A 121,896-nucleotide genomic window follows, 5' to 3' on the forward strand; every position below is an offset into this window, starting at 1 on the left:
CGCCGTGTCCGAAAATGCCCGATCTATCAAAATATAATAACGATTTTTCACTGTGTTTAACCTCGTAATGGAAAATAGTGCCCAAACTCTGGCACTTTTTTGCCATTTTGAAAAATATAAAAAATTCAATTAAAAGGGATCAAAAGGTCGCACAGTCCTAAAAATAGAAGCATTGAAATCGTCAGTGAAAGTCGCAAATAAATGCCACCACACACAGCTCCGTATACCGAAGAACGAAAAAATGAAGAATTTTTTTTGTACAGGAGGTTTTAATTTTTGTACATTGTATGAAAACATTATAAAACCTATACAAATTTGTTATCTCAATGATCGTACTGACCCAATAAATGAAGTACACCTATCATTTGGGGCGCACAGTGGAAGCTGTAAAATCCAAGCCAACAAGAAATGGCGCAAATGCGTTTTTTCATCATTTTCACTGCATTCAGAATTTTTTTCATTTTAACGTGTCTCTCTTTTTGTCATTTAAACCCTGATACATTGAAGTTCATAGATCTGTAATCTTCGGCGTTTTACTAACATCTAGTGGTCAGACTGAGTATTTCTCTTGTTCCTTTTGCTGCACATCCTTTTGTTTCTTGTTGTCATTTTATATATTTTTTAATTACCTTCAATAAATTACATAGTTTTTTTTTTTACATTGAGTGGATTTTCAGTTTCTTTTGGGGAGGTTTATCTCTCTTATGGTTTATGAAGTACTGGATATGTGTAGTGATTGAAGAGCTGCTACCAAATTGACTGACGAACAAAAAAAAAAAAAGTTGCGAGTGTCAGAAAAAAAAGATAAATTATGGCGTTAAAATATAGTAAACACTTCTGCCAAAAACTGGCGCAAAGTCAATAATAATGACCCTAATGAGTGTTATCCCTGGATCTCTCCGGTATTCTCTCTATAGACCACTATACAGGGATCAGAAACACAGGGAATCCAACACACAGCAGGACAACGCACCTTTACTAGGTACCACATTGCTAGTTGGACCTGTGTTGGTATTCCCAGCTGTGTATTTAAAGGGAACCTGTCATCAGAAATTATCCTAATAAACCACTAGCAGTAAGTTGTCAAGCACTTGAACTACCTAGTTCTAGTTGTTGTTTCTTTCATGGTCTGGTGCGGTGGCATCATCTAGAAAATCAACTTTGAAGTGAGATGTAAATTTGTTTTATGAAGTCAAGGAGGCGGAGATTATAACACTGAAGTCAAGCTTTCCATGCCTTAGAACACCCCATTTATTGTTATTAATGAATCATGCGTCCAACGACATTATTAAGCAGATCTCCTGAATTCGAGAGTATGATGTCTAGGAGGCGGTGAGAGCTTGACTTCAATGTTAAACTCTTCGCCTTCCTGACTTTATACATCTGACATCTTACTTCTAAGTTGATTTTCTGGATGATGCCACCAAGCTGGGCCATTAAAGAAATGTGAACTAGTAACTGTTCAACTGTTCAACCCACAGCTCCGTGCACTGAAGTATGAAAAAGTTATTAGTGCCAAAAGATGGCAAAATGAAGAATTTTTTTTTTGTACAGAAGGTTTTAATTTTTTTAAATGTATAAAAACAATATAAATCCTGTACAAATTTGATATCCCCCTGATTGTACCAAACCATAGAACAAAATAAACATGTGATTTGAGGCGCTAAGTGAAAACTGTAAAATCCAAGCCCACAAGAAAACGGCGCAAATGCGTTTTTTTTTTCATCATTTTCATTGCATTCTGAATTTTATTCCTGCTTCCCAGTACACAGCATGGAATAATAAATACCATCCCTATAAAGTGAAATTTGTTATGCTGAAAACAAGCCCAAACAGAGCTCTGTACATGGAAAAATAAAAAAAGTTACAGATTTTTGAAGGTGGGGAGTGAAAAATGAAAATGCAAAAACGAAAAAGGGCCACGTCCCTAAGGGGCTAAGCAGGACTTCCAGCTGAATGCAAATTATGCATTAGTGGCAAAACACCCAGCTTTCCCACATCCATCTAAAATCATTTCATACCCCAAATCTGCTTTAGTGGCAGCTACGCTACCACAGAGGATATAGATGAAATTAGTCTTGTCACTGACCCTGTGTAAGGACTTACTCCAGTGTTTCAGAAGTGTAATTATTTCCGAGTTCCAATTCTCCCTTACTAAAGAAGCCTCCTCTACCTACCAACCTTCCCCTATCTCAAGTAGAATCCATTACCTAGCTCTGTCTTTCTTGTAATGGCACCAGAAAATGTAGCAGAGTCACATTTCCTGCCTGACCAATCAGAGCCATACTTGGGGCTAAACAATTGCTGATTGGCTAAACAGGCCATTTTAGGTAGAGACCTGAAAATGGCAGTTTGGGTTCATTCCTCATTACCTCTGTTCATAAAGAACGCCGTACCATGACATCATTGTTTTTTGGTAGGTTTCCTTTAAATAGATAACACGCACAAGCAGGAACTCGGGCGCACAAGCTTAGTGAATCACGCCGGACTTCATCTTCGTCGGACCATCCGAATCGGGGATAGCGACAAGACCAGGTAAGTAAATTTGCCCCATTGGTGTGTTGTGCGGCGAGGATTCGGGTCTGCCGCGATTCACTATGGTCGTGCGTCCAATTTCCTGCATGTGTTGCTTCCGCGCTGAGATCCGCCAGAGTTCACCATCTTCTTCCTGGTGCATGTGAGTGCTTGATCTTGCGACACAATTTTGTTTTTAAATTCCGCAGTTTGTCCGAATCCATCGGGTTGCCAGACGGCACGCCCCCCGGTTTCTGTTGCATGCTAGCCAAAAAATTCATGTTTTATCATGCCCTAGGGGGTCTGAAAAATAGTAAAAAATAAAAATAGCAAAAAAATTATATATATAAAAAAAATTAAAATGCAAATCATCCCCTTTTCCCTAGAAGTTATATAAATATAAACAGTAAAAATCATAAACACATTAGGTATCGCCGTGTCTGAAAATGCCCGATCTATCAAAATATAATAATGATTTTTCACAGTGTTTAACCCCGTAACGGAAAATAGTGCCCAAACTCACAAATGGTACTTTTTTGCCATTTTGAAAAATATAAAAAAATTCAATAAAAAGGGATCAAAAGGTCGCACAGTCCTAAAAATAGAAGCATTGAAAACGTCATCAAAAGCCGCAAAAAAATGCCACCACCCACAGCTCCATACACCGAAGTATAACGAATAAATTCATTAGCACCAGAAAACGAAAAAATGAAGAATTTTTTTTGTACAGGTTTTAATTTTTGTACCTGTATGAAAACATTATAAAACCTATAAAAATTTGTTATCTCCATGATCATACTGACCCAATAAATGAAGTACAGGAAGTCCCCGGGTTACGTACAAGATAGGGTCCGAAGGTTTGTTCTTAAGTTGAATTTGTATGCAAGTCGAAACTGTATACTTTATCATTGTAGATCCAGACAATTTTTTTTTTTTTTGCCCTAGTGACAATTGGAGTTTCAACATTTTTTTGCTGTAATGGGACCAAGGATTATCAATAAACCTTCATTACAGACTCTTTTAAGCTAATTATTGCAGTCTGGGGCTATAGTAAAGCATCCAGAGAGCTTTACCAGAGTTCACAGGGGGCAGAGGGGTCGGTCTGTAACAGTGAGTCGTCTGTAAGTCGGGTGTCCTTAAGTAGGGGAACGCCTGTACACCTATCATTTGGGGTGCACAGTGGAAGCTGTAAAATCCAAGCCAACAAGAAATGGCGCGAATGCGTTTTTTCATCATTTTCACTGCAATCAGAATTTTTTTCACGCTTTCCACTACATGTCAGGGAATATTACATACCATTGCTATGAAGTGCAATTTGTTTCGCCGGAAAAAAGCCCTCACACAGCTCTTTACATGGAAAAATTTAAAAGTTATAGATTTTTAAAGGTGGGGGGTGAAGAATAAAGACGCAAAAACAAAAAAGGGCCTGGTCCTTAAGGGGGTTAAAGATCTTTGTTTGCATATCTACTATACACGCCTCCAGAGGAGACCTACACGAAATGTGCTGAACCGGGAAGTTTTCAGTGACCCCTGAGTGAGCGCAGGATGTCTCCCTATATCTTACAGACTCATGTGTATAATGTATAGTTGGCCCCGTTCTCTCTATTTACATTTTAACGTATCCCACTTTTTGCCATTTAAACCCTGATACATTGAAGTTCTTAGATCTTCTGCGTTTTACTAACATCTAGTGGTCAGACTGAGTATTTCTCTTGTTCCTTTTGCTGCACATCCTTTCATTTTTTGTTGTCATTTTGTTATGTGTTTTTTAATTACCTTTAATTAATTACAGTGTTTTTTTTACATTGAGTGGATTTTCAGTTTTTTTTGGGGGAGGTTCATGAAGTACTGGATATGTGTAGTGATTGAAGAGCTGCTCCCAAATTGACTGACGAAAAAAAAAAAAGTTGCGAGTGTCAGAAAAGAAGATAAATTATGCCGTTAAAATCTAGTAAACATTAGGCAGCAAATAAAAAAAAAACACTTCTGCCAAAAACTGACGCAAAGTCAATAATAATGACCCTAATGAGTGTTATCCCTGGATCTCTCCGGTATTCTCGCTATAGACCACTATACAGGGAGCAGAAACACAGGGAATCCAACACACAGCAGGACAACGCACCTTTCCTAGGTATCACATTGCTAGTTGGATCTGTGTTTGTATTCCCAGCTGTGTATTTAAAGGGAACCTGTCATCAGAAATTATCCTAATAAACCACTAGCAGTATGTTGTCAAGCACCTGAGCAGCTTCTAATTGTTGTTTCTTTCATGGTCTGGTGTGGTGGCATTATCTAGAAAATCAACTTTGAAGTGAGATGTAAATTTGTTTTATGAAGTCAAGGAGGCGGAGAGTGTAACACTGAAGTCAAGCTTTCCCTGCCTTAGAATGCCCTATTTATTGTTATTTATTAATCATGCGTCCAACAACATTATTAAGCAGATCTCCTGAGGTCGGGAGCATAATGTCTGGGAGGCGGTATTTAGACGCTGGGAGAGCTTGACTTCAATGTTAAACTCTCCGCCTTCCTGACGTTATACATCTGACTTCAAAGTTGATTTTCTGGATGATGCCACCAACCTGGGCCATTAAAGAAAGGTGAACTGGTTACTGTTCAACTGCTTGACAACATACTGGTAGTGGTTTATTAGGCCAATTTCTGATGACAGGTTCCCTTTTATTGCCCATATATTAAGTCCTACAGAACAGAGAAATTAAAACAAAAGTATTGTTCTCTGTATTATTGTTTGCCAGATGGAGCCCTGTCACATAAGTATTTTTATTACATGTATGATGTGATCAATAGGCTCTTGCTGCTTGATGTATCTTGAGAGGACCTGCACAGTGAGGCTCATTTACTTACTCAGTCAAGTCGCGATCCCGCGGCGCGTTGTCTGACGAGGATTCGGGTCTGCAGGGATTCACTAAGGTTGTGCGCCCGATGTCCACCAGGTGTCGCTGCTGCACCAAGGTCCATCGGAGTTCATCTGCTTCTTCCTGGTGAGTGCTTGATCTTGCAACACAATTTGTTTTTTAAATTCTGCGGTTTTTACGAATCCACCGGGTTGTCCGATGGCCACATCCCCCCAATTTTGCGTGATAACCGACACCAATGCGCCAAAATCCGACCGCGTACGCCAAGATACCGGGGCAATTCGGCGCAAATCGAAAATCATCGGGAAACCAGACGAAAGTGTGCAATTCAGTCCCTTAGTAAATGAGCCCCAGTATGTTCAGGTCCTACCAGGCGTATAAATAAGCGCAGTCGGCTTTCCACGTATGAAAAGTGTCCTGTCATAGACGCCCCAATAAATAAGTCCCATTGTATGCAATGGGTTTTGTCAGACATACCTTTTTTTTTAATACACACACTTGAAAAATGCCCGATCCACTATTGGGACGCACCAAAAAACACATTGCACTCTGGGATAGAGTAAATGCAAATGTAATGTGCTTTTCTCTGATCCATTGCCATAGAAAAGATAAAGGCTAAGACTAGGGCGAGCATCACCTGAAACGCATCACCTGTATGTATCCTCTAATGGGCACAATGTTTTAATGGATTTACAATAAAGATGCATAGTTTTTACCAAGAGCACTGGAAAAAAAGGTATTGCGCTGGGATTGTGTGGCATGCGATCGATTTCTGTCGCAGCTGCTCTGGCTTCCAGGTGACACAACTTAGGGGGCGTGCTTTCGGGCGATCCGACTGATTCGGACTGAGCGAGGGATTTAACCCCTTAACGCTCTGCGCCGTAGCGCCAGAGGTACAGGGAATGTATGAAGAAGGCTCACAGGCTGAGTCCTCTACATACAAGGGTGGGGGTTGTTGCATATTGCAGCAAACCCCCACCGCTAATAACCGTGGTTGGTGCTTGCACCGATCGCGGCTATTAACCCTTCCGCTGCCGCCGGCAAAGTCGCCGGCGGCATTTAAAATATGGCGGCGCGTGGGCCGTCGCTGCCCCAAACGTCATCCTGGGGGGGGGGGGGGCGGCGGCTATCGGTTGCCACGACAGCCTTGGGTCTTCGTTTGACCTGAGGCTGAATGGTTTCTGCAGATTCGTTACAGTGAGCCAGTGGCTCATTGCAACGAATAACATGCAAAAATGCCATATACTGCGATACAGTTGTATTGCAGTATATGATAGGAACGATCTGACCATCTAGGGTTAATGTACCCTAGAGGGTCTAAAAAATTGTGAAAAAAAAGTTTAATAAAATAAAAAAAATTTGTCGCGTCCCAAAATGCCCAATCTATCAAAATATAAAAACGGTTACGGCCGGCGATGACCTCTGAGATGGGAAATGGCGCCCAAATGCCCAAATGTCACATAAAAAATGGATTAAAAGTGATCAAAATGTCGCACAGTCCTCAAAATGGTAGCAATGAAAACGTTGGCTCATTACATTTTCCCCAGTTAAATATCTGTCCCAGCAACGCAAATCCTGAAAACGTCTGAAATGCCCCAGTGTGTCTGCATAGACAGCAATTTTGCACTGAGCAGTCTAGGGAGAGATAGGAGATAAAACAGAAATAACACTGAGTAAAATTGTAAAGTAAAGGGATAAAAATGATCGTTATTGTGTAAACATCACTAGGTGATTGAGATTTGAGAATTTTCTTTTGTGGGAAACCCCCTTTAAGTGCTTATCCTCTTAGCAGGAGTTCTCCTAAAAGTGTAGCATACCCCATGATATCCACATGGTCTGCGTTATGAGGTATGTATCAGTACATATGACCCATGTATACAGTGTTAGGCTATGTTCACACAAACGTATGGAGGATGTATATACAGCCGACATATATACGGCTGATATACGTCCCCCATACATTGCAACGGGAGTAGTATGGTGCAACACACATGCAGAAGCGTACCGCTATGTACCCCGTAGAAAGATAGGACATGTCCTATCTTTCTCTGTAATATGGCGCCGTGTGCCATATATTCCTATGGAGAGGGGCAGGGGTGAGCGGCGCTCTCCCCCTCCTCCTCTTCCCCAGCACTGCCATGTGCCCGCCGTGCTACAGTATGGTGGGCAACGGCAGTGTGAATGTAGCCTAAGGTATTGTCCATGGAGAGAAGTGGGATAGGGACACCCAATAATTATAATTTAATGAGATACATTTTACTTAAAAGCATACTGGGGCTAATTCACTAAGGCTCCGTCGCACGCATTTTTGTCGGGTTTCCCGACGATTTCCGCTCTGCGCCGAATTGCCCCGGGATTTTGGCGCATCGGCTTGCACATTACAGAAATCGGGGGTGTGTGGCCATCAGACAACCTGACGGATTCGGACACACTGCGGAATTTAAAAAAGGATTTGTGTCGCAAGATCAGGCACTCACATGCACCGGGAAGAAACAGGTGAACCCCGGCAGACCTCGGGGGAGAAGCGACGGTTGCAGGAACTTGGGTGCACAACCTTAGTAAATTGCGGCAGCTCCAAATCCTCGTTGGACAACGTACCGCGGGATCGCGACAGGACCGGGTAAGTAACTGAGCCCCACTGTGTCTTTAATATGATTTTGAATTTAACATATATTTTGGGTCACAGACCTTTAATCTACTAACCAAGGAGTTTAGTTTGGCATCTCAATCCGGGAAAAAACACAGACAGCAACATCCATTGGGGGTCATTTACTAAGGGCCCGATTCGCAATTTTCCCGACGTGTTACCCGAAAATATTTCCGATTTGCGACGATTTTCCCTGAATTGCCCCGGGATATTGGCGCACGTGTTCGTATTTTGGTGCATTGGTGCCGGCATGCACGCGACGGAAATCGTGGGCGTGGCCGAACGAAAACCCGATGGATTCGGAAAAACCGCCACATTAAAAAAAAAAATGTGTTGCGAAAATTGCACTTACCTTCACTCAGCCCGGCTCGGTGTATTCCAGTGCGTTCCGATGATGCTCTTCAGCGCAGCAGCGCCACCTGGTGGACGTCAGAGGAACTACCTTAATAAATCCGACCGGACCCGAATCCACCGCAGAGAACGCGCCGCTGGATCGCGAATGGGCCGGTAAGTAAATCTGCCCCACTGTGTCAACAAATAGGGAATAGTGACCGAATGTTTCCAATGATATGTTTAACCTATCGAACATCATCCTGGAGAGTAAACTAACATAAACTTTTCAGGGAGATCAGGATAATGTAAAAGAGATTAGTTCTCTACATACTTTTGTCAAGATGATGTACATGTATGTTATACGTCTTCTCTGATTAGAATATAAGATAATCACCTGATCAATATATAATGCTTTGTTCCCAGACTAACACCGAGTCTGTCTTCATTGTATCAAGCATCAGTAATTATTTTAACTCCTTAAGGACGTTGCCTTTTTTCATTCATTTTTTGCTCCCCACTTTCAAAAATCGGAAACTCCACAGAGTTGGACAGGTGCTTATTTCTGCTTACAAAAATAAGAGTTATCAGAGATGTCTGCAATTAAGCTGTATTTATAATCCTTGTTCTAACGAGAATCCAACATTTTTAAGATCTAATAGTCACAGAGACCAAAAAAAAATTGGTCTGGAGTTACAATTGTAAAATATACAGTTCCAACTTACATACAAATTCAACTTAAGAACAAACCTACAGAACCTCTCTTGTACATACCGTATATACTCGTGTATAAGCCGAGATTTTCAGCACAAAAAATGTGCTGAAAACCCTCACCTCGGCTTATACACGAGTCAACTAAAAAAAAAAAAAAACTGAGTCAAAAAAAATAATAATAATACTCACCCTCCGGTGTCCGGATCCTCAGCGGCAGCTCCCGATTCTCGGCAGCGGCTCCGCTCCTCTCTTCTTTCTTCACTGGCGGCTCCCAGTCTCTTTGCTTACTTCGCTAGCCGGCAGTCGCGTCCCTGCGATCTGCCGACGGGCGCACACTAAGATGCGGCACTGTCGCCGCTGATGACGTCATCGGCGGCGACACTGCCGCATCATAGTGTGCGCCCGTAAGCAAAGAGACCGGGAGCCGCCAGTGAAGAAAGAAGAGAGGAGCTGCCACCGAGGTTCGGAAGCCGCCGCCAGGACCGGGAGCTTCCGCCGAGGACCGGGAGCCGTGCCGAGCATCAAAGGTGAGTATCGTCGGAGGGTGAGTATTAAGTTTGTTTTTTTTTATTCACTTGGCATACTGGAGGCAGGCTGTATACTACTATTGGGGCAGGCTGTATACTACTATTGGGGCAGGCTGTATACTACTATTGGGGCAGGCTGTATACTACTATTGGGGCAGGCTGTATACTACTATTGGGGCAGGCTGTATACTACTATAGGGGCAGGCTGTATACTACTATTGGGGCAGGCTGTATACTACTTGGGGGCAGGCAGGCTTTATACTACTTGGGGGCAGGCAGGCTGTATACTACTTGGGGGCAGGCAGGCTGTATACTACTTGGGGGCAGGCAGGCTGTATACTACTTGGGGGCAGGCAGGCTGTATACTACTTGGGGGCAGGCAGGCTGTATACTACTTGGGGGCAGGCTGGCTGTATACTACTTGGGGGCAGGCTGGCTGTATACTACAGGGGGCAGGCTGGCTGTATACTACAGGGGGCAGGCTGGCTGTACACTACACCCTCGGCTTATACTCGAGTCAATAGGTTTTTCCGGTTTTTGATGGTAAAATTAGGGGTCTCAGCTTATACTCGGGTCGGCTTATACTCGAGTATATACGGTAATGCGAGGACTGACTGTATTTCCTTTCGACTTATTTTTACATTTTTTGGACATTTGGGCGCTATGATCCATGATGGGGTTCAATGCCAGGAATAATCATTACTATATTTTGATAGATCGGACATTTTGGAACACAGATACCTCACATGTTTATGATTTAACTTGTTTATTTATTTTTATATTAGTTCTAGGGAAGGGGTGTGAAATTTTAGGGTTTTTTTCAATTTTTTTGCTATCTTTTAGACCATTTTTTAGAATGCCTAAGGTAACAATAGGTAATCTGATTAATCCTACCATATACTACCATACCATACCACATCAACTATTGCAAATATATAGTTATAAATATACCAACACGACACTCAAGTCATGGCAACAGATAGCCATTCCCCAATGGCATCATAAGGAATGATGATCAAAACAAGGATCTTTTGAATGCCGCCAGCAAACAAAGGGTTAACACCCCCAATTGGTGCAACCGTTGATCGCTGGTGTTACAAAAATTACACTTTAACAAGGAATTAAATGATGACAAGCTCAGCAAATTTACCCAATTTCTCCATAGTGTACTGATACCCCATATGTGGTGCCACATTGCCTTCTTCTCCCTGCTCCGCACTCTACATTCAGTGGCGCACCTGGAGGATTCCTGTACTGGGAGGAGATCCGGGAGCACAGAAACAAATCCCGCAGTCGGTGATCATGATTCCCACACAAAGTCGGGGCAGTGAGGAGGGCACCAGCATCCGGTCAGCGAGGACATTAGGATGCAGCTGCAGTCATTGGGTCCCCCCACACTCCCACAGCCCCCACACCAAAGACCACCGCAAGGAGGCAGCATGAGCCAAGCAGCGTGTACCAGCAGTGTGAACCCTCCATGTTTTCTCTGAGTCATTTTGTCTTGGCAAGTGGGAGAAACAGATCCCTGCCAGACAAGAGCGCCAGTCACAGTAGCTACGAGCTCCAAAATGTAGGTGAACCAATGGAAGGGTAGCCACCAGGTATAACCTCGGTTGGGTGCAATAATGTATGGCTTTGGTGGCTGCTGGTATCAGGCTGCTAATGGCGCCTCTAGAGCTGCATGTAGTACTCACCCAAATCACAACAGAAATAATTACCCCTATCACTCTACCCAGTAGCAGGTAACCGGCAAAATCTATGTAATCCATGTCTATTTGTTGATTGTCTGTTCACCACATGTTTGATAAAGTAGTGTACTATCTGTAAATCATCATTTAACTGTTAGTCTATCAAATGTATGAAAATTTACTTAGGCACTATGGACAAAAGAATCACCAGTGAGCAGTGATAAAAGGTACTAGGAGCTGCTTACTAAGGTAAGCAGCTCCTAGTGCTACAGCAGATGTAACAGCGTTACACTGCTAGCATTACCAAAAACCTCCGATAACACTAGCAGACACTGCCGGGATGTACAATGGAAACATCAGACTGCACTGTAAGCGGTCAAATGTATTCCTGAGGGGGAAGTCCGGGGAAGAGGCATCACCTTGGACCACCCCCTCATGAATACATTCAACACTCCATAGGCCAGCAGTGAATGCCGAGCTTCAGGCAGTCACCACCCCTTATCCCCCCCCCCCCCCTCATGAATACAGCGCGGTCCAGCGTTCCTATTGTAGAGCATGGCGGTGTCTGTTAGCTTTATCGGAGTGTTCCGATAAAGGTAGCAGTGTAACACTGCTACATCTGTTGTAGTACTAGCTAGCTTTAGTAAGCAGCTCCTAGTGCCTTTTAATGGGTGACAGGTCCTCTTTAAGAAAGTGAAAGGAATATCCTTAGCATATACGGCTATAAGATCCTTGGATCAGGTATTGTAGGGAGAAATGTTGCCTTCTGCTCCTAAGTTGACACCCAAATTAGCTTTGTTGGGAATAGGGCTAGTGAATGTACCTCCCAATGAGAGGACAGTTACATTTCATTTTACTACTACTAATAACAGCATCTCTTTGGAAAACTTGTCAAATTCCTTCTTTTCCGGAACTGTCTAGAATTTCTAAATAACATATGTATCAAAGAGAGAGTGATGGTGTTCAATAATGGCCTCTATAAGAAGTTTTATTATACCTTGGATGGAAACGGTTTATATCAAAGCCTCTGCTCGTAGTGAAATCGAAACATGGAACACTGGAACACGAGGCCTCACAGCTGAGTACTTGATGCCTTAGTTATCGAGTACATGGACATGTAACTTGGCCGTCGTTATAGTTTAAGTTTCAGTTACGTTATAATGTTATCTGAGTGGTATAGTGATATGTTGCTAGTTTTGCGACATTACACTTCTATATATGGAAAATTATGATCCCAGGACATGTATATACATTAAATTATAAAGTTGTATTATTGTGTGCCCTGACAAGGTTTGTTAAAATAAAAGAAATTTTACTAAACACCCAATAGGACATAAATAAACTAACAGCTAAAATAAAGTCAACAATGTGAGAATTGAAAACTATTCTCCAGACGCTCATTTACTCCATTAGGAATTAACTTTTGTAACTTTTAGAACATTCAGGACCTTGGGAGAGCTTGTCTTGATCAACACCGAGCTTGTAATTACAAATGGAGGTTAGTCAAGCATGACCAATCAACCTGATCTGGATCACTCAAACACAGCAGCTGGGGGATGGTGCAGCAATAGATTAAGCTGCCTGGCAGGAAGAACAGTGATTGCATCATCCTTTCCTGCAAAGAAAAACTCACCAGCTAGGAGAAGCACTGAACCAGCCATAGAAGTGACAGAGCTTCATTATCATAATGTTATTTCTGTTTTATCAGTAACACCACTCAGCTCAGGGATTAACCAAGATATGATCCTGCATCAGTGTAGCTACGAAGAATGCAAATAAGTTTTCCAAGGTGTTAAATAAGGAGAACACCTACTGTCTGACATCAGTGTAGCTACAGCATTCTCAAGGTATGTTTGCTTCATAATGCATCACATCAAATGGTAGGTTCCCTTTAAAGGGGTTTTCCCATTTCAACAAATTAATGTTATTGTTTGTATTATAAAATGTTATACAACTTTCCAATAGACTTTCTGTATCAATTTCTCACGGTTTATTAGATCCCTGCTTGTTGCTATTCTATAGAAAGCTTCTATGTTTACTTCCAGTGGATAGAAATCTGACCATGGTCACACAGGTGCACAGCTCGTTATATCATAGAGAGTAATCAGAGTTATGTGACATAACGAGCCGTGCACCTGTGTGACCATGGTCAGATTTCTGTCCGCTGGCAGTAAATATAGAAGCTTTCTATAGCAGAACAGCAAGCAGAGATCTAGAAAACCGTGAGGAATTGATACAGAAAGTATATTGGAAAATTGTATAACTTTTTATAATACAAACATTATTAAATGGGAATAACCCTTTAAGACGCTTGAATCTACAGTATGTGAAGTTATCAACATGTGACCCTCCAAGGTTTTCTCACACTCCTACAAGTCACTTTATTCTCAGAACATAAAAAGCGCAAAAGCTTCTTCCGGAGTGTAAAATTGCAGCACCATTTTTTTTCAGATACTGATAAGAAATGTAACTGACAAAGCCCCGGAATTACTGATCAGCTACTCTCCTAGCTAGCCCTCATTCCTAATGAAATAGTAGTACTATCTGGGGAAATTCGTCACTAAAACTAAAAGGGAACACACATTTCTTAACAATTCATTCATATCCCACAGGAAATTAACTTGCTAAATTATAAACAGGGCCAGCGCCAGCACTGGACATACCTCGGCAAGTGCTGGGGCCCAGAGCTGCTGGGGGCCCACATAAGGCTGTACATAAGGAATCCGAGGGGTGAGGGAGGCTTTAAGTAAAATAACCATCAGGGGGCTGTTTGGGATGATAAACTAGGGAATATTTTAGGGAACAGGAGACTTTTTAATGCCGCCACGTGAGTTCACTGCGAAGGGGCCGACTGAGGCTCTGTCGCCCAGGGGTCTACTGAAACCTGGAGCCGACCTTGATTATAAATAAATATTAAAAAAAAACATTTAGATGATCAGGACTAACTCCTCTTAAAAATGTCATAAAGGCTGGCAGAGCTGTAATGACCTTGTCTTGTCTTTTTTGGGATCAAGTTGCCCTATATAATGTGCCACAACACTAGAATAATTGTTCACTATGAATTATGCTGGTACTTTATTACTTGGAAGAGTCTCCTTGAATGCCCGGAGATGTTTACATATAGATTCTGGGCCAATACCAACAGAACCCTCTGAAAGGATTCTGGCTGCAGAGTTGTGAGCTAGTTATACCCCCACAGGGCTTCTCTGCTGGAGCTACAATTCACAGCTAACTTGCAGAGTTGATTTCCTTAGTTTAACGAGGATAGCCTTCACTTCATAATTATCATGGACACTCATGACCCTGAAAACAGTTTATTAGTTGTCCCTTCTTGTATCACTTCTTCAGGGGCGGACTGGGGAATAAAGTGGGCCTTGAAAATTTTTTAAGTAGTCCTATATTTTAGGCGGGCCAGCCCAGATGGGCGTGGTTAACACAGGTGGATGGGGTCAATAAGTCATTGGTGGAAGATTAGCAATATTCTTATAAACTATGCAGTGCCAAACCACTCCCCCGCACACTAATATTTTTAATATAATTTTAATATAATATAAACTGTGTGGTGTGGTGCAGTGCCCATCTACTCCCCCCCCATATACTTAGTTTCAGTGCAGTGACCATCTGTCCCCCCTCCAATATACTTATAATCTGTGCAGTGCCCATCCACCCCAATATACTCATAATCTGTGCTGTGCTGTGCCCAGCCATCCCAATCCCCCCCACACAATATACTTACTGGCACTGGCACAAGCTCCCATTCTGCTTCTTCAGGCTATTTCATATGAGGAGGAAGCTCTTGGCCCGCAGCACAGCACAGGTAGGATGATGTCTGTGAGTGCCAGCGTGGAACTGCTTCACGCTCCACACTCCGCTGAGCAGCCTGTACTATGATGTCAAGTGTTCCCTTGTCGGCCCGGCACGGCAATTAGGCGCATCGTAGCACCAGTGCTGCGCTGCTGCTACTGCCTCACCTGTCAGACAGCCCCACCGGCCTCAGACCGGCCCCGGACCTTTCAGCTCACCCGGAACGGCCCGGTGGGATGAATAGCCAGTTTGCCCCTGCACTTGGTAGATTCTAATCACTGTCTACCAGAAATAACCTACAAGATCATTCACTATAAGCTATTACTTGTCAGCCTTGTACCTGCATTTATCATGCCTTGTGTTCCAGTTTTCTGATGTACAAGATAGTAGAAATTCATAAATCCCTTTCACCCCCACAATGTCCTCAAACCAACCGGGTGTAACAGCCATTGCATGCAGGAAGCCGGAACGTGGACACAGGGCCAGACCCCACACTGACATAATCCAGATAGAAGATTCTGCACCAGATGTACTAAATGGTCAGAACTTCTTGATCAAAGTTTATGGACCCAACGCTGAAATCTGTGACAAGGCTCCCAACCATCCAATAATATATATATCGCTCGTCTCTTCTTCTCACGTGCAGGGACTATAAGGACGTACTAGACCCCCAGGGATAAGGTTCTGCAACAAACTCCTCACCACTATCTGATTCTATTTTCTGTATGAATATTCTGTATGAAGTAAGAAACAGACTATTCAGATTCTTTCTAAACAAATGTTTCATTCAGACTCTGAATGTACCTGTTGTTCAATTGTGTAACTGAGCGGCTCCACCCAGGAAATTTCCAAAATTCAATTAAAATGTCTCTAATTGGTCCCTGGTCTGGAGACCTGAGAGCAAGTAACAAGCAGTCACTCTCCAGAGGAAGACGCCCGGACAGGTATCTGTCTCCATTATTTCCTTCTATAATTCCAGCTACATCTCTCATATCTCACACTTTATTTTGTATTTTTAGATAAGATTTTACAGATTTGGCAGTAGATGTCTCCAATCACAGCCCTGATCTTATCTTCAGGTATTAGTATTGTGTTATTCATTCATATGATAAATATTTAATTTAAAAATATTATTATGATGAATATTGTTCTACTTTTAATTATAATTTTTATTATTTTTATCCTTAAATTGTTTTGCAACCTTATTTAAAATTATTTAACTTAAAGCAGTAGATTAACCCATGATGTACTTTGCATTTTATCTTAGGTATTATCTTTGCCTCTTGTGTTCCAAAACCAGGTTTGAGTGAGTAAAGTTAAAAAACACTTTTCTTTTATTATGTTCATCATATTTATATGTAATGAGTTTGTCAAGAATTTTTATCAATTGTACTGACATTGATTTAGTACTGAAGACCTCAACATGAGTTTGGATTTTGCCTCCACATTACATATTACGTATATCCTCGAGTATAAGCTGAGATCCTTAATTTTAACACAAAAAAATGGAAAAACATTTTGGGGCTCATTTACTAATGGCTCCGCAGCCGCACTTTCGTCGGGTGTTTCGAATTTTTCCGTTTTGAGCCAAATTCCTGCACCGGGAAGAAGCAGGTGAACTCCGGCGGACCTCGGTACAGCAGCAAGGATATCGGGCACATGACCTTACTGAATCACGGCAGAACCCGGATCCTCGTCGGAGAGCGCGCTGTGGCATCGTGACAGGACCGGGTAAGTAAATGAGCCCCATTGAATCGAGTATAAGCCAAGGGCAGGAAATGCATTGGTCAAAGCCTCTCCAGTATAAAGCCTGCCAGCCTCTGTAGTATATAACCAGCCAGCAGGGGTGTAGCAATGGAAGAGAAGGGCCCGGACCATGGCAGTCATCTCTGCCTAGCTTGCGGCAGTATATCGCTACAGGGAGTATCCTGGTGGGTAGAGCGGTTGGGGGTGCGGCAAACACAGTGAGTGGGTTGGGTGGTTGGGTTTTGCAGGCCGGAGATCACGGTGGGTGGGACTGGGGCCTTCAGAAAAATTAAAAATCCATGTACTCAACTTTCCGACGCTCCCCCGAAGCTCTGCTGATGTAGTAAGTCCGGCAGGCAGTGACGGCTCCATTCGTGTAGGCAGGCACACAAACTATGATGTTGGCAAGCAGCTAACGGCACAGTTTCTGAGCCGCCAGAACAGACAAAGCTTTCACTGCCGGCCGACTCACTGCATCAAGTAGCGGAGCTGCGGAAGAGCGTCGGAAAGGTGAGTTCATTGTTTATTATTTTAATATGCTAGGCAGGGGCTGGCTGTATACCAGGGGGGCAGGCTGGCTAGCTGTATACTAGGGGAGAAGGCTGGCTGTATACTGGGGAGGCAGGCTGGCTGTATTCTTGGGGGGCAGGCTGGCTGGCTGCATAATCAGGGAGACAGGCTTGCTGGCTGTATACTGGGGGGAGGCAGGCTGGCTGTATTCTGGGGGGCAGGCTCTCTGGCTGTATACTCAGGGGGGGGGCATGTTGGCTGGCGGTATACTCGGGAGGGCAGGTTTGCTGGCTGCATACTGGAGGGGTAGGTTGGCTGTATACTGAGGGGCTGGCTATATACTGGGGGACTGGTTATGTACATGAAGAATGACTAGCTATATACAGTGGGGGGCTGGCTGTATATTGGAGGGACTGGCTGGTTATTTACAGGGGGCTGGCAGGCTATATACTGAGGAGGTGCTTGCTGGCTATATACTGGGGGAACTAGCTTTATATATAAAGGGGGGACTGGCTGCCTATATACTGGCGGGTCAGGCTGGCTATATACTGGGGAGGGGCATGCTATATACTGGGGGGGTTACTGGCTATATACAGGAGGGCTGGCTGTATGTTGGCGGGATTAGCTAGCAATATATGGGGGGCTGGCTGTATAATGGGTGGACAACTTGGCTGTTTACAGAGGGGGCTGGCTGTATACTGGGCTGGAAATATACTGAGGGATGCCTGGCTATATAGAGGGGGGCTGGCTGTATACGTGGGAGAGGCTGTCTGGCTATATACAGTGGGTGCTTGCTGGCTATATACAGGGGGGTCTGGCTATATACTAAGGGGGTTTTATATGGAAAAGTAGTTATATTCCCGTACCCGGGCAGCATTATAGTACTTATTTTCTTGTATGTAGGGGGCAGTATAAAAGTATTAAAGTGCACTGGGGCCCACTGGGATTTTGTTAAGCCACTGCCTGGCAGTATATAACCTGCCAGCTCCCTGTAGTATATAGCCTGCCAGCCTCCTGTAGTATAAAGCCTGCCAGCCCTTGTACTATCAAGTCTGCCAGCGCCCTATAGTATATAGCCTGCCAGCCCCCTGTAGAATATAGACTGTCAGCCCCTGTTAAATATATATATCCTGCCAGCCCCCTGTAGTATATCGCCTGACAGCTCTTGAAGTATATAGCCTGCCAGCCACTGTAGTATATAGCCTGCCATCCCCCTGTAGTAAATAGCCTGCCAGCCCTCTGTAGTATAAAGCCTGCCAACCCATTCTAGTATAAAGTCTACCCGCCCGCTGTAGTATATAGCCTGACAGCCTCCTGTAGTAAATATCCAATCAGCCTCCTGTAGTATATAACCTGCCAGCCCCCTGTAGTATACAGCCTACCAGCCCCATTTAGTATACATCAAGCCAGCTCATGTAGTATACAGCCTGCCAGCCCCTGTAATATATAGCTTACCAGCCCCATGTAGTATATATCCTGCCAGCCCCCTTTAGTGCATAACCTGCCAACCCCTATAGTATATAGCCTGCTGGCCCCCTGTAGTATATAGCCTGCCACCCCCTGTAGTATATAGCCTGCCAGCCCCCTGTAGTATATAGCCTGCCAGACCCCTGTAGTATATAGCCAGCCAGCCCCTGTAGTATATAGCCAGCCTGACTCCTGTAGTATATAACCTGCCAGCCCCCCGCAGTATACAGCCTACCTGCTCTCTGTAGTATCAAACAAGCCAGCCCCTGTAGTATCGAGCCTGTCAGCCCCCTGTAGTATATAGTTTACCAGCCCCCAGTAGTATATAGCCTGCCAGCTCCATATAGTATATAGCCTAACAGCCCCTGTAGTATATAACCTGCCAGACCCCTGTAGTCTATAGCCAGCCAGCCCAAATAGTATATAGCCTGCATGCCACAATAGTAAATAGCCTGCCAGCCCCCTGTAATATATAGCCTGCCAGCCCCTGTAGTATATAGCCTACCAGCACCCTTTAGTACATAGCCTGCCAACCCCTGTAGTATACTGCCTGCCAGTCCCTGTTCTATATAGCCTGCCAACCCCTTTAGTATATAGCCTGCCAACCCCTGTAGTATATAGCCTGCCAGACCCTGTAGTATATACCAAGCCAACTCCCTGTAAAATATAGCCTGCCAACCCCTGTAGTATATAGCCTGCCAGCCCCTGTAGTCTATAGACTGCCAGCCCCTGTAGTATATAGACTGCCATCCCCCTAGTATATAGCCAGCCCCCTGTAGTATGTAGCCTGCCAGCCCCTGTAGTATATAGCTAGCCCCACGTAGTATATAGTCTGCCATCCCCCTGTAGTATACAGCCTACAGCCCCGAACCCCCAATATAATGCCTGTAGGAAGAAATCAAACAGTGTACTTACCTTCTGACGCCCCCCTGGCAGGTCCTCTTCTATACAGCGATGCTCCGGCATCGGCTCTGTGTCCCTGTGCAGTCCGTTTCAAACTTCATGAAGTCAGCCGCTCACTGACATCATAGTATGTGCCAATGCTGGAGCACAAAGTAGAATGTCAGGGAGCGTCTGACATCATGATCCCTACCACTACACCCAAATCCCACAATGTTCCTATCTTCCCTTATGGCAACCGCCAGTGGTTCCAGGAACAGATCAAATAACTTGGGTGACAGAGGACATCCTTGTCTAGTACCCTCTCTAATTTTATTACCTTGGACCAAAACCCATTGACATCTACCCTCGCCGTCAGTTCCGTATACAGTAGTTGTACCCAGGAGAGAAAATCCCGACCAATTCCGAGCCTAGTCACTGCCCACAGAAAAGAACACTCCGCCCTGTCAAAGGCCTTCGAAGCGTTCAAAATTCCATATCAGCCCATTTTCTCCTGACTTTATCCACTGTCTCTTTACTTAGATGTGTTTCTATCAAACAAACTATAGCAGGTAAATACGATTGTAAAATATCGATAACCATTCGTCTTTTAACTCTATCCCCCATGCCCATAATATTCCACGTAAGTATTGAGGTCATATCCTAACCAAAAGGGAAAGAGAAAAAAAAAACCCTCATCCCCATCTCTGGCCGCCACCCCTCTCCCCCAATAATGTACCTGGAGTTGCCCTGGTACTCCTGCCTAGGGTAATCTCTATCCGACTTCAGCCCTTATCAACTTATTCATAGACCTTTTGATTCCAGCCATCTCATGCCTGCTTCGGTACTATCAAAAAACTTGTTTTTCTCCTCTTAAATAACTCTTAATCTTGCCAGGAACATAAGGGAATACGTAATCCCCGCATGTGCTAATCTTTTATTTAGTTCTCAAAAGCTCCGTCTTTTTATCATTGTTTGCTTTGAATAATCTGGATATGCTGATACCCTGTGCCCATCAATGGAGGACTCCTTTTTACGGAGAGCTCCGATGATAGTGTGCCTATCTCTGGATGATAATATTTTACAAATGATTGTGCGTGGATAGTCGCTGGCACACAGTGGGCACGTTCAACACAGAAAATAGATGATAGACAATGTATGCCCACCGTGTCCTGTAGCCATTTTTGCAGGAATTGTATGGAATCTTTCCCTTCTACCCCTTCTGGAAAGCCTATAAATCGAATATTTGATCTCTTGGATTGATCTTCCATTTCTGTGACCCTCTCCAGGAGCATCTTATTTTCATTTTTTATTTGTTCAATCAGCTTCCTATTACGGTATTTTCTACAGCCTTGTCCAATTTATCCACTTTACCCTCATGTTTTCCGGTTTTTTTTCTCTTATTTTGTTTAGGTCATCCCTAAAACATTGTTTCTTGTTTCTCCCATTTGTACCGAGAAGTTTTCAATAGCTGGGTTAATCTTATTCACTGCCTGTAATATTTCTTCCCAGATTGGAGGGTTCCCTGAAGAAGGGCCTGTTACCCCTCATCCCCCTCTGTATCTATAGTGGTAGACCTAGACCTCTGGAGTCTTTCTCTTTACCCGTTTTTTATGTTTTACCAGAGGTAGTTTTTAAAATTTTATTATTTCCCTTGAGGAAGTGGTCCCCATGGACTTTCTAGAGGAACCCTTTGCATTTTTATTTAAGCGACAGTCTACCTGGACCAAAGCAGGACACCGGTTAGCTTTCACTTATACCCTGCTCCTACTTATGTTAACTATCTAACCACAAATTGTCCTCCAAAACCCGTTATACTAATGACCACCAGACCGCAGCCTCTGTAGCCCGGTTTGTGTTTGGGAATAAATGAACATACAATACTAGTAGCACTATGGTCATTAGACACGTCCCAGAATACTAATTCCACACAACAGAAATAACGTTAACCATATCTTATCGTCACCACCACCCCCCGGCCAGTCGCTGTGTGATACTTCAATTCACTGTGTGTCGCAAGTGGATACAGAAATACTGGTTTTAGCAGCAGAGTCAATAATTTGGTATCCAAGAACAAAAAGAGGTTGTTTTTGTTAGTATAATCATCTGTCTATAAGGTTAATGGCAGCAGTAGACTTTTCAATAAGACAGACAATAGTTTGACATCCGAGAGCCAGAAAGGAAGATGTTAGTATATGGTAAAGCAATCGCCCGTCTCAGCTTTTAGCCTATACAGTTGTTAACCACGATGATAATTTTAACAGCACAGTCGGTGGCTTGACCCCCAAAAGCAGAGAAAGATGATGCTTGTCGACTAGAGATGAGCGAGCACTAAAATGCTCGGGTACTCGTTATTCGAGACGAACTTTTCCCGATGCTCGAGTGCTCGTTTCGAGTAACGAGCCCCATTGAAGTCAATGGGAGACTCGAGCATTTTTCAAGGGGACCAAGGCTCTGCACAGGGAAGCTTGGCCAAACACCTGGGAACCTCAGAAAAGGATGGAAACACCACGGAAATGGACAGGAAACAGCAGGGGCAGCATGCATGGATGCCTCTGAGGCTGCTTAAATGCACCATTATGCCAAAATTATGGGCAACAGCATGGCCATGACAGAGTGACAGAATGAAGCTAGATAGCATCTAAAACATCCAATAATTGACCCTGACACTATAGGGGACGGCATGCAGAGTCAGCGGCAGCAGCGGAAGGCTAGAGAGTGGCATGGCGACATACCCTAAATGGACTCAGGCTTCAAACCAATGGGTAGCAGAGAGGAACCAAAGGAGGTGAGCAAGAAGCGCTCAAATAATATCGGTACATGATAAAAGTTTGCCAGTATATTTTGTGGATTACACAGCAGGGTGGCGACAAAGTTAACATGGAAGCCATGAAAACAACCCAAAATTCTGCCTGACACAGCACGTTTGATAAGGCGGGCATGTATGGAGGCAGTGAACTAGTAGTAGATTAAAGGTGCTGCAGTTAAAACTATGTTAGTTGGTTCTTGGCATGGAGCTGCCGCTCCGCTGCCAGGCGAGCTTTCGCCAATCCAAGCCCCTGTCTCTAGGCTACTCCCCAAACAGCACTTCTAAGAACCTTTTGTATAAGATCAAGTGTAGTAGCGTTCTTATAAGTTTGGGATATGGCGGGTGAGGGGAATGTAAACAGATGCGCAAGAAGCGCTGAAATAATATCCGTAAATGGTAAAAGTTTGCCAGTATATTTTGTGGATTACACAGCAGGGTGGCGACAAAGTTAACAAGTTTGTTGTGGAAGCCATGAAAACAACCCAAAATTCTGCCTGACACAGCACGTTTGATAAGGCGGGCATGTATGGAGGCAGTGAACTAGTAGTAGATTAAAGGTGCTGCAGTTAAAACTATGTTAGTTGGTTCTTGGCATGGAGCTGCCGCTCCGCTGCCAGGCGAGCTTTCGCCATTCCAAGCCCCTGTCTCTAGGCTACTCCCCAAACAGCACTTCTAAGAACCTTTTGTATAAGATCAAGTGTAGTAGCGTTCTTATAAGTTTGGGATATGGTGGGTGAGGGGAATGTAAACAGATGCGCAAGAAGCGCTGAAATAATATCCGTAAATGGTAAAAGTTTGCCAGTGTATTTTGTGGATAACACAGCAGGGTGGCGACAAAGTTAACAACTTCGATGTGGAATCCATGAAAACAACCCAAATTTCGGCCTGACAAACCTCGTTTGATAAAGGGACGATGTATGGAGGCAGCTTTATGGACGACTTTTGGAGGTAGCAATGGAGACAACGTGTGGAGGCTGCTATGGAGACAATTCAATTTGGATAGTGCCTGTATGTGGCAGTCCAAAAAATTTTTCAAACCAGAGGAGCAGGTAGGTGGCCCTCCAGAAAAATGGAATAGATTGAGTGCCTGTATGTGGCAGTCCAAAAAAGTTTTTAAACCAGAGGAGCAGGTAGGTGGCCCTCCAGAAAAATGGAATAGATTGAGTGCCTGTATGTGGCAGTCCAAAAAATTTTTCAAACCAGAGGAGCAGGTAGGTGGCCCTCCAGAAAAATGGAATAGATTGAGTGCCTGTATGTGGCAGTCCAAAAAAGTTTTTAAACCAGAGGAGCAGGTAGGTGGCCCTCCAGAAAAATTGAATAGATTGAGTGCCTGTATGTGGCAGTCCAAAAAATTTTTCAAACCAGAGGAGCAGGTAGGTGGAGCTCCAGAAAAATTGAATAGATTGAGTGCCTGTATGTGGCACTCCCAAAAATTGTTTAAAACAGAGGACCGGGTCGGTGGCCCTCCAGAAAAATTAAATGCATAAAGTACTATAGGTAGAGCCAGTGGGCCCTGTCAAAAAATAGCCAGTTTCCTCTGCTTTACTGTACAAAGAGCAGGAGAAGGAGGAAAATGAGGAGGAGGAGGAGGAGGAGTGGATAAATTATTCAGGTTGAGCTTCCTTCACCTGCTGGAGATTGGAAATTAGGAGAAATCCATGCTTTATTCATCTTGATAAGCGTCAGCCTGTCAGCGCTGTCAGTCGACAGGCGTGTACGCTTATCGGTGATGATGCCACCAGCTGCACTGAAAACCCGCTCGGACAAGACGCTAGCGGCAGGGCAGGCAAGAACCTCCAAGGCGTACAGCGCCAGTTCGTGCCACATGTCCAGCTTTGAAACCCAGTAGTTGTAGGGAGCTGTGTGATCATTTAGGACGATGGTATGGTCAGCTACGTACTCCCTCACCATCTTTCTGTAAAGATCAGCCCTACTCTGCCGAGACTGGGGACAGGTGACAGTGTCTTGCTGGGGTGACATAAAACTGGCAAAGGCCTTGTAAAGCGTACCCTTGCCAGTGCCTGACAAGCTGCCTGCTCGCCTACTCTCCCTCGCTACTTGTCCCGCAGAACTACGCACTCTGCCGCTAGCGCTGTCAGAAGGGAAATACTGTTTCAGCTTGTGCACCAGGGCCTGCTGGTATTCATGCATTCTCACACTCCTTTCCTCTCCAGGGATGAGAGTGGAAAGATTTTGCTTGTACCGTGGGTCCAGGAGAGTGAACACCCAGTAATCGGTGCTGGAATAAATTCTTTGAACGCGAGGGTCACGGGATAGGCAGCCTAGCATGAAATCTGCCATATGCGCCAGAGTACCAACGCGTAAGAATTCGCTCCCCTCACTGGCCTGACTGTCCATTTCCTCCTCCTCCAACTCCTCCAATTCCTCTTCTTCTGCCCATACACGCTCAACAGTGAAGGACTCAACAATGGTCCCCTCTTGTGTCTCGCCAACATTCTCCTCCTCTTCCTCCTCATCCTCCTCCACCTCCACCTCCTCCGATATGCGCTGAGAAACAGACCTAAGGGTGCTTTGGCTATCAACAAGGGAATCTTCTTCCCCCGTCTCTTGTGAGGAGCGCAAAGCTTCCGACTTCATGCCGACCAGAGAGTTTTTCAACAGGCCAAGCAGCGGGATGGTGAGGCTGATGATGGCGGCATCGCCACTGACCATCTGTGTTGACTCCTCAAAGTTACTCAGCACCTGACAGATATCAGACATCCACGTCCACTCCTCATTGTAGACTTGAGGAAGCTGACTGACCTGACTACCAGTTCTGGTGGAAGTTGACATCTGGCAGTCTACAATCGCTCGGCGCTGCTGGTAAACTCTGGATAACATGGTCAGTGTTGAATTCCACCTCGTGGGCACGTCGCACAACAGTCGGTGAGCGGGCAGTTGGAGGCGGCGCTGCGCTGCCCTGAGAGTGGCAGCATCTGTGCTGGACTTCCTGAAATGCGCACGGATGCGGCGCACCTTCGTGAGCAAATCAGACAGATTGGGGTATGTCTTGAGGAAACGCTGAACTATCAGATTTAACACATGGGCCAGGCATGGCACATGTGTCAGTCTGCCGAGTTGCAGAGCCGCCACCAGGTTACGGCCGTTGTCACACACAACCATGCCTGGCTTCAGGTTCAGCGGTGCCAGCCACAGATCAGTCTGCGCCGTGATGCCCTGTAATAGTTCTTGGGCGGTGTGCCTTTTATCGCCTAGGCTCAGCAGTTTGAGCACCGCCTGCTGTCGCTTAGCGACGGCACTGCTGCTGTGCCTAGAGCTACCGACTGATGGCGCCATGCCCACGGATGGTCGTTCGGAGGAGGAGGTGGAGGAGGGGTGGGAGGAGGAGGAGGCATAGTAGGCCTGAAACACCTGGACCGAGGTAGGCCCCGCAATCCTCGGCGTCGGCAGTATATGACCAGCCGCAGGGTCAGACTCGGTCCCAGCCTCCACCAAGTTAACCCAATGTGCCGTCAGCGATATATAGTGGCCCTGCCCGGCAGCACTCGTCCACGTGTCCGTGGTCAGGTGGACCTTGTCAGAAACGGCGTTGGTCAGGGCACGGATTATGTTGTCTGACACGTGCTGGTGCAGGGCTGGGACGGCACATCGGGAAAAGTAGTGGCGGCTGGGGACCGAATACCGAGGGGCGGCCGCCGCCATGAGGCTGCGAAAGGCCTCGGTCTCTACTAGCCTATAGGGCAGCATCTCCAGGCTTAGCAATCTGGAGATGTGCACATTAAGGGCTTGGGCGTGTGGGTGGGTTGCACTATATTTGCGTTTCCGCTCCAGCGTCTGGGGTATGGAGAGCTGAACGCTGGTGGATGCTGTGGAGGATCGTGGAGGCGATGATGGGGTTTTTGTGGCAGGGTCCTGGGCAGGGACACAGGGGAAGGAGCAGTGGTGTGCACGGCCGGAGGTGAACGCGCTTGTTGCCACTGAGTGGGGTGTTTAGCATTCATATGCCTGCGCATACTGGTGGTAGTTAAGCTAGTAGTGGTGGAACCCCTGCTGATCCTGGTTTGGCAAATGTGGCACACCACAGTCCGTCGGTCATCCGGTGTTTCCTTAAAGAACCTCCAGACTTCTGAAAATCTAGCCCTCGCCACGGGAGCTTCACTAGTTGACACATTTGGCGCTGATGCACCAGCTCTGGCCCTGCCTCTCCGTCTAGCCCCACCACTGCCTCTTCCAACCTGTTCTTGTCGAGGACTCTCCTCCGTCTCAGAAGCACTGTGTTCACCCGGCCTCTCAACCCAGCTTGGGTCTGTCACCTCATCATCCTCCGATCCCTCAGTCTGCTCCCCCCTCGGACTTCCTGCCCTGACAACAACTTCCCCACTGTCTGACAACCGTGTCTCCTCATCGTCGGACACCTCTTTACACACTTCTTCCAGTACGTCAACAAGGTCATCATCACCCACAGACTGCGACTGGTGGAAAACCTGGGCATCGGAAAATTGCTCATCAGCAACCGGACAAGTGGTTTGTGACTGTGGGAATGGTCCAGAAAACAGTTCCTCAGAGTATGCCGGTTCAAATGGCAAATTTTGCTGGGAGGGGGCAGACTGGGGGGGAGGAGGCTGAGGTGCAGGAGCTGGAGGAGTGCCGATTTCGGTGACATGGGTGGACTGCGTGGAAGACTGACTGGTGGACAAATTGCTCGAAGCATTGTCGGCAATCCACGACATCACCTGTTCGCACTGTTCTGGCCTCAACAGTGCTCTACCACGAGTCCCAGTAACTTCAGACATGAACCTAGGGAGTGTAGCTCTGCGGCGTTCCCCTGCTCCCTCATAAGCAGGTGGTGTCTCACCCCGCCCAGGACCACGGCCTCTGACCCCTGCAGTAGTTGGACGCCCACGTCCCCGCCCTCGTCCTCTACCCCTAGCCCTCGGGTTAAACATTTTGAAAATGAGAGTTATAACTTGAATTTTTTTTTTAACTTTTTTTGTTTTTTTTTGTTTTTTTTTGTGTTTTTTAGTTTTTAAAACCAAACGATGCTATCCTATTGCTATGGCTATTTTATAGCCAAGTATGAAAGCACACTGCTATGCCAGATGAGATGACGCTGAGTTATGAAAAAAATAAACGTAAAATAAAAAAGGAAATGGCAGACTGTGCCTAATTGAAATACAACCCCGGGCCCTAATAAATTTTCCCACTTCGGTCTTTGCGATGGATATGTGCGTCACTAAGCGCAAAACACAGTGGTCGCAAGTCTGACTCCAAATTGCTCCCAATTTGATAGTAGATGCACTGCAACAACTACAGCCACCAGCAGATCAACCAGAAATCAAATATATATAACGCTACTGTAGGCGTAATTAAGCCGTTTGTATTCTCCTATGGCTATTTTCTAGCCAAGTATTACAGCACACTACTATGCCAGATGAGATGATGCTGAGTTATGAAAAAAATAAACGTAAAATAAAAAAGGAAATGGCAGACTGTGCCTAATTGAAATACAACCCCGGGCCCTAATAAATTTTCCCACTTCGGTCTTTGCGATGGATATGTGCGTCACTAAAACACAGTGGTCGCAAGTCTGACTCCAAATTGCTCACAATTTACTAGTAGATGCACTGCAACAACTACAGCCACCAGCAGATCAACCAGAAATCAAATATATATAACGCTACTGTAGGCGTAATTAAGCCGTTTGTATTCTCCTATGGCTATTTTCTAGCCAACTATTACAGCACACTACTATGCCAGATGAGATGACGCTGAGTTATTAAAACAATAAACGTAAAATAAAAAGAAACTGGCAGACTGTGCCTAATTCTACTCAAACCCCTAATAAATTTTCCCACTTTGGTGTTTGAGGTGGATATGTGTGTCACTAAGAGCTAAACACAACGGTAGCAAGTCCCCCTGCTAATTCCTCACAATATGGTACTAGCTGCAAATAAAAAAAAAAAAAAAATTATAACGTTATTGTAGCCCTAAGAAGGGCTGTTGGGTTCTTTTAGAATCACTCCTGCCTAACAGTAAGCTAATAGAACACCCTAACGCTTTCCCTGACCAGCAGCAGCTCTCTCCCTAGCGGCATCCAGACAGAGAATGATCCGAGCAGCGCGGGCAGCGGCTAGTCTATCCCAGGGTCACCTGATCTGGCCAGCCAACCACTGCTATCTACGTGTAAGGGTACCACGTCATGCTGGGTGGAGTGCAGAGTCTCCTGGCTTGTGATTGGCTCTGTTTCTGGCCGCCAAAAAGCAAAACGGCGGGAGCTGCCATTTTCTCGAGCGGGCGAAATACTCGTCCGAGCAACGAGCAGTTACGAGTACACTAATGCTCGATCGAGCATCAAGCTCGGACGAGTATGTTCGCTCATCTCTATTGTCGACCTTTACCCTATGATCTTAATAGCAGCAATGATGGTTTTAGCAGCACAGTCAATGGTTAAACATCCAGTAACCAGGAAAGGTATTACTTATTAGTATAATCATCTGCATCGGCATTAGGCCCTTGGAATTAACAGCAGCAATACTGGTTTTCGCAGCACAAGTTTCAGATGCAAGACGCCAATGATATTTTTAGCAGCACAGTCGATGGTTAGACATCCAACAACCAGGCAAGATATTACTTGTTAGTAGGGTCATCAGCCTCGGCATTTAACCCATGAAGCTGTTAGCAGCAATGATGGTTTTAGCAGCACAAACAATAGCATAACCGTCAGTAGCCGGGTAAGAGAGTACTTATTGGCGTAGTCATCCGTCTCAGTTTATGGCCTATAGTGTTATTAGCGGCAATAATACGTTAAACAGTCCCGACAATGGTTAGACATCCAGCAACCAAGAAAAATATTGCTCGTTAGTATAGTCATCCGCCTTGGCAGTTATCCTGTAATATTATTAACAGCTATAATAGTTACACCATAACCTTTCAGGACCTATTGATATAGGCTCCAATCCTGATGTGTAACCAGAAATATTATACATAGTAATGCTACTTTTGACAGGCCACCAGTATAACTCATTCAGCTTAAAATAAACTCTTCTCTACACCGCAATTTAAATAGTGGCAGCTAGGAACGTCTCACCCGGGAGATTGACTTCAGGCTTGCAATCCGCATCTCACACGTTCCTCCAAAAACATAGGGTCCTGCTCCATATACATTGCCCCGCGCCGCGTTTACAATGCTCTAGCCGACTGTGGGATCCTTGTGATCCTGGTGTGCCTCACTGCCGCGTCCTCTGTCCGGCCCGGCACTCAACAATCGGTGCCCCTGCCGCTATGCCTTTGGCCTTCCCGCTATGACTCCTACCGGCTGGGTTACAACAAGAGAGCCTCGAAGGAGGAGTAGCCTGAGATGGGGCGTGTTACGTCATGCCTCACAAGATTCTTTAATTCTATTAAATAAAGTATTGTTTTATATCACAATTCAAGAATTTATTATACAATAATCAGTCGAGTTCTTCATTTTCTCTCTATAGGAAGATGCGTTGCAGTGGCTAAAGGACCATGTTGTGAAAACTGCTTAAATTACTGTCCTTTAAAGGATAAGCTTTGTAGGTCCGATTGTGTTGCTTTTTGTCGATGTAAATCTAAAGGATTAGAACTTGGTTCTTTGAACCATTGCCTTCGAGGAAAATAAGGGCCAAAATGGTAAGAAAGAAAGAGATTTACATGTAAACTGTACAAACATTGTAACTGGGTTCTGCCTCAAGTTGATAAAGATGCAATTAATTCATCTCCTTCTCTTTCTGATATTTTTGTTAATATTGTTGTCAATCTTTTTTTTTCATGTTTATTTTTATTGTTACATTGAATTGTGTCATTGGCTGATCATAAATTATCATAGGCTACGGCTGTACGTAGCTGGTGCTGAAAAATGCGGGTACCGGCCCCGATCCGTTAGGTGGCAGAGGACCTGGGGGTACGATAACATGCTGACACACTTAGTGCCCTACATATTGTGCACTATGATACCTGTCCTACATGCTGTGCACTATGATACCTGTCCTACATGCTGTGCACTATGATACCTGTCCTACATGCTGTGCACTATGATACCTGTCCTACATGCTGTGCACTATGATACCTGTGCTACATGCTGTGCACTATGATACCTGTACTACATGCTGTGCACTATGATACCTGTCCTACATGCAGTGCACTATGATACCTGTCCTACATGCTGTGCACTATGATACCTGTCCTACATGCTGTGCACTATGATACCTGTCCTACATGCAGTGCACTATGATACCTGTCCTACATGCTGTGCACTATGATACCTGTCCTACATGCTGTGCACTATGATACCTGTCCTACATGCAGTGCACTATGATACCTGTCCTACATGCTGTGCACTATGATACCTGTCCTACATACTGTGCACTATGATATCTGTCCTACATGCTGTGCACTATGATACCTGTCCTACATGCTGTGCACTATGATACCTGTCCTACATGCTGTGCACTATGATACCTGTCCTACATGCTGTGCACTATGATACCTGTCCTACATGCTGTGCACTATGATACCTGTCCTACATGCTGTGCACTATGATACCTGTCCTACATGCTGTGCACTATGATACCTGTCCTACATATTGTGCACTATGATACCTGTCCTACATGCTGTGCACTATGATACCTGTCCTACATGCTGTGCACTATGATACCTGTCCTACATATTGTGCACTATGATACCTGTCCTACATGCTGTGCACTATGAAACCTGTCCTACATGCTGTGCACTATGATACCTGTCCTATATGCTGTGCACTATGATACCTGTCCTACATGCTGTGCACTATGATACCTGTCCTACATGCTGTGCACTATGATACCTGTCCTACATGCTGTGCACTATGATACCTGTCCTACATGCTGTGCACTATGATACCTGTCCTACATGCTGTGCACTATGATACCTGTCCTACATGCTGTGCACTATGATACCTGTCCTACATGCTGTACACTATGATACCTGTCCTACATGCTGTGCACTATGATACTTGTCCTACATGCTGTGCACTATGATACCTCTCCTACATGCTGTGCACTATGATACCTGTCCTACATGCTGTGCACTATGATACCTGTCCTACATGCTGTGCACTATGTACCTGACCTACATGCTGTGCACTATGATATCTGTCCTACATGCAGTGCACTATGATACCTGTCCTACATGCTGTGCACTATGATACCTGTCCTACATGCTGCGCAATATGATATCTGTCCTACATGCTGCGCACTATGATACCTGTCCTACATATTGTGCACTATGATACCTGTCCTACATGCTGTGCACTATGATAACTGTCCTACATGCTGTGCACTATGATACCTGTCCTACATGCTGTGCACTATGATACCTGTCCTACATGCTGTGCACTATGATACCTGTCCTACATATTGTGCACTATGATACCTGTCCTACATGCTGTGCACTATGATACCTGTCCTACATGCTGTGCACTATGATACCTGTCCTACATGCTGTGCACTATGATACCTGTCCTACATGCTGTGCACTATGATACATGTCCTACATATTGTGCACTATGATACCTGTCCTACATGCTGTGCACTATGATACCTGTCCTACATGCTGTGCACTATGATACCTCTCCTACATGCTGTGCACTATGATACCTGTCCTACATGCTGTGCACTATGATACCTGTCCTACATGCTGTGCACTATGTACCTGACCTACATGCTGTGCACTATGATATCTGTCCTACATGCAGTGCACTATGATACCTGTCCTACATGCTGTGCACTATGATACCTGTCCTACATGCTGCGCAATATGATATCTGTCCTACATGCTGCGCACTATGATACCTGTCCTACATATTGTGCACTATGATACCTGTCCTACATGCTGTGCACTATGATAACTGTCCTACATGCTGTGCACTATGATACCTGTCCTACATGCTGTGCACTATGATACCTGTCCTACATGCTGTGCACTATGATACCTGTCCTACATATTGTGCACTATGATACCTGTCCTACATGCTGTGCACTATGATACCTGTCCTACATGCTGTGCACTATGATACCTGTCCTACATGCTGTGCACTATGATACCTGTCCTACATGCTGTGCACTATGATACATGTCCTACATATTGTGCACTATGATACCTGTCCTACATGCTGTGCACTATGATACCTGTCCTACATGCTGTGCACTATGATACCTGTCCTACATGCTGTGCACTATGATACCTGTCCTCCATGCTGTGCACTATGATATCTGTCCTACATGCTGTGCACTATGATACCTGTCCTACATGCTGTGCGCTATGATACCTGCCCTACATGCTGTGCACTATGATTCCTGTCCTACATGCTGTGCACTATGATACCTGTCCTACATGCTGCGCACTATGATACCTGTCCTACATATTGTGCACTATGATACCTGTCCTACATGCTGTGCACTATGATAACTGTCCTACATGCTGTGCACTGTGATAACTGTCCTACATGCTGTGCACTATGATAACTGTCCTACATGCTGTGTACTATGATACCTGTCCTACATGCTGTGCACTATGATACCTGTCCTACATGCTGTGCACTATGATAACTGTCCTACATGCTGTGTACTATGATACCTGTCCTACATGCTGTGCACTATGATACCTGTCCTACATGCTGTGCACTATGATTCCTGTCCTACATGCTGTGCACTATGATACCTGTCCTACATGCTGCGCACTATGATACCTGTCCTACATATTGTGCACTATGATACCTGTCCTACATGCTGCGCACTATGATACCTGTCCTACATATTGTGCACTATGATACCTGTCCTACATGCTGTGCACTATGATAACTGTCCTACATGCTGTGCACTATGATAACTGTCCTACATGCTGTGCACTATGATAACTGTCCTACATGCTGTGTACTATGATACCTGTCCTACATGCTGTGCACTATGATACCTGTCCTACATGCTGTGCACTATGATAACTGTCCTACATGCTGTGTACTATGATACCTGTCCTACATGCTGTGCACTATGATACCTGTCCTACATGCTGTGCACTATGATTCCTGTCCTACATGCTGTGCACTATGATACCTGTCCTACATGCTGCGCACTATGATACCTGTCCTACATATTGTGCACTATGATACCTGTCCTACATGCTGTGCACTATGATAACTGTCCTACATGCTGTGCACTATGATAACTGTCCTACATGCTGTGCACTATGATACCTGTCCTACATGCTGTGCACTATGATACCTGTCCTACATATTGTGCACTATGATACCTGTCCTACATGCTGTGCACTATGATACCTGTCCTACATGCTGTGCACTATGATACCTGTCCTACATGCTGTGCACTATGATACATGTCCTATATGCTGTGCACTATGATATCTGTCCTACATGCTGTGTACTATGATACCTGTCCTACATGCTGTGCACTATGATACCTGTCCTACATGCTGCGCAATATGATATCTGTCCTACATGCTGCGCACTATGATACCTGTCCTACATGCTGTGCACTATGATACCTGTCCTACATGCTGTGCACTATGATATCTGTCCTACATGCTGCGCAATATGATATCTGTCCTACATGCTGTGCACTATGATACCTGTCCTACATGCTGTGCACTATGATACCTGTCCTACATGCTGTGTACTATGATACTGTCCTACATGCTGTGCACTATGATACCTGTCCTACATGCTGTGCACTATGATACCTGTCCTACATGCTGTGCACTATGATACCTGTCCTACATGCTGTGCACTATGATACCCAGGCCCGTTTCTACTCCAAGTGTTCCTCATAGAAACACTCATGGCTGGGAGAAGAGGAGCCAGAAGTTGGGGCAGTGTGCTGACTACCTAAATAGTGGTACTGAGAAGAGGGGCTTTAGTGTGGCCACTGCCTATAGACTGGAAGGCGTCTTCAGTGTGCTGGTTACCTAAATACTGGGTGAGGTGGAGGTTGCAATGTGCTGGCTGTCTATATAATGAGAGAAAGAGGGCCTTATTATGCTTGCTACCTATATTTTCAGGTGTGGGGGGCTTCAGTTTTTAAGCTATATATATACTTGGTGGGGCTTTGGGGCAGAAGTATTCTGGCTCCCTTTATAATGGTGGTAGTGATAGGGGGCTTCAGTGTGCTGGCTACCTTAATACTGGCTGGGGAGAAGGGGTTGCAGTATTTTGGATCCTCTTCATCTTCACTTCTCCTGCTCTACAATAAAGTCCCATGGTGGTTACCTGTAGGGCAATACTTGAGAGCTAAGAGCATTTCTGAACATTTAGCTTTCCAACCGAAAAGTCATTTACTTGATGCTTTCGAGCAAGAGAATACCCTAAAAAAAATTATATAAGGGCATACTTTACAGCCAGGGGATCGGAGAGGCGATGCCTGATCCAGAATAAGACACAGACAGACACCATCAGATGCATAGGCACATTCGATGCATACTCAACATCTTTAAGATCTTTAAGGTATTTTGGCCAATCCTGATGGTGGACTTGGACCTATGTGAAAGATTGAACAGTAAGGGTTATTTCCAATACCTACCTGTATCTATATGTGGCTGCTGCATGCCCTTAACTGCATCTTTCAGTATTGCTGGGTTTCTAAGATACTTATGGCTAGTTTTGTATCCCTTAACTGCATATTCCACCATCGGTAGCTGTCTCTGACACTAAGTCTGGGCGCATGCGCAGTATTGCGACTAGGATTTTGTATCCCTTAACCACATATTCCACCATTGGCGGCTGCCTCTGACACTAAGACCAGGCGCATGCCCAACATTGTGGATAGGATTTCGGATCCCTTAACCCCATATTCCACCATTGGCGGCTGCCTCTGACACTAAGACCAGGCGCATGCCCAACATTGTGGATAGGATTTCGGATCCCTTAACCCCATATTCCACCATTGGCGGCTGTCTCTGACACTAACTCTGGGGACATATGCAGCATTGTGGTTAAGATTTTGGATCCCTTAACCACATATTCCACCATTGGCGACTGTCTCTGACACTAAGTCCGGGCGCATGTGCAGCATTGTGAATAGGATTTCGGATCCCTTTACCGCATATTCCACAATTTGCGGCTGTCTCTGACACTAATTTCGGGCGCATGCGCAGTATTGTGGTTAGGATTTTGGATCCCTTAACTGCATATTTCACCATTGGCAGCTGTTTCTGACACTAACTCCGGGCACATGCATAGTATTGTGGCTAGGATTTTGTATCCCTCAACCATGTATTCCACTATTGGCGGCTGTCTCTGACACTAAAACCGGGTGCATGCGCAGCATTGTGGCTAGGATTTTGTATCCCTTAACCACATATTCCACCATTGGCGGCTGTCTCTGACAATAATCCTGGGCGCATGCGCAGCATTGTGGCTAGGGTTTTGTATCCCATAACTGCATATTCCACCATTGGCGGCTGTTTCTGACACCAAGTCCGGGTGCATGCGCAGCATTGCGGCTAGGATTTTGTATCCCTTAACCGCATATGAATGTAGCCTAAGTATGCATTTATCCACCCCCAATACAACAGCATCGTATTTACTTATATGATGCAAGTGAGGATTTCCTCCCCTACTTGATTGACATATAATCTGTATAGCCAGAGGGCGAACAATCATTGATTGGCCAAACATAGTCACGCTGCCAGCAGTATAGCCCCTTCTCCTGATGAAGCCGGATAGTCCGGTGAAACACGGTGTGGGGGGGGGGGGCTGAATATGTGTTTTGTATTTAGTTAGCAGATAGAACAGTTGTTGATCGGGTAGGTAGCTACATACGGAGGTGTTACAGTGATTATAATGTCATGCCCGCAAGCCAGTAGCATGCGTTTTGGAGTCAATATGGCTCCTCTAGTGACACAAGGATTTCCAGGAAACATCTTTTATGATGATGATCTAACAGTATCCACGCCTTGCACTGAATCGGCAAGTGGCGTTTAACTCCCGGGACAAGCAGTGCTCTGGTGCCACCTACTGACATTACATTTAAATGACCAGAAATAAATAACTGAGAACCTGCCATTCAATAAGCTATAAACAGCTACTATTACCACCATACTAGTGGATACATGTGACTGCACACTATTCTGGCGCTCCCTGGACAAATTTGTGAAAATTTTGAAAGCCAATATAGCCAAATTAGTCCACTACATACGGTGTAATTGTCCATCTTTGATGCCAATATCAACTATACAAATATTATGGTCACCTGATCCTTAGTGTAACATCACGTGAATCACCTTCTTACCTTATACTTTAACTCATTGGGGCAAATTTACTTATCTGGTCCTGATTCGGACGGTCCGACGAGGATTCATGAAGATAGTGCACCCGAGTTCCTGCATCCGTTGCTTCCCCCGCCGAGGTCCGCCAGAGTTCACCTTCTTCTTCCTGGTGCTTGTAAGTGCGTATCTTGCGACACAATTCTAAATGTTAAATCTTGCACGTTGTCTGCATCTGTCGGGTTGTCCGACGGCCATGCCCCCCGATTTGTGTCGCGTGCAAGCCGGCGCCGATGTGCCAAAATGCAAACCCAATGAAAATGCGCTCCGCGGACCTTTAGTAAATGAGCCCCATTGTCTCAAATTTATTTTCCAGTACACATAGTACGGATGTTGATGTGGTTGTGTTATTGGAGCTCCATACCATCTATGCTACAGGCAGTCCCCGGGTTACATACAGGATGGGTTCCAAAGATTTGTTCTTAAGTTGAATTTGTAAGTAAGTCGGAACCGTTTACTTTATAATTGTATCACCAGACAAATTTTTTTTGGTCTCTGTGACAATTGGATTCTCATTAGAACCAGGATTAACAATAAAATTTAATTACAGACACTTCTGATAACTGTTACAGCTGATCATTGTAGCCTAGGGCTAAAGGCCAGAGGTCGCGTGTTCTTAAGTAGGGGACCGCCTGCATATATATGAGTAACATTTAGCTACCTACCTGGTGCCTGACTCATTCTGTGTGTTTAAAGAACATATCCCCCTGTTATAAGCACAAATTGTGCGCTCCTTTTCCCATTTGATGAAAGTTAAGGTTTAATCAGGCTCAGTTATGGACAATTTTATGCTGTCATAGTTTTGGTAATATAATTATATAACCTGCTGAGCATTCGATTCTTCTGTTATGATCAAATTACCCCTGTAGTTACACCCGTGTACTGAACCCAATTCCCATCACTGGGTCAGTACTGTGCAGCTCAGGATCCAGTGCAGAAATGTTATCACTTCTCTGAGATGTAGATGTGGAAGAGCCGGACTGTAGTTACTCATCTCCTGTCTATGGATTTCCAGCTGTGACATAACTACAACTCCCAGCATCCTCTGAGCAGTGCATTCTGGGGGCTGCTATGTTACCGCTTAGAGTGACAGGTTGGATGATGAGACGTCTGGTTCCCCCTCACATTGTGCAGTATAATCCCCCTCTGATTGTTAGGAATATTGGGACATAAATATTTGTAGTATAAGAGCCTAAACGTTACATTACAGATAGAGATGAGCGAGCACTAAAATGCTCGGGTGCTCGTTATTCGAGACAAACTTTTCCTGATGCTCGAGTGCTCGTCTCGAATAACGAGCCCCATTGAAGTCAATGGGAGACCCGAGCATTTTTCAAAGGGACCATGGTTCGGGAATAAAATGTGTTAATTAACTGAAAAAGAATGTCTTCTGATAAGTTAGCAGATGTATGCAAACATCTGCAATCTATTCTTCACTGTTCTGCACGTATATATTATCTCCCGACAAGTTAGCAGATGTGAAGAACAGTGACGAATAGAATAAAAACAGTGAACACAGGATCATTTAAGTGAAAAACGCAGTGAAGAATAGATTACAGATGTTCTGCACATCTGCTTACTTGTCGGGGTGATACGCTGTCCCGGGATCCGCTCCTCTTCTTCCACTGAAGTCTCCCCCGTGCTGCCCGATGTCTGTGTCCCCCATGCTGGCAAATGTCTGTGTCCCCCATGCTGGCAAATGTCTGTTTCCCCCGTGCTGCCCGATGTCTGTGTCCCCCGTGCTGCCCGATGTCTGTGTCCCCCGTGCTGCCCGATGTCTGTGTCCCCCGTGCTGCCCGATGTCTGTGTCCCCCGGGCTGCTGCCCGATGTCTGTGTCCCCCGTGCTGCCCGATGTCTGTGTCCCCCGGGCTGCTGCCCGATGTCTATGTCCCCCGGGCTGCTGCCCGATGTCTGTGTCCCCCGGGCTGCTGCCCGATGTCTGTGTCCCCCGGGCTGCTGCCCGATGTCTGTGTCCCCCGGGCTGCTGCCCGATGTCTGTGTCCCCCGGGCTGCTGCCCGATGTCTGTGTCCCCCGGGCTGCTGCCCGATGTCTGTGTCCCCCGGGCTGCTGCCCGATGTCTGTGTCCCCCGGGCTGCTGCCCGATGTCTGTGTCCCCCGGGGTGCTGCCCGATGTCTGTGTCCCCCGTGGTGCTGCCCGATGTCTGTGTCCCCCGTGGTGCTGCCCGATGTCTGTGTCCCCCGTGGTGCTGCCCGATGTCTGTGTCCCCCGTGGTGCTGCCCGATGTCTGTCTCCCTGCTGCTTGATGTCTCCCTGCTGCTTGATGTCTCCCTGATGCTTGATGTCTCCCTGCTGCCGTTCCGCGCGTATCTCCCGACAGGTAAGCAGATGTGCCGAACATCTGTAATCTATTCTTCACTGTGTTCTTCACTGTGTTTTTCACTTAAATGATCCTGTGGTCACTGTGTTCACTATTTTTATTCTATTCCTCACTGTTCTTCACTGTGTTTTTTTAATTAAATGCTCGATCTCGAGCAGGGGAAATACTCGTCCGAGCAACGAGCCGTTTCGAGTACCTTAATACTCGAACGAGCATCAAGCTCGGACGAGTATACTCGCTCATCTCTAATTACAGATCATTTCTCTTTACAGATGAGATCGATGTCCGATAATGAGAAATCATAAGAAGGAAGAAAGAAACTTCTAATCATCAGAAGATAAAATCCTGGGATCTGAGAGATGATTATTCTCAGTCCTGTGTATAAAATATAATAAATCAGATGTTTTCATTAGTTTATTGAGCTTATAATTTTGGAGATTTGGAACCTGGAAGGTGTAAAGTTTAAGCTAGACCTGTCAACTAGATAGAACTAAAATAGTTACCTGCCTAAACATTTACTCCTCCACCAAAGGTTTTATAATTTTTATTTAGAAGGGTATTATTTTTCTTACCACCACTTTCAATATATATATATATATGTCACTTAGAGGCGTAGTCAGTTTTGTTGCCAGTTTTTTTTTGCCATTATTGTCTTTGTGTGGAGTTATATAGTGTGCATATATATAATATGCACACAAGTACAGGTGGTCCCCTACTTAAGAACACCTGACTTACAGACGACCCCTAGTTACAAACAGATCTGGATATTGGTAACTTACTGTACTTTAACCTTAGGCTACAATGATCAACTATAACAGTTACCACAGGTGTCTCCAATTAAGATTTATTGTTAATCCTGGTTCTGATGACAATCCAAATTCAATTGTCACAGAGACCAAAAACATTTTGTCTGGGATTACAATTATAAAATATACAGTTCCAAATTACATACAAATTTAACTTAAGAACAAACCCACAGAACCTATGCGGTACGTAACCTGGGGACTGCCTGTAAGTATATATTAGTAAGTACAACCCCTAGATATTTTAAAACTGAACTGAAACTGTAAACAGCTCGTATAATGGTATAAATTTGATTCCCTCAAATATAACTCCACACAACAACAAAAATGTAAAAAAAAACTGGCGACAAAAGTGACTACACCCCTAAATGATAATGGCTAAATTGTAATCAATCAGCAATTTCCCCTTCCTGGTGTCACGTGACCCTTTAATGTTAATGTTTAATGGTCTGGTATGAATGGGAATCAGATGTATTACATTTAATCGTAGGAATAACAACATGTACTGTGACATACCGAAAAAAATGATCCCCCTTACTCAGAAACTGGACTACAGGACATTATCCAGGGGTGCAAACGCCCTGAAGCAGTGTGATGATCTCGCCTCAGGCAGAAGATTATGGACTCCTGAGGGGGGGCGGCAGATCGCCGGTAACATGGACTTGCTAAACACTGCCAATACTACTAGAAAATCAATTACATTGGTATCTATAAGACACGGATGTATTGGATGGACAGAGCGGTCAGGCACTTATCCGTCTGCACTGCACCTGCCTGTGTGACTACTGAGAAGACTTTATATACAATCTGCAGGTCTGGGGGGCCTATATATACTTTCTGTGGGGTCCTGCTTATTTATACTATCTATGGGTGGTACTGGCTATATATACTTAAGGAGGGGACACTGCCTGGTTATACTCTCTATGGAGGTCTTGTGAGGGATTCTTGCCTGTATATAGTCTGTACTGAGGGGTTATGTCTGTAAATACTATCTCTGGGGGGACTGTCTTTATATACTCTCTATATATTAAATAGAGAGGTCTGTTATATATATGATGCATATACTTTAATTTGGGAGATTACATTAAAGATGTTTAATGTGTGTTGTCAGTTGTGTTTTAGTGTGTTAGCCAGGTGACATTACACTGACTGTTTTTTTTAGGTGCACAGTGTGGGGAATTTGCTGCACAGAGCTGAAGACATCTGGTGAAATCAGCAGTGATTAGTCACAGCAGAGAGAAATCGTAATGAAGTCCTCTTCCTGATGGAGTAGATTGTATTAGTCGTTCCTCTTTTCCCTCCACTTCCGTTGGGGGGATACCATTGGTTTCGGTACTAGATGTCACTAATGTCTTTGTAACTGACTCCTAGTGTGTGCAACAGCATCAGCCTATCAATGTAGTATCAGTCAAAGGGTGTCTTCATAGTTTCATAGTTTCATAGTTTCTACGGTTGAAAAAAGACACTTGTCCATCAAGTTCAACCAAGGAAGGGAAGGGATTGGATGAGGAAGGGATTTAGGGGAAACAATTCTATATAACATAACCATCAATGTTATTTAGGTGTAAAAAGGCATCTAGACCCTTCTTGAAGCTCTCTGCTGTCCCTGCTGTGACCAGCGCCTGAGCTCGGCTATTCCACAGATTGACCGTTCTCATAGTAAAAAAGCCCTGTCGCCTCCGGTGATTAAACCTTGATTTCTCCAAACGGAGACAGTGCCCCCTCGTCTTTTGATTTGATCTAATCTGAAACAACTTCCCACCATATTTTTTGTATGGACCATTCATATATTTAAATAAATTAATCATGTCCCCTCGTAGTCGTCTCTTTTCCAGACTAAATAAATCTAGTTGTTTTAATCTTTCCTCATAACTGAGACCCTCCATACCCCTTATCATTTTTGTGGCTCTACGTTGAACCCTCTCCAGCTCCAGGGCATCCTTTTTATGGACCGGTGCCCAGAACTGGACAGCATATTCCAGGTGTGGCCGAACCAGTGCCTTGTATAGTGGTAATATTACATCCCTATCACGAGAGTCCATACCACTTTTGATACATGACAAGATCCTACTAGCTTTAGAGGCAGCTGATTGACATTGCATGCTGTTATTCAATTTATGATCTACTAGTACCCCCAGGTCCTTCTCAACAAGGGACTCTCCCAGATTTACTCCCCCAAGGACATATTTTGCCTTTGGATTATTGGCCCCCAGGTGCATAACCTTACATTTATCCACATTAAACCTCATTTGCCAAGTGGATGACCAAACATTCAGTTTGTCCAAGTCACCCTGCAGCCTATGAACATCCTCCATAGACTGTATTACACTACACAGTTTGGTGTCATCTGCAAAAATAGACACAGTGCTATTAATTCCTACCTCTATATCATTAATAAATATATTAAATAGTAGTGGGCCAAGCACAGAACCCTGTAGTTTCGTGGTCCTGTGAGGGGAAATTCTCAATTGTTAGTGATGTTTTCCCACTCTTTCTGATCAAATTGTAGATGCTGGTTATAGATTTACCTGCAATTTTGTTGAACAGAACATACCGGGGGGATCAGGGATCGGATGAGGGGGGACGGGCATCATTTAAATTTTCGCCTCAGAAAGTAAAAAGGACAGAATCGGCATTGGCATTATCTAACATGAAAATAGCCCCAAATGCACCTGCTAAAGAAACTGAAGGTAAATGTGCTGTCATTGTCTCCAGACTTGAGTCCTATTGAGGATCATCTTCATCACAAGGTCTCTATCGGTCCATCAGCTCCATTATGTTATCACGGAGGAGTGGAAGGGTAGCCCAGTGGCTGTAGCCTGTGAACCTCTAAGTATCTTTGGTTCTATAGCACCTAAAAAGTGAGTCATGGAGAAGAGGGGGGCTGGTAGCCGTCATGAGGAAGTCACTTGACCTGAGTTATTTGTCAAATTGCTGATAACCAAATGTGCGTAGAGTTGGGTCTACCCATGGTGGATATTGTGTGATCATTATTAATAATACTGGGAGGGGGGAAGTAAGCAAAGGGGTGACAAAGGATAGGTAGGCCTGACTCGAAGCGACAAGGAAAAGGCAGTATTTCAGTTCAGCAGGGCACAGGAAGGTAGGTACCCACATCCCAGGCAGTGGGTGTGTGATAGGATACTAACAGTCGGCTACTAGTTAATGCCTGTTCGAGATAACAAGTTGTGGATCCAAAAGCTCCTGTATTCTTGACCTGAATGAAGATTCAATGTAGTCCATCCGCAGCAAGTAGTTTTAGAAAGACCCCTTTTTTCTTCGCAAGGGAGTGTCTGTGCCCAACCAGGTTTGCAATATGATTTTGTGGGAGGCCACTGATATACAGAAAATCACTCACTTATGCATTCGGTGGATCACAGGGGTGGTCTCCACCAAAATAGAGCCCAACAAGCTTCATTACTTTAATGATACTGTCACGGGTGCTCCCGCGACCCATCTCCCTGTTCCCGGGCGCACCTGTGCTCCTCCCCGCAGCCTTTAGTGAATTTAAAGGGCCAGCGCGCCATTAATTGGTGCTGTCCATTTTCAGGAAATGACGTAAGCCTGCCTCTCTCTACACTCCCTGCCGGATCTTTGTGCCTCACAGCCTTAGAGAAAGCGCTATTGCGATTTTCCTGCGTTCCAGTGTCTCCTGCGTTCCAGTGTCTCCTGCGTTCCTGAGTCCCTCCATGTTCCTGTGTTACCAGACCTCCTTCGTGTTCACGTGTACCAGTGTTCCTCCTTGCTGCTGTCCTGTGTGCTGTGTTCCCGTACCCATCTGCTTGGACCTCCTGTTGCTGACCCCGGATTGGACTCTGACTTTGCATCTCTGCCGTCTGCCCAGACCCTGTGCTTGGACCTGACCACGAGATTGTCTGCCATTCCTGTACCTTAACCTTGGCCGCCACTGCAGACAAGTCACGGCCGTGGAACGACCTGGTGGTACCACGCCGCAGCTTGTCTAACCCGCTTTGCGGCGGGCTCTGGTGAAAACCGGGTACCACTTAGACTCCGGTCCCAGGTAGTGGCTTGTGCCATCGTCTGCAGTGGTCCAGAGGATACACACCTGCAAGCCTGACAGATACAAGTCATGTCCCGGAAGAAGCCGATACTAAAGACAACTCCCTGGGTCGGGCAGGAATACTAAACGTGTCACTGTTTGATAATATGGAAAGGATGTTTTTATCTTGTAAGTTGAACAAATAAAACATATGATTATTATGAAATAGAAATGTGCTGTGTGCTCAATGTTTCCGAGATAACCTGGTGAAGGTGGAACTTTACAGGGAAGAGCTGTAAGAAGCCAAGGAATCTTTATCTCTATATTAATCCTTATATTCTCTGAGAAGGAAAGCCGCTGCCCTGGTTGGAGATCCAATTCCTTGAGAAAACATCTATATCTCTGGTTTGCAGCCTTGGATCTATACTGATTGACTTACAGACATGGACATAGAGGGACTAGTTTGTAATCCCAGTACTACCCAGAGTAATATTGCTCTTTAAATATTCAACCTTTTATACAAGTTCATTAGTTTTATGTGTATTTTGCAAGTACAAACACAGAGAAAGTATTTTTGTTCAACAGCTATTTAATCCTTTAGGTACATAGTTACATAGTCAGTAGGGTTGAAAAAGACAAAAAGTGACTACGCCCCTAAGTGACAATGGCTAAATTGTAACCAATCAGCCATTTTCCCTTCCTAGTGTCACATGACCCATTGATGTTACAAGGTCTCTGGTGAATGGGAAGCAGGTGTATTAAATTTCATGCACTGTGACATACCCATGAAAAGCATGATCCCCCTTACTCAGAAACTGGGCAGGAGGGCATTATCCAGGGCCGCATCTGCCATGAAACAGGGTGATGATCCCGCCTCAGGCAGAAGATTGTGGACCCCTGAGGGGGGCGGCAGATCACAGATCGTATGGACTTGCCAAACACTGGCATGTCTATATTACCAGAAAATCATTTACATCAGTGTCTATAAGACACCAATGTATGTGACAGGCAGAGTGGTGCAGCACCTGTCTGCTGTACTGCTCTGCATGATAACACAGGTTGGGGTGACGTCATCACGTGTATCAGTCTGTGTCACTACAGAGAAGAAACACTTATGTATACACTATATCAGGGACCTGCCTATGAGGGTCCTGGTTTTATATTATATGGGGGGGGGGGTCCTGCCTGTATATCCTAACTATCGGGGTCATGCCTGTATATACTATGTAGGGGGTCTTGCCTATATATACACTATCCATGGGGGTCCTGGCTGTAAATACTATGAAGGGGATGTTGCCTGTATATTCCACCTGGGGGGTCCTGCCTTCTATTGGGGATTCCTGGCTGTATATGATATGGGGGGTCCTGCCTGTGTATACTATCTATGTGGGGTCCATGCTATATATATACTTAAGAGGGGCCACTGCCTGTTTATACTCTCTATTGGGTGGTCGTGTGGGGGTCCTGCCTGTACATACTCTGTATTGGGTAGCTCCAATCTGTATGTACTATCTATAGGGGTCTGTCTGTATATACTGTCTATAATTTACTTAGAGGGGTGTGTTATATGTAATAAATTGTGGGTGATGTACATATTTCTATTTATTTGGGGGACTATATAAATTTGTGTTGTCATGTGTGTTTTTAGGGGTTTAAATTATTTAGACGCACTGTTATCAAGATGGCATTACAGTTTAAATGACTAGTATTTTTAGGTGCACAGTGTGGGGGATTTGCTGCACAGAGCTGAAGACATCTGCTGGGAAATTCAGCAGTGATAAGTAACAGCAGGGAGAAATTGTAATAAAGTCCTCTTCATGATGGCAAAGACCATATTTCAGATAAGCTGGGAACAGGATGGGGGTACCTACATCCCTGGGCATGTGATGGGATACTAAAAGTGGGTTACTTTTAGTAGAAGGGGAGTAAATACCATTCAATCGTTTCACTGGATGGTATTTACTTCCCCCTTGTCAGTAGGCTCACTGAACCAGAAGAAGCGCAGTGCGTTGTTCACTGGTGTCTGGCATAATTATGCTCCCTGTAAGGCTTGAATAAACAGATATTCACAGTTTGTGGTAAGTGCCCAAGTTTTTCTTTTTCTACTAAAAAAATTTGCATACATGAAATCCTTGTCTTGTTTGCGCCACCGTTTGACTGTGTTAATCGTTTCCTCGGACTTGTGGTGCTCCAGAAGTAAAAGTCTGTTTTCCCTCTTCAGCGATGGCAGTGCCAGTGTGATATTTTTTTGTTTTGATAGAAGAGAATCTGATTGGGGGTTGTCGGAAGGTGAGTACACTTTTTGGTTTTTTTTTCACCAGAGGTCACAGGGGGCAGAGGGGACCATCTGTAACTAGGGGTCATCTGTAAGATATGATTATTATGCAGTCGAAATGTGCTGTCCTCTCAATGTTTCTAATAGACACAACCTGTTGATGGTGAAACATTTCAGGAAAGATATTTCAGAACAGGATAAGCCATGGAATCTGTATGATGGTTTATAAAATCTGAGGAGGAAGGAATAATGAGGCTCATTTGCTAAGGGTCCTGAGGCCGCGATTCTGTGAGGTTTTCCCGAATATTTCCGATTTGCGCAGTTTTGCCCCAAATGGCCCCAGGTGTTGGTGCACGCGACCGGATTGTGACGCATCGGCGCCTGTTTGTATGCAACAGAAATCGGGGGGCGTGGCCGTCGGACAACCCGACGGATTTGGACAAACCACGGAATTTGAAAAAAGAATTGTGTCGCAAGATTAGCACTCACATGCACTGGTAAGAAGCATGTGTACTCCGGCGGACCTCGGTGCGGAAGGAGTACCCCTGGATATCGGGGGCACGACCTTACTGAATCCCGGCAGATCCGAATCCACGTCGGACAACGCGCCGCGGGATCGCGACTGGACCAGGTAAGTAAATGTGCCCCATTGTGTTTTAAACATTCAACCTTATATACAGGTTCATTACTTTTCTGTTTATTTTGCAAGTACAACAAACACAAAGAAAGTAATTTCATTCTGTGGCAGTTTCATTCTTTGTTTACATAGTTACATGGTTAGTACGTAAAAAAAAAGCCATCAAGTTCAACCGAGGAAGAAAAAACAAAGGAGGATGTAAGGGAACACAATTCTGTATTAACATCACCATTAATGTTATTTTGCTGTAAAACGGTATCCAGAACCTTCTTTAAGCTTTCTGCTGTTCCTACTGTGACCAGCACCTGAGGCAGGCTATTCCACAGATTCACATTTGTTCTGTAAAGACGCCTTGTCACCTCTGGTAATTAAAACTTGTTTTCTCCAGATGCAGACAGTGCCCTCTTCTCTTTTGATTTGATTTAATCATTGTTTCTATCCTATTCAGCCATCTATGGATTTATCTTTCAATCCTAAACTGCAGCACAGCATATGGGACAGATTTAAAACTTGAAGAGGCATAGAGCACATTGGGGGTCATTTACTAAGGGCCCGATTCGCGTTTTCCCGGCGTGTTACCCGAATATTTCCGATTTGCGCCGATTTCCCCTGAATTGCCCCGGGATTTTGGCGCACGCGATCGGATTGTGCCATTTCCTACTGCAAACATAAGGTGAATGGGGGAGAATAGGAGTGGAGGTGCACTGCTACTACATCAGTTAGGGCTCCTGGCAGCACATGATTAAGTGCTGGAAGCAGCCATTAAAAATAATTCCTTTATTTATATAGCACACATATAATCCGCAGAGCTTGCCAGATTAGTCCCTGTCCCCAATGGGGCTCACAATCTAATCAACCTATCAGTATTTTTTGGAGTGTGAGATGAAAGCGGAGGAAACCCACAAAAACACACAGAGAACATTCAAACTTTGCAGAAATTGACCTGGACCATGAACCCAGGACCACATCGCTGCAACGCTGTACTGCTAACCACTGAGCCACCGTGCTGCCCATGAGGAAATGAGCTGATCAGAGCTGTGTAGGGAGAGAGGAGGTATGTCTCACATGTTCAATATATTCAGCGCAGTGCGGATGGGATGTGCCAGCAGCTTTCTGAGGGATCACTGAGAGAGGCCGATAGCAGGGGGAAGTCTGCTAAATAGAAGAGAAAGGAGCAAGATTTGGGTTTCTAATCCAATTGTAGAATGGCTTTAAATTACAAGTCTTTCAACAGGTGGGGGTTGTAGAAAAAACAGCAATTCTGTAATTGATTTTTGCCTTTTATTGGGTGTTCACTGTATAAGAAACAGGCCATATTTATTTTACAGGTCATTACTTTTACAGTGATATCAAATTACTACATTTTTCCTTACATTTTACTAATTTTGCAATAAAAGCTAATGTAGTGAAAAAATAATAATCACTTTTTATATTACCATGTTTCAAGTGGCATAACTCTTTTCATTTTTGGTCTTTAGAGATGGTTGAGAGTTTTGTGGGACATTTTGTACTTTACAACAGTACCATTTCGGGGTAGATATGTTTTTTTTAATCATTTTTTAATTGCATTTTTTGGGGGGATTAATTAATTAAAAATAAAAGTTTTACGCTGTTCATTGTTCACTGTTCTTTATATATGAGTTTCAGTTTTTATGTTATATGGATATTTTATATGTAATGAGGCTTTGGGGAATTTTTATTTAATGATTTATTTTTCATTTAAAAACACACCAAAACTGGAGTATGAGTGTGTGCTCTATTGCCAACACATAACATTATATACAAACTACTTTGGGGAGGGGAACTTCACAGTTAGTAAGGAGTAAAGACATACCGTATATACTCGTGTATAAGCCAAGTTTTTCAGCACAAAAAATGTGTTGAAAAACCTCACCTCGGCTTATACACAAGTCAATTAAAAAAAAAAAAATTAATACTCACCCTCCGGCGGCTCCCGATCCCGAAGTTCAGCACATTAAATAAATAAACATAGTTCTCACCTTCCGGCAATACTCACCCCCGATCCTCGGCGCCGGCTTCCGATCCTCGGCGGTGGCACTCTATCCCTGGCGGCGGCTGTCTTCTTTCTTCTTTTGCCGGCGGAGTTGCGTCCATGCGATCTCCCCGCCGGCGCTCACTATGATGGCTGTATACATGAGGGGGCAGGCTGGCTGTATACATGAGGGGCAGGCTGGCTGTATACATGAGGGGCAGGCTGGCTGTATACATAAGGGGCAGGCTGGCTGTATACATTAGAGGGGCAGGCTGGTTGTATACATTAGGGGGGCAGGCTGGCTTCATACATTAGGGGGCAGGCTGTATACCACTTGGGGCTGGCTGTATACTACATTCTCAGCTTATACTCAAGTCAATAGGTTGTCCCAGTTTTTGGTGGTAAAATTAGGGGTCTCGGCTTATACTCGGTCGGCTTATACTCGAGTATATACGGTAGATGATTGGTTGTCTAATTATAATCAACAAGGAGGCACCGTCCTAGTTCCAGCATTTAGCAAGCGTGCAAAATAAAAACATTTTTATTAATCATATAGTAATACTTCACACTAAAATAAAATCAACAATGACAGAATTAAAAAATATTCTCCAGACTCTCATTTAATCTATTAGGAACTAACATTTGCAACTTGTAGATCCAGGACATTTTGCACATTTCAAGAAGCTTGAACCTATGTGGAGTTATTTTTTTAGTGACATGTGACCCTCTTGAGTCTCCTCAGACTCCTACAAGTGACTTGACACGGCACTGGGGAGTCCTGGTCGCCGTTTTCTTCTTCTACTGTAACCAGATCCAGACGTTGTACCTAAAGAAACACTCTGACACCGCCTTTTTGGAATAATCTGGCCACAGCAGCCAATTTTATTATAACATATACATACAATATATAAGCCTCTAACCCAACCCTGCTAATTTAAGGGCGGGTGGGCGGGACTCCTTTGCCTGATAAACCTAAAATGGCTGATCCCCTCACTACTCCTATCAAATTTAATACCTCCCCCTAACTACTCCCGCCACTAATTACCCCTCCCCCTAACAACGGCTTCCTCCCCCTGGACCGCTTCATGCCGGCCTCCCCGAACGCTGTGGGTACGTCCTCTTCTTTCTTCAGAGCTTGCACTTACCTTCACTAGGAATAGGCCGGTGTACTTGAGTGCGTTCCGATGCTCTTCAGCACAGCAGCGCCACCTGGTGGACGTCGGAGGAACTACCTTAGTGAATCCCGGCCGGACCCGAATCCACCGCAGAGAACGCGCCGCTGGATCGCGAACGGACCGGGTAAGTAAATCTGCCCCATAATCTTCTTCAGTGGTGCAAAATTGATCAATTATTCTCCTATAGTAAGCCCTTATTCCTAGTTAAACAGTAGTGAACTAACCATTATAAGTGATGGATTTCTTGGTGTATATCATGCTGCTCACTCTCTACACAGTGTAATATAGGACACTGCCCCGGCCATCACATAATCAAAACCTGAACCATTTCACCTGGTCTGGAAGCTGCTTATAGAAATGCGATCCCAGAACTATCAGAACTACAGCGGTCACAATCCCATAAAATGTTGGCCACACAGTGTAAACAGGGTTGGACTGGCCCACGGTGGGCCGGTGAATCCCCTGGTGGGCCCGGACGGCAGCCGACACAGTGGGGCACATTTACTTACCCAGTCCTGTTGCGATCCCACGGTGCGTTGTCCGACGAGGATTCGGGTCCAGTGCGATTCACTTTGGTCGTGCGTCCAATTTCCTGCAGGTATCGCTTCTGCGCCAAGGTCCGCCGGAGTTCACCTTCTTCTTCCTGGTGTCCTTGATCTTGCGACACATTCCACGGTTTTTCCGAATCCGTCAGGTTGTCCGATGGCCACCCCCCCCTAATTTCTGTTGCGTGCATGTCGGCGCCGATGCGCCACAATCCGATCACGTGCGCCAAAAACCCAGGGCAATTTGGTGCAAAATGGCACAAAATGGAAATATTCGGGAAAACCCGACGGAATTGCCGTCCATGGACCCTTAGTAAATGTGCCCCAGTGAGTGCCACGCTGCATGCTTTCTGGCGCACGCTGCACTCGGATCCTAGATGTGCGGCTCTGCAGTGACGTCAAAGTGCGGCCGCGCAACTCTCCCAGTGGCACCTGGTGCTTTCTTTTTTTTTTGCTGTTAGCAAAACAGAGGGGGGGGGGGGGCCTTAATAAAATATGGAAGGGGGGGAGGCCTTAATTAATATGAAAGGGAGGGGGGGCCTTAATAAAAAATGGAGGGGAGGGGGGCCTTAATAAAAAATGGAGGGGAGTGGGGGAGGCCTTGATAAATATGGAGAAGGGAAGGGAGAAAGAGCTTAGTCTATCCCTCACCCCACTGTCCCGCTAGTGCTTACAAATTCCCTCATCCCAGAATATTTCTATGTAGTAGTAGATGCATAGCTCCCAACCGTCCCGATTTTGACGGGTCTTTCCCGTTTTTCGTACCTCTGCCCCGCGTCACGGGCAGCTATGATATTGTCACGGATTCTCCCCCCAGGTCCCGCTGTGTCCCGGCGCTGTGTCCCCATAGTAAATACTTTGAAAGCCTGAACTCACAGTACAGAATGGCTTCTACAGACATCGGGAGGGAATCCTTTTCAGAGAAGTGTCGGGCTTAGCGGAGAGAGCAGAGACCACGTCATCAGCTTCAGATCAGCATCTGTCCATATATGGTCACTGCATCTCCTAGGGTTCCCCAGAGCAGACATCGGGCAGGGAATCCTTTTCAGAGAAGTGTCGGGCTTAGCGGAGAGAGCAGGGACCACGTCATCAGGTCAGATCAGCATCTGTCCATATATGGTCTCCAGGGATTCCCCAGACACAAGCTCTTTATATAATTAAATTAAATAAAGTTTTGGCCAGGCTGAGATTCGAACCTGGGACCTTGCGCACCATAGACAGGTGCATAACTAACTGAGCTATAAGACCAGTGATACAGAGCTGAGGATTTCTGGTAACTAAGACATGTTATCTGCCATTTACATTGTGATACAGACTAATGCACTATATAGATATATAGAGAGGGATCTTCTCACAGATTATTATTGTAATTATTCAGACTATTATTATTATTATTATTATTATTATTATAAATTTTATTATTTTTATTATTATGGAGATGATTATTAATAATGGTAAAAATAATAATAATCATCTCAATGATAATAATAATAATAATAATAATAGTCGCAATAATTACAATAATCTGAGAAGATCCCTCCCTATATACCAAGGCAGTAATTCTGTGTCACAATGTAACATTTGTCATAGTTCTTAGTTACCAAAATTCTTCACCTTTTTAATCACTGAGGTTATAGCTCAATGGGTTGAGGCACTGTGTTATTATTGTACATGGACACTGCAGGTTCTGGGTTCAAATCCCAATGAGGATATTTTTTTTTTTTTTTTTTATTGAGATGATTTTTATTATTTTAATATGGCTAAAATTTGGGGCGTGGCCAGGGAGTGATTGGGGGTGTCCTTTTCACAAATGCTGGGAGGTATGGTAGATGGCCCCACAAAATCAACTTCACTGGTGGGCCCCAGGCACCCCAGTCTAACCCTGACTGTAAATGATGTCATAATGTCATATAAGCGCCTACATATAAATATGTATATATATATATATATATATATATATATATATATATATATATATATATATACATACATATACATACATATATATACATACTGTATACTGTGAACCCTCTTGAATCAAATCCAAACAAGATAGTGAACATATATTTTTCAATATCCTTCAGCAATGATCACGACTTAACTCTACTTAAAAATACCATGAAGGCTGGCAGTGCTCTGGTGCCATTGTCTGCTTTGTCTTTTATGGGATCATGTTGACCTATATAATGTGCCCTGACACTGGAATAATTGTTCACTTTGTATTATTCAAATGACTTTGCTGATACTCATTCACTTGGATGACTGTCTATAAATATTACGTGTGGATACTGGGTCAATATTGTCAGAACCCTCTGGCTGCTGAAAAGTGAGCTTGTTAACTCCACAGTGAGCTTGTTAGCTTCTCTAATGGTGTTACAATTGACAGCTACCTTGCAGAGTTGATTCCATTAGCTTAGCTGAGCTGGTGGTTTGAAGGTGTGGGTTGAGTGATGTGAGACAGGAATCCGGTAATGCTTAACATATTGGGGCAGATTTACTTACCCGGTCCATTCGCGATCCAGCGGCGGGTTCTCCAACGCTGATTTGTGTGTTCCAGTGATTCACTAAGGTAGTGCGCCCGATGTCCACCAGGTGTCGCTGCTGCGCTGAAGTCCGCCGAGGTCCACCAGAGTTCACCAAGCTAGGCTGGGTGCAGGTAAGTGCGTGTGAAGCGAAACATTTTTTTTAAAAATAAGTCGATTTTTCCACCACGCCCCCGATTTACGTTGCGTGCATGTCGGCGCCTATACACTACAATCAATCGCGTGTGCCAAAAACTTGGGGCAATTCAGGGAAAAACGGTAATATTCGGGAAACACGTCGGAAAAACGTGATTCGAGCCCTAAGTAAATGACCCCCATTAAGTCCTCAGTTCACTCAGTGCTGGTTATACTTTCTATACTTTCTATACTTGTATTACTGCTTGTCTGTTTGTGTATTGCTGACCTGAACCCTGTACCTGATCCAGGATCCAGAACCTTGACTCCCAACCAGATCTGGAACCCCTTAGTTGTACCAATGGTAAATAGACTCTATTGGTCAAAGGATAGAGGAAGCGCTAGTTTAGCTGCCTTGCTTTATTCTTATTTGTGGATTAGACACTATTGCCAAGTTATTGATTCTGAAACATGTCCAAATAGGATGATCCTGTGTTGGGCTCCTACAATTCACTGTTATGTTAGAAGATGGATTAGTTTAATCCTTAACAAGGGGACCTCAGCCCTCCTGAGATTATGTGCACAGGATTTATAGGATTCTATCTTTTGTATCTCTCTCATGGCATATAACATATAAAGAGGATAGCCTTCACTTCATGATTATCATGGACCCTCATGATCCTGATACCAGTTTATTAGTTTTCCTATATTATATCAATTGGTAGATTCTAACCACTGTCTATCGGAAACCACATACAACATCTGTCACTCCAGTCGTCTTCTAGATCTTCTGCTCATATACACAATGTGACCCAAAGTTAATCAGATCCTAATTCTTGCCCATTAACTCTTGTCAGCCTTATACATACATTTATCATGCCTTGTATGCCAGTTTTCACAATTTCGGATTCACAAATCACTCTTACCAACACAATGGGGGTCATTTACTAAGGGCAAGAATCACGTTTTTCTGGCGGGTTACCCGAATTTCTCCATTTTGTGCTGATTTTGCCCTGAATTGCCCTAGGTTTTTGGCGCACGCGATCAGATTGTGGTGCATCGGCACCTGCGTGCACGTGACGGAAATCGGGGGCGTGGCCTTCGGAAAACCTGTCGGATTCGTAGAAACCACCGCGTTTGAAAAAACCTGCACCCGACCTGGCTTGGTGAACTTCAGTGCACTCCGACAGAATTCAGCACACCAGCGACACCTCGTGGACAATGGGGGAACTACCTTAGTGAATCACCGGAAGACCCGATTCCTCCACTGAGAATGCACCGCTGGATCGCGAATGGACCAGGTAAGTAAATCTGCCCCAATTTCCTTACACCACCCGGATGTGACAGCCATTGCATGCAGGAAGCCGGAACGTGGACACAGGGCCAGACCCCACACTGGACATAATCCAGGTAGAAGATTCTGCACCAGATGTACTTAGTGGCGAGAACTTCTTGTTATATCTGGCGTGTTGTGCACCAGTGTGGGCGCCCATTCTTGATAAATCCTCTCTTTCTATCTCTATTCTCCATAATAAAGGCCTTTATTAAAAATGATCAAAGTTTGTGGTCACAATTTTAAAATCTGTGCCAAGGCTCCCAACCATCCAACATCATATATATCACTGGTCTCCTATTATCAGTAGCAGGGACGGTATAATCTGTGGACATCAATAATCCCGAGATTCGATTCTGCCACAAACTCCTCATCATTGCCTGATTCCATTTTGCACATGAATTTTCTGTCTCAAGTAAGAAACAGAACAAACAGGTTCTTTATAAGCAAATATTTAACCCAGACACTCTGTTGTTTCAAAACTAATTAAAATGTCTCTGATTGGTCCCTGGTCTGGAGACCTGAGGTATAAAGTCTGCAGCTACAAGCATCTGATGCTCCTGAGGAAGACGCCCGGACAGGTATCCGTCTCCATTACCTTATATACTCGAGTATAAGCCTAGTTTTTCTGCACAAAAAATGTGCTGAAAAACCCAAACTCGGCTTATACTCGAGTCAAAAAAATAAATATATCTAAACTCACCTTTCCGGCGACCCCTGTATATCTTCTGTGTGATCTGTCTGGCAGCAGGCTATATACACTGGGGCAGGGTCTGGCAGGCTATATACACTGGGGCAGGGTCTGGCAGGCTATATACACAGGGGCAGGGGCTGGCAGGCTATATACACTGGGGCAGGGGCTGGCTGGCTATATATTGGGGAGGCTGTGACCAATGCATTTCCCACCCTCGGCTTATACTCAAGTCAATAGGTTTTCCCAGTATTTTGTGGTAAAATTAGGGGCCTCGGCTTATACTTGGGTCGGCTTATACTCGAGTATATACGGTATTTCCTTCTATAATTCCAGGTACATCTCTCATATCTCACACTTTATTTTGTATTTTTAGATAAGATTTTACAGATTCGGCAGCGATGTCTCCAATCACAGCCCTGATCTTATTCTCAGGTATTAGTATTGTGAAATGAAAATAGTTAACGAAAAATAATAATTTCTATGAATATTGTTCAGCTTTGAACTATTATTATCATTGCTATGATTCTATTTATTATTATGAATTGTTATTTATTAATTTAATTATTTTTTTTATGTATCGTTATTCTTCATAATTTATTATTGATGAGTTTTATTATAATTGATAAATAATAATAAAAACGACAACAATAATAATGATAATAATAATAAAATTAAAATAATGTTATTATTATTTATTTTCTTTATTATTTTTTATAATAATTATTATAATATATAATAATTATTATAATATATAAAATATAATAATTATTATAATATATAATATTATTAATATAATATAATATTATTAATATAATATACACAAAAAAAATAGTTTTTGTGCACATTTTTGGAACTTAAATGACAACATTAGATTAACCCATAATGTCTTTTTCATTTACCTTAGCTATTATGTTCGCCTCTTGTGTTCCTACACCAAAATTGAGTGAGTAATTTAAAAAAAAAAACACTTTTCTTTTATTATCTTCAACTAATTTATCTGTAAGGAGTTTGTCAAGAATTTTTATATCACTTGTACCGGCACTGATTTAGTATTGATGACCTTTTATATGAGTGTAGATTCTGCCTCCATGTTACATATTATATTCTGATTTGTAACGCAATGAAGCTGAAATAGGGAAGTCTGAGATTCTATAATTCTATTAAAGAAAGATTTGATTTATAATTCGAGAATTTCTTTTGCAATACTCAGTCGTCTTCTTAATTTTTCTCTCTATAGGAAATATTTGCTACTTAGTGGCTAGAAAAAAATGTTGTGACGCCTGTTTTAATTACTGTCATGTTATAAAACATGAGAGATTTTGCGGCTCCGATTGTGTTGCTTATTGTGAATGTAAACGTAGAGGATTACAATTTGGTTCTGGCAATGCATGCCTCCTGGGAAAATAATGTCCAAAAGGGTAAGAAAAACAGATCTACATGTCAGCTTATTTAATCTACTCCCTCCGTTTGCTATTTTTATTTACATTATTTCCAATTTTTTTTTCTTTTAATTTTCTTGTGATATACTATAAGATAATTTACTAAGATATCATTCAGAGAATTTTGCCTTGATGTCCTTCAATAATTCTCCTACATGCTCTATGTGCTGTGCGCTATGATACCTGTCCTACATGCTGTGCACTATGATACCTGTCCTACATGTTGTACACTATGATACCTGTCCTCCATGCTGTGCACTATGATACCTGTCCTACATGTTGTACACTATGATATCTGTCCTACATGCCGTGCACTATGATACCTGTCCTACATGCTGTGCACTATGATACCTGTCCTACATGCTGTGCACTATGATACCTGTCCTACATGCTGTGCGCTATGATACCTGTCCTACATGCTGTGCGCTATGATACCTGTCCTACATGCTGTGTGCTATGATACCTGTCCTACATGCTGTGCGCTATGATACCTGTCCTACATGCTGTGCGCTATGATACCTGTCCTACATGCTGTGCACTATGATATCTGTCCTACATGCCGTGCACTATGATACCTGTCCTACATGCTGTGCACTATAATACCTGCCCTACATGCTGTACACTATGATATCTGTCCTACATGCTGTGCACTATGATATCTGTCCTACATGCTGTGCACTATGATATCTGTCCTACATGCTGTGCACTATGATACCTGTCCTACATGCTGTGCACTATAATACCTGCCCTACATGCTGTGCACTATGATACCTGTCCTACATGCTGTGCACTATGATATCTGTCCTACATGCTGTGCACTATGATATCTGTCCTACATGCTGTGCACTATGATATCTGTCCTACATGCCGTGCACTATGATACCTGTCCTACATGCTGTGCACTATGATACCTGCCCTACATGCTGTGCACTATGATACCTGTCCTACATGCCGTGCACTATGATACCTGTCCTACATGCTGTGCACTATGATACCTGTCCTACATGCTGTGCACTATGATACCTGTCCTACATGCCGTGCACTATGATACCTGTCCTACATGCCGTGCACTATGATACCTGTCCTACATGCTGTACACTATGATACCTGTCCTACATGCTGTGCACTATGATACCTGTCCTCCATGCTGTGCACTATGATACCTGTCCTACATGCTGTGCACTATGATATCTGTCCTACATGCTGTGCACTATGATACCTGTCCTACATGCTGTGCACTATGATACCTGTCCTACATGCTGTGCACTATGATACCTGTCCTACATGCTGTGCACTATGATACCTGTCCTCCATGCTGTGCACTATGATACCTGTCCTACATGCTGTGCACTATGATATCTGTCCTACATGCTGTGCACTATGATACCTGTCCTACATGCTGTGCACTATGATACCTGTCCTACATGCTGTGCACTATGATACCTGTCCTACATGCTGTGCACTATGATACCTGTCCTACGTGCTGTGCACTATGATACCTGTCCTACGTGCTGTGCACTATGATACCTGTCCTACGTGCTGTGCACTATGATACCTGTCCTACGTGCTGTGCACTATGATACCTGTCCTACGTGCTGTGCACTATGATACCTGTCCTACATGCTGTGCACTATGATACCTGTCCTACATGCTGTGCACTATGATACCTGTCCTACGTGCTGTGCACTATGATACCTGTCCTACATGCTGTGCACTATGATACCTGTCCTACATGCTGTGCACTATGATACCTGTCCTACGTGCTGTGCACTATGATACCTGTCCTACATGCTGTGCACTATGATACTTGTCCTACATGCTGTGCACTATGATACTTGTACTACATGCTGTGCACTATGATATCTGTCCTACATGCTGGGCACTATGATACCTGTCCTACATGCTGTGCACTATGATACCTGTCCTACATGCTGTGCACTATGATACCTGTCCTACGTGCTGTGCATTATGATACCTGTCCTACGTGCTGTGCACATTACACCATTTGGTGCCAGTTGTGATTTTTTATTTTTAAAAAGCCTTTGCAGCAGTTTTCTGATTGACTTTGCACTGAAAAAAAATGTGCAAACTGCTTTTACATGTATTGAAGAATTGTCAGCGACACATTTCTATCACGTCTTAACTTTACTCGATGCAACACAAAATTCTGCACATAAAGGGGCATCCGGTGCGCCTTTACCATGGAGCGTGCATCACAATACTGCCAGACACCATATGATAAATGAGTTGCAAACTTTTCCATTCTGCACCGCAAAGATTAACCCCTTAGTGACCACCCATACGGGTTTCTCCGTCAGTCAAATCTAAGATCTGCACATGCCCCCCGTGCAGGGAGGATCAGTGCCCCCGGCTGTCATAAGACCCTGCTCTAACAGTCCGGATCAGAACTGTAAATCCGTTCAACCTCACGGTCAATGTTGTGGCCGCGGGATTTGTGTACCTGCAGAGGGGCTCCCTCTCCTCCCGGCACCCCGCCATGTGCCATCTTCTTAGCCGTTGGGGAGACCAGGGAGGGGTGACTGGAACGACGCTATCGTTCAGGAAAGGTGTCCACACTTCATAAGTATTGGTTTAAATGTTGCTTTATTGTTGACGCGTTTTGGAGACCCACAGTTTCCTTCTTCAGACTAAGTCTACATCTCTCAGCAAAACTTGCTGCACGCATTGATCTGAAGAAGGAGACGGTGCGTCTCCGAAATACGTCATTAATAAAGCAAGTACTAACCACCGAGTGCAGTCTACATACGATATCCGACTGTTGGGCAGCTCCTCCTGGATATATAATGAAAGGCTTAAAACAAACCTTTTATAAGGTAACCCCCCCCCCCCCCCGCCAATTAGTAAAAACTAGTGACCACATGATCACTAGTTCATATACTAGTAATGTGAAAATAAGAAAAGTTTAAAAAAAAAACACAAAAAATATATAAAAATAAAATTCATAAAAATGTTCCAAAAGCCCCTAACACATATAAAACAATGAATAATGGAGAAAAATAAAACACAACATGTTAGGTATCACCGCATCCCAAAATGTCCAATCTATAAAGATATAAAAACGGTTATTCCTGGTGGTGACCCCGTAAAGGGAAAATTCGCTCAAATGTCAGAATCGCCACTTTTTTGCCGTTTTGCAACACATAAAAAACATAATAAAAGGTGATTTAAAGGTCGCAGAGTCTCCAAAATCGTAGCAATGAAAACGTTAGCGCCTCCCGGGAAAAAAATGGCCAATTCCATGCTCCTAAGTATGACAAAGTTATCCGAGTCAGAATATGGTAAAGGTAATCATTTTTTGGGAGTACATACGTTTTTAATTTTTGGTAAAATCTATTAACACCTAAGTTTATAAAACCTATATACATTTGTTATCCCTGTGATTGTACCGAACCAAAGAATATATTAGAGATGCCATTTGGAATATACAGTGAAAGACTTAAAATCAGAGCGCAAATGAAAATGGCGCAAATGTGATTTCTTGTCAACTTTACCGCATTTTGAATTGAATTTCCATTTCCCAGTACAAGGAATGGAACATAAAATACCGCCACGAGGAAGTAGAATTTGTTACGCAGAAAACAAGCCCTCATAGAGCCCTGTATACAGAAAAATAAAAAAGTTATAGATTTTTTTAAAGTATGGAACGATAAACAGGGCTTGGAAAATGGCAAGGGGTTAAATTGCCCCCAATACCACATGATAAAAAAAAGTTTACAAGTTCTCTGGGATAAGGGTTTGTGCTTCCTGAGGCCACGTTCACACCTGGCATTTTGGTTACATTTGGAAACGCAATCCAAAGGCTGCATTCGTGATCACATATTTTGGAAACATTTTGTTTCCAACACGTTAACTAAATGCAAACACGTCACCTGAAAACTATCCTGCCCTACAAAAGCTCAATGGCTCCTTCCCTTCCGTGCTCCGCGATGTGCCCTGACAGCGGGTTACATGCACATATGGGGAGTCGCCATGTGCCCTGACAGCACGTTACATCCACATATGGGGCGTCCGCCATGTGCCCTGATAGCCGGTTACATCCACATATGGGGCGTCCGCCATGTGCCCTGATAGCCGGTTACATCCACATATGGGGCGTCCGCCATGTGCCCTGACAGCGGGTTACATGCACATATGGGGAGTCGCCATGTGCCCTGACAGCACGTTACATCCACATATGGGGCGTCCGCCATGTGCCCTGACATCGGGTTACATCCACATATGGGGCGTCCGCCATGTGCCGTGACAGCGGGTTACATCCACATATGGGGCGTCCGCCATGTGCCCTGACTGCCGGTTACATCCACATATGGGGCGTCCGCCATGTGCCCTGACAGCGGGTTACATCCACATATGGGGCGTCCGCCATGTGCCATGACTACCGGTTACATCCACATATGGGGGGGTCCTCTTGCTAGGAAAAACTGCACAATATATTCCTAGATGCATTTTCTACTTTTACAGCTCTCTTACAGCTTAGAGTGACAGGTTGGATGATGAGACGTCTGGTTCCCCCTCACATTGTGCAGTATAAATTCCCCCTCTGATTGTTAGGAATATTGGGACATAAATATTTGTAGTATAAGAGCCTAAACGTTACATTACAGATCATTTCTGGTGATATTTTTGCCTTTCTCTTTACAGATGAGATCGATGTCCGATAATGAGAAATCATAAGAAGGAAGAAAGAAACTTCTAATCATCAGAAGATAAAATCCTGGGATGTGGAATAAATATAATAAAATCAGATGATTATCTAGATAACAACAAACATATGTTTTATGTATCATCTTTTGATTTAGTTTATCATTTCGGAGATTTGGTACTTGGTAGGCGTAAGGTGTTAGCTATACTCAGTACAATCCAAAAGTGTGGACACACCTTCTCATTCAAAAAGTTTTCAGTATTTTCATGACTATAAAAATTTTAGTTTCACACTGAAAGCATCAAAACTATGAAGTAACACATGTGGAATTATATACTCAACAAAAAATATAAACAACTGAAGGTCTTATATTTTAGGTCTTTTTGCTGTGATTACTGCTTTGCACACTCTTGGCTTCTCTTGGTGAGCTTCAAAAGGTAGTCACCTGAAATGGTTTTGTAGGAGTTCCCAGAGATGTTTAGCACTCATTTGCCTTTTTGCCTTCACTCTGTGGTCCAGCTCACCCTAAACCATCTGGATTGGGTTCAGGTCTGGTGGCTGTGGAGGCCAGGTCATCTAGCATAGCCCCTCATCACTCTCCTTTTTGTTCAAATCGCCCTTACACAGCCTGGAGGTGTGTTTTGGGTCATTGTCCTGTTGTAAATTAAATGATTGTCCAACTAAACGCAAACTGGATGGAATAGCAGCCGCTGCAAGATGCTGTGATAACCATGCTGGTCCAGTATAATCCAAAACAGTGTCACCAGCAAAGCCCCCCACACCATCACACCTCCTCCTCTAGGCTCAACAGTGGGTACCAGGCATGTGGAGACCATCGTTCACCTTTTCTGCGTCGCACAAAGACAAAGTGGTTGGAACCAAAGATCTCAAATTTGGACTCATCAGACCAAAGCACAGATTTCCCCTGGTCTAATGTGCATTCCGTGTGTCTGGGTCCTCAGCAGTGGTTTCCCCTATTTTACCATGAAGGCTGCTGCGCACAGTCTCCTCTTACCAGTTGTTGTAGAGATGTGTCTGCTGCTAGACCTCTGTGCAGCAGTGACCTGGTCTCTAATCTGAGCTGCTGTTACCTGTGATTTCTCAGGCTGGTGACTCGGATGAACTTATCCTCTGCAGCAGAAGTTACTCTTATCCTCCGCCGCAGAGGTGACTCTTATCCTCCGCCGCAGAGGTGACTCTTATCCTCCGCCGCAGAGGTGACTCTTATCCTCCGCCGCAGAGGTGACTCTTATCCTCCGCCGCAGAGGTGACTCTTGGTTTTCCTCTCCTGCGGGGCTCCTCATGTGAGCCAATTTCTTTGTAGCGCTTGATGGTTTTTGCAACTGGATTTGGGGACACTTTCACACTCCCCCGAGGCATCAGCCAGAAATCCTGTGTTAACATTGGAATGGCACCCAGTAACCTCTCCTGGGGTTTTATCCTTAACCAGGTTCTCTAACTCATTAAGCCATATGTATAAAGACCTGGCCACCGATGTGGCGGCTATATTGGTCTTTAGGGTAACCATTGCCGCCTCCCATTCTTTTTTAATGAGCCTGTCACACTTGCGTTCGATGGAGTCCCTAAGCTGGGAGCAATCCATGAAGGGAATGTCAGTCTTTTTGTTTTACCTTGTCCAAACATTAACCTATATTTGAATTCTCTAGTAACTGCTAGTCTACATTCAAAAGCCACAAAAAGAACAGAGGCATGAAAAATAGATCAAGCAAATAAATATCTTTATTAATAGAAATACACCACAAAACATGCTTAAAAACCTTTAAAAATTGTGAACGAAGTCACAAATGAATGACATGCTCGGGAAAGTGCTGGACACATGATAATGTGCACTGTTCCGGGAATCCAGCTCCCCATACTGGCCACAATATAGTATACAACAATGTACAGAAATAAATATTATAAATGGTGAGCTAATCAAATCAAATGCAAGATAACAACAAAAAGAGGGGTGAAACACAATAATGGATGGACACACAATTCAAGGATCAGCACAAAACCATGTACAAATAAGAAAGTTGTATACCTAAATGCTCAGGCCATGAGAGCGGGGTGCTGGGGATAGATGCTAGTCTACATTCAGGCTCTTCTATGTCCCGTGTAGGATCCATGTCCATGGGGTTTACAACAGAGTAATCTGATTCGGAGCCTGACTATATCGACACCAATGTCTTCCTCCTCTTTGAGGGGAGGTCCTGGGTGACTAGCGAATTAGAATTAGAGGATTGAAATGTTTTATTTATCATAGAACGTAATTTGTCCATAAATAATGGAGTCTCTTCCCTCATTACTTTTGCAATACATTCCTTGCATAAAGGTTTTTTTTTTATAATTTTCTTACAATTTCTTAAAAACAGATTAAACATTTCCTAGAAGTACATTTTTTTAGGAGACTATTTCTCTTTTTCTTTCCTAGGTTTGAGAGCGATATCCTTCTGTACCTAAGAGAGAGGTATAAATACACAATAATAATGTAGAGAGAAAGAGAGAGCACTCGCCCCTTCCCCCCTGGACACGCAAAAGCCCCCCATTACTCACGACCGTCAGCGAAGGGTAGTTACCCATTTCCTCAGCCATGGCAGCAGAACAGAGGGGATACCTCAGATCAGCTCCAAAGACGTACCCGCAGTAGGAAATTCATATTTAATGGCATATGATGTCAATTCCAATTTTTAAGCCATGATGTGACGTCACTTCCGGTCCGGGTGGCTAGCTTGCCACATCCAAGATGGCTGCTGCCATATATACCATACATGTGATGGTGGTAAGTGCCGACAGATGCTCTTCGCCGGCTTCCTTAACCCAATGGCCACGAGAGAACGGAATACCAACCCCCCTTAGCTGATTTGGAGTCAACAGGGAGGGAAATACGACCAAGGACCGCCCCGGCACTGCCAGGCATGTGAGTCACATAAACAGCCCCCACCCATGACAGAGAGGGGTAGTCCTCTAATAGTTCATCCTGCTGGGACAGGAAAAACACTGGTGTTGAGGGGCAAAGGTAGGGGTTTGAACATCTCTCAGTTTCTAGTCCCTGCGGGGAGTCAGGGTTGATCTTCCACGTGGCCGCCATGGGTGACAAAGTGCAAAAAGAATGTGCAGACTGCTTGTGCATGTATTTATAAAGTGTCTGCGCCAGTTTTGTGTCGCGGCTGCTCTGTGTCTGCAAAGAATAAAAATGTGCATCTAAAGGGGCTGTTCGCTCTTAGTCTGAGTTTGCGACACATTTAATACAGCTACTCGCCTGCTGTATATCAAAGGTGCACCAAAAAATAATTCCAAAATATAATTGAAGACCCTACGCCAGTGTTGTAGAGGTAAATTGCACTGAGGCAGCTTGCCTCACTGCTTGCCTCACTCGTTACATATCTGGGACAATGCAGATTTATTATGATTAATTTTGCGTGGGTTGTTGTGTTTTTAGATTTTTTCCTTGCAGATTTCTTTTTTTGCTCCTCTTTTTGTGATTTCATTTTTGCTCTGTTGTGTTTCCCATCTGTTGCTTTTTTTTGCTTGTGTTAGCCTGATTTATTGTTGGCATTTTTAAAAGGGAACCTGTCAGGAGGAGACTAGAGATGAGCGAACACTAAAATGCTCGGGTACTCGTTATTCGAGACGAACTTTTCCCGATGCTCGAGTGCTCGTCTCGAATAACGAACCCCATTGAAGTCAATGGGAGACTCGAGCATTTTTCAAGGGGACCAAGGCTCTGCACAGGGAAGCTTGGCCAAACACCTGGGAACCTCAGAAAAGGATGGAAACACCACGGAAATGGACAGGAAACAGCAGGGGCAGCATGCATGGATGCCTCTGAGGCTGCATAATCGCACCATTATGCCAAAATTATGGGCAACAGCATGGCCATGACAGAGTGACAGAATGAAGCTAGATAGCATCTAAAACATCCAATAATTGACCCTGACACTATAGGGGACGGCATGCAGAGGCAGCGGCAGCAGCGGCAGGCATGGCAACATACCCTAAATGGACTCAGGCTTCAAACCAATGGGTAGCAGAGAGGAACCAAAGGAGGTGAGCAAGAAGCGCTCAAATAATATCGGTACATGATAAAAGTTTGCCAGTATATTTTGTGGATTACACAGCAAGGTGGCGACAAAGTTAACATGGAAGCCATGAAAACAACCCAAAATTCTGCCTGACACAGCTCGTTTGATAAGGGGACCATGTATGGAGGCAGTGAACTAGTAGTAGATTAAAGGTGCTGCAGTTAAAACTATGTTAGTTGGATCTTGGCATGGAGCTGGCGCTCCGCTGCCAGGCGAGCTTTCGCCAATCCAAGCCCGTGTCTCTAGGCTACTCCCCAAACAGCACTTCTAAGAACCTTTTGTATAAGATCAAGTGTAGTAGCGTTCTTATAAGTTTAGGATATGCCGGGTGAGGGGAATGTAAACAGATGCGCAAGAAGCGCTGAAATAATATCCCTAAATGGTAAAAGTTTGCAAGTATATTTTGGGGATTACACAGCAGGGTGGCGACAAAGTTAACAACTTTGATGTGGAATGCCCTGTAATAGCTCTTGGGCGGTGTGCCTTTTATCGCCTAGGCTCAGCAGTTTCAGCACCGCCTGCTGTCGCTTAGCGACGGCACTGCTGCTGTGCCTAGAGCTACCGACTGATGGCGCCATGCCCACGGATGGTAATTCGGAGGAGGAGGAGGTGGAGGAGGGGTGGGAGGAGGTATAGTAGGCCTTTGAGACCTGGACCGAGGTAGGCCCCGCAATTCTCTGCGTCGGCAGTATATGACCAGCCCCAGGGTCAGACTCGGTCCCAGCCTGCACCAAGTTAAGTGTAGTAGCGTTCTCATAAGTTTGGGATATGGCGGGTGAGGGGAATGTAAACAGATGCGCAAGAAGCGCATGATGCGCATGGAGCTGGCGTTCCGCTGCCAGGCGAGCTTTCGCCAATCCAAGCCCCTGTCTCTAGGCTACTCCCCAAACAGCACTTCTAAGAACCTTTTGTATAAGATCAAGTGTAGTAGCGTTCTTATAAGTTTAGGATATGCCGGGTGAGGGGAATGTAAACATCTGCGCAAGAAGCGCTGAAATAATATCCGTAAATGGTAAAAGTTTGCCAGTATATTTTGTGGATAACACAGCAGGGTGGTGACAAAGTTAACAACTTTGATGTGGAATCCATGAAAACAACCCAAATTTCTGCCTGACACACCTCGTTTGATAAAGGGACGATGTATGGAGGCAGCTATATGGACGACTTTTGGAGGTAGCAATGGAGACAACGTGTGGAGGCTGCTATGGAGACAATTTAATTTGGATAGTGCCTGTATGTGGCAGTCCCAAACATTTTTCAAACCAGAGGAGCAGGTAGGTGGCCCTCCAGTAAAATGGGATAGATTGAGTGCCTGTATGTGGCAGTCCCAAAAATGTTTCAAACCAGAGGAGCAGGTAGGTGGCCCTGCAGTAAAATGGAATAGATTGAGTGCCTGTATGTGGCAGTCCCAAAAATGTTTCAAACCAGAGGAGCAGGTAGGTGGCCCTGCAGTAAAATGGAATAGATTGAGTGCCTGTATGTGGCAGTCCCAAAAATTGTTCAAACCAGAGGAGCAGGTAGGTGGCCCTGCAGTAAAATGGAATAGATTGAGTGCCTGTATGTGGCAGTCCCAAAAATTGTTCAAACCAGAGGAGCAGGTAGGTGGCCCTGCAGTAAAATGGAATAGATTGAGTGCCTGTATGTGGCAGTCCCAAAAATGTTTCAAACCAGAGGAGCAGGTAGGTGGCCCTCCAGTAAAATGGAATAGATTGAGTGCCTGTATGTGGCAGTCCCAAAAATTGTTCAAACCAGAGGAGCAGGTAGGTGGCCCTCCAGTAAAATGGAATAGATTGAGTGCCTGTATGTGGCAGTCCCAAAAATTGTTCAAACCAGAGGAGCAGGTAGGTGGCCCTGCAGTAAAATGGAATAGATTGAGTGCCTGTATGTGGCAGTCCCAAAAATGTTTCAAACCAGAGGAGCAGGTAGGTGGCCCTCCAGTAAAATGGAATAGATTGAGTGCCTGTATGTGGCAGTCCCAAAAATTGTTCAAACCAGAGGAGCAGGTAGGTGGCCCTGCAGTAAAATGGAATAGATTGAGTGCCTGTATGTGGCACTCACAAAAATTGTTTCAAACAGAGGACCGGGTAGGTGGCCCTCCAGAAAAATTAAATGCATGAAGTACTATAGCAAGAGCCAGTGGGCCCTGTCAAAAAATAGCCAGTTTCCTCTGCTTTACTGTACAAAGAGGAGGAGAAGGAGGAAAATGAGGAGGAGGAGGAGGAGTGGATCAATTATTCAGGTTGAGCTTCCTTCACCTGGTGGAGATTGGAAATTCTGAGAAATCCAGCCTTTATTCATTTTAATAAGCGTCAGCCTGTCAGCGCTGTCAGTCGACAGGCGTGTACGCTTATCGGTGATGATGCCACCAGCTGCACTGAAAACCCGCTCGGACAAGACGCTAGCGGCAGGGCAGGCAAGAACCTCCAAGGCGTACAGCGCCAGTTCGTGCCACATGTCCAGCTTTGAAACCCAGTAGTTGTAGGGAGCTGTGTGATCATTTAGGACGATGGTATGGTCAGCTACGTACTCCCTCACCATCTTTCTGTAAAGATCAGCCCTACTCTGCCGAGACTGGGGACAGGTGACAGTGTCTTGCTGGGGTGACATAAAGCTGGCAAAAGCCTTGTAAAGCGTACCCTTGCCAGTGCTGGACAAGCTGCCTGCTCGCCTACTCTCCCTCGCTACTTGTCCCGCAGAACTACGCACTCTGCCGCTAGCGCTGTCAGAAGGGAAATACTGTTTCAGCTTGTGCACCAGGGCCTGCTGGTATTCATGCATTCTCACACTCCTTTCCTCTCCAGGGATGAGAGTGGGAAGATTTTGCTTGTACCGTGGGTCCAGGAGAGTGAACACCCAGTAATCGGTGCTGGAATAAATTCTTTGAACGCGAGGGTCACGGGATAGGCAGCCTAGCATGAAATCTGCCATATGCGCCAGAGTACCAACGCGTAAGAATTCACTCCCCTCACTGGCCTGACTGTCCATTTCCTCCTCCTCCAACTCCTCCAACTCCTCTTCTTCTGCCCATACACGCTGAACAGTGAAGGACTCAACAATGGTCCCCTCTTGTGTCTCGCCAACATTCTCCTCCTCTTCCTCCTCATCCTCCTCCACCTCCACCTCCTCCGATATGCGCTGAGAAACAGACCTCAGGGTGCTTTGGCTATCAACAAGGGAATATTCTTCCCCCGTCTCTTGTGACGAGCGCAAAGCTTCCGACTTCATGCTGACCAGAGAGTTTTTCAACAGGCCAAGCAGCGGGATGGTGAGGCTGATGATGGCGGCATCGCCACTGACCATCTGTGTTGACTCCTCAAAGTTACTCAGCACCTGACAGATATCAGACATCCACGTCCACTCCTCATTGTAGACTTGAGGAAGCTGACTGACCTGACTACCAGTTCTGGTGGAAGTTGACATCTGGCAGTCTACAATCGCTCTGCGCTGCTGGTAAACTCTGGATAACATGGTCAGTGTTGAATTCCACCTCGTGGGCACGTCGCACAACAGTCGGTGAGCGGGCAGTTGGAGGCGGCGCTGCGCTGCCCTGAGAGTGGCAGCATCTGGGCTGGACTTCCTGAAATGCGCACAGATGCGGCGCACCTTCGTGAGCAAATCAGACAGATTGGGGTATGTCTTGAGGAAACGCTGCACTATCAGATTTAACACATGGGCCAGGCATGGCACATGTGTCAGTCTGCCGAGTTGCAGAGCCGCCACCAGGTTACGGCCGTTGTCACACACAACCATTCCCGGCTTGAGGTTCAGCGGTGCCAGCCACAGATCAGTCTGCGCCGTGATGCCCTGTAATAGCTCTTGGGCGGTGTGCCTTTTGTCGCCTAGGCTCAGCAGTTTGAGCACCGCCTGCTGTCGCTTAGCGACGGCACTGCTGCTGTGCCTAGAGCTACCGACTGATGGCGCCGTGCCCACGGATGGTAGTTCGGAGGAGGAGGTGGAGGAGGGGTGGGAGGAGGAGGAGGCATAGTAGGCCTGAAACACCTGGACCGAGGTAGGCCCCGCAATCCTCGGCGTCGGCAGTATATGAGCAGCCCCAGGGTCAGACTCGGTCCCAGCCTCCACCAAGTTAACCCAATGTGCCGTCAGCGATATATAGTGGCCCTGCCCGGCAGCACTCGTCCACGTGTCCGTGGTCAGGTGGACCTTGTCAGAAACGGCGTTGGTCAGGGCACGGATGATGTTGTCTGACACGTGCTGGTGCAGGGCTGGGACGGCACATCGGGAAAAGTAGTGGCGGCTGGGGACCGAATACCGAGGGGCGGCCGCCGCCATGAGGTTGCGAAAGGCCTCGGTCTCTACTAGCCTATAGGGCAGCATCTCCAGGCTAAGCAATCTGGAGATGTGCACATTAAGGGCTTGGGCGTGCGGGTGGGTTGCACTATATTTGCGTTTCCGCTCCAGCGTCTGGGGTATGGAGAGCTGAACGCTGGTGGATGCTGTGGAGGATCGTGGAGGCGACGATGGGGTTTTTGTGGCAGGGTCCTGGGCAGGGGGCTGACTAGCAGCTGACACAGGGGAAGGAGCAGTGGTGTGCACGGCCGGAGGTGAACGGGCTTGTTGCCACTGAGTGGGGTGCTTAGCATTCATATGCCTGCGCATACTGGTGGTAGTTAAGCTAGTAGTGGTGGAACCCCTGCTGAGCCTGGTTTGGCAAATGTTGCACACCACAGTCCGTCGGTCATCCGGTGTTTCCTTAAAGAACCTCCACACTTCTGAAGATCTAGCCCTCGCCGCAAGAGCCCTCACCACGGGAGCTTCACTAGTTGACAGTGGCGCTGATGCACCAGCTCTGGCCCTGCCTCTCCGTCTGGCCCCACCACTGCCTCTTCCAACCTGTTCAGGTCGAGGACTCTCCTCCGTCTCAGAAGCACTGTGTTCACCCGGCCTCTCAACCCAGCTTGGGTCTGTCACCTCATCATCCTCTGATCCCTCAGTCTGCTCCCCCCTCGGACTTCCTGCCCTGACAACAACTTCCCCACTGTCTGACAACCGTGTCTCCTCATCGTCGGACACCTCTTTACACACTTCCACTACGTCAAGAAGGTCATCATCACCCACAGACTGTGACTGGTGGAAAACCTGGGCATCGGAAAATTGCTCAGCAGCAACCGGACAAGTGGTTTGTGACTGTGGGAAGGGTCCAGAAAACAGTTCCTCAGAGTATGCCGGTTCAAATGCCAAATTTTCCTGGGAGGGGGCAGACTGGGGGGGAGGAGGCTGAGGTGCAGGAGCTGGAGGAGTGGCGATTTCGGTGACATGGGTGGACTGCGTGGAAGACTGACTGGTGGTGGACAAATTGCTCGAAGCATTGTCAGCAATCCACGACATCACCTGTTCGCACTGTTCTGGCCTCAACAGTGCTCTACCACGAGTCCCAGTAACTTCAGACATGAACCTAGGGAGTGTAGCTCTGCGGCGTTCCCCTGCTCCCTCATCAGCAGGTGGTGTCTCACCCCGCCCAGGACCACGGCCTCTGACCCCTGCAGTAGTTGGACGCCCACGTCCCCGCCCTCGTCCTCTACCCCTAGCCCTCGGGTTAAACATTTTTAAAATGAGAGTTATAACTTTATTTTTTTTTTTACTTTTTTTTGTTTTTTTTTGTGTTTTTTTTTTTTTTTTTGTGTTTTTTGTTTTTTTTTGAGTTTTTAAAACCAAACAATGCTATCCTATTGCTATGGCTATTTTCTAGCCAAGTATCAAAGGAAGCACAGTACTATGCCAGATGAGATGACACTGAGTTCTTGCCTAATAGAAATCCAACCCCTACTGAATTTTGCCACTTCAGCCTTTGCTATGGATATGTGCGCCACTAAGCGCAGAACACAGCGGTCGCAAGTCCCACTACAAATTGCTCAGAATTGGCAAGTACATGCACTGCAGAAACTACAGTCACCAGCAGATCAACCAGAAATCAAATATATAGAACGCTACTGTAGGCTTCAAGAAGCTGTTTGTATTCTCCTATGGCTATTTTCTAGCCAAGTATCAAAGGAAGCACAGTACTATGCCAGATGAGATGACACTGAGTTATTGCCTAATAGAAATCCAACCCCTACTGAATTTTGCCACTTCAGCCTTTGCTATGGATATGTGCGCCACTAAGCGCAGAACACAGCGGTCGCAAGTCCCACTACAAATTGCTCAGAATTGGCAAGTACATGCACTGCAGAAACTACAGTCACCAGCAGATCAACCAGAAATCAAATATATAGAACGCTACTGTAGGCTTCAAGAAGCTGTTTGTATTCTCCTATGGCTATTTTCTAGCCAAGTATCAAAGGAAGCACAGTACTATGCCAGATGAGATGACACTGAGTTATTGCCTAATAGAAATCCAACCCCTACTGAATTTTGCCACTTCAGCCTTTGCTATGGATATGTGCGCCACTAAGCGCAGAACACAGCGGTCGCAAGTCTCACTACAAATTGCTCAGAATTGGCAAGTACATGCACTGCAGAAACTACAGTCACCAGCAGATCAACCAGAAATCAAATATATAGAACGCTACTGTAGGCTTCAAGAAGCTGTTTGTATTCTCCTATGGCTATTTTCTAGCCAAGTATCAAAGGAAGCACAGTACTATGCCAGATGAGATGACACTGAGTTATTGCCTAATAGAAATCCAACCCCTACTGAATTTTGCCACTTCAGCCTTTGCTATGGATATGTGCGCCACTAAGCGCAGAACACAGCGGTCGCAAGTCCCACTACAAATTGCTCAGAATTGGCAAGTACATGCACTGCAGAAACTACAGTCACCAGCAGATCAACCAGAAATCAAATATATAGAACGCTACTGTAGGCTTCAAGAAGCTGTTTGTATTCTCCTATGGCTATTTTCTAGCCAAGTATCAAAGGAAGCACAGTACTATGCCAGATGAGATGACACTGAGTTATTGCCTAATAGAAATCCAACCCCTACTGAATTTTGCCACTTCAGCCTTTGCTATGGATATGTGCGCCACTAAGCGCAGAACACAGCGGTCGCAAGTCTCACTACAAATTGCTCAGAATTGGCAAGTACATGCACTGCAGAAACTACAGTCACCAGCAGATCAACCAGAAATCAAATATATAGAACGCTACTGTAGGCTTCAAGAAGCTGTTTGTATTCTCCTATGGCTATTTTCTAGCCAAGTATCAAAGGAAGCACAGTACTATGCCAGATGAGATGACACTGAGTTATTGCCTAATAGAAATCCAACCCCTACTGAATTTTGCCACTTCAGCCTTTGCTATGGATATGTGCGCCACTAAGCGCAGAACACAGCGGTCGCAAGTCCCACTACAAATTGCTCAGAATTGGCAAGTACATGCACTGCAGAAACTACAGTCACCAGCAGATCAACCAGAAATCAAATATATAGAACGCTACTGTAGGCTTCAAGAAGCTGTTTGTATTCTCCTATGGCTATTTTCTAGCCAAGTATCAAAGGAAGCACAGTACTATGCCAGATGAGATGACACTGAGTTATTGCCTAATAGAAATCCAACCCCTACTGAATTTTGCCACTTCAGCCTTTGCTATGGATATGTGCGCCACTAAGCGCAGAACACAGCGGTCGCAAGTCCCACTACAAATTGCTCAGAATTGGCAAGTACATGCACTGCAGAAACTACAGTCACCAGCAGATCAACCAGAAATCAAATATATAGAACGCTACTGTAGGCTTCAAGAAGCTGTTTGTATTCTCCTATGGCTATTTTCTAGCCAAGTATCAAAGGAAGCACAGTACTATGCCAGATGAGATGACACTGAGTTATTGCCTAATAGAAATCCAACCCCTACTGAATTTTGCCACTTCAGCCTTTGCTATGGATATGTGCGCCACTAAGCGCAGAACACAGCGGTCGCAAGTCTCACTACAAATTGCTCAGAATTGGCAAGTACATGCACTGCAGAAACTACAGTCACCAGCAGATCAACCAGAAATCAAATATATAGAACGCTACTGTAGGCTTCAAGAAGCTGTTTGTATTCTCCTATGGCTATTTTCTAGCCAAGTATCAAAGGAAGCACAGTACTATGCCAGATGAGATGACACTGAGTTCTTGCCTAATAGAAATCCAACCCCTACTGAATTTTGCCACTTCAGCCTTTGCTATGGATATGTGCGCCACTAAGCGCAGAACACAGCGGTCGCAAGTCCCACTACAAATTGCTCAGAATTGGCAAGTACATGCACTGCAGAAACTACAGTCACCAGCAGATCAACCAGAAATCAAATATATAGAACGCTACTGTAGGCTTCAAGAAGCTGTTTGTATTCTCCTATGGCTATTTTCTAGCCAAGTATCAAAGGAAGCACAGTACTATGCCAGATGAGATGACACTGAGTTATTGCCTAATAGAAATCCAACCCCTACTGAATTTTCCCACTTCGGTCTTTGCTATGGATATGTGTGCCACTAAGAGCTAAACACAACGGTAGCAAGTCCCCCTGCTAATTCCTCACAAAATGGTAAAAGATGCAAATTAAAATAAAAAAAGTAGAACGTTATTGTAGCCCTAAGAAGGGCTGTTGGGTTCTTTGAGAATCACTCCTGCCTAACAGTAAGCTAATAGAACACCCTAACGCTTTCCCTGAGCAGCAGCAGCTCTCTCCCTAGCGGCATCCAGAGACAGAATGATCCGAGCAGCGCGGCCAGCGGCTAGTCTATCCCAGGGTCACCTGATCTGGCCAGCCAACCACTGCTATCGACGTGTAAGGGTACCACGTCATGCTGGGTGGAGTGCAGAGTCTCCTGGCTTGTGATTGGCTCTGTTTCTGGCCGCCAAAAAGCAAAACGGCGGGAGCTGCCATTTTCTCGAGCGGGCGAAGTATTCGTCCGAGTAACGAGCAGTTTCGAGTACCCTAATGCTCGACCGAGCATCAAGCTCGGACGAGCATGTTCGCTCATCTCTAGAGGAGACCCATTTTTAGCACTCCCCCAGTTCCCACAGAGCATAGTACATAGACTGCCAAAGAGTTTTTGTATAAAAAATGTTTTTTACAGAAAAAAAGGATATGTTATAAAGCACGTTTCAATGCCATGTGCTCTGTGACTAGGCACTTGTTCCCTGGGAGTGGCTCCTGGTGACAGGTTCCCTTTAAACTTGTATATATGCCACTGCTAAAATACACCTGCTCAAGCAGGCATACAGAGCACATGCTTTCCAAAAGACATTTATAAACCACCATATACAGAAGCCATTGTCTGCTGCTATAGCAGTTGGAAGCTGAGCCGTGATTGGTTGACAATCTGCCACAGGTGATTAATATGAGCTCTGAGCTGTGATTGGTTATTATTGAGATTATTTGATGCAAATGTCTCAAATCCACATGGACATAAGCCATGTGAGGGGGTTATATACAGGAGTGGACACTACAGTTAATTTGGGATTTAACATGTTTAATTTTTAATGCATTTTGAAACTAATTACAACAGAGAGGGGATTTTTCTAATTTCATTACTTCTAACATTTGAATTATCCAAATGCATAGTAAACGCAATGTTAACACATGCGTTAATGCTGCGTTTATATTGCGTTTTGCAAACACAAATGTTAACAGTAATGAAATAAGGCAAATCACCTCTCCTCAGCTGTTGTAATTAGTTTTAAAATGCATTCAAAAAGCAATTAAACCGCTACGTGTGACCTCACCCTTAGAAGTAACCAATAAAAAAAATGCAAAAATTTAAGAATTTTGACAGAAGAGGTTACTGTGAAAAATGTTAAACAGTTAAAGCATGTGAAATAATTCCAATTTACATGTTAAAATCGGGTCCGTGAAAAAAAAAAAAAACTTCCTTTGCACCTGCCCTGGACCAGGTGCAGATTTGTAGCTAAAAAGTCGCAAAAAAGTTGCAAAAGAGGTTAAAATTTACATGGAACATCTGGAAAGTTAAAATACATAAGGCACACTGCAAAAGGTGCAAACGAGGAGCACTTGAAGAGTGCCAACAAAAGTCGCAAAAAAAAAAGTTGCAAAAACGAGAAAAGTCGCAAAAACAGACAATTTGCCTAGCTGAAACTATGGTACATGTGTCCCAATATCCACAGCGGCTCCTCCATCCAGGGATCTGCTCACCTCTTCATAGAAGCAGATCAGGTTAGTCTGACAACTTCTATCCTGAGTAACCCCGCGCTGGCTGGCACTTATTCCCAGATATCTTCTTGTATTTATAACCCATGGCCTCCTTCCTGTTGTAGTCAAATTTTAAAATGATTCTTGTGAGCTTGAAGGGCTCTGGGGCCATTGTCATTACCAGGACCCCTCTGTGCTGCAGATACGTAGGCTTTAACCCCTTCCCGGGTCCCGGTGCATGGAGAGGGCTCACGGGCTGAGCCCTCTCCATAGCCGGTAAGTCTTTGCTGCATATCGCAGCAAAGTTTACCGGTAACACCTGCTAGCACAGATCGCGGGTGCATTCACACCGATCGCCACCAGCATCTTGCTGTGGATCCTCACTTCCCGATGACGCCACGGGGAGCGGCGATCCGTTGCCATGACAGCTTTGGGTCTCACGCGGGCCCGAAGCTGTCTCGTTTTAACCCATTCATTACAATGTGCTATCAGCACTGTAGTACGGCAGTATGAGATAGGATCATACCCTAGGGTTAAAGTACTGTAGGGAGTCTGAAAAATGGTAAAAGTAAAAATACAAAAGTTAAAAAAAAAAAAAAATTATAATAAAAAAACCCTAAAAATTCTAATCACCCCCCCCCCTTTCCCTAGAACTGATATTAATAAACAACAAAATCATAAACATATTAGGTATCACCGCGTCCGAAAATGCCCGATCTATCATAATATAATAAAGGTTTTTCACTGCGCTTAACGCCATAACCGAAAATAGCTCCCAAAGTCTAAAATGGCATTTTTTTTGCCATTTTGAAAAATATATAAAAAATTTATAAAAAGTGATCAAAAGGTCTCACAGTCCTAAAAATTATAGCAATGAAAACGCCATCAAAATTTGCAAAAAATGACACTACCCACAGCTCCGGGCACCAAAGTATGAAAAAGTTATTGGTGACAAATTTTTGTACAGGAGGTTTTCATTTTTTTAAATGTATGAAACCATTATAAAACCTATATAAATTTGGTATCCCTGTAATCGTACCAACCCAAAGAATAAAGTAGACAGGTCATTTGGTGCGCACAGTGAAATCCGTAAAATCCAAGCCCACAAGAAAATGGCGCAAATGTGTTTTTTCACCATTTTCACTGTATACCGTCACTATGAAGTGCAAGTAGTTAAGCAGAAAATAAGCCCCCACACTGCTCTTTATGTGGAAAAATAAAAAAGTTACAGATTTTTGAAGGTGGTGCATGAAAAATGGAAGAGAAAAAACTAAAAAAGGCCAAGTCGTTAAGGGGTTAAAGGAAACCTACCATATGATTTGATGCATTATGAAGCAAACATACCATGTGAATGATGTAGCTGCACTGATGCAGGATCATATCTTGGTTAATCCCTGAGCTGAGTGGTTTTGCTGAAAAAACTATTAACATTATGATAATGCATCAAATTGAATGGTAGATTTCCTTTAACACCTTCTCCCCCTGCTTCCTCAGTATTTCCCCCTCCCTCAGCCTGATATCATCTCACTGCAAGAGAAGTTTCAGCACACAGAGGGAGGGGAAGTGCTCCTGCACAATGTAACAAGTTATTAAGCTACAGCACTCAGGGGCTCTGATAACACCACCAGGAGCCCTTCTGGCTGTGTACCATAATTTAAAAGTTGATTTTACAAGGAAGGAGGTCATGAACAGGGGCGTCACTAGGAGAGGTTTGGCCCCATAGCAGACTTCTTAATGGGGCCCCTTTCATTAAAATTAATATTTTTACACACGTGTATGTACTTATATATACAGTTATCTCTCATACATACAGTATATACACACACAGGGGCATATTTATCAGGACCTCTGCGCACCGCCACTGGCGCAGAGGCCCTGAAGTAATCGCAATTGCTAGCTTTTGAGATTATTTTCCCCAATCCGCCACCTTCACGCCAGTGGGGCGTGAAGGGGGGGGCGCGGCCGGCCGAGCGGGGGCGTAGCCGGACGGGAGCGGGCCGGCTTGGGGCGTTACTGTCCCCGCGCCTGCGCACTCGCTGCTGCCGGCGACTTTTCAAACGTGAAAAGTCGCCGGCTGCGTTTTTTTCTACGCCAGTCCCTGCCTGGCATAGGATAAACGCTGCGCTACTGGCAGCCCGATACATCAAGAGTCAGAAGCCTCTTGATGTTTCGGGTTGCGAATTTGCAGCGGCGGGGCGAGCGCCAGCGTATGATAAATATCCCCCACAGTGTTTACATCCATACAGCATAATACATACACATTGGGGGTCATTTACTAAGGGCCCGAATCACGTTTTTCCGTCGTGTTACCCGAATATTTCCGATTTGCGTCAATTTTCCCTGAATGGCCCCGGGATTTTGGCGCACGCGATCGGATTGTGACGTATTGGCGGCGGCATGCACGCGATTGAAATCGGGGGGCGTGGCCGTAAGAAAACGACATAAGATGGATTCGGAAAAACCGCCGCATTAAAAAAAAAAGTGTCGCTTGACACGCACTTACCTGCACCCAGCGTAGGACGGTGAACTTCAATGAACTCCGACGGAATTCAGCGCAGCAGCGACACCTGGTGGACATCGGACGCACTACCTTAGTGAATCGCCGGAAGACCGGAATCCTCCCCACAGTAGCGCCGCTGGATCGCAACAGGACCGCTTAAGTAAATCTGCCCCATTATATAAATACATGCAGAATAGATACAGAATCTTTACTGGTAGATCTCACACTCAGACTCTGACGGTCCCTATTGTTCTATTGTGTAACTGAGCTGCTGCACCCAGGAAACTCTGGAAAAAGTTTACAAAACTCCTGATTGGTTCCTGGTCTGGAGACCTGAGGTATAAAATCTGCAGCACACAGACAGGTAACGTCACTCTCCTGAGGAAGACGCCCGGACAGGTATCTGTCTCCATTATTTCCTTCTATAATTCCAGGTACATCTCTCATATCTCACACTTTCTTCTGCATTCTTAGATAAGATTTTCCAGATTCGGCAGCGATGTCTCCAATCACAGCCCTGATCTTATTCTCAGGTATTATATTGTCTCATTCATTCCTACTAAATATAGTTAATTAAAAACTATTATTTTGATAAATAATGTTCAGTTTCTAAATTTTGTTATTATCATTAAATACTTTTGTAATAGTGTTTATTTACATTTTTTAATATAAATGACAGCAGGAGATTAACCAATAATGTACTTTCCATTCTGATCTCAGCTATTACCTTCGCCTCTTGTGTTCCTGCACTAGATTTGAGTGAGTAAAGTTAAAAAAAAACACTTTTTTTTATTATTTTCAAATTTTATTCATCCTTAAGAAGTTTGTCAAGAATTTTTATATCACTTGTACTGACACTGATTTACAATTGATGACCTCAACATCAGTCCTTAGCTTCCACATTATACTTTATATCATGATTTGTAGCTTAAATAAAGGAAACTGAAATTCTTAATTTTTATTAAATACAATTTTGGTTGATAGTTCAAGATTATTTTTACATTCTAAATTTTTCTCTCAATAGGAAAGTCTTGCTACGCAGTGGCTAAAATATCATGTTGTGACGACTGTTATAATTACTGTCTAAGACATGAGAGATATTGTGGGATCGATTGTGTTGCTTATTGTGAATGTAAACTTAGAGGATTAAATCTGGGTTCTGGCAATCGATGCTTCTGAGGAAAATAATGTCCAAAATGGTAAGAAAGAAAGAGATCTACATGTCAGCTGTATATACATTGTAATTTAGTTTTGCCTCAAATTGATAAAGATACAAACTGTTGTTTCATCTAATTTGTTATTTTTATATTTTTATTTTGTTCAATTTTTCTTGATATTATCTAAGATAATTTACTAAAATATTATTGCCAGAATTTTACATTAATGTCCATGGTGGACTATGATACCTGTCCTACATGCTGTGCACTATGATACCCCCCCCCCCATATATGTAATATATCAAGGAGTGTAAGGACCAGATCTATCATATTAGTTTGGTGTGAAATTAAAGCAATGAAAAATGCATACATATACCGCCATATAGTATTAAATCATACAGTGTGCTGTCATGTAGTATAAAATGCATACAGGGTGCCGCCATGTAGTATAAAATGCATACAGCATGCCGCCATGTAGTGTAAAATGCATACAGTGTGCCACCATGTAGTATAAAATACATACAGCATGCCACCATGTAGTATAAAATGCATACATGGTGCCGCCATGTAGTATAAAATGCATACAGCATGCTGCCATGTAGATTAAGATAGAAACAGCATGCCACCATATAGTATAAAATACATACAGCATCCCCCCATGTAGTTTAAAATGCACACAGCGTACCAACATGTAGTATAAAATGCATACAGCGTACCACCATGTAGTATAAAATACATACAGCACCCCCCATGTATTTTAAAATGCATACAGCATATCGTAATGTAGAATAAAATGCATACAGAGTACCACCATGAGGTATAAAATGCATGCAGTGTGCTGCCATGTAGTATAAAATGCATACAGCGTGCCACCATGTAGTATAAAATGCATACAGAGTACCACCATGTAGTATAATATGCATACAGCATGCCGCCATGTAGTATAAAATGCATACAGAGTACCACCATGTAGTATAAAATGCATACAGCATGCCACCATGCAGTACAAAATGCATACAGAGTACCACCATGTAGTATAAAATGCATACAGGGTGCCACCATGTAGTATAAAATGCATACAGCATATCTCCATGTAGTATAAAAAGCATACAGAGTACCACAATATAGTATAAAATGCATACAGAGTACCACCATGTAGTATAAAATGCATAAAACAAACCGCCATGTAGTATAAAATGCATACAGCGTCACCCTATGTGGTATAAAATACATACAGCATACCGCCATGTGGTATAAAATGTATACAGCATATCGCCATGTAGTATAAAATGCATACAGAGTACTGTCATGCTGTATAAAATGCATACAGCATGCCAACATGTAGTATAAAATGCATACAGCATATCCCCATGTAATATAAAATACATACAGAGTACCGCCGTGTAATATAAAATGCATACAGTATATCGCCATGTAGTATAAAATGCATACAGAGTACCGCCATGTAGTATAAAATGCATACAGCGTGCCGTTATGTAGAATAAAATGTATACAGAATACTGCCATGTAATACAAAATATATGCCTTGATAAATATCACAAGTACTGCATATAGATACAGCATATATACACATATACAAACAGTATATATAGCTTATACACACTCCGCAAATACATACAGCAAATACACACACATATTTATATATATACACACACACCATATACGTAGGCGGGGGGGCAGGAGTGGAGGCAGGGGGGGGGGCGGAGAAGGGCCGGGAGCGGGAGGGGAAACCTGGAGGTATGCGTAGATTGAGGGATAGCAGGTGGGAGGACAGTGCTAACTAGATGCTCAATAGTGGGTCCTCTGGCTGTCAGCCAGAGATGGTCGGATACGGATCGTACCCAGCTTTTCCGACACCCCTGTTGGCTGTCGGTGTCAGGGTAATTATTTGAAGGGGTTAGTGTTAGCCTTTTTTCTGCCTAGCCCTAAGCCCCATCCATAATATTGGTCGCCGTCCATAAGATGCCCAACATTATTAAGGCTGCAAAGTGATAAAAGCAATAAAACACACACAGATTAAACAGTATTTTATTGAAATAACATCTCCCCGGGACCCGTGTCCCCTGTAGTTACTCATGTCCTGTTTATGGATTTCCAGCTGTAACATAACTACAACTCCCAGCATCCTCTGAGCAGTGCATTCTGGGGGCCGCTTAGAGTGACAGGTTGGATGATGAGACGTCTGGTTCCCCCTCACATTGTGCAGCACAAATTCCCCCTCTGAGTGTTAGGAATATTGGGACATAAATATTTGTAGTATAAGAGCCTAAACGTTACATTACAGATCATTTCTCTTTACAGATGAGATCGATGTCTGATAATGAGAAATCATAAGAAGGAAGAAAGAAACTTCTAATCATCAGAAGATAAAATCCTGGGATCTGAGAGATGATTATTCTTAGTCCTGTGTATAATTATAATAAAATCAGATGTTTATCTCTACTGATTCTATAGATAACATCAAACATGAGTTTTATGTATCATCATTTTATTACAATTTTGTAGATTTGGTACTTGGTAGGTGTAAGGTGTTATTTATATGGAAATCAAAACTGCCAAAACATATACACTCACCGGCCACTTTATTAGGTACACCATGCTAGTAACGGGTTGGACCCCCTTTTGCCTTCAGAACTGCCTCAATTCTTCGTGGCATAGATACAACAAGGTGCTGGTGTTTCCTGTTCTTAGCTGAAAGGAGTGGCACCCGGTGTGGTCTTCTGCTGCTGTAGCCCATCTGCCTCAAAGTTCGACGTACTGTGCGTTCAGAGATGCTCTTCTGCCTACCTTGGTTGTAACGGGTGGCGATTTGAGTCACTGTTGCCTTTCTATCAGCTCGAACCAGTCTGCCCATTCTCCTCTGACCTCTGGCATCAACAAGGCATTTTCGCCCACAGAACTGCCGCTCACTGGATGTTTTTTCTTTTTCGGACCATTCTCTGTAAACCCTAGAGATGGTTGTGCGTGAAATTCCCAGTAGATCAGCAGTTTCTGAAATACTCAGACCAGCCCTTCTGGCACCAACAACCATGCCACGTTCAAAGGCATCAAATCACCTTTCTTCCCCATACTGATGCTCGGATTGAACTGCAGGAGATTGTCTTGACCATGTCTACATGCCTAAATGCACTGAGTTGCCGCCATGTGATTGGCTGATTAGAAATTAAGTGTTAACGAGCAGTTGGACAGGTGTACCTAATAAAGTGGCCGGTGAGTGTATATATAGTATTTATTTGCAATAAATATAAGCATATCCTATATATATATACGCAACATAAATAAGTACAACCCCTTCATTTTTGGAGACTGAACTGAAACTGTCAGTAGACAAAGTGACCACTTTATATAATGCCCCTAAGTGACAATGGCTAAATTATCAACAATTAGCCACTTCCGCTTCCTGGTGTCACGTGACCAAGGCCTGGTGTGAATGAAAAGCAAGTGTATTAAATGCGGTGTTAAAATACTTGAATTACTACCAACCGGTAATTCCATTTCCATGAGTCCACTATTTTTTTTTTTTTTTTTCCTTTCTTTTTTTATTGAAATTTTTACAGAGTGAACAAGAGACATACTCAACAGTGTTACATTATTGATGTTTTTCCACAACCACATTGAATCCAATTGTCATGTTATTTTCATCCCACATCCCCTCCCCCTCATTATCCAATATTATTTATCCAAAGAACAAAGAAAAAATACAACAACTTCCCCCTGAGCCCTGCTGGAGCTGAACAACAAAAAAAAAAAAAAAAAAAAAAAAAAAGAGAAAACCCCACAAGAAAAAATTTATTGGCTTTTTTCGGACTCCCATTGATCCCACAGCTGCTTAAGTTTTCTACTACTTCTATATCTTTTTTCAAATGCACATTCATACGACTTAGTACGTTCCAATATACTTTGCCATTCTCTCGTCCCCGGAGCGATGCTATCTTTCCAATGTTTAATCAGAACCCATCTTGCTAGGAAGAGAACCTTCAAAATCAGGTCAGACTTGGATCTTGGGCCTATGGTAGGGGAGATTAAACCCAGTAGGCCAAGGGTAGCCGTTCGCTCTAGGGAGCAACCTACCCGTCCCTCTATAGTTTCAAATATCTCCGACCAATACTTCTCGATCGTGGGACAATCCCATAGAATATGGAGGATGTCAGCATTGGATCTATTACACCTCGTGCAATTAGAGTTGTCCTTTAATCCTATCCTATGCAAAAGCTGTGGGGAAAAATAAATCCTATACAAAATATTCAATTGTGTACATCTGTGATTTAAATTAATTGAGCTTCTAACCACATTTCCATATATCTCCCCCCATTGTGCTTTAGTGATAAAACCAACTTGATTCCCCCACTTAACTTGGCTGGAGTGACTCAAATCCTGGTTTAGGTCTTTTCGAAAAAACCGATACAATTTAGATAATTTAATAGAGGTCACTCCGGTTTCTAATAATTTTGTGAATTCCCTACTCCTTTCAGTCTTAAAACCAACCTTATTTGTTTCGTGTTTATAAGCGTGTGATAATTGCCTATACCTAAATATGTCTACATTTTTAAGAAAACCCATATTAACCCAGTGTTGAAATGAGGGTAGATCCCCATTAACCCCAAATTGCTCTAGTGAAATAATTCCCCTTTTTTTCCAAAATTCAACATCCTCCATTTTACAAAATTCTGGAATGTTACGATTGTCCCAAAGGGGTGTAAATGTGAATCCACCCTCAATCCTTAATAACTTTTTCACTTCTCTCCAAGTATTTGACAAAAGGCTAACCAACGGGATGTTTTTCATACCCCGGGCCCTCAAATGTCCCGACTCTAGTAACACAAATATGGATTCAAATCATTTTCCAATTTTGCTAGATAATGCCAGGAAAAGGGTGCTTTCCTTATTTTCTACAAGAAATTGAGTTTGGGCCGCCAGAAAATAATGAAAAAAAGAGGGGAGAGAAAGACCCCCTTTCTTCTTGTCTCTCATTAGGATTTCCTGCTTAATGCGTACCCTTTTCCTCCCCCATAGAAGTTTATTAATAATGGAGCGGATAAGTCCAAACCATTTTTTGTCAATCCAGCGTGGGCAATTACACAATACATAAAGAATTTGGGGCAGTAATATGGTCTTAACCAAAACAACCCTCTCAGCTCGATTTAGCGGGAGAGAGCTCCAAGTGTTCACCTTATGTTTTAGTTTCGTCAGAAGGGGAACCAGGTTCAGAATAATATAATCACTAACCTTGGAGCTTACCGCAAGGCCCAAATACTCCAGAGATTGGGAGACCCTCAGATCTAAGGATTCTAAATTGACCAGCGAGTTCTCATCTAAGGGTAACAATACAGATTTTTTTACGTTAATTTCAAATCCCGAGTACCTTCCAAATTCATTGATCTTACTGAGCACCATCGGAACTGATGTGCCTGAATCCTTAAGGCAGAGAAGAATATCGTCGGCATAAAGCATGATCTTATCCGCCGGACCCCCGACACCTGCACCTCTGATCTCTTCACATGCCCTGATCTTTATGGCCAGGGGCTCGATAAACAGAGCAAAGAGCAGGGGGGATAAGGGACAACCCTGTCTTGTACCTCGTGTCAGGGAAAAAAAGGAAGAAAAGTCACCATTAACCTTGATTCGTGCCTTAGGATCGATATAAAACAGTCGAACCCACTGCACAAACCTCTTACCCAGTCCAAATCTATCCAGTACCTCCCATAGGAAGTCCCACTCCACCCTGTCAAAGGCCTTAGAGGCATCCAGCGACAAGATGGAGCGAGACCCCCCTCCGCCCAACTGTATGCTAGAATACAACCGCTGAATATTGGTGCCAATATGGCGACCTCCCACAAAGCCACACTGATCTTTGTGAACCAAAGCCGGAACAATTAACTTTAATCTGTTAGTCAGCAATTTAGCCATCAGCTTGGCATCAGCATTCAAAAGAGAGATAGGACGATAAGATTCCCCTTCAACTGGATCTTTGTTTTTTTTCCTAATTAGAGCTATACCTGCCTCATACCATGATTCAGGAAGTCTACCCACTACCTGCGATTCATCCCATACCTCAATCATAAGAGGAAGGAGAAGGGAACCAAATCTGTCATAAATCTCCACGGGCAGCCCATCCAATCCAGGGGACACATTACGTCTGGTGGAGGATAGCGTCTCTTCTAACTCTTTAACCGTGATTGAGTGGGAGAGCTGCAGTCTCTTTTCTTCTGGGAGTTTAGGAATGCTGATGCCATCTAAGTATTGTTTAATATTTTCTTCAGTGGCATCAAGATCTGAAGAATAAATACCTTGAAAGAGCTGTAAGAATACCTCTTTAATCTCATACTGGCTATGTACTATTTCCCCAAAATTATTTTTAATTGCCTGAATTCTATTCAGCTCCTGTTGTTTCTTTACTTTTTGTAGAAGCTTTTTAGTGAATAGGCCACTTTCACAATGTGCTGACTGATCCAAAAAAAATAATTTTTGTGTTGCTTTATGGGCCATATATTTATTATACATCTCTTGAGATTGAATATATCTCTCCAGAGTGGTTTGTGATCTATTCTCCTGTAGCTCCTTTTCTCTATGTTTCACTGTCTCTCTTAACTGTTTTTCCTGTTTGAAAAATTGCATTCGTAGGTATATCACTTCAGAATTCAATATTCCTCGTAGAAAGGATTTTACCGAATCCCATAGCAGTCCGGGATTGTCGATGGATCTATTAATAGAAATGAAATAAAAGAGCTCTTTCTTAATTTTATCTTCATTCGTTATCAAGGAGAGCCAGTGAGAGTTAAGTTTCCAAAATCTACATACCGGAGCGATAGCATCAAAAAGCTCCAAGACCAGCGGAGAATGGTCTGAGATTGACCTATTGTCATATCTCATTTTTTTGATCCATCTTATCGCTGGAGTATTAACCAGTGCGAGGTCTATCCTTGATAAGGAATTATGGGAGCGATTAAAACATGAATATACAAGCTTATCTCCGTACAGGGATCTCCACACATCTATCCACCCTATTTCCTGGCAGAATCTAGCAAAGGGGGTGTCACTAGATCCTAGTTGCACCGGCTGATTTCTCCCTATTCGATCTTCCTTATCAGAAAATACGGCATTAAAGTCCCCCAAAAGCAAAACAGGGCATTCACCCACCTTCTCAATAAATCGTAGAAGCGCTAGCAATACGTCATATCTGAAGGGCGGGGGTATATATATCCCTGCCACCACACATTTAGTACCCTCCAAAATACCGTAGAGAAAAACGAATTTTCCATCGGGATCACATTGACATTTAAGTAGTTTAAAATTGATAGAGTTGTGGATCAAGATTGAGACCCCCCTTGAGAATGTAGAGAAAACAGAACTATAGGTCTGGTTTGCCCATCTTCTTTGAATTAAATATAAAGAGTCCTTTACCAGATGGGTTTCTAATAAAATAATGATTGCAGGCAGTTGTTTACAGATATAATTGAAGATGATACATCGTTTCAGGCGGTCCTTCAGCCCTCTAACATTCCAAGATATAAGCCTAATAGAGCCAGTCATTTAGAAATAAAGAAAAAAACAAAAAACAACAAAAAAAAAAAAAGAAAGAAGAAAAAAAAAAAAAAAAAAAAACCCCTCCAGCTCCAGTCGTCCTCCCCCCCACCCCCCTTCTGTATGTCCTATCATTCTAGAACTCCTCCTACTAGAGCCACTTACCCGCCCCCCCCTCCCCCCCCTCCCCGATGCCAGCCAACCATATATTCGCTAGTGAAACTTAAGTCACAAACCCTTCGAATCCATCCAATCGGAGACTTGTTCAGGGGTATTAAAGAAGTGGGATTGATTCTGATACAAAATTCTTAATTTCGCAGGATGCAAAAGAGAGTAGATGATACCTTTCTCTCTTAATCTTTTTTTAACTTCGATGAAGCTTTTCCTTTTTTGTAGGGTGTCCCTGGAGAAATCGGGATACAGTGCAATTTTTTCTCCTTGAATTGTAAGATCTTTAATATCCCGTGCACGTCGCAGAATCATGTCCCTATCTCTAGAGAGAAGTGTTTTACATATAATTGTTCGAGGGGAACTACCGGGGACTTTGGACACCGCAGGGATCCTATGAGCCCGTTCAATTTCAAAATTAGCCGATAGGTACTCTCTTCCTATTTTCTCTAAGAGCCACTCTTTAACAAAATTCACTGCGTTCTCACCCTCTGCTTTCTCCGGAACTCCTATTAATCTCAAATTAGCTCTTCTAGATCTATCTTCCATGTCCGCCAATCTATTTTTGAGGGCCTCATTCTCCTTTTCTAAAAAGGAAGTCGTTTTTTTCACTGCGCCCACCTCCTTTTCAATTTTTAATATTTTTTCCTCAACCAATTTCTGTTTATCTCTGACCTTGTTGAGGTCCTCTCTAAGCAGGGAGACATCCCCTCTCAACGCCCCCACCTGATCTGTTAATTCTCCAATTGCATTACTGCAGACCTTTATGGAGGCAAGGATTTCCTTTAGCATCTCACTGTCTCCCTGAGCCACCGGCTCCTCCTCCTCATGTTGTTCTCCATCTAATACCGAAAACCTTGAGCCCTGTATTTTATTTTTAGGGTCTTGGCCTTCAGAGCCATGGTTTTTCAGGCCTGTACGTGTTTTAGGAATCGGAGATTTCCAAAGTTTGTCTATCTTCGCTGAATTGTCACCTTTCCCCGCCCCCCCTTTTTCCTTTGGGGAGGATGACCCTAGGGATTTTCTAGCTGAATTTTTGGGGGGCATTGCAGTTCAGACTGAAAACACAGCAATAACAAATATATATGCTAGATATAACACCCCGATCACCTTGAGATAGCAAGAAATAACATACAAATAAATATGCGTAGGGAAATGGAGAAAAACAGCTAAATACAGTTTACAGTTTAGTCACCGGATTTGATAGACAAAGGCCTGCGACAAGCAAGTAGCAAAGTGCGCAAGGCTTAATAAGTTATATCTATACTTAAACAAGCAGTCCAAGGTTCACAGAAATGAGGCACAATTAATCATAAATTAGCAAAGGACATGCAACAAGTAGACTGTAGATAGGCAGAATCCAGAGTTGGCAAGCGAGTCAGCGCGGAACTGATGCTTGTAGCTTAGCCAGGAAGGAAAGGATTAGTTGCGGCCAAGTTAGTATATATCTACATATTACTATATGTCCAAATAGGTTATGTCTAAACTCATATATGCGGATCACAGTTCCGAGCGGTTAGGCCGAGTTGGACAATAGTTAGCGGAAGACATAAAGCTGATATAATGTAGACTACTAGAATCCACAGTTTAGCAAGCAGACAAGCAAGCAAAAGCTGATATATAAAAAGATAGAGTTCGGGTATATGAAGGTATGCCAGCTGCTTGCGAAGATAGGTGAGGATGTAATTTAAGGCTTAAGAGAGGGAGAGTGTTGCAGCACTCCAGGTAATATATTAAGCAGTAGTTAGATATTAGGAAGCCATAAAGGAAGCAGATAGTTCTCACCACTCCAACGAGATGACCAGCCCTCAGTAAAGCCCTCAGTCTCACCGCTGCGTATCCTCCGTAAAGAGTCTAGTAGAGGTCTAGGGAACTAGGCCCCAGCATCCAGCAAACTTTTCCCCTCGGACCGGCAGCGCCGTTCTCGTGGCACCAGTTCAGGGCACGTCGTTCCCACGGCGCACCTTTCACTTTCAGCCACCAGGTGGCGCTTCTCCGAGCCAGGGGTCTAAGGGGCTGCTCAACTTGCCGACCTCACAGCAGGGATCTCGGGGTACGCTGCGATCAAGCGAAGCATCTGCCGCACACCATCGCCCAGCAAGCGGCACCGTTGCGGCGGGTGTCGCTGGACTTCCGGGCGCTCAGTCGCTCAGTCGCTGCTCCACAGGAACGATGCCGTCGGGGAGAGGCACATGTCTCCAGCTCAGCGGTGGCGGCTAACCCAGGGAGGTAGGGGAGGAAGGTACGAGCGGCCGTGCGGCGTGACTACGTCATGCCGTTGCGCTCCCTACCATGTCCATGAGTCCACTATGACGGCCACATAGAGGATGACCCCTGACCCCCTGTAGGGACAGGAAACTGAGTGTATTTACAAATGACTGAAGGAATACTAGACAGAACAACAACGTGAATAAGGGAGGGAAATATTAGGGTGTCATGGTGGACTCATGGAAATGGAAATAACCGGTAGGTACTAGTTCAAGTCTTCATAACCATGTGGATATACCAAATATCAATTTATGGAGGGACTACTGTCTGTAAAACCTTCCGTCAAAGCACATATTTCTAACATTCTGGAGGTTTGGGTAGTAATGTCTTATGAAGGTAAGTACATGGACCTCTGCGTCACATCATGCTGGCCCATGCTGGCCCACAGCATGGGGTATTACTTTCCCCATTCTGACGCTCTCGCTGCACTCACATGTTAACCCCTTCCCGATATGTGACGTAATAGTACGCCACATGTCGGGTCCCGGTGCATGGAGAGGGCTCGAGGGCTGAGCCCTCTCCATAGCCGGTAAGTTTTTGCTGCATATTGCAGCAAAGGCTTTCCGGTAACACCCGCGATCGGTGCTGGCACCGATCGCGGGTGTTTTCCTGCAGATCGCCGCTGGCAAAGGTGCCGGCGGCTTCAAAAAAATGGCGGCGCGTGGGCGCCACCATTTTTCTGGGGATCGTCGCTCCCCACGAAGACCCGAAGCTACTTCTGGTTAACCCATTCATTACAATGTGCTATCAGCACATTGTAATGTATGGGGAGTAAAATCCACACTGTAGTATAGCAGTATATGACAGGATCGTACAGATACCCTAGGGGTAAAGTCTGAAAAATAGTAAAAATAAAAAAAAAAAAAAAGTTTAAAAAAAATTATAATAAAAAAACCTAAAAATTCAAATCACCCCCCTTTTGCTAGAACTGATATAAATATAAATAAACAGTAAACACATTAGGTATCTCCGCATCTGAAAATGCCCAATCTATCAAAATATGATAATGGTTTTTCACTGCGTTCAACCTCGTAACGGAAAATCGCGGCCAAAGTCGAAAATGGCACTTTTTTGCCATTTAAAAAAAAATTTAAAATTCTATAAAAAGTGACCAAAAGGTCCTACAGTCCTAAAAATGATAGCATTGTAAACTTCATCAAAATCCGCAAACAATGACACCACCCACAGCTCCATATACCAAAGTATGAAAAAGTTATTAGCGACAGAACTTGTCAAAATCCCCCCCAAAAATTTTGTACAGGAGGTTTTAATTTTTTTAAATGTATGAAAACATTATAACACCTATACAAATTTGGTATGCCCATAATCGTACCGACCCAAAGAATAAAGTAGACATGTCACTTGGGGCGCACAGTGAAATCCGTAAAATCCAACCCCACAAGAATACAGCACAAATGTGTTTTTTTACCAATTTCACTGCATTTTGAATTTTTTTCCCACTTCCCAGTACATGTCATGGGATATTAAATACCGTCACTATGAAGTACAATTTGTTACGTAGAAAATAAGCCATTACACAGCTCTGTACATGGAAAAATAAAAAGGTTACAGATTTTTGAATGTGGGGAGTGAAAAATGAAAACGCAAAAACGAAGACGGGCTGCGGCGGGAAGGGGCCGGCTGTGTTTATTTCTACGCTAGCTTGAGACCTCTTGATGTACTGCACTGCGAAAATGCAGCGGCGGGGTTGTCATAGCGCCAGGTTATCACGAGCGCTGGCGTATGATAAATATTCCCCTTAGACTATAGAAAGATCACACTGAGGGGTTCAGGGTCTTAGGGAATGGCCTACTTCTTGAGGCTTCCATAAAGAATCTTGTGATTCACCTATGGATTTTCTATGGTACAATCAAAAAAGGAACTTAAGGCAGAGACTGTAACTTTTAAGGTGTTGGGTTTTAGCCCCATATCCAGTCCTATGTTGGGATGATTTGATCAGAGGAGGATTTCCTACCCAGGATGTGAATTTCTTCCAGATCTTTTTATATATGGCTATTGTTACTGGTTTCTAGAGTCATATTGACCTTTGCAGAAATTCTCTTGGCCATTAAGATCCTCTTTTCAAATTCCTGTCGGATAGTCCCAGAAAGGAAGGGACTGGATGAAGAACTGGCCCTTTGTATAAGTCCAATCTGTTGGGGAAGTAGAATTGACTGATCTATGGCCAGCTTCTGGAGTAGGTGAAACCCAATATTATTTGGCCACCATGGGACATCAGGATGATCCTTCATTTCAATGTTTCTAACTTCTGAAGAGAAATCAGACATAAAGGAGGAAAAGCTTATCCTAAATGGAAAATTCAGTTCTGACTCAAGGCCTCTATACCCTGTGACTGATTGTAAGCTGTTATCGAGTTCTTGCTGAGGCTTGCCCCACTTCCTGATAATGTCCTGAAAGACCTCCCAATTCAAGGCCCATTCGTTGGGATCTATCTGGTGTTGGTTTAGATAGTCTGCCGCAAGATTTTCTTCTACCGGTCTACCCCTGAGGAAGTCACATCGGTGATGAAATGCATGGGGTCCTGCCTCCCCCCACTCTGCCTTCTACCAGTTGTGAGATATCGCTACTCTTTACTCTTTTTGAACTATCACAGTCCACCCCTTTCATGTGGTTTTTATTCTCCACCTTTTTCCATTTATTGCTGCTACACTTTGCATTTTGTTTTCCGCCATTGTTGCTGGACATTGCTGCTATTCATGTACTTGTTATTATGTCATTGTCAGTATAGCAATTGTTTGGGGACCCGTGCACACCTTTGTTGTTAGCTTTTTCTCTTGCCTTTATCTGATCTATTGTATTTGAGTATATACAGGCAGTTTGGAGGGGAGTATCACTGTAGCCCTGCTTAGTACGCTCAGGAGCACAGTGTTCAATGTAACACATAGGTTACATTTTTTAGATGATTTTATCCTTTGTATGCTGTGTATATTCAATAAAGATTTGTTCATTTGGGTTACTATTGCATCCCTTTGTTCTTGAATTTTTGGTATTTTCTTTATTTGGAGATAGCAGGTCGAAATTGAGAGGACATCTGAATATCATCTGAGATCTGAGGAAGTTTTTCTGACCTGGTGCCCCCATTTCCTTACGCTACAATAATGACAATGGGGCATATTTATCAGGGCCTCTACGCTGGCGCACAAGTATCTCACATGACACTGATGAGCTGAGGCTTTGAGGGCTTTCCATACTGCCAGAGGTTCTCATAGATTTGAGGACTCTTTTTTGACCGTGGGGGGCCATGTCTCCTATACATACCCGTTGGGGAGTTTTGCTCCCCAACCTTGGAGGCTGGCGTTTTTGGAGGCAGTTTACTGGCCACTGTCTCCACCATATGAGCGTGATCTTCGGGCGAAATCCTGATTACTTTGTCTAGTGATTGTTCTCGACAATTCCAGCTCTTTAGCAGCCAGTTCTGGAAAAGTCTTAAATGGACTCCACGCGAGGGGTTCATTTACTAAAGGTCGCGCTCGCACATTTGTTGAACTGTGCATCGTTTTTGAGGCTAAAAAGGCTTGCACAGGCATTTAAGAAGTGTGTGAACTGATATTGTGGCGCACATGACCCTTTTTGTGGCGCAGCTGCACTGGCTTCCATGCAACACTGATTAGGGGGTCCTGTCGTCGGTCGGTCAGATTGATTCGGACTGAGCGCGTGTTTTAACTTTCATATTGTGTCGCAGGCCTGAGCGGGGAAACGACTCATTCATGGTATCGGGCGCACAATTGCATGATTAAATACACTTTCTGTGTACTCCAGCGACCAGGTAAGTAAACTTGCCCTACTGTATTGTAGCCGGCATTTTTTTCTGTAATCACATATCTCTTCTGATGGAGCAGACCTGACTGGAGAGATCAGATTTATTTGGACTATCAGGTTCTTCTTCCTGGGATCTGGGATTAAGGATTTTTGAGAGGTTGAATCCAGGAGCACCCCCAAGAACACTTTCTTCATCTCTGGAACAAGACTGGAAATTTCTCTTTATTGATGATCTAACCTAAGTCTTTCAGGAACTTTATGCAAAAGTCTCTGCTCTGGATTAATGCTGGTCTTGTATCCGCTATTATCAAGAAATTGTCTAAATATGGAAAAATTTGGTGGTCTTGTTCCCTTAGAGCTGCCATAACTTCTACAATTACTTATATTAAAATCCGGGGGGCTGATGAAAGGGCGACAAACTGGTAATGATGAAGGCTGCCATCTGGGGGACACTACTGCAAATCTCAGTACTATCTGAGATAATACGGATGTGATAATACGCATCCTTCAAGTCTAGGGTGCACATGTAGGCATTTTGATTTACACTATCCATTTTAAACTGCCTGTATCTGATCCAGTTGTTTAGGAACTTGAGATTTAAGTAATCTGTGAGATCTGTTGAGCTTCTTTATTAAGAATACTGCGGAGTAATGACCCATTTTCCATTGGGCAGTAGGTACTCTTTGGCTAAAACTCCCAATGAAGCTAAATCCTGTGTTAGGATCAGTGGATCCTCTGGACCACCGCGGGAGATGTAACTAGCCAACACCCGGAACCGGAGCCTAGCGGCACCTGGTTTTCACCAGAGCCCGCCGCAAAGCGGGTTGGACTTGCTGCGGCAGGATACCACTAGGTCGTTCCCAGGTGTGACTAACCCACGGTGGCAGCCGAGGTCGAGGTACCTTAACGGATGACAAACTCGTAGTCGGGTCCAGGCACGGGGTCAGGGCAGGTGGCAGAGATGCAACGTCAGGTTCAAGTCCGGGGTCAGCAACAGGAGGTCCAGGCAGGAGGGAACGGGAACACAGGCACACAGCAACAGGGAGGAACACAGGTAACACGGCAACACAGGACTCAGGAACGGGAACACACAGGAATACACTGGAACGCAGGAATACAGGAATACGCAGGAACACAGCAATACTCGCTAGGAAGCTTTCTCTAAGGCTAAGAGGCACAAAGATCCGGCAGGGAATGATGGGAAACAAAGGGTTATATACAAAACAGGAAATGACCAATACTAATCACCTGTGCGCTGGCCCTTTAAATCTTGAGGCAGTGCCGCGCGCGCGCCCTAGGGAGCGGGGCCGCGCGAGACCCAGTCCGGACGGGAGCGGGAGCCAGGAGAGGTGAGTGCACCGGAGCAGCACTGGGGCAGCGGAGGGAGGCACGGGTGCACCCGCGATCCGCAATATGGATCGCGGGGGTGCCCGCAACGGAGGCACGGGTGCACCCGCGATCCGTGGTATGGATCGCGGGGGTGCCCGTGACAGTACCCCCCCCCCCCTTCGGCCTCCCCCTCTTCTTCTTGGTCCCAAGAAACCTCTGGAGGAGAGTCCGATCAAAAATATTCTCTTCAGGCTCCCAGGATCTCTCCTCAGGCCCGAACCCCTTCCAATCTACAAGGAAGAACCGCTTACCCCTTACGAACTTCATGTCCAGAACCTCCTTGACTTCATATACATCTGGAGAATCAGCCTCAGGAGCCGGAGGAGGGGATTGCTGGGTGAAGCGGTTCAAGACAACTGGCTTCAGGAGGGATACATGAAAGGAGTTCGGGATGCGCATAGATGGAGGAAGGCGGAGCTTGTATGCCACTTGATTAATGCGCTTGATTACCTCAAAGGGGCCAAGGAACCGGGGCCCAAGTTTATAGCTGGGTATCTTAAGCCGGACGTATCTGGAGGATAGCCATACTTTGTCACCAGGAGAGAAGACAGGAGGAGCTCGACGTCTTTTATCAGCCTGGGTCTTGGTAGGGTCTGAAGCTCGTAGAAGGGACTGGCGGGTCTGGTCCCAAACAGCCTTGAGATCCTGCACCAGATCCTCCACCGCAGGGACAACAGAGGGAGTAGACAGCGGGAGAGGTGGGCGAGGAATACGTCCATAGACCATGAAGAACGGAGCCGAACCAGTAGATCCCGAGTCCAGAGAATTGTAAGAGAACTCAGCCCAAGGTAGAAGGTCAGTCCAATTGTCTTGACGGGCTGAGACGAAGTGGCGCAAGTAGCAGCCCAAAGTCTGGTTCACCCTCTCTACTTGACCATTCGACTGAGGGTGGTAAGCAGAAGAAAAGTCAAGGATGACCTGCAGTTGGTTACATAAAGAACGCCAGAATTTAGAGACAAACTGGACTCCTCGATCGGACACAATGTGAAGCGGAAGGCCATGCAGACGGAAGATATGTTTGAAGAACAAACTGGCAAGCTGTGGAGAAGACGGAAGACCTGGAAGGGGAACAAAATGGGACATTTTGGAAAACCGGTCCGTCACCACCCAGATGACAGTATTGCCCGAGGAGACAGGCAAATCAGTAACAAAGTCCATTGCCACGTGAGACCACGGGCGACTGGGTATCGGCAACGGGAGTAACAGTCCAGCCGGTTTGAGACGAGAGGCTTTATTGCGGGCACAGGAGGAGCAGGATCCCACAAACTCCCGAACATCTTTGACCAGGTCTGGCCACCAGTAATAGCGGGAGATGAGGGCCAAGGAGCGCTGCACCCCAGGGTGCCCAGCCAGACGAGAAGAATGTCCCCAAGACAGAATCCTCTTCCTGAGAGCAGGTCTAACATACGTCTTGCCAGGAGGCAGCTGCCGAAGGTCCACCGGAGCTGCAACAACAAGCTGATCAGGAGAAATTATGTGCCGAGGAACTGGTTCAACTCCAACAACATCTGACGAACGGGACAGAGCATCAGCCTTGACATTCTTGTCTGCCGGACGAAAATGAATCAGCAAGTCAAAGCGGGAGAAGAACAAAGACCACCGGGCTTGCCTGGGATTCAGGCGCTGGGCTGTCTGGAGGTACAGAAGATTCTTGTGGTCAGTGTACACACAAACAGGATGGAGAGCTCCCTCCAGAAGATATCGCCATTCTTCAAGAGCAAGTTTGATGGCTAATAGTTCTCTGTCTCCAATGGAATAATTTCTCTCAGCTGGAGAAAAAGTCTTGGAAAAGAAACCGCAAGTCAAAGTTCGGCCCTTGGGCCCTTTCTGAGTGAGCACCGCTCCAGCTCCTATGGAGGATGCGTCCACCTCCAGAAGAAAGGGTTTGTCCGTATCTGGCCTAGAGAGTACGGGAGCCGAGGAGAAAGCAGACTTTAACTTGGAGAAGGCCATTTCAGCAGCTGGAGACCAGGCACGTGGATTGGCACCCTTCTTGGTGAGCGCCACGATGGGGGACACCAGAGTGGAGAAATGGGGAATAAACTGACGGTAATAGTTTGCAAACCCCAGGAACCTCTGTATGGCTCGGAGACCCTCTGGACGTGGCCACTGAAGAACTGCAGACAGCTTCGCGGGGTCCATCTGGAGGCCTCTGTTGGAAATTATGTAACCAAGGAAGGGAAGGCAGTGCTGGTGAAACAGGCATTTTTCTAACTTGGCATAGAGGTGATTGGCACGAAGTCGACCTAGAACTTGTCGTATGTGTGCCTGGTGGGACTCAAGGTCTGGAGAGTACACCAAGATGTCATCGAGGTAGACCACGACACAAGTATAAAGAAGGTCCCGAAAAATGTCGTTCACAAACTCCTGAAAAACAGCAGGGGCATTACATAGTCCAAAGGGCATCACTAGGTACTTAAAGTGCCCGTCACGGGTGTTAAACGCCGTCTTCCACTCATCACCTTTGCGGATCCGGATGAGATTGTAAGCACCACGGAGGTCCAGCTTGGAGAACACCTTGGAACCACGTAGGCGATCAAAGAGTTCTGTAATCAATGGCAGGGGGTAACGTTTTTTTACCGTGATCTTATTCAGCCCACGATAGTCTATACAGGGACGTAGGGAGCCGTCCTTCTTGGTAATGAAGAAAAAACCTGCGCCAGCCGGAGAGGAGGACTTGCGTATAAAACCCCTCTGCAGATTCTCCTTGATGTAGTCGGACATGGCTAGAGACTCAGGTACAGAAAGAGGGTATGCACGACCTCTGGCACCAGGAAGAAGATCCACAGGGCAATCATAGGGACGATGTGGTGGTAGAATCTCCGCCTGCTTCTTGGAGAAAACGTCCGAAAAGTCCCGATAACAAGCTGGCAGACCGTCCAGAGACTTGGGAGCCAGAGTCGAAGTCCTCACAGGTAGCGGACGGGGAATCTGCATACAACGTGAAGCACAGTTCGGACCCCAACGGAGGATATGCCCGGAGGACCAGTCCAGTACAGGGGCATGAAGCTGCAACCTGGGGAGACCCAGCAGTAGAGCAGATGTGCTTTGGGGCAGCACAAAAAACGAAAATCTCTCTTGATGTAGGGCACCAACTTGCAGAAGCAGGGGCTCCGTGCGAAACCAGATGGGTACGGAGAGAATCTGACCATTGACCGAGGCAATAGACAATGGCTTCTCGAGACGAACCACCGGGAAGTGATGCCGAGAGACCAAGGCTGCATCCACGAAGTTCGCTGTAGAACCCGAGTCCAGGAAGGCAGTAACCTGGATCTGGGTACCGGTGCCAACGCTGAGGAGCACGGGAAGAGTCAGACGTGGAGAAGCTGTATTTACACCTAGGGACGCTTCTCCCAAGAAGCCTAGGTGCTGGCGTTTCCCGGACGTTGAGGACGGACAGGACAGGAACCGATGAAATGCTCAGGGCTGGCACAGTACAGACAGAGGTTCTCCTGTCGGCGTCTTGAACGCTCTCGTAGAGTGAGCTGGGTTCGGTCAACCTGCATGGGTTCTTCAGCAGAAGATTCAGGCGGACCCTGGAGCGGCCTTTGGAAGACTGGCGCCAGGCGAGGAATGCGTCTAACACGGCCTTGGGGATACTCGGAGCGTAGTTCCTCTGCTCGCTCCTTAAATCGAACATCAATTCGAGTGGCCAAGGTGATGAGGTCACTCAGAGTAGATGGAAGATCCCGAGCTGCCAGTGCGTCCTTGACCTGCGCAGAGAGCCCTTTCTTAAATGTAGCGATGAGGGCTGCATCGTTCCACGCAAGTTCAGAAGCCAGGGTGCGGAATTGAACTGCGTACTCTCCCACCGATGAGTTGCCCTGACGCAAGTTCAACAATGCAGACTCCGCAGAGGAGGCTCGTGCTGGTTCCTCGAAGACTGACCGGAACTCTGACAGAAACGCAGTGAGGTTAGACACAACCGGGTCATCTCTGTCCCAAAGCGGAGTAGCCCAGGCCAGGGCTTTCCCGTAAAGAAGGCTGAGGACAAATGCCACCTTGGACCGCTCTGTGGCAAATTGCGACGGCATCAGTTCTATGTGCAAGGAGCACTGGGTTATGAAGCCCCTGCACATCTTTGGATCTCCATCATACTTGCCGGGCAAAGAGAGGCTTAGCCTGGGTTCAGCAGCAGGAAGATAAGCCGGGGCAGCAGGGGTCGCAGCGGCCACTTCAGGAGACTGTTGCTGATGTTGGGTAGCAAGTAGTTGTTGGAGCATGGCGGTGACTTGCTCTAGCTGATTCCGCTGTGCTGCAATCTGCCGGGACTGGTGGATCACGATGGTGGCGAGATCAGGCTGACTGGGAGAAGGAGCCTCGGCGGGATCCATGGCCGGATCTTACTGTTAGGATCAGTGGATCCTCTGGACCACCGCGGGAGATGTAACTAGCCAACACCCGGAACCGGAGCCTAGCGGCACCTGGTTTTCACCAGAGACCGCCGCAAAGCGGGTTGGACTTGCTGCGGCAGGATACCACTAGGTCGTTCCCAGGTGTGACTAGCCCACGGTGGCAGCCGAGGTCGAGGTACCTTAACGGATGACAAACTCGTAGTCGGGTCCAGGCACGGGGTCAGGGCAGGCGGCAGAGATGCAACGTGAGGTTCAAGTCCGGGGTCAGCAACAGGAGGTCCAGGCAGGAGGGAACGGGAACACAGGCACACAGCAACAGGGAGGAACACAGGTAACACGGCAACACAGGACTCAGGAACGGGAACACACAGGAATACACTGGAACGCAGGAATACAGGAATACGCAGGAACACAGCAATACTCGCTAGGAAGCTTTCTCTAAGGCTAAGAGGCACAAAGATCCGGCAGGGAATGATGGGAAACAAAGGGTTATATACAAAACAGGAAATGACCAATACTAATCACCTGTGCGCTGGCCCTTTAAATCTTGAGGCAGTGCCACGCGCGCGCCCTAGGGAGCGGGGCCGCGCGCGAGACCCAGTCCGGACGGGAGCGGGAGCCAGGAGAGGTTAGTGCACTGGAGCAGCACTGGGGCAGCGGAGGGAGGCACGGGTGCCCCCGCGATCCGCGATATGGATCGCGGGGGTGCCCGCAACGGAGGCACGGGTGCACCCGCGATCCGTGATATGGATCGCGGGGGTGCCCGTGACATCCTGCACTTTTCTCCACATCAAGTCAGTTAATCTGCTGGATTTCTGTTGTGAAGAGGGGACGGAATTAGGTCTAAATCCAGCCATCCCTGGTTACTGACTTCCAGGGAAGATGGAAATGTAGAAGTTTCCCCCCACCCTGAAGTCATTATTTTGGGTCATGTTTAGATGTGGGGTTGAGAATGAAGATTTGTCCTTGTTCCCCTTTGCGGTAGCTTCATCTGTCCCCCTCCCCCCCCAATCCCCTTTCCTATGTATATAGATGTCTAAGGTTTTACGGGGCTAAAGGAGAAGCCTTTCTTTGGTTCTTTTATGTCTGGCAGGCCTTTCACCCATGACAGTACCCTTCCCCCTTTGGCCTCCTCCTCTTGGATTCCTCTTCGGTTCTGAATATTTTCTTCAGGCTCCCAGGATCTTTCCTCAGGCCGGACCCTTATCCTTGTAGATATCCACGGAATCAGCCTCAGGAGGAGGAGTTTGAGGAGGAGCCTCAGGAGGAGGAGTTTCAAGAGGTAGACATGGAAGGAGTTCGGGATGCGCATAGAGGGAGGAAGGCGAAGTTTATAGGCCACTGGATTTATCACCTCAAAAGGACCAAGAAAGTGGGGACCAAGCTTGTAGCTAGGTATCTTCAGCCTGACATATGCAGAGGATAACCACACCTTGTTATCAGGAGAGAAGACAGGAGGAGTCCTACGCTTCTTATCAGACTGGGTATTGGTGCGATCAGTGGCTTGGAGGAGAGACTGGCGAGTCTGTTCTAAATTAGATTTGAGTTTCTGTACCAGCTCCTCTACCGCAGGGACATCAGAGGGAATGCAGAAGAGGAGGACAAGGGATTCATTTGTATACTACAAAGAAAGGAGCTGCCCCAGTAGACCCAGAATCCAGGGAGTTATAGGAGAACTCAGCCCATGGTAGCAGATCAGACCAGTTATCTGGACGGGCTGAGACAAAGTGGCAGAGGTAACAGCCCAAAGTCTGATTCACCCTTTCTTGTTGACCATTCGGCTAAGCGTGGTAAGCAGAAGAAAAATCCGGATTAACTTGCAGATGGTTACACAAGGAACACCAGAACTTGGAAAGAAACTGGACCCCTCGGTCAGACACGATGTGCAACGGAAGTCCATTCAGCCAGAAGATATGCTTGAAGAACAAACTGGGAAGTCGTGGAGAAGACGGAAGAGCTGGAAGGGGAACAAAATGGGACATCTTGGAAAACCGGTCCATCACCACCCAAATGACAGGAGAGAGGCAGATCAGTGACAAAGTCCATTGTCATGTGAGACAACGGGCGACTGGGTATCGGCAAAGGAAGTAACAGTGCTGCCAGTTTGAGATGAGAGGCTTTGTTGCGGGCACAAGAGGAGCAGGATCCCTCAAAATCCTGAATGTCTTCGACCAGGCCTGGCCACCAGTAGTAGAGGGAGATGAGAACGGAACGTTGCACCCCTAGGTGCCCAACCACTCCCGAAGAATGTCCCTAAGACAGAATCCTCTTCTGGCGTGCAGGTCTTACATACATCGTGCCAGGAGATAACTGCTGAAGATCCACTGGAGCTGCAACAACAAGTTGCTCAGGAGGGATGATATGCTGAGGAACAGGTTCCTCTCCAACAACATCTGATGCAGGTGGCAAAGTCTCTGCCCATTTTTTGAAAAAAACATTGGAAAAGTCCTGGTAGCATGCTGGCAGAACCTCCAGAGACTTGGGAGACACAGAAGAAGTAAGGACAGGTATAGGTGTCACCATACAGCGAGAGTGGCATTCTGATCCTCAACGCAGGACCTCCCCAGTCTTCCAGTCGAGGACTGAGGCGTGAAGTTGCAGCAATGGAAGACCCAGGAGAAGAGATGATGTGGAGCATGGCAGAATATCGATAAACAGTCTTTCTTTGTGAAGAGCTTCAATTTGAAGAGAGACTGGTTCAGTGTGGTACCGGACCGGATCAGACAAGATTTGTCCACTGAGTGAAGACATGACAAGAGGTTTTTCTAGAGGAACCACCGGAATGTGATGACGGGAGACCGGAGCGGCAACCACAAAGTGGACAAACCAGAGTCCAAGAAGGTGGAGACTTGCACAGGAGTGTGGGTGGAGAAGCTGTATTCACACCCAGGTGTCAGAGTGCGGGGTCATTGTACCCTCTGGGCCACCATGGGAGATGGTACTAGCCAACACCTGGGACAGGAATTTAAGTGGCATGGTCTTGCTGCACCTGTTTGCCACCAGGTTGTTCCACAGGTGTGACGAGCCCGTGGTGGCAGCCAAAGTCAAGGTACAGAATCAGCGTTCAGGCTCAAGAACAGACACCTAGTCAGGGTAGGCGGCACAGATGCAGAGGTCAAAGGTCAGGTCCGTAGTCACTACAGGAGATCAATGCGGAAGGGAACAGGAAGGTCACATGAACAATGCAGGAAGCTGTCTTTATGGCTATAAACCTGGAAGTGGCATTACTAATCAGTGGTGTGCTGGACCTTTAAATCTTCGAGTGCCGGCACACCCTAGGGAGCGGGGGTGCGCGCGGCCTAGCCAGGAAGCAGGGATGTGGAGAGGTGAGTTTAAGCCAGGGGGCGTAGCACCACGGGGACAGCCACAACTCAACTATCGCTAGGTTCTGGCGCTTAAGCTGCCTGCTTACCAGCTATCTGTTTAGCCTACGGTGCAATGTTCCTCCTGACTCACTATAAGGTTTGTGAAAATCACTTACAGTTCAGGTGCTCCAATGATGCTGTGACCAATGCTCTTGGCTGCCAGGTTCCAGTCTGGCGCTCTGTTGCAGCCAGTCTGTTGCACTCAGTCCTGCATCATGGAGCTCCTTCTGCAAATGATAGCATGATGGCCAAATAGGGGTGCAAGTCTAATGTTAGCTGCTGCAGGGTGGGAAGGAAGGGGGGGGGCAGTTTATGTATTGCCTGCTATGACCAGGGCTGCTGGCTGCAGGGTGCTGTTGTATTGGGCCCTTTAGATCCTCAACTCTGCTTCTATTTGTTGCCAGACGGGTACAGCCAGGACAGTCATTTGGTGGTGCTGTGTGCCTGAGATACTTCCTTGATTATTGCTGCTGGTGTGGCAGGACACATGCAGCCTTAGGGAGGTGATGCAGGCAGGTCCCTTCCACCACTGGCTGTGGGAGCTTGCACCTTTGACAGAAAGGCAGACAGACAGGCTGTGGCAGTCAGTGACAGATAAAATATTTTTATGTCTATTTTGTTATACATAAGAGCAGTTATTTACTATCCATGCCATTTCTACAGCTAGTAAATTATATAGTATTGGGCCGAGCACAGAACCCTGGGGTCCACCACTTATAACTGGGGACCATTCCGAGTAGCAATAGTTGACCACAACTCTCTGGATACTCCACAGTCATAGACCTTATTTTTCTGTGAAGTGGTTAGTGAATTGTGGTCCAGATCTTTCTCTTTCTAACTATTGGTATAGAATTTATTTTACCCATCAGGCGTCTATGAGGGACAGTGTCAGACGCAGTATCCTGTGTAACCCCACTCTGGTTGTCACATATTTCCAGATATCTTCTTATATATGTAACCCATGGTCTCCTTCTTGCTGTAATCAAATTTTAAAATGATTCTTGTGAGCTTGAAGGGCTCTGGGGCCATTGTCATTACCAGGACCCCTCTGTGCTGCAGATACATAGGCTTTAACACTGTCTCTTGCTCCCCCTGCTTCCTCAGTACATCCCCCTCCCTCAGCCTGATATCATCTCACTGCAAGAGAAGTTACACCACACAGAGGGAGGGGAAGTGCTCCTGCACAATGTAACAAGCTATGAAGCTACAGCACTCAGGGGCTCTGATAACACCCCCAGGAGCCCTTCTGGCAGTGTAACATAATTTAAGAGTTGATTTTACAAGGAAGGAGGTCATGGACAGGGGCATCACTAGGGGAGGTTTGGCCCAATAGAAGACTTTCAAATAAATGAATATATTTACACACATGTATGTACTCTTATATACAGTATTTTTCGGACTATAAGGCGCAGCGGAGTATAAGGCGCACCATCAATAAAATGCCTACTAAAACATCTAGGTTCATATATAAGGCGCACTGGACTCTAAGGCACACCTTTGATTTCTGAGAAAATCAAAGGATTTTTTGTGCGCCTTATAGTCCGAAAAACGGTACATTTATCACTCATACATACAGTATATACACACACAGTATTTACATCCATACAGCATAATGCATACACATTATAGAAATACATAAGGAATAGATACTGAATCTTTACAAGACTCTAAATGTAGCTTTTGTTCTATTGTGTAATTGAGCTGCTGCACCCAGGAAACTCTGGTAGAAGTTTACAAAACTCCTGATTGGTTCCTGGTCTGGAGACCTGAGGTATAAAATCTGCAGCACACAGACAGGTAACGTCACTCTCCTGAGGAAGACGCCCGGACAGGTATCTGCCTCCATTATTTCCTTCTATAATTCCAGGTACATCTCTCATATCTCACACTTTCTCCTCTATTTTTAGATAAGATTTTCCAGATTCGGCAGCGATGTCGCCAATCACAGCCCTGATCTTATTCTCAGGTATTATATTGTCTCATTCATTCCTACTAAATATATTTAAGTAAAAACTATGATTATGGTAAATATAGTTCAGTTTTTAACTTTAATTATTATCATTAATTATTTTTGTAATGGTTTCTATTTACATTTTTTTACATAAATGACAGCAGGAGATTAACCCCTAATGTACTTCCCATTCTGATCTCAGCTATTACCTTCGCCTCTTGTGTTCCTGCACCAGATTTGAGTGAGTAAAGTAAAAAAAAAACACTTTTTTAATATTATTTTCAACGTTTCTTCATCTCTTACAAGTTTGTCAAGAATTTTTATATCACTTGTACTGACAACGATTTACAAATGATAACTTTCCACATTATATCATATATCATGATTTGTAGATTAAAAAGAGGAAACTAAAATACTTTATTTCTATTAAATACAATTTTTCTGTCTATAGGAAAGTCTTGCTACGCGGTGGGTGATAGATCATGTTGTGACACCTGTTTCAATTACTGTCCTAACGATGATGGGCTCTGTGAATCCGATTGTGTTGCTCTTTGTGAATGTAAATATAAAGGATTAAGTCTTGGTTCTGGCAATGTATGCATCTAAGGGAAATAATGTCCAAGATGGTAAGAAAGAAAGAGATCTACACATCAACTGAATATACATTGTAATTGAGATTTGACTCATGTTGATAAAGATAAAAACTGTTCATTCATCTGCTTTTGTTATTTTTATATTTTTATTTTGTTACATTTTTCGTGATATTCTCTAAGATGTCCAACACGCTGTGCACTATGATACCTGTCCTACATGCTGTGCACTATGATACCTGTCCTACACGCTGTGCACTATGATACCTGTTCTACATGCTGTGCACTATGATATCTCTCCTACATGCTGTGCACTATGATACCTGTCCTACATGCTGTGCACTATGATACCTGTCCTACATGCTGTGCACTATGATACCTGTCCAACATGCTGTGAACTATGATACCTGTCCTACATGCTGTGTACTATAATACCTGTCCTACATGCTGTGCACTATGATACCTGTCCTACATGATGTGCACTATGATACCTGTCCTACATGCTGTGCACTATGATACCTGTCCTACATGCTGTGTACTATGATACCTGTCCTACATGCTGTGCACTATGATACCTGTCCTACATGCTGTGCACTATGATACCTGTCCAACATGCTGTGAACTATGATACCTGTCCTACATGCTGTGTACTATAATACCTGTCCTACATGCTGTGCACTATGATACCTGTCCAACATGCTGTGCACTATGATACCTGTCCTACACGCTGTGCACTATGATACCTGTCCTACACGCTGTGCACTATGATACCTGTCCTACATGCTGTGCACTATGATACCTGCCCTACATGCTGTGCACTATGATACCTGTCCTACATGCTGTGCACTATGATACCTGTCCTACATGCTGTGCACTATGATACCTGTCCTACATGCTGTGCACTATGATACCTGTCCTACATGCTGTGCACTATGATACCTGTACTACATGCTGTGCACTATGATACCTGTACTACATGCTGTGCACTATGATACCTGTCCTACATGCTGTGCACAATGATACCTGTACTACATACTGTGCACTATGATACCTGTCCTACATGCTGTGCACTATGATACCTGTCCTACATGCTGTGCACTATGATACCTGTCCTACATGCTGTGCACTATGATATCTGTCCTACATGCTGTGCACTATGATACCTGTCCTACATGCTGTGCACTATGATACCTGTCCTACATGCTGTGCACTATGATATCTGTCCTACATGCTGTGCACTATGATACCTGTCCTACATGCTGTGCACTATGATATCGGTCCTACATGCTGTGCACTATGATACCTGTCCTACATGCTGTGCACTATGATACCTGTCCTACATGCTGTGCACTATGATACCTGTCCTACATGCTGTACACTATGATACCTGTCCTACATGCTGTGCACTATGATACCTGTCCAACATGCTGTGCACTATGATACCTGTCCTACATGCTGTGCACTATGATACCTGTACTACATGCTGTGCACTATGATACCTGTCCTACATGCCGTGCACTATGATACCTGTCCTACATGCTGTGCACTATGATACCTGTTCTACATGCTGTGCACTATGATACCTGTCCTACAAGCTGTGCACTATGATACCTGTCCTACATGCTGTGCACTATGATACCTGTCCTACATGCTGTGCACTATGATACCTGTCCTACATGCCGTGCACTATGATACCTGTCCTTCATGCTGTGCACTATGATACCTTTCCTACATGCTGAGCACTATGATACCTGTCCTATATGCTGTGCACTATGATACCTGTTCTACATGCTGTGCACTATGATACCTGTCCTACATGCTGTGCACTATGATACCTGTCCAACATGCTGTGCACTATGATACCTGTCCTACATGCTGTGCACTATGATACCTGTCCTACACGCTGTGCACTATGATACCTGTCCTACATGCTGTGCACTATGATACCTGCCCTACATGCTGTGCACTATGATACCTGTCCTACATGCTGTGCACTATGATACCTGTCCTACATGCTGTGCACTATGATACCTGTCCTACATGCTGTGCACTATGATACCTGTCCTACATGCTGTGCACTATGATACCTGTCCTACATGCTGTGCACTATGATATCTGTCCTACATGCTGTGCACTATGATACCTGTCCTACATGCTGTGCACTATGATACCTGTCCTACATACTGTGCACTATGATACCTGTCCTACATGCTGTGCACTATGATACCTGTCCTACATGCTGTACACTATGATACCTGTCCTACATGCTGTACATTATGATACCTGTCCTACATGCTGTGCACTATGATACCTGTCCAACATGCTGTGCACTATGATACCTGTCCTACATGCTGTGCACTATGATACCTGTCCTACATGCTGTGCACTATGATACCTGTCCTACATGCCGTGCACTATGATACCTGTCGTACATGCTGTGCACTATGATACCTGTCCTACATGCTGAGCACTATGATACCTGTCCTATATGCTGTGCACTATGATACCTGTTCTACATGCTGTGCACTATGATACCTGTCCTACACGCTGTGCACTATGATACCTGTCCTATATGCTGTGCACTATGATACCTGTTCTACATGCTGTGCACTATGATACCTGTCCTACATGCTGTGCAATATGATACCTGTCCTACATGCCGTGCACTATGATACCTGTCCTACATGCTGTGCACTATGATACCTGTCCTACATGCTGAGCACTATGATACCTGTCCTATATGCTGTGCACTATGATTCCTGTTCTACATGCTGTGCACTATGATACCTGTCCTACATGCGGTGCACTATGATACCTGTCCTACATGCTGTGCACTATGATACCTGTTCTACATGCTGTGCACTATGATACCTGTCCTACATGCTGTACACTATGATACCTGTCCTACATGCTGTGCACTATGATACCTGTCCTACATGCTGTGCACTATGATACCTGTCCTACATGCTGTACACTATGATACCTGTCCTACATGCTGTGCACTATGATACCTGTCCTACATGCTGTGCACTATGATACCTGTCCTACATGCTGTGCACTATGATACCTGTCCTACATGCTGTGCACTATGATACCTGCCCTACATGCTGTGCACTATGATACCTGTCCTACATGCTGTGCACTATGATACCTGTCCTACATGCTGTGCACTTTGATACCTGTCCTACATGCTGTGCACTGTGATACCTGTAATACAAGCTGTGCACTATGATACCTGTCCTACATGCTATGCAATATGATACCTGTCCTACATGCTGTGCACTATGATACCTGTACTACATGCTGTGCACTATGATACCTGTACTACATGCTGTGCACTATGATACCTGTCCTACATGCTGTGCACTATGATACCTGTCCAACATGCTGTGCACTATGATACCTGTCCTACATGCTGTGCACTATGATACCTGTCCTACATGCTGTGCACTATGATACCTGTCCTACATGCCGTGCACTATGATACCTGTCCTACATGCTGTGCACTATGATACCTGTCCGACATGCTGAGCACTATGATACCTGTCCTATATGCTGTGCACTATGATACCTGTTCTACATGCTGTGCACTATGATACCTGTCCTACATGCTGTGCACTATGATACCTGTCCTACATGCTGTGCACTATGATACCTGTCCTACATGCCGTGCACTATGATACCTGTCCTACATGCTGTGCACTATGATACCTTTCCTACATGCTGAGCACTATGATACCTGTCCTATATGCTGTGCACTATGATACCTGTTCTACATGCTGTGCACTATGATACCTGTCCTACATGCTGTGCACTATGATACCTGTCCAACATGCTGTGCACTATGATACCTGTCCTACATGCTGTGCACTATGATACCTGTCCTACACGCTGTGCACTATGATACCTGTCCTACATGCTGTGCACTATGATACCTGCCCTACATGCTGTGCACTATGATACCTGTCCTACATGCTGTGCACTATGATGCCTGTCCTACATGCTGTGCACTATGATACCTGTCCTACATGCTGTGCACTATGATACCTGTCCTATATGCTGTGCACTATGATACCTGTCCTACATGCTGTGCACTATGATATCTGTCCTACATGCTGTGCACTATGATACCTGTCCTACATTCTGTGCACTATGATACCTGTCCTACATACTGTGCACTATGATACCTGTCCTACATGCTGTGCAATATGATACCTGTCCTACATGCTGTGCACTATGATACCTGTCCTACATGCTGTACACTATGATACCTGTCCTACATGCTGTGCACTATGATACCTGTCCAACATGCTGTGCACTATGATACCTGTCCTACATGCTGTGCACTATGATACCTGTCCTACATGCTGTGCACTATGATACCTGTCCTACATGCTGTGCACTATGATACCTGTCCTACATGCTGTACACTATGATACCTGTCCTACATGCTGTGCACTATGATACCTGTCCTACATGCTGTGCACTATGATACCTGTCCTACATGCTGTGCACTATGATACCTGTCCTACATGCTGTGCACTATGATACCTGCCCTACATGCTGTGCACTATGATACCTGTCCTACATGCTGTGCACTATGATATCTGTCCTACATGCTGTGCACTTTGATACCTGTCCTACATGCTGTGCACTGTGATACCTGTCATACAAGCTGTGCACTATGATACCTGTCCTACATGCTGTGCACTATGATACCTGTCCTACATGCTGTGCACTATGATACCTGTACTACGTGCTGCGCACTATGATACCTGTCCTACGTGCTGTGCACTATGATACCTGTACCACATGCTGTGCACTATGATACCTGTCCTACATGCTGTGCACTATGATACCTGTCCTACGTGCTGCGCACTATGATACCTGTCCTACATGCTGCACACTATGATACCTGTCCTAAATGCTGTACACTATGATACCTGTCCTACGTGCTGTGCACTATGATACCTGTCCTACATGCTGTGCACTATGATACCTGTCCTACATTCTATGCACTATGATACCTGTCCTACATGCTGTGCACTATGATACCTGTCCTACATGCTATGCACTATGATACCTGTCCTACATGCTGTGCACTATGATACCTGTCCTACATGCTGTGCACTATGATACCTGTCCTACATGCTGTGCACTATGATACCTGACCTACATGCTGTGCACTATGATACCTGTCCTACATGCTGTGCACTATGATACCTGTCCTACATGCTCTACACTATGATACCTGTCCTACATGCTATGCACTATGATACCTGTCCTACATGCTGTGCACTATGATACCTGTCCTACATGCTGTGCACTATGATACCTGTCCTACATTCTGTGCACTATGATACCTGTCCTACATGCTGTGCACTATGATACCTGTCCTACATGCTGTGCACTATGATACCTGTCCTACATGCTGTACACTATGATACCTGTCCTACATGCTATGCACTATGATACCTGTCCTACATGCTGTGCACTATGATACCTGTCCTACATGCTGTGCACTATGATACCTGCCCTACATGCTGTGCACTATGATACCTGTCCTCCATGCTGTGCACTATGATACCTGTCCTACATGCTGTGCACTATGATACCTTTCCTACATGCTGTGCACTATGATACCTGCCCTACATGCTGTGCACTATGATACCTGCCCTACATGCTGTGCACTATGATACCTGTCCTACATGCTGTGCACTATGATACCTGCCCTACATGCTGTGCACTATGATACCTGCCCTACATGCTGTGCACTATGATACCTGCCCTACATGCTGTGCACTATGATACCTTTCCTACATGCTGTACACTATGATACCTGTCCTACATGCTGTGCACTATGATACCTGTCCTACATGCTGTGCACTATGATACCTGTCCTACGTGCTGTGCACTATGATACCTGTCCTACATGCTGTACACTATGATACCTGTCCTACATGCTGTGCACTATGATACCTGTCCTACATGCTGTGCACTATGATACCTGTCCTACATGCTGTGCACTATGATATCTCTCCTACATGCTGTACACTATGATACCTGTCCTATATGCTGTGCACTATGATACCTGTCCTACATGCTTTGCACTATGATACCTGTCCTACATACTGTGCACTATGATACCTGTCCTACATGCTGTACACTATGATACCTGTCCTATATGCTGTGCACTATGATACCTGTCCTATATGCTGTGCACTATGATACCTGTCCTACATGCTGTGCACTATGATACCTGTCCTACATGCTGTGCACTATTATACCTGTCCTGCATGCTGTGCACTATGATACCTGTCCTACATGCTGTGCACTATGATACCTGTCCTACATGCTGTGCACTATGACACCTGTCCTGCATGCTGTGCACTATGATACCTGTCCTACATGCTGTGCACTATGATACCTGTCCTACATGCTGTGCACTATGATACCTGTCCTACATGCTGTGCACTATGATACCTGTCCTACATGCTGTGCACTATGATACCTGTCCTACATGCTGTGTACTTTGATACCTGTCCTACATGCTGTGCACTATGATACCTGTCCTACATGCTGTGCACTATGATACCTGTCCTACATGCTGTGCACTATGATACCTGACCTACATGCTGTGCACTATGATACCTGTCCTACATGCTGTGCACTATGATATCTGTCCTTCATGCTGTGCACTATGATACCTGTCCTACATGCTGTGCACTATGATACCTGCCCTACATGCTGTGCACTATGATACCTGTCCTACATGCTGTGCACTATGATACCTGTCCTACATGCTGTGCACTATGATACCTTCCCTACATGCTGTGCACTATGATACCTGTCCTACATGCTGTGCACTATGATACCTGTCCTACATGCTGTGCACTATACCTGTCCTACATGCTGTGCACTATGATACCTGTCCTACATGCTGTGCACTATGATACCTGTCCTATATGCTGTGCACTATGATACCTGTCCTATATGCTGTGCCCTATGATACCTCCTTCATCTCCTCCTTCATTCTATATCTTCTCTCTCTGGTAAAGATCCATTTCTTCTTCTAGTTTTCTGGGGTATTGACTGCACCACCTCCATAACATGTGGTTGGGCGGCTGGCGGATCAGGCGGGCATGAATCATCAGACCTGATGTACTTTTGCCCAGTTTTCCAGTAGTTTTTCTCACCCTGTGTCTTTTTTTCTCCTGCATCTTCTGGATTTCCTGCTCCTTTAAATTGATCCCATTTTTTTTCTTTTTAATTTTTCTTTCCTATTTAATTCTTTTTTTCCATCCTCATCTTTTCCTCGTCTTTATTCTTAATTCTCCACCACTTCATTTTCTTCTCTTTTCAAATTTTGCTTCTTATTTCTTCTCACTTTCCTTTTCTTCCCAAAGCTCATTCTACACACTGTGGCAGATTTACTTACCTGGTCCTGCCGCGATCCCGCAGTGCGTTGTCCAACAAGTACTAAGGTCCGGCGCGATTTACTAAGCTCATGTGCCCGAGTTCCTGCATTCATCGCTGTCAAAGCTGCACAAATCCCGAAAACGAAAGTGCGATCCGCGGCCCTTAGTAAATAAGCCCTTATGTGCTAATACGGAATCAGCTTCCACACAGGAACCTATAGGACCCAATTCCCATCACTGGGTCAGTACTGTGCAGCTCAGATCAGTCATAGAAGGATCCAGTGCAGAATGTTATCACTTCTCTGAGATGTAGATGTGGAAGAGCCGGACTGTAGTTACTCATCTCCTGTCTATGGATTTCCAGCTGTAACATAACTACAACTCCCAGCATCCTCTGAGCAGTGCATTCTGGGGGCTGCTGCTATGTTACAGGTTGGATGATGAGACGTCTGGTTCCTTCTCACATTGAGCAGCACAAATTCCCCCTCTGATTGTTAGGAATATTGGGACATAAATATTTGCAGTATAAGAGCCTAAACGTTACATTACAGATCATTTCTGGTGATATTTTTGCCTTTCTCTTTACAGATGAGATCGATGTCCGATAATGAGAAATCATAAGAAGGAAGAAAGAAACTTCTAGTCATCAAAAGATAAAATCCTGGGATCTGAGAGATGATTATTCTTAGTCCTGTGTATAACATATAATAAAATCAGATTTTATTCTGTATTCTTTTATTGAGCTTATAATTTTGGTATTTCGCAGGCATAAGGTTTTAGCTTGAATTTTGTTAAATAAATATGGAAATCAGTATTTTTCTTATATCACACCAATACACCAATTGTATATATATATATATATATATATATATATATATATATATATATATATATATAAATATATATATACACCTCGAGACTCACAGGTTTCAGCCATTCAATCCTCTGCCTTGACATAATGGAGCTGCTGGATGTTAGAGACCTTGTGCTTTTCTACCTTCTATTTGCTTTACACTCAGTTACAGGGGTTACACACACACACACACACACATATATATGTTATATATAGGCTATATAATATATATATGTGTGTGTGTGTGTGTGTGTGTGTGTGTAACCCCTGTAACTGAGTGTAAAGCAAATAGAAGGTAGAAAAGCACAAGGTCTCTAACATCCAGCAGCTCCATTATGTCATGGCAGAGGATTGAATGGCTGAAACCTGTGAGTCTCGAGGTATCTTCAGTTCTAAAAAGAATATGGCCAACAAATTTGAGGGGGGAGACATGAAGAAGATGGGGGCTGGTAGCACACATGAGAAAGTGTCTTGACCTGAGTTATTTGTCAAATTGCAGATAGCCAGAAGTACAAGAGATGCCCAAGAGAAAACATTAGTGGTCCATTTGGAAAAAAGCTTTATACCGGTTTTAGAAGTTTTAGTGAGGAACACTTCCCCCAAATGTGCATAGAGTTGGGCGTACCCATGGAGGCCATTATGCGATCATTAAGTAATACTGGAAGAAGGAGGGGTAAGCAAACTGATGACAAAGGACTTGTAGGCCTGACTCACAAGGGAAAGACAGTATTTCAGATCAGCAGGGCACAGGAAGGTAGGTACCCACATCCCAGGCAGTGGGTGTGTGATGGGATACTAACAGTCGGCTACTAGTCAATGCCTGTTCAAGATACCAAGTTGTGGAGCCCAAAACTCTCATATATTCTTGACTTGGGGGAAGACTCAATGTAGTGCATCCTTAGCAATTCTTTTTAGAAAGACCCAATTTTTCTTAGCAAGCTCCTTAGTTTTCGTAGGATTAAACAGTGAGAGGGAGTGTCTGTGCCCAACCAGGTTTGCAATATGCGGGAAGCCACTGATATACAAAAAATCAAACGCTTACACATTGGAGCATCAAGTGTTTACTCTCTTAGGCTACATGCACATTGCCGTTGCCCGCCGATGCTCGGCGGGCACACGGCGGTGCTCGGGGTGAGGAGGAGGTGGAGGCGCTGCTCACCCCGCCCCTCTCCATAGGAACATATGGCACACAGCGGCGTATGCCAGGAAAAGATAGTACATGTCCGCACGTGTGCTGCACCATACCGCTCCCATACGGTGAGCCCAAAGAAGTGTATGGGGGACGTATATTGGCCATAGGAGCTCACTGCAATGAGTTCACTGCAATGGCGCCCAATGAGGCTTTGTTGCCCACCGGCCTACTGAAACCTGGAGCCGCCCTGCACAGACATGATAAATGGATTGAGCAACGGAACTTCTATGCGCTGCCCATTATGGAGTGCAGGACACAGGCGGGAGAATAAGAGACCGCCTAGCGCCCGTCATAGCATCACTACAGGGAAGTATTTATTTTCTTTTTTTGTAACTGTCCACTTGTTTCATGTACATTGGGGGCAGGATACTGGTTGGAGGGAGCTTTATTAATCATTTTGGCATCTGTATGTAGGGTCTGATCTGTAAAATGAGAGGGGACTATATATAATAGAGCAGGGGACGTCTGTGTATGGGGGCTGAATGATAATATGAGAGGGGTCTGTATATCATATACCTATGGGAGACATCTTTATATTGGGGGGGATTTAGGGGGGAAACTGTGTATATAGTGGGAGAGGCTGTATATTCAGGGGGGAGACTGTACTACTGGGAGGAGGCTAAATTAAGACACCTAATAAATTGTGGGTGCTGTAGATTTATTTCCTTCCTGATGGAGCAGATCATCACCTGTAAGATACTAGATAATAGCCACTAACGTCTGTGTCACTGACTACTAGTGTGTGAGGTAGCATCATCAGGCGCGGGTGGGGCAGCATTTTCAAGTTTCGCCTCAGGCAGCAGAAAGGCTAGAATCGACCCTGCAATAGAGGAGTGGTTCTGCAGGTGGGGACCACAGACCACTTCTCAGTACCAATGCTTTCTGGCTGATGCTGGCTGTTTGTGGTGCTTGCCCACTTGGTAGCATGTGACAGACTCAACAACCCACACAAGTGGCTCAGGTAGTGAGGCTCATCCAAGATGGCACATCAATGTGAGCTGTGCCTGTAAGCGTAGCTTCCAGAGGCTGAAGGCGCTACCAGGAGACGTGGGAGAGTGGGCGTAGAGGGGCAACAAACCAGTAGCAGGACTACTACCTCCGATGTGTGCAAAGAAGGAACAGCAGGAGCACTGCCAGAACTCTGCAAAATGACCTCCAGCAGCAACAAATGTGCATGTGCATGTGCACGGTTAGAAACTGACTTAATGAGGATGGTTTGAAGGCCCAACATTCTATTGGGGAGTCTTCTCCCAGCCCAACACCGTGCAGGAAGCTTGGCCTTTGACAGAGAACACTAGGATTGGCAAATTGGCCACTGGCGTCCTGTGCTCTTCTCAGATTAAAGCGGGTTCACACTGAGCACATGTGACAGCGTCTGGAGATGCAGTGAAGAGCGATCTGCTGCCTGCAACATCCTTCAGCAGGACTGATTTGGCAGTGGGTCAGTAATGGTGTGGGGTGGCATTTCTTTGGATGACCGTACATCCCTACATGTGCTCGCCAGAGGTAAGTACCGAGATGAGCTCCTCCAAAACTTTGTGACACCATATGCAGGTGCGGTTGGCCCTGGGTTCCTCCTAATGGAGGACAATGTTAGACCTCATGTGGCTAAAGTGTGTCAGCAGCTCCTGCAAGATGAAGGTATTGAAGCTATGGACTGGCCGCTCGTTCCCCAGACCTGAATCCCATTGAGCACATCTAGGACATCATGTCTCACTCCATCCACCAACGTCATGTTGCACCACAGACAACCGCAACCTCATCAGGAGCCTGCCGAGGGGTTGTAGGGAGGTCATATAAGCACGTGGAGTCCACACACAATACTAAGTCTCATTTTGCCTTTTTTTAACCCCTTAAGGACAGAGGGTTTTCTCTCTCATTTCTGGCTCTCCAACTTCAAAAATCCATCACCTTTACATTTTCCGTGTACAGAGCTGTGTGCGGCTTATTTTTTGTGTAACAAATTAACGTTATTTATTATTCCATGCAGAGTACTGGGAAGCTGTAAAAAAATTCCAAATGTGGTGAAATTGGCAAAAAGACACATTTGCGTCACTTTCTTGCGGGCTCAGTTTTTACGAATTTCACTATGTGTTCCAAATGATATGTTTACTTTATTCTTTGGTTCGGTACGATTGCGGTGATAACAAACTTTTGCAGGTTTTTTTGAGTTTTAATACATTTTCAAAAATTAAAAGAATGTGTACGAAAAAAATAATTCAACATCTTCTGACACTAATAACTTTTTAATAAAATGATGTACCGAGCTGTGTGAGGTGTAATTTTTTTCGAAATGAGCTGATGTTTTAATTGCTTCCTTATTGAGAACAGTGGAACATTTTGATAACCTTTTATTCCATTTTTTATGTGATGCAAAATGGTGTAAAAGTCGTGTTTCGGACATGTTGCCGCTATTTTCTATCATGGGCTTCACCGCCGACAATAATAATTTTTATATTTTGATATATTTTTATATATTTTGAAGGGTTAATACTAGAGATGAGCGAGCACTAAAATGCTCGGGTACTCGTTATTCGAGACAAACTTTTCCCGATGCTCGAGTGCTCGTCTCGAATAACGAGCCCCATTGAAGTCAATGGGAGACTCGAGCATTTTTCAAGGGGACCAAGGCTCTGCACAGGGAAGCTTGGCCAAACACCTGGGAACCTCAGAAAAGGATGGAAACACCACGGAAATGGACAGGAAACAGCAGGGGCAGCATGCATGGATGCCTCTGAGGCTGCTTAATCGCACCATTATGCCAAAAGTATGGGCAACAGCATGGCCATGACAGAGTGACAGAATGAAGCTAGATAGCATCTAAAACATCCAATAATTGACCCTGACACTATAGGGGACGGCATGCAGAGGCAGCGGCAGCAGTGGCAGGCTAGAGAGTCTCATGGCGACATACCCTAAATGGACTCAGGCTTCAAACCAATGGGTGGCAGAGAGGAACCAAAGGAGGTGAGCAAGAAGCGCTGAAATTATTTCCTCTGTGAACAAAAGGTTGACGGTATATTTAGTCGATAACACAGCATGGTGGCGACATAGTGACCAAGTTCCATAACGTATCTGGTGAAACACCCGAAAAATGAGCCTGACACAGCTCGTTTGATAAGGGGACGACATTTGGAGGCAGCCATGGAGAGGACTTCCATGATTAAGAGCGACAGTATGGGGCATCCATATTGCACTTCTATGATTGTAACTGCAGGTCTCCAGCATGGCGGCGACAGACGCGCCGAGTTCCACTATGTATGTGGTGAAACACCTGAAAATTCTGCCTGACACAGCTCGTTTGATAAGGGGACCATGTATGGAGGCAGTGAACTAGTAGTAGATTAAAGGTGCTGCAGTTAAAACTATGTTAGTTGGATCTTGGCATGGAGCTGGCGCTCCGCTGCCAGGCGAGCTTTCGCCAATCCAAGCCCCTGTCTCTAGGCTACTCCCCAAACAGCACTTCTAAGAACCTTTTGTATAAGATCAAGTGTAGTAGCGTTCTTATAAGTTTGGGATATGGCGGGTGAGGGGAATGTAAACAGATGCGCAAGAAGCGCTGAAATAATATCGGTTAATCATAAAAGTTTGCCAGTATATTTTGTGGATAACACAGCAGGGTGGCGACAAAGTTAACAACTTTGATGTGGAATGCCCTGTAATAGCTCTTGGGCGGTGTGCCTTTTATCGCCTAGGCTCAGCAGTTTGAGCACCGCCTGCTGTCGCTTAGCGACGGCACTGCTGCTGTGCCTAGAGCTACCGACTGATGGCGCCATGCCCACGGATGGTAATTCGGAGGAGGAGGAGGTGGAGGAGGGGTGGGAGGAGGAGGAGGTATAGTAGGCCTTTGAGACCTGGACCGAGGTAGGCCCCGCAATCCTCGGCGTCGGCAGTATATGACCAGCCCCAGGGTCAGACTCGGTCCCAGCCTCCACCAAGTTAAGTGTAGTAGCGTTCTTATAAGTTTGGGATATGGCGGGTGAGGGGAATGTAAACAGATGCGCAAGAAGCGCTGAAATAATATCGGTTAATCATAAAAGTTTGCAAGTATATTTTGTGGATAACACAGCAGGGTGGCGACAAAGTTAACAACTTTGATGTGGAATCCATGAAAACAACCCAAATTTCTGCCTGACACACCTCGTTTGATAAGGGGACGATGTATGGAGGCAGCTATATGGACGACTTTTGGAGGTAGCAATGGAGACAACGTGTGGAGGCTGCTATGGAGACAATTTAATTTGGATAGTGCCTGTATGTGGCAGTCCAAAAAAGTTTTCAAACCAGAGGAGCAGGTAGGTGGCCCTCCAGAAAAATGGAATAGATTGAGTGCCTGTATGTGGCAGTCCAAAAAAGTTTTCAAACCAGAGGAGCAGGTAGGTGGCCCTCCAGAAAAATGAAATAGATTGAGTGCCTGTATGTGGCAGTCCAAAAAAGTTTTCAAACCAGAGGAGCAGGTAGGTGGCCCTCCAGAAAAATTGAATAGATTGAGTGCCTGTATGTGGCACTCCCAAAAATTGTTTAAAACAGAGGACCGGGTAGGTGGCCCTCCAGAAAAATTAAATGCATAAAGTACTATAGCTAGAGCCAGAGGGCCCTGTCAAAAAATAGCCAGTTTCTCTGCTTTAGTGTACAAAGAGGAGGAGAAGGAGGAAAATGAGGAGGAGGAGGAGTGCATAAATTATTCAGGTTGAGCTTCCTTCACCTGGTGGAGATTGGAAATTATGAGAAATCCATGCTTTATTCATCTTAATAAGCGTCAGCCTGTCAGCGCTGTCAGTCGACAGGCGTGTACGCTTATCGGTGATGATGCCACCAGCTGCACTGAAAACCCGCTCGGACAAGACGCTAGCGGCAGGGCAGGCAAGAACCTCCAAGGCGTACAGCGCCAGTTCGTGCCACATGTCCAGCTTTGAAACCCAGTAGTTGTAGGGAGCTGTGTGATCATTTAGGACGATGGTATGGTCAGCTACGTACTCCCTCACCATCTTTCTGTAAAGATCAGCCCTACTCTGCCGAGACTGGGGACAGGTGACAGTGTCTTGCTGGGGTGACATAAAGCTGGCAAAAGCCTTGTAAAGCGTACCCTTGCCAGTGCTGGACAAGCTGCCTGCTCGCCTACTCTCCCTCGCTACTTGTCCCGCAGAACTACGCACTCTGCCGCTAGCGCTGTCAGAAGGGAAATACTGTTTCAGCTTGTGCACCAGGGCCTGCTGGTATTCATGCATTCTCACACTCCTTTCCTCTCCAGGGATGAGAGTGGAAAGATTTTGCTTGTACCGTGGGTCCAGGAGAGTTAATACCCAGTAATCGGTGCTGGAATAAATTCTTTGAACGCGAGGGTCACGGGATAGGCAGCCTAGCATGAAATCTGCCATATGCGCCAGAGTCCCAACGCGCAAGAATTCACTCCCCTCACTGGCCTGACTGCCCATTTCCTCCTCCTCCAACTCCTCCAACTCCTCTTCTTCTGCCCATACACGCTGAACAGTGAAGGTCTGAGCAATGCTCCCCTCTTGTGTCTCGCCAACATTCTCCTCCTCTTCCTCCTCATCCTCCTCCACCTCCTCCGATATGCGCTGAGAAACAGACCTGAGGGTGCTTTGGCTATCAACAAGGGAATCTTCTTCCCCCGTCTCTTGTGACGAGCGCAAAGCTTCCGACTTCATGCTGATCAGAGAGTTTTTCAACAGGCCAAGCAGCGGGATGGTGAGGCTGATGATGGCGGCATCGCCACTGACCATCTGTGTTGACTCCTCAAAGTTACTCAGCACCTGACAGTCTCCTGGCTTGTGATTGGCTCTGTTTCTGGCCGCCAAAAAGCAAAACGGCGGGAGCTGCCATTTTCTCGAGCGGGCGAAGTATGTTCGCTCATCTCTAGTTAATACCCATGATCGGTGCGAGCACCGACCACAGATATAAGCGATAGGTGTTTTCTGCAATATGCAGCAAACCCATCCTGTGTATGAAGAGGGTTTTTTCGCACTATAAGACGCTCCTCAGATTTGGACATCGAAAAAATGCTATTTTACATCAATTAAATTTCCCTGGTTGTCACACACATCCCTGCAATAGTTCCCACACAAACTGCTCTGTAACAAGCGCACCAAACAAATATTTAGGTATAAATAATAAATGTTTGTTGGCAAATGCAAATAATCTAACAAAGAGTAGAGTAATTTCATAGAACCCAAAGCAATAAGGATGGAGGGAACAATATAAAGTGAATGTACACAAATGCCAGAAGCCTCACAAACCAGATGGAGTAACGGAAAGTCTTAATGTTTGAGGGAAAATATGATATAGTGGGTATCAGCGAGACCTGGCTGGACAGTAGCTATGACTGGGCTGTTACTATAGAGGGTTATAGTCTTTTTAGAAATGATCGTAAAATTATAAAAGGGCTTACATGTGAAAACAAACCTCATAACGGAGGCAGCAGAAGGACTGCTGATGGGTCAAATATAAAGCACAGGGAAGAACTACCCTGACGGGGGGGGGGGTTGGAAATTTGTAGGTCCTACAGAGACAGCAGGTTTTTGGCAATTACAAAAGACAATTACCTATAACAACTGGTACAAGACCCAACAAGGGGGGAGACTTTCCTGGACCTTATCTTCACCAATAGACCTGACAGGGTATCAGAATTACAGGTTAAGGGTCACCTAAGTAACAGTGACCACAATATCATTCACTTTGAATTATTCTTCATTGTGACTTAAAGAGAACCCGTCATGCAAAATAACCCCCCTAAACTAAATATATTTTCATAAACTGCCATTAGAAAGCATTGTCTCTATCCCTTCATTGTCCCTCTACATGTCTGTAAACCTAAGCAATGAGGTCCTAAAGCTGTATGCAAATGACCTGTGAGATGTCCAATGGGTCATTAGCATATTCAAGCTGTCCACTCTATTCATGAGTGGGAGGCACAGCCACACCCCCAGTGCTTGACTGACAGCCTGTATAATGGTGTGAGGCTGTATAATGATGTGCTTGCTGGTGGCCACGCCCCCTGCAGCCTGTGTGTGTATAGGAGAGATACAACAGCTCCAGGCAGCTATGTTATAGCAGAACATGTCAGGTACTTGTGTAGCTGATGTCTGTGTATCACACATATGTATCAACATGTCAGCAGATACAGCACACACACTAGCAATGCTTTACTATACATTACACACTGACATGAGCAGGGGGAGGAGAGGGGAGGGGGAACAGTAGTGACATCACTGCCTCTGACCATGTGACCAGCCTCATTTACATAATAAAGAAATTATGATTTTACAATAATTAATGTATGAAATGACTAGATAAAGGCTGTGATGGATCCATGTGAGCTGCTCCAACAGGTAGAGGTGACAGGACTAGTGGCAGAGACCTGATGACAGGTGTCCTTTAAAGAAGAGGGGCAACAGGAACTCTGAACTTTAGAAGGGCAAATGTTCAACAGCTAAGGGAGGACCTTAATAGTATAAACCAGGACAATATTATCAAAAATAAAAGCACCAAAAATGAAATGTTTTTAAAATTATTCTAAAAAGTTATAACTGGCAATATAAGGCGAGCAATAAACAAAAAGGATAATGCATTTAAATTACCAAAATACAAAGGTAGAGATGAGGCGTTACAGGATTATAGAGAGAAAAATAAATCCTGTAAATCAGATAAAGGCAGCAAAAATAGAAGCTGATAGAAAAATTGCCATGTAAAGTAAAAATATGACCCAAATAACTTGGATATATAAGGAGATGAGGAAAGGGCCAATATAGTCGCCTTCTCAACTCTCTTTACCCAGGAAAGTCCCATGGGAAATGACATGATGAGGAATAATGTAAA

General features: G+C 44.9%; 3 long non-coding RNA genes across 5 annotated transcripts; all 3 read left to right on the forward strand.

The window, feature by feature from the left end:
* The first annotated feature begins 15,981 nt into the window (after positions 1-15,981).
* On the forward strand, positions 15,982-40,985 carry LOC140065594 (uncharacterized). The gene is made up of 5 exons (XR_011847975.1): positions 15,982-16,041; positions 16,117-16,176; positions 16,365-16,403; positions 29,951-30,122; positions 39,417-40,985. It is a non-coding gene; the product is annotated as an uncharacterized lncRNA (long non-coding RNA).
* Positions 40,986-55,105: 14,120 nt separating this feature from the next.
* Positions 55,106-61,484, forward strand: LOC140065591 (uncharacterized). Its single transcript, XR_011847970.1, has 5 exons — positions 55,106-55,143; positions 55,630-55,688; positions 56,161-56,199; positions 56,494-56,674; positions 61,358-61,484. It is a non-coding gene; the product is annotated as an uncharacterized lncRNA (long non-coding RNA).
* Positions 61,485-78,355: 16,871 nt separating this feature from the next.
* Positions 78,356-112,728, forward strand: LOC140065593 (uncharacterized). 3 transcript variants are annotated; one of them, XR_011847973.1, is made up of 5 exons: positions 78,356-78,431; positions 78,507-78,565; positions 78,753-78,791; positions 79,057-79,231; positions 112,604-112,709. It is a non-coding gene; the product is annotated as an uncharacterized lncRNA (long non-coding RNA). The 3 variants fall into 3 exon arrangements; XR_011847972.1 differs by lacking the exon at positions 112,604-112,709 and adding an exon at positions 81,512-81,622; XR_011847974.1 differs by lacking the exons at positions 78,356-78,431; positions 78,507-78,565; positions 78,753-78,791; positions 79,057-79,231 and adding exons at positions 103,872-103,888; positions 103,964-104,022; positions 104,169-104,248; positions 104,459-104,633 and having other exon boundaries at positions 112,604-112,728.
* Positions 112,729-121,896: the final 9,168 nt, after the last annotated feature.

The sequence above is a fragment of the Engystomops pustulosus genome, chromosome 6, assembly GCF_040894005.1.
Source record: "Engystomops pustulosus chromosome 6, aEngPut4.maternal, whole genome shotgun sequence".
In the NCBI taxonomy this organism is placed as follows: Eukaryota; Metazoa; Chordata; class Amphibia; order Anura; family Leptodactylidae; genus Engystomops; species Engystomops pustulosus.